The sequence below is a fragment of the Conger conger genome, chromosome 16, assembly GCF_963514075.1.
Source record: "Conger conger chromosome 16, fConCon1.1, whole genome shotgun sequence".
In the NCBI taxonomy this organism is placed as follows: Eukaryota; Metazoa; Chordata; class Actinopteri; order Anguilliformes; family Congridae; genus Conger; species Conger conger.
The window spans coordinates 7,984,622-8,128,800 of NC_083775.1; the positions used below are offsets into that span (position 1 = coordinate 7,984,622).

General features: G+C 47.4%; 2 protein-coding genes across 4 annotated transcripts; one reads left to right on the forward strand and one right to left on the reverse strand.

The window, feature by feature from the left end:
- The first annotated feature begins 30,219 nt into the window (after nucleotides 1-30,219).
- Nucleotides 30,220-91,396, forward strand: wnk4b (WNK lysine deficient protein kinase 4b). The gene is made up of 21 exons (XM_061223947.1): nucleotides 30,220-31,876; nucleotides 54,596-54,768; nucleotides 57,230-57,450; nucleotides 58,594-58,751; nucleotides 65,732-65,820; nucleotides 67,353-67,572; nucleotides 69,645-70,122; nucleotides 72,486-72,655; nucleotides 73,071-73,144; nucleotides 75,304-75,439; nucleotides 75,752-75,868; nucleotides 78,051-78,224; nucleotides 79,185-79,239; nucleotides 80,945-81,076; nucleotides 82,237-82,955; nucleotides 85,045-85,138; nucleotides 86,786-87,031; nucleotides 87,945-88,182; nucleotides 89,116-89,330; nucleotides 89,779-89,870; nucleotides 91,188-91,396. The coding sequence occupies exons 1-21, from the start codon at nucleotides 31,247-31,249 to the stop codon at nucleotides 91,188-91,190; spliced, it is 4,434 nt and encodes a 1,477-aa protein (XP_061079931.1). The 5' UTR covers nucleotides 30,220-31,246; the 3' UTR covers nucleotides 91,191-91,396.
- A 7,842-nt stretch (nucleotides 91,397-99,238) lies between these two features.
- On the reverse strand, nucleotides 99,239-142,844 carry LOC133114487 (rho GTPase-activating protein 12-like). 3 transcript variants are annotated; one of them, XM_061223945.1, is made up of 19 exons: nucleotides 142,547-142,844; nucleotides 134,575-135,548; nucleotides 116,793-117,314; nucleotides 115,480-115,686; nucleotides 113,589-113,669; nucleotides 112,960-113,100; nucleotides 110,799-110,885; nucleotides 109,698-109,757; nucleotides 107,983-108,050; nucleotides 107,502-107,589; nucleotides 106,800-106,901; nucleotides 106,415-106,513; nucleotides 106,041-106,104; nucleotides 104,820-104,951; nucleotides 103,798-103,896; nucleotides 103,153-103,230; nucleotides 102,444-102,578; nucleotides 101,397-101,502; nucleotides 99,239-100,422 (listed from the first exon to the last, which is right to left on the reverse strand). In XM_061223945.1, the coding sequence occupies exons 2-19, from the start codon at nucleotides 135,457-135,459 to the stop codon at nucleotides 100,245-100,247; spliced, it is 3,132 nt and encodes a 1,043-aa protein (XP_061079929.1). In that variant the 5' UTR covers nucleotides 135,460-135,548; nucleotides 142,547-142,844; the 3' UTR covers nucleotides 99,239-100,244. The 3 variants fall into 3 exon arrangements, with proteins under 3 accessions (XP_061079929.1, XP_061079928.1, XP_061079930.1); XM_061223944.1 differs by having other exon boundaries at nucleotides 109,659-109,757; XM_061223946.1 differs by lacking the exon at nucleotides 112,960-113,100 and having other exon boundaries at nucleotides 109,659-109,757.
- Between the last annotated feature and the right edge of the window lie 1,335 nt (nucleotides 142,845-144,179).

Here is a 144,179-nt window from a genome sequence, read left to right on the forward strand (position 1 = left end):
TCCAGCAAATCAACGAAGTGACGAACCACAGCGACCGGATTTGACACTGCCCTCCTGGTTAGCGCCATAGATCAGCAGACAGACGTCGCTGGCCATTGTAACACTGAGAAAAGACAGAAAATAGGACACAGATGGCGCGTTAATTCCGCAGCGTCTCCATCTGGGGGTGTCTGACGGCGGCTGTTGTTTAAGAGGAATGACGGATTGAGCGTGTGACGGGGATGTCAAACCTGGGTCCTGTCCACACGCGGAGAGTGTGCCTTAACCAGGGGAGTAACCCGGCTAGAGGGCGCTCGTTGATGTCAGACCCGGGTCCCGTCCGCGCGCGGAGAGTGTGCCTTAACCAGGGGAGTAACCCGGCTAGAGGGCGCTCGTTGATGTCAGACCCGGGTCCCGTCCGCGCGCGGAGAGTGTGCCTTAACCAGGGGAGTAACCCGGCTAGAGGGCGCTCGTTGATGTCAGACCCGGGTCCCGTCCGCGCGCGGAGAGTGTGCCTTAACCAGGGGAGTAACCCGGCTAGAGGGCACTCGTTGATGTCAAACCCGGGTCCTGTCCACACACGGAGAGTGTGCCTTAACCAGGGGAGTAACCCGGCTAGAGGGCGCTCGTTGATGTCAGACCTGTGTCCCGTCCGCGCACGGAGAGTGTGCCTTAACCAGGGGAGTAACCCGGCTAGAGGGCCCTCGTCGATGTCAAACCCGGGTCCTGTCCACACACGGAGAGTGTGCCTTAACCAGGGGAGTAACCCGGCTAGAGGGCACTCGATGTCAAACCCGGGTCCCGTCCGCGCGCGGAGAGTGTGCCTTCAACAGACGAGTAACCCGGCAAGACGACACTCAGCAGTGTCAGGGAAAAGACTATAATTACTCCCCTTAATTACTCCCCTTAATTGCGCGAGACAGCAGTGACGGCGAACGCGTTGTTCCAGAAGATTCTCTCCGTGGCAGTTGTGCTCTCGTTGGCAGGGAGAGACTGGAGGGGGGAGGTGCTAATCCCCCCCCCCCCCCCTCTCTCTTCAGTGCCAATTCAGCATTGGTGGCGAAACACCACACTTTTGTCGACACTTAAATATTTATAGTGTTTTTCCTAATTTATGCAACCAGAATAACAAAATGATCATCCTCATCATCATCATCATCTTCAAAGATATTCCCTGGTTATGATTTGCACTTTATTGTACGTCGCTCTGCATAAGAGTGTCTGCAAAATGACTTCAATGTAATATAATGTAATATTCCTTACATAGATTCTTTAACGGTCTTGTTCTAGCATTAAATGTCCATTGTTGGTATCTCTCCTTTGCAAGTTCAAAATGTTCCAATGGCAGAATTCAGCTTTAAGGCAAGACCATCGTCCTGATCCCAAAGGGCACCATTCAGTGGTGTAAAACTGTGCACACAACACATAAGTAACCTGGCTGCATATCCGCCTTTTAGCAAGGAAACCGAAGACCCATTTGCGGTTTCTTGACACCCCGCACTCTCTCTGACAGTCCAAGGTCGAGACCAAGGTCACACTTTTAACCTGGGGTCTGGGCTTCATCATCACAACCTCCCCTGGTGGACCTGGAGACCCTGCCTCTCATTAAAGCGACACGCTGCCCGCTCTCTGAACCCGTTCGGCCCGTGCAAAGTCGTGAGAGCGTGCTGCTCAGAAAGGCCATTAGAGCCCAGCCGATCTCGATTGTGTCTCTGTGCTGATAACTGCCTCACCATCCCGATTGTGCCTCTGTGCTGATAACTGCCTCACCATCCCGATTGTGCCTCTGTGCTGATAACTGCCTCACCATCCCGATTGTGCCTCTGTGCTGATAACTGCCTCACCATCCCGATTGTGCCTCGGTGCTGATAACTGCCTCACCATCCCGATTGTGTCTCTGTGCTGATAACTGCCTCACCATCCCGATTGTGCCTCTGTGCTGATAACTGCCTCACCATCCCGATTGTGTCTCTGTGCTGATAACTCTGCCAGGCTCTCATAACTGTTTCAAAACATCATTACAATGAGGAGAGCGCTGCCACACTCAACACACACACACACACACACACACACACACACCACAGGGCACCTACAGCCAGTCCAAGGGGGCACAAACACGCCCAGCCCCCCTTCATTAACACCTACAATGCTTTGGGCTTATATTACAGGAACATATGGCTACGTACTGAAATAACAAACATTATCAACATCGGAATCAGACCTGGGTCAAATACGTAATTGCTTTGGATTCAAATACTTTTCTATGCTTTACAGAGTTTGTCTGGTGTATTGAAACCAAAGTGCAAACCCTGACTTCTGGTCCCCCTTGGTCGCCTCAATAGCACCAGGCAAGATCAAGTGAGCACAGAAAGGTATTTAAATCCGAAACAACTACGTATTTGACGTGTCACTACGTATCACTAGCAGATCACATTTGGCATCGCTTGAAGCGAAGAGCATTTCAGCGGGTGCATCTCCCTGCACTTGGGACTGCTCTCGAGATCGGGGGGGGGTGGGGGGACCACCGCTCTGTCCATTTTCTAACCGCCCACCCCCCCCTGCCAAAGCATCCAATTAATTACCCAGCAGGCTCTTCAGCTCAGCCGAGGGTGGTCACCGCTAAGTGTGGAACAAGCTACAGGGGGTGTTTATATATAGCTTAGATAAAGCACTCTGCACAACATAATCAACACCCCCCTCCCCCCCCTTTTCAAAAGACCTGCAGAAAAACTCAATGAATGGGGGGTGGGGGTGGGGGGTGGGGGGGGGGGGTCATGGATTTAATTGCTGTTTTTTTAAACTAGACAAGGCATCGTAACAGATTTACTGCGGAAGAAAAGACACCAGTCCAAATGCCCAATTAAAATGCAAAAACACACAAAAAGAGAAAACCTCTAATTTCACTGAGTCGCTCTTCTGGAGCAAACATTGACAGAAAGCCTCTCGCCAAAAAATGTGATTTACTGTCTGGCGTCTGTTGCAAGGACGGAATTAAGAAACTGAAAAGATCTTTGCAAAGCCGCAAATCCTCACTTATTGCATCTATTCTATTAAAAAAGACCAATCCAGTCAAACTTTATCTGGAGTATAATTTTCGGATTCATACGCCGCTTAACTGCAGACGACGGTTCTCGCCGCCTCCCGTCACAACGAGGAGGCAGACGGGAGATCTGGAAGAAGCCCGGATCTTTTGGACAGGCCAGGACGGGACAGCAGATGGGGCGCCCGATGGAAAACCAGGACAAATTTGGGAAAGCTTTTCCAAGAAAAAAAAAAACGGGAAAAAAACGACAGACTCATTCCAGTCCCATCGCCACGGTTCCCCTGATGACCTCCCTTTAGATATCCTTTCTTTTTTCAGTTTTTCCTTTCGGGTTATGTTTTCTTTTCTTTCTTTTTTTAAAGATATTTTTTAGGCCTTTTTCAGCTTTATTGGACAGTATATAGTATAGAGAGACAGGAAGAATGGGAGCAAGAGAGAGGGGAAGACATGCGACAAATGTAGGACGGTCGGATTCGAACCGCCGACGTCGCGGCTCGCAATGAGCATGCGGTCAGTGCTCTGCAGGCTGCGCCACCGAGAGACCCCTATTTCGGGTTATGTTTTCTGTATGGCTGTGTGAAGACAGGCTATCTGTCTAGCCTATCCGTCTACTCTTTTGTTACAGTACAAACTGCCGCTTGTCTGGTCAATATTACACTTATTAAAAATACATGGGCCTCTGTGCCTCCTCGGTGATGCTGTGTTTGTGTATTACTGAGAGAAACACTGATATCCTGCAGTACTGTGCATCTCTCTGGATAAGAGTTCATTACAAGTGTCTGGAATTTAATCTCATGACAAAGAAGGAAATAATGGGGTACTGTCCCTTTAAGGTGTGAGGTCACAAACATGTGATTAGAGTGCCCTTAATTGAACATTCTAATGCTGATGACACCATCACTACTGGCGACGGACACAGTTGCGTTCTAGAACACATTCTTTCATTCCAGAAAAAACTCGAGCTTCACAGGGTTAACTCCCCAAACCTGACCGGCCAAACCAACAACATTCTAGATTGTGTTCTGGAGTTGCACGGCACCGAGTGAGTTAAAGAAAGGTGCTGAAGAACCCCGTTACAGCACTGTGGTGCACATACCATAAAACTGCTCCTGCCCCCACCCTGTAACACAGAGACCCACAGAACAGAGGCAGCAGAAGGCAAAAGGCACTCAAGTTCTTCAAGTATCTTCAAGTTCTCCGGAACACACAGGTGTTAAAAATAACGAATGGCCTTATGTTTGGAAGAACAGTGCAAAAAAACACCAAAAAAAAAAAACATCAGAAGCCCTGTTTCCAAGACAGCGGCACAGGAAGCAGTTATTTTCAGCTCTGAGGGGGGGGAAGGGGGGGAACAATGTAAGAAGTGGCAACCAGAATGAAAGAAAAGACAGTATCCACCCTTAAATGTCTTCCCTGCCATGACTAAATCCTTTCAACTTGAAAGGGTTGAACAGGTTTATTTGTTAGAGAACAGACACGTCCTGCGTAATGCGTTAACCCTAGACGGAGATGTGTCCAATGTCATCAAAAAAAAAATAATAAATAAATCACTAAATCAACAGCGAAATGGTGAGAGGACAATGCAACAGCTGTCTGTTTCTGCTCAGGACGTCAGACAATCTGTAGGCAGAGGCGACAGATGTGAACGAGGAAAAGTTGGCTAACTGGCCCCCTCTAAAAGGGGGGGGGGGGCAGACAAACACCCCCCTCCCTCCCTAACCCCCTTTGCAAGTCAACAAGTCATCCGCTCACCCGTAAATTAAAGAACTTCCCCAAACAGGGGTTAAAGGCTGTCTGGGTAGTACCCCCTCCCCATCCAGAAAATGCAGGTCACCAGGGACTTGCTTAGCAACGGGGGCACAAAAGCGTGACCCCCCCCCCACCCTCCCCATCAATACCCGCATTAGCCTGCCACCAGCAGCCAGGAAGAGCAGCAGCTGCTGGGTAATTGGCTAACGGGGGTTGGGGCCTTTGAATAACAACATGTCTGATTGGACATTCCTGCTCATCTTTACCATTCACTTCCTTAAAAAGAAAAAACGTGTACGGATTTTTCCATCTAGGTCTTCAGTTATAGTTGTTTTTTTCGGGAAGGTCGAGAAAAAAACATTCGTTTAAATGGGCAATGATCCCCAATCTCCCTCCCCTCCCTAAAAAAATTTGATTCTTGGCCCAAATTCCCAAGCTGCATATGCTTACACTATTTAATTTCTAATGTCTGTGCTTGTTATCTTGCCATAGACTCACTGAAATTTACCATGACGAACCTACAAAACAAACACAAATCGGGAGCCTCAGAAGCAATCAGAACTCACAGCCATCAAAGTCAACTGCAGTGTCCAAGAAACAGTGATAGATTTAAAAGCACACCAGTTAGCTCAGCTCATCTCCAAAGCTTTCCCACCAATCCTGTAGTTACAAGAGGAAGACAGCCGTCACAAACACGACACACTGTGTACATGTCATACGCACTCGACACGATCAGTAGGGCGGCCTGTAGCGTAGTGGTTAAGGTAAACGACTGGGACACACAAGGTCGGTGGTTCTAATCTCAGTCTAGCCACAATAAGATCCGCACAGCCGTTTGTCTCTAGGATTGTCTCCTGCTTAGTCTAATCAACTGTACGTCGCTCTGGATAAGAGCGTCTGCTAAATGCTAATAATGCTAATAATGTAATAATGCAATGCACTCATCACTGAGGGAATAGCATGCCACAGATAGCCCGTCCAGATGAACTCTTCACCATGCTCGATATCTTGCGAGCAGGTCCTATAAATCTTCCTCGTAGCTGAAGCAGCCTTTTGGAACAGCAATTGTTTGTGTTTCCTCTTCGACTGAATGTTTGCCCGTTTGAATCCTGGCTGTTTCGAACACGTTTAAAACATTTGTACAAAACATTCACTTCAGAGTGCCAAAATCTTCAGGGAGATTTGCAACGTTTGTTTTGTTGTTGGTGCTTAAAAAAAATCATTCGCTATTTGATTTGAACACAGAAAATGTTTTTGTCTTCAGTTTATAAGCTCTTCACCGCACATATACGGTATATTTCGCTTGTTTAATGCTGTGCTTTTAGCCTGGGTATGCATAGTTTCTCACCATCCAACCAGAAAGTGCCATCAGATGAGTATTAGTCATGAAGACATTTCTGTGGAAACTTTCTCAGCAGTAATACTCACAGCATGAGTGCTGTTCGAGGGGCAGAGTGAGGTGAAGTCACCACGTACGGACAGACATCACCACGTACGGACAGACATCACCACGTACGGACAGACATCACCACGTACGGACAGACATCACCACGTACGGACAGACATCACCACGTACGGACAGACATCACCACGTACGGACAGACATCACCACGTACGGACAGACATCACCACGTACGGACAGACATCACCACCACGTACGGACAGACATCACCACCACGTACGGACAAACATCACCACGTACGGACAAACATCACCACGTACGGACAGACATCACCACCACGTACGGACAGACATCACCACGTACGGACAGACATCACCACGTACGGACAGACATCACCACGTACGGACAGACATCACCACGTACGGACAGACATCATCACCACGTACGGACAGACATCACCACGTACGGACAGACATCACCACGTACGGACAGACATCACCACGTACGGACAAACATCACCATGTACGGACAGACATCACCACCTCGTACGGACAGACATCACCACGTACGGACAGACATCACCACGTACGGACAGACATCACCACCACGTACGGACAGACATCACCACCACGTACGGACAGACATCACCACGTACGGACAGACATCACCACCACGTACAGACAGACATCACCACCACGTACGGACAGACATCACCATGTACGGACAGACATCATCACCACGTACGGACAGACATCACCACGTACGGACAGACATCACCACGTACGGACAGACATCACCACGTACGGACAGACATCACCACCTCGTACGGACAGACATCACCACGTACGGACAGACATCACCACGTACGGACAGACATCACCACCACGTACGGACAGACATCACCACCACGTACGGACAGACATCACCACGTACGGACAGACATCACCACCACGTACGGACAGACATCACCACGTACGGACAGACATCACCACCACGTACGGACAGACATCACCACCACGTACGGACAGACATCACCACGTACGGACAGACATCACCACGTACGGACAGACATCACCACGTACGGACAGACATCACCACGTACGGACAGACATCACCACCACGTACGGACAGACATCACCACGTACGGACAGACATCACCACGTACGGACAGACATCACCACCACGTACGGACAGACGTCACCACGTACGGACAGACATCACCACCACGTACGGACAGACATCACCACGTACGGACAGACACCACCACGTACGGACAGACATCACCACGTACGGACAGACATCACCACGTACGGACAGACATCACCACGTACGGACAGACACCACCACGTACGGACATCACCACCACGTACGGACAGACATCATCACCACGTACAGACAGACATCACCACGTACGGACAGACATCACCACCACGTACGGACAGACATCACCACGTACGGACAGACATCACCACGTACGGACAGACATCACCACCACGTACGGACAGACATCACCACGTACGGACAGACACCACCACGTACGGACAGACATCACCACGTACGGACAGACATCACCACCACGTACGGACAGACATCACCACGTACGGACAGACACCACCACGTACGGACAGACATCACCACGTACGGACAGACATCACCACCACGTACGGACAGACATCACCACGTACGGACAGACACCACCACGTACGGACAGACACCACCACGTACGGACAGACATCACCACGTACGGACAGACATCACCACGTACGGACAGACATCATCACGTACGGACAGACATCATCACGTACGGACAGACATCACCACCACGTACGGACAGACATCACCACCACGTACGGACAGACATCACCACCACGTACAGACAGACATCACCACCACGTACGGACAGACATCACCACGTACGGACAGACATCACCACCACGTACGGACAGACATCACCACGTACGGACAGACATCACCACCACGTACGGACAGACATCACCACGTACAGACAGACATCACCACGTACGGACAGACATCACCACGTACGGACAGACATCACCACGTACGGACAGACATCACCACGTACGGACAGACATCACCACCACGTACGGACAGACATCACCACGTACGGACAGACATCACCACCACGTACGGACAGACATCACCACGTACGGACAGACATCACTACGGACAGACATCACCACGTACGGACAGACATCACCACGTACGGACAGACATCACCACCACGTACGGACAGACATCACCACGTACGGACAGACATCACCACGTACGGACAGACATCACCATGGACGGACAGACATCACCACCACGTACGGACAGACATCACCACCACGTACGGACAGACATCATCACGTACGGACAGACATCACCACGTACGGACATCACCGGGGAAACAGCGGCACCTGAACACAGTCAGTACCGCATCACACAGACCGCTGTGCACTAACAAAGCCAGCCTGTCAGAGTCTGGACGCTGATCAGGGCTTCAGAACTACAGATGGAGAAGGCAAAAAAACACAAAAAACCGGGAAGCACTTGATTGAAGAGAAATGCCCGGCTTGGTGCCATTTGTTCAGCATTTCAGAATTCGTTCTCCGATTAAACATTTTGACTAGCTCACCATAAAATACCCAGATGTTTTTTTTCCCCCATGTCATAGTTTTTCAATTGACATGGAGAAATTCCTTTTGTAATGAGACCTGAAAGGAACTGCTAGGCAACTCCACTCGCTTTCAGCCGGACTGGATAAGGAGGAGATTGTGGATATAAAGTGGGTTTTTGCCTCACAGCAAGAAGGTCCTGGGTTTGAGCCCCCCCCCGGGCCTTTCTGTGTGGAGTGTGCATGTTCTCCCCGTGTCTGTGTGGAGTGTGCATGTTCTCCCCGTGTCTGTGTGGAGTGTGCATGTTCTCCCCGTGTCTGTGTGGAGTCTGTATGTTCTCCCCGTGTCTGTGTGGAGTCTGTATGTTCTCCCCGTGTCTGTGTGGGTTTCCTCCCACCATACAGAGCTCTTGACCATTAGAAGTCCGAAAGCTATTGTACCTTTAACCTGCTGGTGCTGATTAGAGAGGAATAAAGAGCAAAGTCTCCATTACCGCTCGGACATAAAAACCCGGGACAAAACACCCCAGCGCAGGAACACCTGCACCCCCCCACAGAGGAGGGAGAGGGTCGGGGGGGGGGGGTTATGTTCCGTTTTCAGTTTAACATCCCTGCGTGCAAAACCTAATGACTTGTTGATGGCATCCAACCAATCCGGCTCCATCCGATTCAGCACACGGTTCTGATTAAGCGTCTGAGAAAAGGGCATCATTTCCTGCTGGTCTCGGGGAGGGTAGGGGAGGGGGTCGCCATGGCGATGCTCTGTTAGGACACTCACCATCGATCCGGGACGCCTGGAACGGATCCCGAGCCCCAGGCCCGCAGAGCGTTCGTCCTGCAGAAAGCACTCAGAGGGTCCCCGCTGTCCGTGCCTGAACGAGCTCACCGGGAGGAGGGCCATTAACGCGCCCACGCCAGCACACGCTCCCCGGGCCGGAAGGTTCCGGACATCGCAAACCGCACGGCCCTGTCGCAGGCGAGGGCGGGATCGACGGCCAGCGTCCTGACAGAGCATCGCCGCGGCGACCCCCCCCGACCCCCCCGGCGCGCTCCCGAGACCAGCCGGACCTGTCGTTCTTTTTCCAGCCGCCGAATTAGGACCTTTGCCGCGACCGGGCCGGAGCCGTACCGGATGGGCGCTCATTAGTCATCCGATTTTACGGGCAGGAATGTTAAAAAAGGAACACAAACACATCCGCCCAGCCCGCCCGCCCCCTCCTCTTCAGTACCGTCTCACGCCCCCGCCCCCCGCCCCCGTCCGTCTCTAGGCCCGGCTCAATTACTGTTGGCGGGACGTGTGGAAAAACAGACACGCGGTGACGTCCGCGCCCCGTGGGGGCAGAGAGAGAACCGAGCCCTGCCAACCCGCCAACCCGCCAACCCAGCCAACGGCCTGCTGGGACCGCGCGGGTCAGGACGCGCGCCACGTTAAAGGCTGGGTGGGCGAAGGTGAAAATCGCTCAGCGATTAAAACAGGGCGAGCCAGGAGAGCGGGCGGCCACTGCACTCCAGCCTCGTGCTTCAGGAGAGGACGGACTCCTGAAGAAGGGCGCTGAATAGCCGCCTTTTAGAGGCTTCCGAGATCTTCCCGTCGGCCTCGGAATAACCGCCGCTGCCATGGCGACGGAAGAAGCCTCGCAACAGGACAGGAAATGGCTGCCCTTGAATCAATCGTACCGTGTTGTGAGTGAGTGAGTGTGTGTGAGTGTGTGTGAGTGCGTTTGAGTGTGTGTGAGTGTGTATGAGTGTGTATGAGTGTGTGTGAGTGTGTGTGTGTGTGTGTATGTGTGTGTGTGAGTGTGTGTGTGTATGTGTGTGTGTGTGTGTGTGGGTGCGCGCGTGTGTCAGTCCTATTTCCAATACGACTATAGTAGCTACATCCACAATTTGTAAAAAGCCGCACAGAAAATGAGAATGCTGAGAGCCGAGAATGTTATGGTGACACACATAAATGAAATGATAGCTCTTGTGATTGTTTACTGTTCTATAACCAGGCATTTTGTTAGCGATATGGAAAGGTTATTCCCTTGATGAGATGTGAACACTAATGCAGGCGATATTACACTTATTCCGCTTGTTCAGCTTCATGATTTACCTTCAATGACAACAAATGTGTTACGATAAAATTAGATTGGGAAGTAAATCATCAAACAATGTGCATTTGAGACATATCACATCCATAACGCAATGGTGTCACATCCATAACACTGGTATCTCCTCATAAAAATGTATATGAAGATATATGCTTTATTTGCAATTTTTACATTCAGCCAAGCCTCCTACTCCAAGCTTTCTGCATTAAACTGCTAAAAATGCTCAGTTTTTAGAAAGTCTCCCCAAAATACCTGTCTTTTTGCATCACATCCATAAGTTTTTAAAACAATGTTTTTTTTTTTTGCCTGCAGAGCCACTCTGCTGATGTCACAGGTAGAGCCCATACACAGTGATGTCACAAGTAGAGCTTAAACACAGTGATGTCACAGGTAGAGCTTAAACACAGTGATGTCACAGGTAGAGTCCAATCACAGTGATGTCACAGGTAGAGCCCAAACACAGTGATGTCACAGGTAGAGCCCAAACACAGTGTTGCCACAGCCAGAGGCCAAAAACTGCTTGAAAAGGAGTGGAATCATTACTCAAAGGATACAAACACACCACAAACTACGATAACGCACACTATGCTTAACACACGCCATGCTAACACATGCTATGCTAACACACACGGCATGCTAACACATGCCGCGCACACACAAGCCGCGCTAACACAGGCCGCTGCCCTGCCTCTCTTTGTTGATTCATTTCTCGTAAAGACCCCAGTGTCTGGCACTCATTCCGGCAAACACCGGACGGCAGGGGTTCTCCAGCATGTGCACGGCGGACGTGGCTGTTTTTTTGAGGAGAAAAAAACAAAAAAAACAAACAGCCTGCTTTCATTAACTTCCCAATGCCCACTTTAAAAAAACTTCACTATGGACGCATGACCTGGGAGCAGCTCTTAAAGCTTAATTTGGAAAACTGATACAAACTATAACTACGTCCGCAGCAGAGACAACAGGAAGAACTTCAGCCACGGTCGTGGTGACGTCACTTCCCAGACACTCCTGACGACTCAAAGGGGAAAAAACCTGCGGGAGACAAACCCACAGCTAAATCCCCCCCGATTAACCTCAGGTCTAGCAGGCACCGCGTAGACGGCCTCAAAGTCCTTCAGAAAGACCCGGAAGGCCTGCTCATCAAAAGCATCCCTCCAGGCCCGCCAGTCTGGGAGCGTAATCATGGTGACAGGACTGGCCTTGTCGACAGACACCCTAATCCAGGATAAACGGCCGCTTCTACCTTTTCAGACCAAAATCTGGAGGCGTTTTCACCATGCGCCTCAGGTCAAGGGAAAACCGCTCTGAGTCAGACCCCACATCCATTCCCAAAATCCCTTAGCCCCAGCTGCGGTGTGCGCACACGCACAAACACACAAAACTGGACACAAATCACACACGCACTTCAGAGAGTCTTATGTCTTATTTCGCTTGATAATACCAACAAAATTGAGAAACGCAATACGTTTAATCAACAAAAGAACCAAAGGCCACCGGCCCCATATTACAAAAAACAATGATTGTTTTGTTGAACGAAAGCTCGAAAACAAACATTTATAGGCACAACAACAAATACCACGATGGAGAAACACAGCTTTGACCGCCACAAGATCTTAATATGAGTAACTGCACGCTGATATCTGATCTGAAATCCCGTACGTGCACGTAAAGGGGTCACGTTATCCAGTCCTTAACTCTCCCCTGCAGCAGGGAGTCCCGTAAACAGCGCTAATTAAAGCATTCGGACAGGGGAAATGATTGTTTACATTCCAATGCTTTCTAAAGCATCTTTGCTCCGGTTAAATAGCTTGTTGACTTGATCTTAAGACAGATTCAAAAGACACCCCTTCTGAAAAAAAAACTGCGAAAGCTAGGTTTTGATAATCTACCAGCATTAGCTGGTAGACTAACTCATACCCGGCTAGACCAGCTTTATGACCAGGTTGACCAGCTCATACCAGCTTATGACAGGCTTGACTAGCTCAATTTTCAAGCTGGTCAAGCTGTCATAGCTGGAATTTACAGCTGGGCCAGGTGCTACTTGCAGAAATTAAATTTGTTGTACCGTGGGAGTGAAGGGGTTATGGTTCAGTGTAGGCACCTTGCTTTTGGTGGCGTGTTTGTGTGCTGCCACCGTAAGGGCGGGTAAATGATATCCAGCGCCATTAACTTATTTCAGCAACGGAATCCCACCCTTGTTCGGTGGCCCTCAAATCTCGTCACCGCTATTGCTCGGCGAACGACGCATGCGTTTGCTTTCCGATTTTACACACCACGTAAATCAACACACAGTTCGTGTGAATTATGTTCGAGCGCGTCCCTTTATTGGCGCACTTGACTTGGAGCTAGATGGCTCGTACATAGTGTGACATTACATAAAACCCGCAATTATACACTCGTGCACTAGTGTGCACAAATGCGCATGAACTGCAAACACAGAATGTTAGAGCCGCCATGTATATATTGATACTGCTTCTCTGGCAGTCATGGAACACACACACACACACACACACACACACACACACACACACACACAATCTGCGCAAACATGAAAAGCGTTAACCATCTGTGGATGCAGCTGGCTGGCGTTCATGGTTCAGTCAGCTAACTAACTGTTAGCATGTCTGAACTGAACACGCCAACCAGTGGCATCGGCATGCCTTCAAAATATGCAAATGATGTGCCAACTTAGCGGACTAGCAGCATTGGTACAACTATGGATGGCAAGGAAACCAATAAACACGTAGCGAGCAATATCATAATTAGTCCAATGTGCATAGCTAGAATCATACGCGTGGCACAGCCAAGGTAGCTAACTAGCTAACACTGGTTGGCAATGCAACACTATAACTAAGCGATCCATCTCACAAGCTATTTAGACGTACAGCTGTATACCATACTTAAAACTAGCCTGGATGTGTGTGTGCATTCAACAATACTACAGTAGCCTGCAATTACATGTGAAACAGATCCACATGTGTTGCATCTTCGCAACGCCAGCCAGACCTGAACTGTAGCGTGCTAGCTGGAGAATGACAACCTGTCCATGTTCTGCCGAGAATTCTTAGCACACGTTAGCTTATTCTACGGATGCTGAACACTTCGACGCGTCTTTAATAACAACGGTGAGACAAAGAATAGCCCACGGATAGATAGCTCGGTGCAACGTCACAAAATAGTTTCGCATGTAAATCAATTCGGTGAAAAAAACATTTTCATCAGCCAAATGTACAGTATTTACATGCTAGCAAGATAAGACAGCTACCTACCTTGGACTCCCTCTCCCTTCCTTGTCCGGTTAGCAACAGCTCTCTACAGCACAGCAGAACGTTGAACGCTGTGGTCAGCGGCTCAATAAAATGCTGCCGATAAGCATTCGCGCTCTCTCTCCCTCCACCCCCTTCTCTCCGTATTTGTCCTTTCCACAAGCGTCTTCGCGCAATATATAACCTATTACTGGGTTAGTCAAAGGTAAGGGTAGCTCCGCGGCTTGTGTGCAGTGCAAGTACCGCCCCAAGGCTTCGCCGAGCGTGCCGAGCTGCGGGATCGATTCATACTAGCAAGCAAAGCCACGCATCTGCCAGAGCAGCGCAGCGGTGCAGCGCAGGACGCTTTGGTGTAGCCGAGCCCTTGTCTTGCGGAGCCCAGAAGCTGCGCGCTGTTGGAAGGGGGGGGGGGGCTGAATTATTCATTAGTGGGAGGGTACTCCCGCCCGATCTGTTCGTAATTATTGAAGCCAGGCGCAAGGTCGATGCCAGCCTGCTATATCCCGTCAAACCCTTGAAAGTCTCTTTTAACAGAATACGTGTGGTGGAATTCCTGCGAATGATGTAGGCTGTGCTATCAATTAGGAGGCATACAGTTATGCCGCCTGGAACGCGGGCTAGTGTCGACCACATGCACACACCCCGCCACATCAAACCCACGACGTTAATCAGTTCCATAGCTCTGAATGATTAATTATGGCACTAATTGTCATATATTTCATGCCCTCTCATACTGTTTTTCCTGCGCATTAAATCAGAAAACTACTGGTTATCACAATAGCCTTTTATAAAGTACGACCCATATACTGGATATCTATCTTCATATTTGTGAGGAATACCATCGTGTGTTTACATTCCATTGTGAAAAATCTGATTGCCTCTTCAAGAGACTTGTTTAGTCTTCTATTCAGTAGCATGACACAATTTACACTTCACTAACATCCAATATGCGCGTCTGTTCTTGCTTCTCTTGCTTTGGAAAGGCTGTTGTCATTATACCCATCTCTTATCTAACTGTTTTCATGCGGCAGCACTCTACCACTTAATAATTAAGACAAAGCTTTTTCAGACCCTGCCATTTCCACATTAGGCTAATGGTGTTGTGTAATCATTGTGTGGAAAAGAAAGAAAAAAAAAGTCTGGGGAATGATCAATCAAGATTTTATTTATTTAGCACACTTTACAACGAATATGTCACAGTCATCTCAGAAAAAGGATTCACGTTTTCAGTGTGTGAATGAGTCCCACAGTATACAGATCTTCCTGCCGCTGTCGTCATGCAGAATGTTCCCCCCATAACGAAGTGAATCACAAGATGGCAGATGGTACTTTCTCATTGGCTGAGGCATGTCATGTTAGAATGTGTTTCATGTTTCTGCCATTTCTTTGCATATGTTTAAATGTCGTTAATGGTCACGGTGGATTTACTGACGGCACTTAAATAGACCGCCGGGACCGACGCTGTAGCTAAAAAAAAACAATCGCAATGGAGACTGAATCCCACTAATCTACCGGGGAATGTAAACGCAGAGGGCTGCCTCACACCACCTGCCCTGGGAGCCCACATCTGGAGGACGAATACTGGCCCTCATCCCACCCTTTCACCCCCCCCTTCTTCCTCCTCCTTGTCACAGAGAAGATCCTCTTTTTTTCTGGAACCTCCTTTTCCCCCAAAGTCCACACTACCAGTGTACTGTGTGTATGTAAAACACATGAAATATGACAGGAGCCATTGCTAGTCATGAGTTTTATTCAGTTAGAAAAACATCTGCTTAGCATTGCACTAGTTTTGCTGCATACCACAGATGAATTACCTTATACATCTACCTGTTTACCTTCATCCGTTTTACATATACAGTATATTGTACAGTCAATGCCGCCTCTATATGTATTGAATATGCTGTCTCTGTGATCTATGTCCCTAGATACGTAATAATAATTTGTTATTTAGTAGACACTTTTGTCCAAAGCGACTTAACTTACAATCCCCACCTGGAGCAATGCGGGGTTAAGGGCCTTTTAGGGTTCCAGTCATGCACCTTAGCCACTGGGCTATAGGCTGCCCCAACACAACGCAATGCAACGCATACAAACCAAATTATGAAGGACATAGCAAACCGAAATTGAATTGAAGTTAAGTACGGTCCCCAAACCTGTTCTTTGTTCTTGCCTCCCAGAATGGTTCCTCACTCCATACCTGTCCTTCGTAATCACCATGTGATGGTCCATCTTCACCACTGTGAACAGCGATCATCACGCTGCAAGAAATGTCCGTCTTAAAAAAGCGTTTTAGTCTTGTAATAACACTTAAGACCTTACTTATATTCTCTCAAGTAGAACGTATACGCTTGCTTTTCGTTAGTTTTCTTGACAAGTGAAACTCTCTCACCTCATTGCCAGTATTTTTGCCTTATTTAGCAAAAAAAAAGTAAGAGAATATTTTATTCTATTTATATTAAGTCTAAATATAAGACTAAAGCACTTGTTAAGACTGGCTTAGTTTTTGGTTTTTGCAGTGCAGGGCCGATCATAAGAATTTTTGGTAATCTCATGCAAAGCAAAAAAAAAAAAATGCCTCAGTTAAGAAAAGGGCTTACATTTGGGGCTGTTGGCAGAGAGACTTTAACTCCTCTACCTTTCACGTTTAGCTCCATTCTTTGACAGTTGTAGAAACAGGTGTACAGTTGCAGAAGCAGTTCTGATGAAGCACCCTGCCCATGGGTACAATAGCATTATGCCATAAAGCTGCTCACATATACCCTCTCCCATATAGAAGGAAAGACATATTTTAGAAGCTGCCATCTGTTTTTAGCGACTACACACGTCACTGGGATTACCACATATGCCCTGTCATGCCAACTGATACCTGGAAAACCTACTTGCGTTACATTTCGATCAGTGTTGTACCACAGGAACTTAAACATGCGTCGTGTGTGCGGTCAGTGTACCGTTTCTGTTGTAGCCGGGCAAGATCTCAGCAACGCTATTTTAGAAGAGGTCGATCACGAGCGGTGGCGTTGACACGTATGTGCCTACAGTGTGCGTCGGTGTAAAAGCAGAACAGCTGGGACGGTGCTTATGGGGCATTATTAAAGAACGTATCGGCCGTACGTCTATGTAGCAGATGCAATTCGGCGAACAAATTCCTTAAATAAAATTGATTAGATTCCAAGTCACTCGAAGCCAGTGCCTAATTAAATATAAGTCTATGAGCACTGATTGATAACTTGTTTGGGTTTGTTTGCTGGCAGAAGATTTGCAGCAGCACTTATCCTACAAAGCAAATAGCCTGACAGTAAATGGATGGGATTTTAATGCGCCTGGCCACGCTGCCAGTGAAAGCATTTGGCACCTCCTTCTAGCGGTCAGATATTTGAAAAGTAAAATGAAGCGAGGATAAAAAAAAAAAATGACATTCGTTTTCATCAGCGCTACATTTCCAAAACATTTTAGACTGTCGCATGATCGTTGTATTATATGACCATCATGCTCAACTAAAAATGTTTATCACAAAAACAAAATCTTAAAGTCTTATGATGTTTAAAAAAAAAAAACATTGATTAGAATTTTCACACAATATACAAATGAACCAAAGGATTTTTGTTTCCAAGATATATCACCACTCTCCACTGTCTGTCAAATAGTTTAATGTTTAAGTAAATATCACAGTTTCTTTGGGCATCCAATAAGAATATATCGTTTGTATTCTTGAAAGTTATGCAAGAGTGGAACCGCGTAGATACACGTGATTAAGGAGTGCATGTATATCATTATCAAAAGTAATCAAACCTGTACTTCCATATTTTGGCAATGACTAAAAATGAGGTATGACTTCTGGAGGAAAAAACGACATGGAGATATTGATTTAAGACTGTGGAGGTTAGCTAAAAAAATCTAGGAGGTTTTGAAGATTGATTTTTCTCCTACTATTTATTGGATTTGCCATTAAAAACTGTTCTTTATCTGACACTGATATTGAAATCCCCTTGAGGCATTCCTCATTCATCAGGGAAAATCTGCTGGTGTGCAATAAACAAGCGCTCCGTCAGTGTCAGGAGGCCAGAGGTGCTCTTTTCCTCTCCCCCTGACGGAGTCCGATACCGGGAAGGTCAAACCAGCATGGAGGCTGTAAGTCTTCTGCCAGGGAGTCCAATAACGACGTCAAAAAAGCAGCTGCACTCCAACACCCCCAGACCATCTGAAAGCCCGACTGTGCCCTGCCTTGGAATCGTTATTGAAAAAAATAAATCCCGTAGCGTATGTGAAATAGTGTTCCCCACTGGGCTGCGTTCAGATCGATTCTGAGACAAACTGAAACGACCACAGAGCCAGAAGATTCAGAACACGGTGTCTCGTGTGAATCGGTTCCCCAGGCAACGAGGGTCTCCAGGTTACCGGAGGAAGCGACTGTTTTAGTCATTGCTGAAGTTCTGTGGCCTAGCATCTACTACAGCCTTCCTCCGGGGCGGGCGAGGTTTGGACCGCAAGCCGTCTTCTGCGCTGATAATTTCATCAGCCCCGTCGTTTAAAGTCGTTGATATTTCAGTCTCCATTTCATGATAAGTTCATGAGTGCCAACTACCCTGTGCCCCAACATGAAACATCTTTTTGGTCTCTAATCTATGGCGAAACCAGCGGGTGTGTGCTCAGCTAATGAGCTCATTTAGCCGCTGTAACTGGTGCGTACGCACGGACTGACCCTGAAGGACTGGAGCGGCCCGGGCCTGGTCTCTCTGAAAAGACCGTCAGCAGAGCGCTTCAAAGAACCAATGGAATTAAAGAAAGGATAGACTCATCAGCGGTACGCAGAGGGAGGGTGGGGCCTGTGTCACACAGCGGGATTACCGAGTCAGCTGGATAACTGCGCTGTGTAAAACCCGGAATCCTCCCAATTCTGGAGCATGGACAGAAGCAAAACGAGTCGTTCCGGGTTTTACTCATTCGTGGCAAACTCAGTAATCCTGCTTTGTGATACGGGATTAAATCTGACAGTGCGATGTTTACTCACACCGCGTAGCTTCAAGTCGCTTCGCAGCAAGCGAAATTCCCCGCTGTGAACATTCCCTGTACACACAGCATGCTGGGTAGGTGATCTTGGTAAAAAGCTCCCGTCTGCAACACTGTCATAAAAGGCGTTAGCGGTGTATTTTCCCTCTCAGATAGGAGGAAGCGATGAACCAGTGTTCTGTTCCATATTCCCCAAACGTGTACCGACCGGAGCGGCATATTAACCACTGCGCTAATGTAAACTGAATTTCTATTTCTGCAACGTTGCACTTTCCCCCTCACTCTCTCGATATATAATCTGCTCATCTCTCTCTCTCTCTCTCTCTCTTTGTCTCTCTCTCTCGCTCATCTCTCTCACTGTCTGTCCAGTCATGTACAGCGTTTGGCTTCTGTCAGGACACTGAGTGATCTTGTTGTCCAGTGGGAATCTCCGAGTTTTGACATGTGGTTATCACCGCCAGGTTTCCCAAACGTCTGGCATCAGTGGCCACATGCTTTATTAATACAGAACATGGCCCAGATCCTCCCTATACAACCCCCCCAGATCCTCCCTATACAACCCCCCCAGATCCTCCCTATACAACCCCCCCAGATCCTCCCTGTACAACCCCCCCAGATCCTCCCTGTACAACCCCCCCAGATCCTCCCTATACAACCCCCCCAGATCCTCCCTGTACAACCCCCCCAGATCCTCCCTATACAACCCCCCCAGATCCTCCCTGTACAACCCCCCCAGATCCTCCCTGTACAACCCCCCCAGATCCTCTCTGAACAACTCCCCCCAGATCCTCCCTGTACAACCCGCCCCCCACCCACATCCCTCCCACCATTACAGTACATCTGGCAGATGCTCTTATCCAGAGAGACGTACAATAAAGTGCAAATCAGAACCAGGGACAAGTGCACTATAAACCATGGAGGGAAGTACATCAGCCAGAGGAGAGGCTCACAGTCACCCGTAAGTGGAAAACGGAAAGTCCAGCGAACACGAGGAAGTCTCATCTGGAAACACAGGATGAGCAACACAGCGGTAGCTCCAGCAGCCGGTGCAGGAAAAGCCAGCCCTGGAAAATGGCAGTTGGATTTTATCAGTTGTGGCACAACCGTGAAATAATAGTGACTGGTGTCCTGCCCGGGGGGGGTTAAGGCCTGACCCAGAGAAATCTGTTTGAGTCACGCAGTCGCCATGACGACCCCCCTGTGAAGCTGCTGTAACTCAGTCTGAAGCTCCTTCCTGGACTTGCATAAACTGGGTGGTTTTCCTACAGTCTGTTTTGCTGAAGAGTCTACACCGAGTCCAGCAGAAAAAGCACTAACTGCAGTAATGGGTGAACTGCAACAGGGGCCGCCTGTAGTGTAGTGGTTAAGGTACATGACTGGGACACGCAAGGGTGGTGGTTCGATCCGCACAGCCGTTGGGCCCTTGAGCAAGGCCCTTAACCCTGCATTGCATTGGACCAGGGGAGGATTGTCTCCTGCTTAGTCCCATCAACTGTACGTCGCTCTGGATAAGAGCGTCTGCCAAATGGCATTAATGTAATGTAATGTAATGGGTGTAACCATAACCAGAGAAAGGTGCAGGTGGACCCGCGGTAAGACTGCAATAGCAGACCGCGGCGGGTGATTGCGGTGGCATGGTGCAGGGATCTCGCTTTCGAGGAGAGGAAATGACTTCTGCTCATCACACCCGGTTGTTGTGGGTGGTGTGGAAATCCAGAAGGCATGTTCAAAGGTCACTTATCTCCCCATTCAGAGCTTGGCTTTACTGGCCGAGGGAGGCCATTTTGTGTGTGGGGGCGCTTTGTGAGGGAGGCCATTTTGTGTGCGGGGGCGCTTTGTGAGTGCAGGAGATAGCAGGGACATTTCCTCCCGGGCTTCTGAACCCTCGTCCCATTGGCTGACGAGAGCTGGCAGAGACTTTGGCGACATCAGCGCTCTCTTTGAACCGGGCACCAGCAGTCCAGGTGCACTGATAAGGACAAAACAGACCACAGATTCCTCTGCCGATTTTATCACGTAAAATGGTGACACTTTCATTGGCTCCACAGTTTTCCTTTTTTCAGTCGACATTCATTTCCCTGCTGTAAAATCCAGCTTTCCCTGCTGTAGAATCCAGCTATGACCGCCTTCACATAAGCAGCGACCGGCTGTTTCATAACCTCGCTTGAGCTGGTCAAACCGTGTTAGGCATGGAGCTGATCTGAACTGGTCAACCAGGTACCCGCAGTTTCAAAACATAGCTTGAGCTGGTCAAACGGTGTTGAGTGTGGAGCTGGTCTGAGCTGGTCAACCAGCTACCAGCTGTTTCAAAACATAGCTTGAGCTGGTCAAACCGTGTTGAGCGTGGAGCTGGTCTGAGCTGGTCAGACCAGCTACCAGCCGTTTCAAAACCGAGCTTGAGCTGTTGTGTTTTCGAGTTTCCGAATGCATCAGCGCGGTTTTTCGGTACCGAAGCTCACGACTGCTGTCTGTCCTGGTCCCACGGTGGTGGAATGTCAGAATGGCAGAGTCTCTGACCTCCTTCAAGCGCAGACTGAAGACCCATCTCTTCAGGCTACACCTTTCCCTCCCCAACTCACAATCACTGTGATTAGCCTTAGACCGTAATGGCACTTATGTATAGATATCGTTACTTCTATAGGTATTGTCGTTTTTATTGGCTGTTGTATTCTAGCTGCCAACAGTGGAATGCTAGTTTGAAGTTTGATTGTACTCTTCAAGGGTTCTGAATTTCTGCATGTTTACACGAGGACTCGGAACTGTACTGTCCTCTCAGGTCTACTTTTGCACTTGTTCTTGTGATCGATCTGCACTTTGTCGTACGTCGCTCTGGATAAGAGCGTCTGCTAAACGCCACGTAACGAAGCGTATTCGAGGGCAGATGAAGCAGGAATAACCCGGGAGAAGCCGGAATAAGCGTTTCGGGAAACGGGAGGTCTGTGGTGAATGCAGCCGGGCTCGGCTCAGCTCCGTGACATCGGCGCAGCGCGACCCCGCACCACCTCTCCGCCCGTTCCGCCAATTAGCCCCGCCGCGGCGAGGGCAGGACGAGGGGCCCACCTCCCCCTCGGGGGGCGCTGATTAGCGATCGCTTTTCGCGGGCCGCGCTCCGCATGGCAACGGAGTCCGGTTGCTAGGGGCGAGCCCCCTCCCCGCACGCTCGTCTCGACGGGCGGACTGTCATCGGAATTCCCCCGGCGACGGGTCGTCACGCGCCGCCGTTTCCATGGTGACGCGTGAGGGCTGCGCCCATGGCAGTTGGGTCGGGGGTGAAATACACGCACGCCTGTCAAGAGATCAGTCTGAACCTACGGTTAGTCATCGAGAAGACGGGCTACACAGCATCTGACAATTCCCAAAGGAACATTCATGTGCTTCATATGTAAAGCAACACTACCCTACTAGCTGATTTGGACTATAATGAGTTTTTTTTTTACAGGTATTTATTATTTTTTCTTCAAGCAACAACCCTGTGAATGCCCAAACCATTGTAAAGCTGGTAGGTAACTATCTGTAATATTCTTCATCATACACAAAAGCTATCTGGGCCAATCAAACACACAGGCCTATGGCAAAACATAAATAATACTTACATTTTTAAAACCACAGTTATTAAACCGTGCCTATAAAAGTCGGTTTTGGAGAAGCCATTTTGCTGACCTCTAGTGGTCACAAGAGCAATGCGACCAGTTCATGCAGAATACATTAGAACAGTGTTTACCGTGCTTTTATAACCCAGAGTTTCATATCAGAGCAGAAATATAATAATAATAATCTAAATTTAGGCCATAGAGTCATCCGAGGGAATGATTTGTACTGATGACCATTCAGAGGAAAAATGTTGTTTTTGGACATCCTGCTGGCCACAGAAATAGGCCCCATTGTACTCTTGGTATTGATCTGTAAGATGATGTCAGAGAAACAGATACAGTTAAATATAGTTTAGAACTTCAGAAGAACCAAAGCGACCTTAATGGCTGGTCAAGGAGAATAAGCGAATGGATGACAAACCTGCTGAAGCTCAAGCTAGGTTTTGAAACAGCTGGTAGCTGGTTGTCCAGTTCAGACCAGCTGACCACCATTTGACCAGCTACCAGCTCAGACAAGCTACCAGCACTAGTTGGTCAACCAGCTCATATCCATCGAGAGCAGCTTTTTGTATTTTGCAAGGAATTGATGGCTGTGATTAGACAAAGACTATAGCCTACAACTCGACATAAGCCAGAACACCCTGAACTAAAAAATGCTAAACAATGACAGAAAGTATTCAGGCTACTGCAATTCTTATGTTGTAGCTATAACATATGGAACATACTGGTCAGGAATGTCGTTAACACCGTAGCCTATTTGATAGACAAAACTTATTTAACTTTAATGTAAACCCGCTTTTCTTTGTTAGCGCGGTGCTTCAACTCTACGTCTTTTGGTTTGCCTCTACCTCATTTTTGACCATTTTTTATCGCAAGATCGCGTTAAATAAATATTGCAAGCCAGGAGCCCTCATAAAACCCGGATTTCATAGTTTCCATGGAAACGGTCTCAAACGTACAAGCGAACATGAATTTTAAAACATTCACAAATAACCTTCCAAGGGTTTTTTTTTTTCACAGCTGTCAAAAGCGAGCTACAGTACCTCCTCTGGGCAGCCCGCTTAGACCCGCTCTCCTAGCAACCGCGTTTAATCTTCACAGATACCGTGGGACGCCTGGTAGTGGGCGGAGTTGGGCGCACGGCAAACGTTACGGATAGGCGTGTTCCAGGTCATTGTTGTTGTCGCTGAAAACGTTATTATACGTACCTTGTCTAAATGGGGGTATTCCGCTTGTACCACAACAAACAGCTTCAAGTCCTGCAATGATAAAGGTTTAAAGAAAGAACATCTTGAGTTTTGGAATTTAGGTTTGCTGCTTTTTTTCGTCAGTAGCTACTAACTGGCATTAACACTTTAAGAATTGTTCCGTGACTTCCACAGAACCTCAATGAGCAAATTATCGCAAAAACACAAAAAAACATTTTGTAACAGACTAGGCAGGTGAAAAGATAGAAGAGTTTATGTTCAGTGGGCTATGTGTTGGATTCCCTAATGACTTGAGAATCACACATCATCCATCCCTGAACATAATAACTTCGGTCAAACATCCTGCAGCTAACAGGCTACTGTCGTTTAATTTCTCGCTGTTTAAACCTCTGAACGCACGGATGGAGCGGGAGAAGTCTGAGTCCGTCGCTGTGTTTATGTGTTCTGGCTCGCACTGTATTTTAGTGCTGATTAATGGCCGTGTACATCCGCCTGTCTAACGTTCTTAGGGCTTTACATAACGTGATGTGACACCGCGAGGTGTCGGAGACTGCGACTTCGTGTTTAAACTGAATACATTTTAAAAAGGCGTGTGTGCGTGTGGATTTGATGCTGATGTCGGGAGAAGGGACGGAGTTGTAATTGACTGACAGCGAGGCGCGGATGGACAGGCCTAATCGCTCCGCCGTGTTCCCCCGCTGTTCCGAGCCCGATAATGAGACATAATGAAGATTGATCGCCAGTCGGCATTCCAAACGGCGCTGAACGTTCACGGAGCGGTAGCGTTATGCATTAGCTCAGGGACAGGCGGCCGTTCGTCACGGAGAGACAATCCTGGTTTTGTTCACGCGGAACCCCTCAACAACATTCATCCATCCATCGTTCACTACACCGCTAAGGGGCGGCCTGGGTTGTTTGGGGTGGCGGCTCGAACACAAACTAACATACAGAGAGGCTATGACAGCACTACTCCCTGCGCCACTGTGCCACCCTCCCTCAACACCACCATTGGCTGAATTGTGTGGCTTAATGGAAGCATGTGACCATGTTATGCAGCTACCCAGTGTTAAATCTTCACTTACAGGAATGTGCAGACTCAGACTCTTAATAATCAATTCAACTTAAGTCACGCTATACGACCAAGATCCAGAAACATCTCAGGCACTCCAGGGCGAAGGTAGCCGACCACTGTAGTCTGTCAGGATGGGTGGGCATGTATTAATTATGTGTCTTGTGCGTGATTGTTAATCGTTTCATTGTGAATTGCTTTTGGCATTAGTGTTTGTAGACAGTCATGCCAATAAAGCATTGTTGAATTTCATTCAATTGAAATGAGAGAAAGAGAAAGAGAGAACAGAAAATGGTGGCATCGTTTTGCAGATGTCTTGGGTCTCCAAAGACCATGGAACCACAGCTCTGTAGTAATTGAAACACTATCTGGGAAAGTGAGAGAATCATCGTAGTGGCCATTATCTTTCCTTCGTTGCGTTACAATTTGTGTTAAAGTTGTTTTGAAATGATGATGCGGATGATGGAGCCGAGGTTTTTAACTGCCAGATAATGTTTAGCAAAACTACTTTGCAGAGTTACTTTGCTAGATAACAAGCTAGCCATGGGCCGGCGGGATGAAGGAGGAGGTGTACAGAACTAAGAGCGCAGAGAACAGGAGGTGTACAGAACTAGGATCTCAGAGAGGAGGAGGTGTACGGAACCAGGAGTTCAGAGAACAGGAGGTGTACAGAACTAGGATCTCAGAGAGGAGGAGGTGTACAGAACTAGGATCTCAGAGAGGGGGAGGTGTATGGAACCAGGAGCGGAGAGAGGGAGGTGTACCGAACCAGGAGCATAGAGAGGAGGAGGTGTACAGAAAATTAAATATTTAAGTGATGAACCTGACTTGAGAAAATCATTAAAATAAAGTTTTTAGGTAGTTGTTAGCGTATGTCGCTCTGGATAAGAGCGTCTCTGTACTTCTCTCCCAGTGTGTTTATAATTGGGTTGAATTACTTCTCTGGCAATTAAAAAAATTGCAATATGAGAATCGGATAAGGATTTCTCGGCATCGCTGAAATATATCTCACATAACAGACACGTGGACATTCAGATATCCCAGTTGGTTTCCTAGAAAAGAGCAGAAATGCTGTGTAGTTCCGTGATTACATTGCAATATGTTGATCGTTTAAGGTAAAGAATTTAGAACATGCAAATTTAGCCAGACTGGCTCAAGATTAAAAACCATATTTTGAAATTACCTAGAATTATTATTGTCTCCGTATTCTGTATATATTTATTTCAAAGAATCAGATTGCAGTTCTAGTTAAGCTCCACCAGATGGCAGAATTCTGCTTGGAACTGCAGCATATTCTGCTCTATTACAACTGTTGAATATCCGGCAGTTTATGCAACAGTTGTGAAAAGAAAGTGGATTTCTTAACTTTTTTATATTAATTAGGAAATGTAATAAATGACATGCTTCAAGGCATTTCTGAATTAGTTCCTTCTCTGAATCTTTGGAAAGTATGACTACTGTAAAATATTATAAAGATGTACAGTATTTGGTGCCCTTTGATTCTGTTATCTTTCGATTTTTTAAATATATATAATTAATTATGGTTGTGTATCTCTAATGCCTGTTTTTTGTATTTTATATTTTTTCCACCATAATGAAAAAGAATAAACAGCAGATATTTTACATTTATAATGTTCAACATTAATTATGCGAGACAATGTATAAATCATGAAGAAATCTTTAAGTCAGGATATAGGTTTCATTTAATTGTAATTTCATGGTTTACATGTTTGCCGTGCTTAAAATGCCAATGTGTAAATGGGGGCACTGTAGCCTAGTGGCGAAGTGGCTTGACTGGGACCCAGAAGGTTGGTGGTTCAAGCCCCAGTGTAGCCACGATAAGATCAGTGAATCCGTAGGCACTTGAACAAGGCCCTGAACCCCATATTGCTCCAGGGGAGACGATAAAAGCGTCAGCTGAATAACTGTAAAAAATGCATGTACAATAACAATGAGCATTAATTAACTTACTTATTAATGAGGTACGTACGCTCACGTCGTACAATGTATATGAAACGGGTGCGTTCTGAAAGACTGCCGTTCTGTTCAGACTGAGGAGCACGCTGTCCCTCTCAGTGCTGGGTCGTTGTGTTCTGTTCCCGAGTCAATCCCACCGACACGGCAGGGGTGAGTTCAGCCGGGCCGGGCCGAGGCGTAGAGAACACGCTGTACCCCGTCTCCATTCCGCGGAGGAGACGGGGAAAAAACTCCCGCGCAGATAAATGGAAAAGCGCTGCTTTCTGAGTAATGATTACGTGATTACGTGATTATGACGCTCACGATCTGTGGCTGCTCTCTGGGTGTGGGGGGGATGGGGGGGCGTTTCTGTGACTCGGCAGAAGGGCTCCCGCCCAGCTGGGTGATTGGCGGCCCACGTCCGCGGGGGGCCGGTGGCTGCCGCGGGAGGCGCGTGTTACCGCTGATAACGCCCCCCCCCCCCCCCCTCCCCATGACAGGTGGGGCCGCCCTGTGACTCAGCAGATAGCAGCAGAGCCTCCTCAAACACCCAGCTCCTCAAAAAGCACACCAAACACCCTGCTCCTCAAAAAGCACACCAAACACCCTGCTCCTCTAAAAGCACACCAAACACCACACTCCTCAAAAAGCACACCAAACACCCCGTCCCTCTAAAAGCACACCAAACACCACACTCCTCTAAAAGCACACCAAACACCCCGTCCCTCTAAAAGCACACCAAACACCCCGTCCCTCTAAAAGCACACCAAACACCCCGTCCCTCTAAAAGCACACCAAACACCCCGTCCCTCTAAAAGCACACCAAACACCACACTCCTCTAAAAGCACACCAAACACCCCGTCCCTCTAAAAGCACACCAAACACCACACTCCTCTAAAAGCACACCAAACACCATTCCCCCAAACACACACCATTCCCCCAAACACACACCATTCCTCCAAACACACATCGTTCCTCCAGACGTCCCATGCTGGCCGTGTCTCTCTACCCTGTAAAAATGACTGTTTTAAAACGGGTTTTAGTCTTGGTATCTTAAGATCTCATTTTCTCTCTCAAGTAGAAAATATTTCTCACCCTATTGGCAAATCTTGAAATCAGTCAAACAGTCTTACCTTATTATTATTCCTCTTATTAATCTTTTTGTTTTTATTTAGTAAAAAAGTAAAATAAATAAGATTTTATATCAATCTAAGACTCAAATACTTTTACTTATTTTTTGTCTTTTTTGCAGTGTAAATCCAAGGGAAAGGGGAAAAGACCGTATGAAACACAGGGTTTGTTGTCAGATATTAAACACATCATGTATGATATGTATCATCTTTACTGTTTCCTAACTACTGTCAAATTTCACAGGAAATGAGGGCCTGTCAGCGACCCACCTGAATGGAAAGGTCATGTGACCCTGATCTCTATCAGGGCCATTGTTCTGGCTCTCACCTGCTGAATGGAAGTGCTTTCTCCTCCCTGGGTGTGTGTGACATCCTCACCATATGTTCTGCGTGCAGCAGAGGAAGCTGCCGCACCTGCCCGGATGGGGAACGTTGACCGTTGTTCAGCGCAGTCTCAGGAGAAAGGGATCCAGCGGCTCTGCTGTGTCCTCAGCAGGGATCCACGTTGCACGGTCCCCGAGGGCCGACACCTTCTGCTTCTGCTTCCCCCATGGCTAACTGCCTGAGCCACGGGGGGCGACGTGGCTCAGGCAGTAAGAGCGGTCGTCTGGCAGTCGGAGGGTCGCCGGTTCGATCCCCCGCCCGGGCTGTGTCGAAGTGTCTCTGAGCAAGACACCTAAGCCCCAAATGCTCCTGACGAGCTGGTCGGCGCCTTGCATGGCAGCCAATCGCCGTCGGTGTGTGAGTGTGTGTATGAATGGGTGAATGGAGAAGCATCAATTGTACAGCGCTTTGGATAAAGGCGCTATATAAATGCCTGCCATTTACCATTCTCCACCCTCCCTTTACCTGGGTCAGGTGTGATCACCCTCCCTTTACCTGGGAGTCAGGTTTGTTCACCCTCCCTTTACCTGGGTCAGGTGTGAAGACATCCTGGACAATCAGGAGCACTGGAGATAGATTCTGAGTTGAGGGTCCCTGCCATAGAGGAACCCTCCCCAGCTGAAGGGTTCTTTGTTGGGGATACTGGGTTCCATATATCACTAGAAAGGGTTCCCCTGAGTAGACAAGCCAATGCAGCCTTTTTCAGAGTGTGGAGAAGGGGCTTACCTGCCCACTGTGTGCCGCACAGACACCATTAGGCGTGTGGGGAACCCCACAGACACCGTTAGGCGTGTGGGCATTGCACAGTCATCGTTAGGCGTGTGGGGGGCCCCACAGTCACCGTTAGGCGGTTCCGTGACCTGCCGTGAACCGGTCACATGGTCCATATCCTCGCTGCTGTTTCCCGCCCTGGTCCGCCTCGGCCGGATTCCAGGGACAGCTCCGGGGAAGAGGCGGGAACGGGAGGGGGGTTTGGGAATGCGTGTCACAGAGAGAGTCTGTGTGGAGAAAACCACAACAATCCGTGTCCGCACAGAACGTACTCTTCAGACACAACGTTAGCTTTCTCGAAGCAGTGCGAGTTCAACAAAGTTCAATTCAGTCAATAAAAAAATGAATTGATATTTACTTCTAAGAAATGCCCATGGCCTTGACTGAGGATTTTTCAGTGGATTAACTGAAGAGAAATAATTTTTTTACAACTGACTGAATTAAAATGTAACCAATCCCAGTGCTGAAAGAGACCAGACTAATCTTTGTATGTTTTCTTCAGTTTCCTGAGAAGAAGGCTATTTCTGGCTTAGTTATACCTTGTGTTTGATGATTTAGAGTTGTTTTCTGGCTGAGTTATACCTTGTGTTTGATGATTTAGAGTTGTTTTCTGGCTGAGTTATACCTCGTGTTTGATGATTTAGAGGGTGGGAGAACTGAACGAAAAAACAATTCAACTAAAAAACAAAAAGCTCCATCTCAAAAAGCATATTTTCTGATTTTGCACATATTTCCCCCAAGATAACCCACCACAAGAATGAAACGTAGGGAAACTCAGTCTTTATCTTCCGCTACATTCAGGATAAATCGCTTCATGCAGAACATCTAGTCTCTGAAACTAACCACAAAAAAAGCCTGTAATCTTTTCTAGTAGAAAGACGGGCTTATCTACAGCCGGAATTGCCATATGCTAGTCCTATATTAAGACACAGGCTGAAGAAGGCAGGTGTGCGCATTTGACCTTTTGCATGCTACCAGTGGAATGCGTCGTTTTATTGCCAGTCCAGACACGTGTTTAAGCGTCCTTCTTTCAAATGGTGATCTCGCATTAAAATGTATCGCGAAGTGTAACCCGTAAACTACGATGGACAAAAAATTGTGGGGTTATGCATAAGCAAGCATTCGTTATGTGTGCTAACTGAACTGCAGTCAACCTCGCTAGCACGATGCTATTCTGGGACAGTAACACTGAGAACTGAATGATGGGTCACCTCTCGGTGCGGTTTATGTTACTCTATTTCTCAAGACCCGCGCACAATCGGGAAAGGTGTTCCAGGAGGAGGAGGAGCCGCGCGGGCGCGCACACGGTGCACGGCTCGCCGTCCGCACAGTGTTGACACCGAAGGCAGTGAGTCAAAACGCTTGGAGAGGTGACTGCCGACGGGCGTGAAGCGCGGAGAGAGCACGGTTTGGGAATACATGGATTGAACGCTATTTTATTTTTATTTTTTCAAGATTTCCGGATTGGATTATATTTGCGGATGTTTATAATAACTTTAATTTTAAATGTAAAGTGCGACTTTCAGATATTCGTTCCGTGAGCGCGGAGATCGCGAAAATTGTTTATTTATCTAAATCTATTTTGAAACTTCGTTCTGTTAAATCACTGTGTTAGTGCCTTTAAAAACAACACTGTTTTATATTAACAGTAATATCGACTGCGTTACCTATTCGTATTTTTCCAGTAAGAAACATAAAATATAGGCAAAAAGGCATATCGTTATTTATAGTTTTTTTTAATTGCGAATTGGAATACTTTTTACAACGTAATAGATATTTGTGTAATTTTACAAAACAAGCTAATTTCTCCTTGTATTATAGGGTGTCATTTCTTTTATTAGCCTAGGCTACTTGTAACAATGTTCATGTGCGTGACCAATATCACTCTAGCCCTTTAAATCAACACAGAATTAAGTAGCCCAATACCAAATAGTAGTAGACCGTTTCTGACTTATATAAGGTTCGGTATTGCGTCTTTACAATGTCTCAAACTGAAGTAGATCTTGCGGGACATAGCTTCCCCAAACTACCTGTAGGTTTGGACGACGATTCTCGCCTGTCCACCAGATTGCCCCCGCGGCGACGGAGACACTCGGCAAACTCGAGACGAAACTCTTACAGATTAAACAAATTAAATAGCATGGATCTCGACTCGCAAGTTTACGACGGGCCTCTTTCTAAGACACTTTCCTGGTCCGCTGATAACATTTCATCCGAGTCCAGTGCGGACGAGAAGAAGATTGACACGACGCCACCTGCACCTCTTGCCTCTAGTCCCGATCCTAAAAGCAACGCCTCCCTCGGTTCCCACACTCCAGACCCTATTCCTTCCATTAACGATTGGCAAACGAGGGAGCGAAGCGAAAGCACGCCGGACAGCTCCGACAGTTCGGACGAAATCACTCAAAAAAAGGTGACTTTATCGCGCACCCCATTCGACAGCAAATGGGACCAAGAAGAGAAGGATGAAATCGAGACCAAAGCCGTGGCGACGTCACATGACGGCAGGTTCCTCAAATTCAACATTGAAATCGGGAGAGGGTCGTTCAAGACAGTATACAAAGGCCTGGACACGGAGACGACGGTGGAAGTGGCCTGGTGCGAACTACAGGTAAGAAAAAGCAACATTAAAATGTCATATCTCCCCCACGCTGCTCATATGATGGGGCAACGGTCGCACTGACGCTGTAAACACAGCATGGATTTAAAAAAACATTCGCGCGGAGTATTAAAGCATCCTCTTTCACCCCCTCTCTTAAACCGGTGTGAAATTGATAGCTAGATTTGAACCAGTCTCTAAAACTGTGCCAGAGCTTTGTGTTGACATCAGCATGATTTATGAGGAGATGGTTAAGTTCCAGCACCTGACGTTGTAAGACCACAAACAAACATACTGGCAAACGGTCACGTTTATTAAACCTTAGCGCAGTTCTTGGAATTAACCCTCACCCTGTGCTGATCATTTTTCAGGACCCAAAGTTTGTGGGTACAGATTATTTGACCCCCCTCCCAACTGCATCTAAGTCCCCCCCACCCCGCCTCTGCCCCCTGACTGCCTGTGTTCGAGAAAGACTCGTCAGTGCAGGGTGTAATTTAAGTGACCACTCACTGTAATTAAGTGGGAAGTGGCAAAGAGGACACATCTGGGTTTTCAGTGCTAATGCATTGATCAGGAGGCCTGTTCACTGATCAATGCACCCCCCCCTCCCCCCACCAAAACACTTTCATTTCAAACCCGTGTTTTTATTCCCAAACACTTTCATTTCATACCTGTGTTTTTACTCTACAGGCACTGAGCTGCAGGAGCCAGTGTCAATATGACTTCTCCTGATTGTTGATAATCCAGGTTGTCATGACAACTGGCATTTAACAGCTATTCCCTGTGACAAGGACAGTGGGGCCTGTATCAAGGATTGGGGACAAAAAAAAGAAAGAAAAAAAACACATTTATTTTAGTCAAGCAAATTGAATCAAATAGTGCAGATTGTGTTTAACTTCTTAGCTGATAATGGACACACCAGCTCAGGAAAGACCTTCTTATCAGTCTGAGAGATGGCACACTTTCATACTGTGTTTTGTGTTACTACTTTTTGCTTTACTTTCAACACATTTTACGGCAAAGGTACTACCTTTGTGCGATATGAACATACGATTTACGAGTTACAAAGGGAAACTTTTTACACAAAATGTGTCACATTTACATGACATTACATTACATTACATTACATTAATGGCATTTTGCAGACGCTCTTATCCAGAGGGATGTACAGTTGATTAGACTAAGCAGGAGACAATCCTCCCCTGGGGCAATGCAGGGTTAAGGGCCCAACGGCTGAGTGGATCTTGTTGTGGTTGCACCGGGGGTCGAACCACCGACCTTGCGGGTCCCAGTCATGTACCTTAGCCACTACGCTACGGGCCGCCCTGACCACTAAACTACAGGCCGTGTTGTACTTAACTACACATGGAGGTGTGTTAAAAATAACAAGTTATGAGATTGTGTTGTTTTTAACACGTCTGTCCTGAGAGTGCTGGAAGGCCCTAACAGTCTTGTGTGGGCTGTTGTGGGGCTGACATGCCAGTGCCTTGCGGAGAAGCAGAAGGGGGCCCAAGCTGTCTACAAGTTCTTAACTCCTGTAATCTCTCCGCATTCACCAAAATCCAGCCATCCCTGCACCTCACTCCAACATGTACACAACCGTGGTTAACAGCAGTACCTCCCGTCCTCTCCCACCGAAATTGAGAGGTGTGGGAGCATGTCATGAATATATATTTTTTTATTTAACGTCGGTGAAATAGGCTTTAGGTTGAGAGAAAGGGTCAGCGTTACGACTGAATTGACTTTTCTCAAGCGGCGGACCAAAGAGAGGTCGTGCGCGTGACACATTGTGTAGCTCGGCTTCAGGTAGTTCTGACCGGAAGGATTCAGGTGACAGCTGTCGAACAGGAGGATGAGGATGCGCGATGCCTAACGGCTTTTCCTCGGCCTCGTTCTCTTTGGTTGACAGCGAGCGGAAGGCAGGCTACGCTCAGTTATAGCCGCAGGCTTAGCGCCAGATACGTAACCGGAGCCCCCTCGAACACCAGCCGGGCAGCAGCGAGTCGGGGCTGGAGGGGGGAGTGGCGAGGTCGGGAAGGCGTCGTTTTAAAATGGACCCCGTGGTCCGGTGATGGATGGCGATGACAAGGATCCCTCAGCTCTGAACGGTCATGTGTCATTGTCGTATTACAGCAGGTTGATATTACAAGACTCTATACCGGCACGTCCCTGAAGGGGGTGTGAAGGGGGGGGGAAACGTTATTGGCCTTAATTTGATAAATTCTTCAGTAGGCTACCGCAAACTGAAATCTTTTTTCCGTCAGCCTTTTCCATTTATTAGCCTAATTGTTTATTTTTTACCACCTGTAGAGTGGGACCGAGCTAATCCACTTGTAACCTTTTCTTTTTCCTTTTTACCCATAATACCCTGTTTAATTAGTCCGATCAATCACTAGCCCGTCCAGGCTGCCCTGGCGACAGTGGTTTATGACGCCGGAGACGGTTTCCCCTCTGTGCGAGCCGGACCTCCACTGCTCAGCGCTCTAATCACGGCTAATGAAATTGAAGGACACGGCCGCAAAGGCTTGGCATATGACGCGGAGATCACAGCCAACGCTGGTTCACGTGTACCGGACGATATTGTCGCTCCGGGCGGCTAAAGTCATAGCCTACGTGTCGGTTTTGGAGAGACGTATTCACCCCTAATACTTTCATATGAATCGGTCCCAAGCTCATTATGCTTGTGAGACTTGACATTTGAATACGCGAGCAGTGCGTCTCCCCCCAAAGCTGAAATGAAACCCACGCCAATGGCTTGAGGCGGCGTGAAGGACTGAACATGAGACCAGTGCACACTGAGTACCAAGGTAAATACTGTGGAAAAAAACGGAATAAACGCAGATTAAAATGTGAATCCCTTGTGCTAACACGGCAGCTTCCGTCAACGGCGAAGCAACATCAGTAATTACTGTTTTGCAACTGCTGTTTTCGTTCTTGTGTTGCAGGTTTGAAGAAGGTTCAGTCATTATGTCCCCCCCGGAGTTCTGCCACAATGGCACGTCATATAATTCCATGAGCCATATCAAAAAAAAAAAAAAGAAGCAAAGTGAGTTTACGGATTACGGTGCTGGAAAGTTACAGCAGCCAGCTGATCATGAGGGAACTGCATGCTGCCCCGTTATCAACGGACTCTCGGCCTGCAGCGGTCCTAGCGCTCGCATTGTTGTCGCCGAGCGCGAGCCTACACGTTTTTAAAAGTCTGACCCGTTACATTTTCAGCCGTTATTTATCGTTTATTTTTTTCCTTTGACGGGTGCGAATCATTTTTCATTTATCAATGTGATGGAACACAGAAGTCTTTATTTGCTCTTATCACTGAGCAGATATGAAAAGGCTCGATTACTCTCAAAACGGAGCAGTGGGTTTTTAGATAAGGAAGTGGGAGGGTCACTGAGGATGCGCAAGCATTCGGGCAGCTTTTTGGCTTTGTACACCTGTTGCAATTCGCAGGTACACATGAATAGACCTTAACAAAACACGAACAAAACACTGTTTTGCTTTAGGCGAGATCTCATTGTAATGCATACGGGACTCTCGCAGTCCTATTATGTAGAATTTAAGCAGTGGCATTTTTTATTTAGGCTTTTTCTTGCCTCGCTTGTGTTTAGATCTCAGGGGAGTGTAAAGTATCTGTGCTTTTTGTAGCAGCCCATGCATTGCCGGACAGCTGAACTGCTGAGAGTAAAAATGCAATTAATAAATCAGGAAATTAATTATGACAAATATTGTAGTTGTAATGCCAGCATGAGTGGGTGTTTGAAAATGTGTAGGTCTGGACTTATTCAACATATGTCCTTGACAAACGCTTATTTTTTCTGCAAACCACAGATTGGAGAGCTCCGTAATGGCCAAAATAAACAAGTTTTTGTTTTGAAGAGCATTTCTCGAATAAAGAGATTGCTCATTTGGAAGTCAACGTCAAGGGCAAATGTTGATTCAATCCAAGCAGTACTTACAAAGCAGTCAAATCAGATTTCCGGTAGAGTGACATTTCCAATATGATACTTTATACTTTGTATAATGCTGTTTTGCCCTTTACGGAAGACGTGTTGCTGCTTCTCTGGTGACATCTGAAGCTACGCCATCACCCAGCCGCCACACGTGAGACTGAAACCTGCAGCACCCAGGCCAGGGACAGTCAAATCCCTTCTTTACCCATTTCTCCCGGGTCATTAACTGAACAATTAGTGCTCCCGATTGGCCAGACTGAGCTCACAGCTGCCTCTCCCAGGTAACGGGCGTGAATTGAGGAACAGGGATTTAGGCCGGACAGCCTTCACTTTCGGCAAGCGCCCGAGCACATTTGGGATGAAGCTTCATTCAGTGCTTCAAGATATTTTGATATATATTCCATATATCTTATCAATTGCTTATCAAATATAAAGACAAATGCAATCAGCTTTAGCAAACTAACGAACCGCTTTGAAAAAAGAATTCTACTGGCAGTCTGAGGGGCAAATTTGGCCGGCCATGTTTTAACCCATAGATCCCCAGGAGACACAGAGGAAGGCATTGTCAGTGTGCATTATAAAGGGTCACACTGCCTGGGTCTGCAGCTACAGAGAATAGCTGGATGTCTTTTATACATTATATATGCGTGGAAATGTTTGGACAGTACTCCCCCCAAATCTGGCCCTCATATAACAGACATTGAAAAAAGGTTCTGTCGGGACCTTAACAGATACCTTCTGAACAGACTCTCAGGTCCAAAGTGTACGCGCAATATCAGATGTATAATAAACTTTATGAAAGTCATAAACAGCCGTATCCAGCGATTGATGTCGTCCAGAAGTTACGAGACGGCGATCCCTGGTTTAGACACTTGCAGAAGAAAAAAAAAACAAAAAACACACAATCATTCGGAGTCAGCTGAAACCCAAACCCTCTCGTTTCCAATTCCTCCAAAGATGGCTGCCCTTCTGCTCCTGCTCGAGAAAGACTGCCCCCCAAACACAGCTGCGTTTTCTGGATTTGTTCGGATATAAAACGCAATGAGTACTTTTGTAGCTTCTGAGTTTGCACGTTTTTAGCCAAGGCTTCAATACCTTGACATATTTTTTTTGATATATAATATGTTCAGTATACTCCATTTTCATAAGGGGTTGTAAAATTCTTTTCAGGAACAATAGCTTCACATATCCTATAAAAAATCTCTGCTGTCTAATCACCGCTAATCACAAATTGTTTTCTGAAGGCACACATAAACAAAAGCCTGTATTGCTGGACCTGGAGCTTTGCTTAAAGCGTTTATTGCAGTCTAGCTGTTTTACAGCTCTGTCTGATTCCAACATGTGTCTATTGCCCCCCAGCAATAACCTGCTGCATGTTCCAGTTGCCAATAACAACAGGTCTGTTCTGCTGTTGCACAATGGACCACAGGCTGTCCATCATCAGAAGCCTTGCCTTTACGTTTCCTTCCAGAATGAAGTGCTCTGTGTGTGTGCATGTGTGATCTGTGTGTGTGTGTTTGTGTGTGTGTGTGTGTGTGTTATGCGTTTCATGGAGCTCTGTCTTCAGTTGCTGCAGCATTCCTGGCAGATGCAGAGAGTGTAATTTCTTATCAGGGTCATTCACAGTTTAAGGTGTGAGGTCACAGATACATGATCAGAATGTTCTTAACTGAACGTTCTAATGCTGATGTGACAATCACTACTTGCAGCGGAGTTCTAGAACACAAACTTGGAATTCAAAGCAGTAGAGTTCCAGAACACAGACTTCAGAGGGTTAAAATGTCCTAGGACCTGAGTGTACTGTGAAGACCCCTCCACACTGGGCTGGTTGATACTGTTGCCAGGGGTGATAACTTTCACCAGTCCGGTGAGACAAATTTCTGATTCAGACCATTTCAAAAAGTGCGTTTTTTTCAGAGCCTGAATAGAGTCACAACAATGTAAACACTCATGCATCCGCTGATCAGAAGGGATACAACACTGCATTATGGGAACATTAACAGGGCATAGTTATTGTGGTAAAGCACTTTATTTGTAAGCTTACTAAGTTTTGTCACATCGTAAAGACATTTACAGGTCTGAGGCCTCTTGGCTCATCAGGACTGTAAAGGTGAATCATTGGTTTGTTCTCCCGGTTAATGTAAGCAAACGAGATGGCCATCCCTCCTTAAACCAACAGCACCTGCTGCCTGCTCTGCACTTCCTCTTGAACAGACGGGTCTGTGGGAACCGAGCTGCAGGCAGAGGAGAGCAGCAGAGCCTGGCTGTGGGTGTTAAAAAACAGTAGAAAACAGGACTTGTAGCTTCATTATTCAATATCGGTGAAACACTGTAGTACAAGGCACAAAGATTGTTACCATCTTGCTACTTTATGTGTGTGTGTGTGCATGCGTGCGTGTGTGTGTGCGTATGTGAGTGTGTGTGTGTGCGTGTGTGCGTATGTGAGTGTGTGTGTGCGTATGTGAGTGCGTGTGTGCGTACGGCTGACAGTGGCAGTTATGTTCATACTTCCCTTATTTTCTGTTACGCTTCAGTGAAGTGATGCCCTGCACTCTCTTTCTCCCCCCTCTTCCCAACTCTCTCTCCCTCCCTCTCCCTCTCCCTCTCCCTCCCTCTCCCTCTCTCTCTCTCTCTCTCTCCCTCCCTCTCCCTCTCTCTCCCTCTCACACACAAACAAACAAATGCTGACAATCAGAAAAGCAACTTATGTGAGCCAGATTAATTTCCCAGTTCAGTGCAACCACAATAACATCTGTCAGATGATTCCGCTCTTGCAAGCAGATTTTGAGGTGTGTGTGTGTGCGTGTGTGTGTTTAATTCAATGTGTCTGACATTATATCAAAAAGTTTAGAAAAATGACAGTGACAAGTTTTTGAACAAAGTTTCTAACAAAACTCATATTTTATAGCTTTTTCCAGTTCGGAGCTCACAGCAACTGCAAAAGCGCCCAGTGACATCACACTTAAGTGTGCACCTAGAACTGCTCACTGCTCACTGCGTCAATATCTCGGCCAACAGGAAGTCTGCAAGGTCTTCCATTCTCATTCTGCCCTGATCCCCTGAGGCTGAGAGAGACAGAGGGAGGGAGAGGGAGAGGGAGAAAGAGGGAGAGGAAGAGAGAGAGAGGGAGAGAGAAACAGAGAGAGAGAGAGACAGACACAGAGAGAGAGAGAGTGATAAACAGACAGCATCTGGAAGTGAAGTGGAGAGGGAGAGATCATTTATCCACTTCCTGATGCCGTCTGTTTAACCCTTTCAGTGCCAAGCCCAGTATGAAGTGGCTCCACCCAAATCCCGAGGGATTTTGGCTTTGGTTGAGAAAGCTGAGAACGTTGAGAGAATTTAGGAGGGTTTTAATATGGGATCAAAACAATAGCGGCATTCCAATAGCAGTCGTTTTGATTGGTTGAAAAGGTATAAGGTGGAGAGTGCTGTATGGCACTCTTGGGATTTTGCGGTAGTTACGCTTGAGTGCCGTATGCCACTCTTGGGACTGAAAGGGTGAATGGCTGGCGGAGCACTGATTGGCAGTTCTGTACGGATGAACTGCGGCCAGATTAATGGAGAATGGACTTCAGAAAGCAGTTGGCAGGCGGGCATGATATCACCAGATTCAATGAGTTCTCGAGTCGTTTTGGTCAAAGCAAATTAACGTTGGTCAGTATTACATCATGTTTGCGATTTTCAGACGGTTCAGGTACTTTGTGTTAGCTCCGTGATTTTCCAAGCCTTCTCTGCTCAGACCATTGTGCATGAGTTTTTATTCCAAGCTTCAATAAGGTTTGACGTTTTTTCTCGGTGTAAGGCCTGTTTGTGCTTGTGAAACCACACGGGAATTTCTCACCTGTTTAATCTGCGCCCCTGTTGATGTGCTACACCGCGGTCTATATTCTGAAACAGCAGTTTCATTATTTCACAGTAATTAGAGACATTTATCTTTGAATTCAGGATGACAGCCTTCCCTGACAACTGGCCACAGAACCATAACTGACATCTGCAAAACAAAACCTTGTGTTCCAGAAGCACACTGATAGGCCTGTTAAAGAGGCATAAATATTAGGTAGCAAGCTGTTTAAATACTCACTGGCCACTTTATTAGGTACGTTAATGTCTTGATCTCATCAGCCAATCATGCGGCAGCAACTCGGTGCATAAAAAGCATACAGACATGGGCAAGAGGTTCAGCTGTTGTTCAGACCAAGCATCAGAATGGAGAGTCTAAGTGACCGGGTGATTGTTGGTGCTACATTTAACTGTGCCATCGTGCCAAGACCGGTCTGAATCAAGTGAACAGATGCACAAGAGAAGGCTGCTCTTTTTAAAGGACAATCACTCATTTGACTGATGACACAGTCGGATATGCGGACAGAGAAATGCAGGGGGACACGCCCAGCCTCTGTCCTGCTCTCACCAGTAACTTCCTCTAAAGTCACCAGACCCGCCAGGCCCTGAGTAGGATCCCACGGGGAAGACTGCCATTACCCTGACCCAGAAAGCCTGGAGCCCTGTCGATTTCCATCAGCAGAGCAAACGGCAAACAGCAAACAGCCCGCTGCAGCCCACTCACAGTCCAGTCACAGTCCAGTCACGGCCCACCGCACTGGCCACTGCACTGCCCAGTCACAGTCCAGTCACAGTCCAGTCACAGTCCAGTCACGGCCCACCGCACTGGCCACTGCACTGCCCAGTCACAGTCCAGTCACAGTCCAGTCACATTCCAGTCACAGCCCACGGCATAGCTCACTGCATAGCTCACTGCACTGCCCAGTCACAGCCCAGACACTGCCTAGTGCACAGCCCACTGCATAGCCCAGTCACAACCCAGTCACCATGCACTGCACAGCCCAGTCACTGCCCAGATACTGCCAGGCTTCTGCAGCCACAGCCAGGATACAGCAGTGTGAATCTGCCCTCATCCCCTGAAGTGGCTCTCAGCTGCTCGACCCGTTCAGTGAGAGATTTAATGACATTAATTAACGAGCATGTGGTTCTGCCAATCCGATAAAAACTTAAACATTAAATTAAAGAGCACGTGCCTCACCCAGTCAAATTAAAGATTTGATGCCATTCATGTGTACTTGGTTTCCAAGAGGGCTTTGCTTGTGCATTGAATTCACAATCAATGTAAAAACGATTCAAAATGACAATTAAACCAGTTCACTCTGACTGAATATTTTTTTTGAATGAAACCACTTCCATTTTAACTCAAACCTACATGCTGCAAACAACTGTGTGGTCCTGACCCTGCCCCTCAGGAAGCCCGGCCAATCAGATTCAGAAAACAAACAGCTGTTTTGGAATCATTGGAATCTCCAACTTTAGATTGTCATTGCTTTTTCATGATGAAAACATAAAAATTAAAATTAAAAAATAGAATATGTAGCCTAAATCTTTTACATTGAAAACATCAGCAGTACTGGGTAAGGTGCTTGATCGCATGGTTGGAGGTTCAATCCCCAGCTGTTGGGCCCTTCAGTTTAACTCCACATTGCCCCAGGGGGGATTGGCTCCTGCTTAGTCTAATCAACTGTAAGTCGCTTTGCTTAGTTTGCTTTGTCTAATCAATATATATAAAGCTTCTGTAGACACAACGGGATTGGTTGTTTGGCCATCTTGTCCAGAGCAGGCAGGGATGTGATTTAATGGTGTCGTCCTGCTCTAAATCTGTTCGTATTGAAATTCAATTCTGCTGTTAGCAGAACAACAGACCAATCATTTCACTCAGCTAAACCACTTCAAGGCAGTGGTGCAGATTTTGGGTCAGCAAAACAACAGTTCAGCTTCCAAACCATGGTCTCCCCTGGTGTAAAATCCAGCTATGACCAGCTTGAAATACCAGCTACCAGCTGTTTCAAAACCTAGCTTGAGCTGTTTGTTTCAGCAGGGTCATTAAGAATATTTGGAATGGCTATAATTGTAAAACAAAAACACACACCCACACACACACACACACACACACACACACACACACAATGGGAATTGTACATTCAGTAACTCACCACACAGGTAGATCAGCCTTTTTTACTGACCAAACCATACATCGTTCACAAAGCGTAATCAGGCTAATCAGAAACAGATCCAGTACACTACCCTGTTGATCTGATGGAACTCCGGGTTCCATCTCTGGGTATATGTAAGTCCTGCCCCTTTCTCTGTTCTATAACCAAACCCGCAGTACTTATTATAACAATACACCGGCCACCTGAGGCATCTGTCTCTGTTTCTCCCAGCTGGCCACTCTCTTTATCACCAAATATGACAGAATAATTTAAAAAATTTTAAATTGAAAAATAATTTAAAAGATTTGAGCATCCATATCAGCAACAATGCGGACTCTTAAGGGTGTGGAATTCATGAATCGACTTGAAAGCCTTGAACTTACTCAACATTCAATCCAATTTTATTTGTATAACGCTTTTCACGGGAGACTGTCCCAAAGACACTTTACAGAGGAACACAGAAGGGACTTAAACATATCAGCCATAAGCCCCCAAATAGCATATGAGGTAAACTACTCCCTTATGGGGAGAAAAGCCCTCAAACAGTGGTGATGGGCAGGAATCTCGGGAGGAACCAGACTATAGGGGCATGCCCATCCTCAGCTGGCCTATAGATTTCATGCATTAAACTAGCAGGTAAACTAGAAAGTCCATATGGAGGGACGTAAAGGTCACCAAGGCCACTCATTGGCATTGGAACTAGTGAGAAAGTGTTAGAGTCTCATACTCCTGAAAGCTGTGGCAGAAAGAGACTTCTCTGAGATTGTAAGTTCCTTTGATCCTTGTGGTGTGAGCTGCTCAATAGTTGAGGTGGTTATCGCCTTCAATAACAACCTGATTAGCACACTGAAGAAAGCTACCCCACTCAAGGCTAAAAAGAGGTCATGTGACAAAACTTCTCCTGTTGTTATTATTGTTATTATTATGATTACATGAATGGCATTTGGCAGATGCTCTTATCCAGAGCGACGTGCAACAAAGTGCAAAGTGCATACCCATAACCAGGGATAAGTGCGCTGAAAGACCCTAGAGGGAAGTACAATTTCAACTGCTACCTGCACAACAAAGATAAGGACCAGGGCCTATTTGATCATCGTATTTTTTATTTTACTTTTTTATCTTTCCCGTAATACCGTTACATGCAAATGTATGAACAAACCGCTTACCTAGCCAAACACCGTTTACCTAGCCAAACAAAACATCCTAATACACAAGTAAATATCACAGGTAAAGACAACAATGAAGGTTTACAGGGAGGTAGGGAGGGACAGGGAGAGGTGCAGCTTGAAGAGGTGGCAAGAGATTCTGCTGTTCCACCGCCGTGGAGCCGGAACAGACAGTAGTTGTGAGCGCGAGAAAGCCAGGATGTACACAGCATGCAGTGTTTAAAGAAATGTGCTCTAAAGGCTGCAGTGAGGGGGTTTGAAGGGAAAACCCTGCCTGTTCTCAGGACTGCAGTGAGGGGGTTTAAAAGGGAAACCCTGCCTGTTCCCAGGGCTGCAGTGAGGGGGTTTAAAAGGGAAACCCTGCTTGTTCTCAGGGCTGCAGTGAGGGGGTTTAAAAAGAGAAACCCTGCTTGTTCTCAGGACTGCAGTGAGGGGGTTTAAAAGGGAAACCCTGCTTGTTCTCAGGGCTGCAGTGAGGGGGTTTGAAGGGAAACCCTGCCTGTTCCCAGGGCTGCAGTGAGGGGGTTTAAAAGGGAAACCCTGCCTGTTCTCAGGACTGCAGTGATGGGATTTAAAAAGGGAAACCCTGCTTGTTCTCAGGGCTGCAGTGATGGGATTTTTAGGGAAAACCCTGCCTGTTCCCAGGGCTGCAGTGAGGGGGTTTAAAAGGGAAAACCCTGCCTGTTCCCAGGAGTCCGATGACAGGGGTTAAAAGGAAAACTGCCTGTGCCAAGGACTCTCGATGACAGGGGTCAAAAGGGAAAGTTGGCACGCTTGCGCAGTGTTGGATCACTCCTTTTCCAGTCAGCAGCACGGCCCCAGTGCTGTAACACAGCGTGATAATGAGCCTGAGAATGACGCTCATCTCCAGCGTACAGAGAGGGGGGGTCAGACATATGATCCAGGCCAGGTCTGGCAGTGAGATGGATTTCAAAGTTCTGTAACTGTGTAACAGATTTGTGACATTTTCCGGTCTTTTTCTCATGAAATAAATGGGAAATTTGCACACGATAGCCGTAAGTATAAAAGTCTAACACTTGGGTTACATTTTAGAGCATTTTATTGGACAACATTTTTTGCTAGTTGGGCAACCCTACCTATAGACTGCGTAGCATATGCACTGTTTATATACGGTACGCGTATAACATTACACCTGTATAAGGACTGCCGCGAACACAGGTGTCTGACCATACATCACAGCCTGCACCTCTTCCAAAGATCATTCCGCTGTTTGCTTCCCAAATGCACCCCGATCTATCACATCATCTGCGGTGAGTTGCTCAGCGGACCGGAGTCTAAAAATCTTAACCATCCCTTTAAGATGAGCTCTCTACGAATCATTGAGCTGGGCATCGGAGACATCACTGCTGTTGATCTGTATTCACTGAGCAGACCCACTGCTGAACTGAATGTACTTACTGCATGCCAGATCTGGACGCTAAACAGGCTCGTTCGACTTGAGGTTATTAATCAGATATTTCTTGTGCTAAATCCGATTTCCCAGTAATTGAGCCACGGTACCATATTATCGATCTTTTCCCATACGAAGGTTAAGAGCCAACATAGACTGTATATGGGGGGGATATGGGAGGTTAATTATATAATGTAAAGGGCAAACTGAATAAAAGAAAATAAAACTCAGTTTAAGGAAGCTGGTTCTGATTGGATGCTTGGATGGTGACATCACTGGGTTCGATCAGTACCCGATACTGTGCTAATGAAAAGACCAGCTGAGTCATACTGCTTATGTTCCGCCCCCAGCCACAGACTTATGCCTTCTGTCAGGGTAATGATCTGCGGTTAATATAAAATATATACCAGAGAGAGAAGCATGCTGATAACCACCACTAGAATTAATCCAAAGGTGACTGTGTGCGGTTAATTATGTGGGGGGCGGCCTGTAGCGTAGTGGCTAAGGTACATGACTGGGACCCGCAAGGTCGGTTCAATCCCCGGTGTAGCCACACTAACCACAATAAGATCCGCGCAGCCGTTGGGCTTAGTCTAAGCAACTGCAAGTCACTTTGGAAAAAAGCGTCAGCCACATGACATGACATGTAATGTAATGACTACAGGAAGTGTCCATCAATCAGCATTGGAGATGTGGGCAGTGTTATGTTTATGAATATTATTATGAATTTTATTAATATTATATACAGTACATATGTTATTTTATTTGTTACCCACATGCCCCACCATCACCGCAGGAATCAGGTGACATCACAGCGGTCTTACACCTATTCTGCTCCACGGTCTGTTCCCACGGTGAGCGTCGACCGGGCGTACGCTCCAGACAGCGAACGCTCGCAGCAAACATTTACTGCTCACCGATTTTAAATTAACGTTCCGTTTGGTTCGCCGCCAGCATACAAGTGGATGCGGCTTCGGCCCAACGAAGCCAGCTAGCTCGTTTGTTGCTAACGTTAGCCAACGCTCGCCGGTAACGGTGCGTGGACGTGCCTGCACGGCCGTAGCGAACTGCGTTTCCCGCCACTCCCGCGGAAGGCGGTCAGACCGCCGGCCCGGGCGATGTCCCGCGGCGACCGCGGCACCGGTGTTTGTTTTCCGTCGGCCGCGCCAAATCCTCTCGGCTCCGTTCGGCCCTCTCCCGTTCTTTCTAACCGGCCGTTCTGCCCACAGAGGACTGTGAATGGATGCGGTGTGCCGGGCGTCACGGTCCAATGGCAGTGGGAGCGTTGGTTTCTTACCCCTCATGCCAAGCGCACTAGTCTCTACCCGCCTGCCTGCTGTTCATGTCTCCAGAGCAGCGTTACCCCCCCCCGGGAGGAGCGGTGTCTTGCCTGGCAGAGCCACATCGCCCTGGAACACAAAGTGCAGGGTATCTGTGGACGTGTGACCCAGGCAGAGCCACATCGCCCTGGAACACAAAGTGCAGGGTATCTGTGGACGTGTGACACCTAACCCCCAAACGCTCCTGACGAGCTGGTCGGGGCCTTGCATGGCAGCCGATCGCTGTTGGTGTGTGAGTGCATGTATGAATGGGTGAATGGAGAAGCATCAATTGTACAGCGCTTTGGATAAAGGCGCTATATAAATGCCTGCCATTTACCATTTACAAAGTGCAGGGTATCTGAGGACATTTGACCGAGCACCTGCTAGACAGGCGATGTGTGGCTCACTATGGGCGGCCTGTAAGGTGCATGACTGGGACCCGCGAGGTCGGTGGTTCTAATCCCATAATAAGGTGTAGCCACAATAAGATCCGCACAGCCGTTGGGCCCTTAACCCAGCACTGCTCCTGGGGAGGATTGTCCCCCCTGCTTTGTCTAATCGACTGTACGTTGCTTTGGATAAAAGCTTCGGCCAAATGACGTGTAATGTAAATGTAATGTAATGCTATAGTCGTGCAGAAAGGGCAGAGAACCGCGTGTGTGGTCAGTGGTTGGCGTAATGGTTTCTGCCATTGAAGTTTAGATTGACTGCAGATTAGATTGCGATAAAGAGTGGGTCACGAGTGACAGCGATTAGAGAGCGGATTTAACAACACAACAACGCAGCCGCTCCCCTTGTTTCCGGAGCCAGTATCTCCGCTTTACTTCAGACTGTCATTAAGCTCTGCCTTCTGCAGGGCGCTAGTCAAACGTTAAAGAAGGGAGCAGCTGTAAGGCCTTTTGCTACAGGGACCGGTTTAGTGGGACGTTTTACGTTGCTTGTTCAGTTCACCCACCCAGTAACCCTGCAGCACCTGCCTGAGATGTACTGTGTGAGAGGTCTGCGTCAGCAAATACATTCGTCTTTTATCTGGACTTCATCTTATTTCCATTACTTTTTTGCTGAATAAGACAACAGATATTGCCCATTTGGCTCATTTCAATATCAGCCAGTGGTGTAAGGAATCCCACTTGTAAGATCCCACTTGTCAAGCAAACGGTAACCTAAAACGAGCTAATATTTTGTACTTGAGAGAAAAACGAAGAAACAAAGATTTTAAGTCTCATGACAGGACTACAACAGTTAAGACGGACGTTTGTTGTCAGTGTGCACAGCCAGTCACTCACAGCCCCGCCCCTGGGTGCTGATTCGCCCGATTGGAGCAGTGTAACGGGCTGAAAAGCCAGCGCTCAGCTAGTCTGGGTGTCAGACAGCTGGTGCAGGGAGACACCTCTCAGGACCAACTGTGAGCTCAGGAGGGTCCTCAACCTTTTGGCCCCCAGGCTCGCCCGTGCCTGCGGAAATATTCCAGGGCCCCTCCCCCAGGAGACACCATAACCTCTCTGCCTGTCATCATCGTGACTCTGTCTGCACACACTCCAATAGCACACACCCCAAGAGCACACACTCGTACACACTCCAATGCTGTCAGTCAAGCAGTCCACTTAACCCCATGAAGGTATAAAAGTGATTTTAAACAATTTGCCATAAAAATCTCATAGCAAAAGGCGTGTGACAGTAAACCAAGTGAAACGGTTATTATATTTTACATATTATTAATTGCTTTGTGTCATTTGCTGAAAATACTAAAAAGCTAGTCTTGATGTTTTGTGACTGAAGCTTTCAGTAATTTCTCAAAGCCTGAGGCCCCCTTTTGAACCCCGGCTTCCCTGTTGAGAACCAGTGCATTAAGAGAACAAAGAACAAAGAAAATTGCTGCCGTCTTTTTGTGATTTTCTGCCTTCCCCAATACGCGCGGGTAGATGCGCAGAAGGCCCAGGCAGGCTCGCCGTTGTGCATTTGCGAGCAGGTGCAGCGGAGTGAGCAGTTGGGCACTGGGTGACGTTCTGTGGGGAGAATGTCGGGCTGAGTCGCTGCTTTCTGTCGCGCTGACACCGGTCCTGCTCAGAGAGAGGGGTTACGCAACAGGAAGTGGAGACGGATCTCCGAGCGGCTGAGGATGCTTGACGGGTCGTTCTGTACAAATGAGCCGACTCGCGTTTACGCTCCTTTCAGACAATACAGCTACGGCCAGGTGTCGATTCATTTGCTTTGCGTGTTTTTATCCGTTTAAAAGGAACAAAGATGCGTTGTCATTCAGAGTCATTCAGTGTGAATGCATCTTCAGTTTCAGGCACAGCGATGCCGCTATTGTTTGTCCAGCGCTAATGAAACCCTGACCAGATCAGCCGTTGTGCATTCACAGAGAGGTGTTGTGTTTTTCACGGAATATAGGGCTGCAGGAGGCGAATGTAAATCAGGGATCATCTAATCCAAATCCTGCCCTGATTTTCTTTTCTCCTGGGTAATTAACTGAGAAATTAGTGCTGCTGATTGGCCAGGCGGTCTTCACGCCTTACTCCCAGGCGAAGGGAGGGCGGAGATCCCTGGAGGACCGTGATTGGTTAATCCCGCGGTGAGTGTTCGCAGGTTTTCGCAGATGATGGAGCAGCCAGTGGACCCACAGTGTAATTTAAAATGAGGAACGGGCGTGAAAGCATCTCCCGTCAGGAACAGAAGGGCAGGCCTTGCTGTCGGACATGTTCCAGGCCCCCGGTTCCTGCTTTTAGTCGTTCCATCAGAGAGCAATAAAGCCAGGCATGGCTTCTTCTGTTTACCTAACGCAGAAGAATAACCCACAGGCAGCTCAGGGCGATGGGCCTGGTCTTCCTCATATACGCTGCCCTCCCTTAGTCTGGCATCTTCCTGCCACTTACTCTCGATTGGGGGGAGCTCTAAGCAAAATGACAACTGCCCCCCCCCCCCTTCTGTGAGATTGTGATCGTGGAAGAGGGGAGGGAACAGAGATGTGGGGGGTGGGTATTCCATTCAGCCCTTTTGCAGAGTAAAGTGGAGTCTCAAAGTCTCAGAGACCGGCACACATTGTAAGGTCAACAACATTGCGCATTTCATTATGACTAATTGTAATTGCTGGGGGCCGGTGGCCCTATTGCAGGGGCCAGTGTCTGGGCAGCCTTGGCCCTAGAGAATTGAGCAGTTCTTGTAATAGGGGTCTGTAAAAAGTAGGCATCGGGCCTGGATGTTTGCACTAAACGTACTAAAGCGCCCACTTGATTGAACAGGAGAGGCCAGTGTACCTTATTGTTGCAGCTGTTGGCTGGACAGCCATTGTGTTTCATACATCCAGAGTGCACGTGAAAAAAGGCAAGAGTCCCGGAATATCAGTTCATCCTCCCGTTAACCCTTTGAAGTGCCGTTTAGAATACCTTTCAATATTCCAAATCAGCATTCTAGAACTCCATTGCTGTCATTTTTCAGAAGTGATTGTGACATTAGCATTAGAATGTTAGAACGTGAAGAAGCTTCTAAGCACATTTTCACACCTTGAAAGCACGGGGGTATTGCAGCTGATGAAATCACAGCTGTATCGCAGAGCAGTCAAGTCTGTTCAAAGAGAGCTGAGAGCAGCGTAGCACCAGCATGTCGATGGCAGTCATGTTAGTTTAGTTAGTTAGTTTTATTTTTTTACACCATCACCTCAAGAATAAGGTGACATCACAGCCACTTCATTATCCCTGTCACTTCCCATGAATCAGCTGGTCTGTTGCCATGGAGAGACTTGACCATCAGAGGCTGGGCCTACACAGTCCCATCGCAAAGCCTTGCTAATGGCCATTCCCTCGGGAGACGTCTCACCGCCGGCCGAAAGTCCCACCGCGACTCCTCCGTTAACGTTTTCTTTTTTGTATGCTGCACTAATCAGATGCGAAGACGATCTGAACCCCTCTCACACACACACACACACACACACACACACACACACACACACACACACACACACACACACACACACACAGGACTGCCAACTTCCGTGAGGTCACAAGCAGCTCCACCAATGAAAGAGAGGCGGACACGGCTCCAACGCCCCCCCCTCCCCCCCACCATCCGCCCCCCTACACTCTCAGGCTGTCGCGGGGGGGGAATGTTTCCGCTGCTGCGTCTCAGGGCCTACTGCAGCGTCTCAGGGCCCGCTGCTGCGTCTCAGGGCCTACTGCAGCGTCTCAGGGCCCGCTGCTGCGTCTCAGGGCCTACTGCAGCGTCTCAGGGCCTGCTGCTGCGTCTCAGGGCCTGCTGCTGCGTCTCAGGGCCTGCTGCTGCGTCTCAGGGCCTGCTGCTGCGTCTCAGGGCCCGCTGCTGCGTCTCAGGGCCCGCTGCGGCCCATACAGAGCTCACAGGGGGCTAAGAATAAACGGGAAGAGCACGGTGGAGATCTCTGTTTCTGCTGCCCGATGATACGTGACATGAGTACATCTGCCCCGGGGCTAATTTTAAACCCCCGCCCCAGCGCTAGCGCTAACAGATGAGCAGTCATGGACCTTACCCAGGGAGAATGTGCGGCATGAGAGCGGGCCGGCTGGGATTAATATTGTGTGATCCCCACATTCTTACAGCAGACTACCAGCTGATCTGCGGTATAAAAATTAACTCTGATATTTTATGGCTATATTTGTAATGAAGTTGATATGGTTGTGGGTTTTTTTGTTTTTTTTACTCCAGACCGGTCCAAATATAACTCTTTGTGAATAGGGATGTCATTATTGCACACAAACTAGGTGTGAAGATTTGAAATACAAAGTAACCCCTGAGAAGGAGCTGAGCCCTGTTTCAGGAAGCAGGATTACTGAGTTAGCTGGATAACCTCGCTCATAAAACCCAGAATCCTCCCAAATCTGGAACACGGGCTGAAGTAAAAAAGAGCTGTTCTGGGTCTTACTCAGCGCAGTTATCCAGCTAACTCAGTAACCCTGCTTCCTGAAACAGGGCCCTGGTAAATGTATACAAGTGGACAGAGTGAATGGATGCTTTCCATGCTACTGTGGGAAGGAAGAGCCAAGATGGATTCCCTGCCCCAAAATGGACACCAAGGACAATAGCTAGAAAACAACTGCCAAATCTGCAACAACCGTAACACTTTTTCCACAAAGAAGATATAAATTGTACAGTTTTCTTCTAAGTAAAGACCAGTATGTGTTTCTGATCATGGTTGCAATGGGCAATGGGCAATGACGACACCAAAGGGAAACACTTGTTGCAATCTGCATGCAGGGATCTGCCATTACACTGGTCTCTTCAGAGGAAAGTCCATATTACAGCCTTTCAAATCCACACCAGGGGTGTCCCATCTTACCCGACACGGGCCAGTGTGGCTGCAGGTCTTTTATCCTTGCCCAGTGCTAAGCCACCCAATTCTACAGGTCCAAGGTTTTGGTTGAAGAACACAATTAGTTCATGAATTCAATCAGGGCTCTTTTTCATGAAGCAGGATTGCAGACCCGCAAAACCCGGAACCACTCCCAAATCTGGAACATGGACTGAAGGAAAAAAAAGAAAAAAAAGAAAGAGTTGTTCCAGGCATACTGTTCCACATACACGTATCCAGCTAACGCAGTAATCCTGCTCTGTGAAATACCCTCCAAGGGTGTGCAATCTTATCCTAAAGGGCCGGCGTGGGTGCAGGTTTTTCTTTAACCCAGCGTGTAGTCACCCGATTCTACTTACCAAGGTCTAGACTGAAGACCATGATTAGTTAATTAGTTGAATCAGGTGTTGTGGTGCTGGACTGAAACGAAAACCAGTGGCTACACCGAAGAATGGACACCCCGGATTCAAACGAACCCAGATCCTGCTCTTTTCATGAAAGCCAGCTCGGATACAGGGCCTACTTGTCGTTCGTATGATTGAGCACTGATCCAGAGGCAGTGGGCAGCTCTGAGACGTATCCTCTCCTGACTTGTCTAAGTTTCCCCGGACAGACGTGACGCAGTTTGTGCTCCGGTGTGGATACTCAGGCGCTGCAGGGGTCCTTCCGATCCCGCATCACAATGGGGACTCCACGCCGGCCAATCAGCTGCCAGCTTTGGTATTATTACACGGAGTTATCGAATGTATGCTCAGTTCATTTGATTGACGGATCGGATGCCAGGAGCGAGTGCTGGCACAACAAAGCACAGTTTCACATGGAATAACCCCCCGGCCCTGGAAACAGGGCCAAAATCACCTCTGCACAGCACACTACCCAATCGGCACAGTGAACTGGCCATGGATCTAAATACCAGTGCTTTGCCCCCCATCTGTGTGAAATGCTTCTCCACCACCTCAAAGTGATCGTTCTCGCCAGTTCAGGAGGTAGACTTTCTATAAAATTATCGTTCCTTATTTCCATCCGATGTCCATCCATCCATCCATCCATTATCTGAACCCGCTTATCCTGATCAGGGTCGCAGGGGGGCTGGAGCCTATCCCAGCATACATTGGGCGAAAGGCAGGAATACACCCTGGACAGGTCGCCAGTCCATCGCAGGGCATACACACCATTCACTCACACACCCATACCTACGGGCAATTTAGACTCTCCAATCAGCCTAACGTGCATGTCTTTGGACTGTGGGAGGAAACCGGAGTACCCGGAGGAAACCCACGCAGACACGGGGAGAACATGCAAACTCAGGGAGAAAACTGGCATACCACTGAAAACTCAGGACAAGTCCGTGAGAAAAAGGGTTATAAGGCCCAGTTGGCAACAGTGTATTCTTTCATTCAAGCATTACAAATAAAAGTTTAACACAATACAGGTGCCCAAGCATGAGGCCCTTGTAGTATTTAGCACTGTAACGCTTCATATACTTAAAACTAACACGGCCGTATTATCGTTTGGAAACACTAAACTACATAAGGTGAGGCACCTGTCACTTCCTCTCATTTCGTGAACCCAGGACAGAAAAGGGCATTTCCTGTGTGCCAGAGTTCTGCCACCGCAGCCTTTAAAGACGGGTCGCACTTCAAAGGTCCAAATCAAAGTCTGCACTTTTGGGCGAAATGGGTTTTGAAAGGGGACGAACGGCTGAAGAGGCTCTCGCCTCTGACTGTTCCCTCATAAATTATTTCACTGGAAAGTGTTTCATCGCTATCCGTGGGCAAGCGAGAGAGGAGGGAGAGAGAGAGGGAGAGAGGGAGCAAGAGAGAGAGGGAGGGAGAGTCAGAGGGAGAGAGGGAACGAGAGAGGGAGAGAGTGAGCGATAGAGGAGGGAGAGAGGGAGCGAGAGAGAGGGAGAGTGAGCGATAGAGGAGGGAGAGAGGGAGCGAGAGAGGAGGGAGAGAGTCAGAGGGAGAGAGAGGGAAAGAGTGAGCGATAGAGGAGGGAGAGGGAGCGAGAGAGGGAGAGAGAGGGAGTGAGAGAGGAGGGAGAGAGTGAGCGATAGAGGAGGGAGAGGGAGTGAGAGAGGAGGGAGAGAGGAGGGAGAGAGAGTTAGAGGGAGAGAGGGAACGAGAGAGAGGGACAGAGAGAAGGAAGAGAAGGTTAAATGCTGCCCTTTCTTGGAATATGGCCTCTTAAAATAGCCACCTTGGTCCACTCTCTAACCCCCCCTCCCCCCTCCCAGACCCAGAATGCTCGTTACATAACAGGGTGCCTTCCTTTCAGGTGGTTTGGGTCTGCTGGTTGCTCAGGAACACATATTGAGCAATCATTTATGAGGAACCTCAAAGCGGCCATTTTGACCTTATCAAGGCCATTGTCCTGAGGTTGACCAGGATTAACCCTTCGATGTCCTCCAGTCCGGTGTGAAGGACATCCACACAGTGCACTGCGTGATGATGGATCAAAATCCCATCTTCGCATCGGCCCTGTGTTATTAGACAACGGTCAGTGTTTTTGCAGTAAAAAAAAGGGATTGAGAAACCTCTCAGAGTAACTCATCCAGAGAACGGTGTAGATCTCCGGATCTCTCCACAGGTGGTCCCCTCCTCAGCTGGATGGGGTGACAGGGGAGACAGGCCCCTCTGTGTGCTCTTGCGGGTGCCTGTGCAAACCTTGTGGCTGAGTAGAGCACGGATGACTCAGACTCAGGGCCGGTTTTCCCAGAATTCCAGTTTTCTTTCCCCGACCAGACTGCACTGGCTTGAACCTGAATGGTGTTATTCATGAGTGCTAAATACGACCAGACCCGTTTGATGTAGGACATTCAGTTCATTGGAATTATTTGAACATACAGCTACTCTGAAACTGTTTTGGGTGTGTGTTTGGATGTTATGCAACAGTTAACAGTAACAGCTCTCTCTCTGGGGAGAGAAAAGCCATATCTTATTACGGATTCCCCAAGCGAGAGTCAGGAAGCCAAAGTGTGGATTATATTTTTCTTCTATGGTTTCTATTTACTGTCATTGTGCACATCTGTGAACTGTGGGCTCTATGCTATGTCTGCAGCTCCAGTTTAATTTTAATGTGTGTGTGGACTGATGCAGTGTGTGGGACTGACACGGTGTGTGTACAGTGTGTGTGTGTCTGTGTGTACTGACACTGTGTGTGGGACTGACACTGTATGTACTGACACTGTGTGTGGGACTGACACTGTGGAACTGACACTGTATGTACTGACACTGTGTGTGGGACTGACACTGTGTGGAACTGACACTGTGTGTGGGACTGACACTGTATGTACTGACACTGTGTGTGGGACTGACACTGTATGTACTGACACTGTGTGTGGGACTGACACTGTATGTACTGACGCTTTGTGTGGGACTGACACTATGTACTGACACTGTGTGTGGGACTGACACTGTGTGGAACTGACATTGTATGTACTGACGCTTTGTGTGGGACTGACACTATGTACTGACACGGTGTGTAGACTGATGCGGTGTGTAGACTGACGTGGTGTGTGTGTACGGTGTGTAACCCATGCCTTCCCCTCGGCCAATCAGACGCGGCGGCTGACGAAGGGGGAGCGGCAGCGCTTCAGGGAGGAGGTGGAGATGCTGAAGGGCCTGCAGCACCCCAACATCGTGCGCTTCTACGACTCCTGGAAGTCCACCGTCAAGGGCCACAAGTGCATCATCCTGGTGACCGAGCTCATGACGTCCGGCACCCTCAAAACGTGAGTTCCCCTGCCGCTCTCCTCCCCCTACAGGACCGGCCCCCCTCCCCCTACAGGACCGAGCCTGCCCCCCTCCCCCTACAGGACCGAGCCTGCCCCCTCCCCCAACAGGACCGAGCCTGCCGCCCTCCCCCATAGAGGGCCAGGCTCGCCCCCCCCCCTCCTCCTACAGGTCCGGGCTGGCCCAAAAACAGAGAACAGGGACAGTAGCTGCAACATCCGCTTTTATTCTGAATTGTACCAGCTCAAGGTTGTTCGTTATCAGGTATACATTTATCAGGTATAAATTACATGCAGTTTTCTCATGAGTAAAGACCAGTAGTCTATGCTATCCTGATCATGGTTGCAATGGGATTTTGAGCCATTTGCCTGCACTGAAAGGAGATGTTCAGTACTGTGCAGTCTTGGCCACCCTAGACTTTATTATATATATATGTACTTTTTTGTGTGTTAGTATAAAAGAACACATCTGAGATTTCCAAATATTCATTTTCCAAAATATTTAATTTTACGGAGACATGTTTGCATTTCATTGAAAAAAGTAACATTACTGTAAGCAATCGACTACTTTTTACATAAAAACTTGATCAAGGCTGTCTGAGATCGGAAGCGAGGACCCAACCAAAGCAGAAGATCTGTGGCAAGTTCTCCAACATGCTTGGAACAACCCCCCTGCTGATTGTCTTATAGAACTGCAGGACAGCGTTGGCCATCTCAGAGAAGTGATGCAGTTTTAACGCAGAAGGGTGGTCACAAAAAATATTGATTTGATTCAGTTTTTAACTATTCTGCCAAATTACTAAAATGTTATGTAAAATGTGTATTACGTTTGCGGGGAAAAATGCACAAATAACATATCACAGGTGAGCATCGTCTGATGAAACAGATCCCAGTAAAAACAACAAGCTAGTTTAACTTTCTCATTTATTTGATCAAACAGAATAAGAGCGTGGAAGGCCTACCAGCTTTCTGATAGTTCTTCAAAGAGTAAAAAAAAAACAAATACTTCCCCAATCATGACACAAACCCCCCCCCCCCCCCCCGCCTTACAAACGTTTAATTAGGACCTTTCATTGAATTATATTTGAAAGAATCTTAACTATACACAATGTTATACAGGTGCCTAAGACTTTTGCACAGTACTGTATCTCGAGGCATAGTATACCCCCCCTATTCTGCCACCTCCCCTGAAGCAGAAAACCGGCAGCCAGCTCAAAGGAAGGTAAATGGAGGAGATGAGTCATCTCTGAAATTAGCTGCTTTATTCTGTCAATTAAGTGCTGAATAGCAAGAACCCCCCCCCCTCCCCAGGGCTGCAGACATGGCAATAGAGGGCTCAATCAATCAGCAATCAAATTTATAGCACATTTAACAAAGCATTTATCACAATATACACAGGCCTAAACCCCCCACAGAGCAAGCCAAAGGTAACATGTGACTGTGGTGTTGTGTGCTTCTAGATGCCCCCCCCCCCAGTGGCTGACTGTGTTGTGTGCTTCTTGATGGTCCTCCCGTGGTTGACTGTATTGTGTTCTTCTCAATAACCCCACCACTGGCTGACCGTGTTCTTGGTGCCCCTGCAGTGGCTGACTGTGTTGTGTGCTTCTCAATGGTCCCCCAGTGGCTGAGTGTGTTGTGTGCTTCTCGATGGTCCCCCAGTGGCTGACTGTGTTGTGTGCTTCTCAATGGTCCCCCAGTGGCTGACTGTGTTGCGTGCTTCTCGATGGTCCCCCAGTGGCTGACTGTGTTGTGTGCTTCTCGATGGCACCCCAGTGGCGGAGTGTGTTGTGTGCTTCTCGATGGTCCCCCAGTGGCGGAGTGTGTTGTGTGCTTCTCGATGGTCCCCCAGTGGCTGACTGTGTTGTGTGCTTCTCGATGGCGCTCCAGTGGCGGAGTGTGTTGTGTGCTTCTCGATGGTCCCCCAGTGGCGGAGTGTGTTGTGTGCTTCTCGATGGTCCCCCAGTGGCTGACTGTGTTGTGTGCTTCTCGATGGCACCCCAGTGGCTGACTGTGTTGTGTGCTTCTCGATGGTCCCCCAGTGGCGGAGTGTGTTGTGTGCTTCTCGATGGTCCCCCAGTGGCTGAATGTGTTGTGTGCTTCTCGATGGTCCCCCAGTGGCTGACTGTGTTGTGTGCTTCTCGATGGTCCCCCAGTGGCTGACTGTGTTGCGTTCTTCTCGATGGTCCCCCAGTGGCTGACTGTGTTGTGTGCTTCTCGATGGTCCCCCAGTGGCTGACTGTGTTGTGTGCTTCTCGATGGCGCCCCAGTGGCTGACTGTGTTGTGTGCTTCTCGATGGTCCCCCAGTGGCTGACTGTGTTGTGTGCTTCTCGATGGTGCCCCAGTGGCTGACTGTGTTGTGTGCTTTTCGATGGTCCCCCAGTGGCTGACTGTGTTGTGTGCTTCTCGATGGTCCCCCAGTGGCTGACTGTGTTGCGTGCTTCTCGACGGCGCCCCCTGCAGGTACCTGAAGAGGTTTAAGGAGATGAAGCTGAAGCTGCTCCAGCGCTGGAGCCACCAGATCCTGAAGGGGCTCCACTTCCTGCACACGCGCACGCCGCCCATCATCCACCGCGACCTCAAGTGCGACAACATCTTCATCACCGGCCCCACCGGCTCCGTCAAGATCGGCGACCTGGGGCTCGCCACGCTCAAGAGCGCCTCCTTCGCCAAGAGCGTGATCGGTGAGCCACGCACCGCCCTCTTATTACGGCTTCCTCCGGGCCCCCCAGTGTCAATACTGGGGTAAATACATACTCACTGAACCAGGGTTTTAGCCAGACTGCACACTATACACAATAAGTGTGCTAGCCAGAAGTAATGCTCACACAATAAGTGTGTTAGCTAGATCGTATGCCCGCACAATAAGTGTGTTAGCTAGATCGTATGCCCGCACAATAAGTGTGTTAGCTAGATCGTATGCCCACACAATAAGTGTGTTAGCTAGATCGTATGCCCACAAAATAAGTGTGTCAGCTAGATCGTTTCCCCAAACAATAAGTGTATTAGCTAGATCGTATGCCCACACAACAAGTGTGTTAGCTAGATCGTATGCCCACACAATACGCGTGTTAGCTAGATCATATGCCCACACAATAAGTCCATTAGCCGGAGCTTAGCTAATACTTACAGTACCTAGCGTGTAGCAAAAAGCGAAACTAGTAAACCTTCTACACAGTTTGAATAATGTGGTAATGTGGTATATAATACTTTTTAAACAAAAGTAAAAATCCACAGAACAACAATTGACTTATTGCCCAGCTGTCAGCTGATTCTCCTCCAGGCAAAGTCCCCTTTTGTGAGGGTGAATAGACTGGGCTTAGCAGGAATAAACATAATAAAACACAATCGGTTTAATCTGAACACCAGTAATGTGTCCTCGGCTCCTACCTGCACGGTGCCAAATGGTTATCTTTGGCCTGGCACCTGACTGAGGCTGCTGACTGATAAACTTCAGCATTGGGCACTGGGGCAAACATGACACGGGGCAACACTGTTAGCTCCCAAAGCCACAAACTATTTTATAGTGAAAAACAAAATCATTGCCAAAGTGTTATTTCTGCCTTCATTTTGCCTTACACTACATTACATGTTATTAAGCAGACGCCTTTATCCAAAGTGACTTACAGTTGATGAGACTAAGCAGGAGACAATCCCCCCTGGAGCAATGTGGGGTTAAGGGCCTCGCTCAAGGGCCCGACAGCTGTGTGGATCTCATTTTGGCTACACCTGGCATTGAGCCACCTTGCGTGTCCCAGTCATTACACTACAGGCTACCCCTCTTCTCCTAAATGTTGGCAGGTATGCTGACCCCCCTCTCTCCTCAGGGACCCCGGAGTTCATGGCCCCGGAGATGTACGAGGAGAAGTACGACGAGGGCGTGGACGTGTACGCCTTCGGGATGTGCATCCTGGAGATGACCACGTCCGAGTACCCGTACTCCGAGTGCCAGAACGCCGCGCAGATCTACCGCAAAGTCACCTGCGTGAGTGTCGCCCCCTGCTGCCCGCTCCCTTTCTCTCCCCCGCGGAGTACACCCTCAACAGCAGCCGACCCAAGCCCGCGTTACTGACCCACACACTGGCCCCGCCCATTTCCCCATGGGCCACTCTCTCTCAAGGACACCCATGATAAGCAGCCAACCCAAGCTCTTGTTACTAACATACACACTGGCCCCGCCCACTTTATCATCAGACCTCGCTGTGATTTCCATTACACTTGCGCCATATTCAGGGGTCGGCAACCCTGGTCCTGGAGAGCCGCAGGGTGTGCTGGCTTTCGTTGTGTCTCAGCACTTAATTGACCAATGAGAGCAGTTGATTACACAGTTACGAATTTGCCTCACCTTGTGTCTTCGGTCTGAATCAGTTGCTGTGAAAACGAACGCCAGCACGCCACGCGGCCCTCCGGGACCAGGGTTGCCCACCCCTGGGCTAACTCAAGGCGGGCTACTAGGCTACACATGGTGCCATGCGTATTCATTTTCGTCTCCCGATTCCTCCAGTACAGCCTGTATTATCAGACTCCCGTACAGCCTGTGTTATCAGATTCAGTACAGCCTGTGTTATCAGATTCAGTACAGCCTGTGTTATCAGATTCAGTACAGCATGTGTTATCAGATTCAGTACAGCCTATGTTATCAGAATTCAGTACAGCCGATGTCAGACCTTACGTCATGGTGCACCGTGTAAACTCAGGGGTGAAAAGAGTTTCTCTCGAAACGTACCAACAGATAGCAGATCGGTCTCTTGAGGTGCTAAACTATTGTTCCATCAGTAATTCCCGAACGCATGACCAGACATTCAGTTTGAACATAACCAGAATATAATCATTTATACTGTACTGCTTATTATTGGCATTAGTGATACAGTAATCACAGTGACAGCAGGACTGGTGTGTGTGGTAGTCATACCTGGCAAGCGGGTGATATCGATGACAAAAACAGTTTTTAAGTATTGAAATATAGAGATACTGTATTACTGACCAAGCCCCATTGTCCTGAAAGGAAACGGAATCCCTGTGGTCTTTTACTCATTGCAGAAAGCATTAAATTATTCAGAAGATAACCATACAACTGCACTTAAGTGTGTGTGTGTGTGTGTGTGTGTGTGTGTGCGCGTGCTCGCGTTTGTGTGTGTGCATGCGTGTTTGTTGACCCTCTGTGGTTCAATGTATAAAAATGACCCCTATATCTACCCCCTCATCTCCACCTAAATCCTCACCCATGATGTTATTCAAAAGCCAAATAAGGTGATGTTTAGAGCTTGTTTGCTGTATGTGCATATAGACTTTTGAAACTATACTTATTTTAACATGCACATTATCCCTACATAACATTAGTCTCATCACATTTTCTGCTGTTAGTAAGTACAATTAAACACTTGCAGTTGTGTAAGGTTTTCAGTTTAGAGATAACGAGAACCAAAAAAACGTGGTCGTTGTATTTATTTATAGTTAATCTGGAGATCTGGAGGACATCGGGCCATTTTACATGGCATTTGACACGGCAGGTGAACCCCAGCCTCATTAGCAGTGAACATCTCCTGCCAATCATCCAGCTCACCACCGCCCCAGCGGCTAGATCAGAGCGCCAGCGCAATACGTGGAGAAAAACGCTCTGTGCCTCTCCCAGAAGCACAACGCCTTAGCCAGGCAATGCACAACATTCCATCACATTTACTAGACTAATGGAAACGGGCCCAAGGTAGCCCAGCAGGTTTTTACGATCGTTAATGCTACTTCACTTTACTGCTTCTTTACTTTACCCTACACCCTGCCAGCCAGCGGGGGATGGGCTCTCCCTCTCGATTGGTGGGTTCCTCCTGAGCTTTCTTCCCATTGGGGAGTACTTTCTTGCCACTTTTTGAGTCTTTGTCTCCCCACTGGGATGTTTTTTTTGTTTTTTGTACCTCATGCGCTTGCTCTTTAGGGGTTCAGGCCTGTTTTTACCCTTTTGTTACTCCCCCAGGCATCTGTATGACAGTTTTATGGAAAAAACTAAACAAAACGCTGGACAAATGAAATGGACTTTACTGGCTACTTCATAAATGTGCACTCTAATAGCATAGTTGTTGGGCAGTGAATGGATTTGGATAGTGACCTGTACATTACGTTATTGGCATTTGGCAGACGCTCTTATCCAGAACGTCGTACAGTTGATTAGACTAAGCAGGAGACAATCCTCCCCTGGAGCAGTGCAGGGTTAAGGGCCTTGCTCAAGGGCCCAACGGCTGTGCGGATCTTATTATGGCTACACCGGGGATTGAACCGATCATTTGTAAGTTGATGTATTCTTCAAGGGTTCCGATTGTATCTATACGGTCACGCTAGGACTATACTGTCCTCTAGGGTCCTCTTCACACTTGTTCCTGTGTTTGATCTGCACTTCATTGTATGTCGCTCTGGATAAGAGCGTCTGCTAAATGCCTTGTAATGTCAGGTAATATAATGAATAACAGCTCAGCTCAACACCAGGTCAACCCAGCTCAGCCCAGTTTAGCTAAGCTCAGCCCAGCTAAACTAAGCCCAGCCCAGCTAAATCCGACTTACCAATGGCCAGTCCAGTCCAGCCAAATTCAGCTTAAACCAGATAAGCTAAACCTAGCCTAGCTCAGCTAAAACCAGCATAGCTAAACCCAGCCTAGCTCAGCTACGACCAGCGTAGGTAGACCCAGCCCAGCGCAGACCAGCGTAGCTAGAACCCAGCCCAGCGCAGCCCAGTGTAACTAGACCCAGCCCAGTCTGGGCCAGTTTAGCCAAGCCCTGCTCAGCTAAAACCATCTTAGCGAAGCCCAGTCCAGCCCAGTTAAGTGCAGCTCAGTGAAGCCCAGTGTTTCCAAGCCCAGCCCAGCTCGGATAAGTCCAGAGAGAGGAGCACTCAGTGCAAACCCACCCTCTGGCCATTGTACACAGTCTTCGCCCTGCAGATTTTAATATCCTCGCGGGAGTTTTTACGAGGCCACGGAACGGCAGAATCACCGACTCTGTAGAAGCCGGTGACATTTCTCACACGAATAAGAAAATGAATGCATTTCCAAAGCTGTAATTACATTTCGAAATGTCACTAAAATATTAATGGCGTTAAGTGTGCTTTCTGTTATCAGTGGTCGACACGACCGCAACCACTTTCTCAGGCCTCGTAGTGGGCATGCAGTAAGCATGGCAAAGTACTGACTCCACATGATTGATGTAAAATGACCTGTGATTCATTTAAGTGGAGCACAACGCTCACTTTTAGCTGGGTTTTTGCAGAAAAGCAAGTCTTTTAATGCCCAAAGCAAACAGGATCTTTGAGGGGAAACGGCCAGAGCAGCTTATTTCTGCGACCTATGACTATCACTCATTTCCTTCCATGATTTCCAGCCGTTACTTTAATGAAGGAAGAGACGCTTTTCAAATGGGATGGTGGGATGGATGGGTGGATGGATGGATGGAGGGATCATCAATTCCATCCATAAAACATGGGTTACACAATAAGATTTAATATCGACTGGCTTTGGAACGGCCTTCACGTTTTAAAAACCTCAAGGTTAAAAGTTCAGAAATGAATTCTGATTCCTCAATGGTTACAGATTACATGGAGAACCGGCTACATGTAATGACAAACGCACCCAGTGTAGAGATTAGCATCAGTGAGCAAGGGCCTCACGGGGCAGGACTGACTGTGGCTCTCTCCTGTTTTTCTGTTAGACACGCCACAGAAACATTTCACATTAGCTCTATCCACCCGTTTTTTCCCCAACACATCTTCCCTAGGAATCTGGCTGAGTAAACGGAGAAAGTCGTCAAAGTTTCCTGCCATTTTTCCCAAGGGACATGTTTTCCCTGCTCCCAAAGTCGGAATACTACTTACGTTAAAGAAGGTCATTTCAATTCACATTTTCTTTCTGTATGAAGAAGTCTAGTGCCAAGTCACACTGCCTTCGCCTTTCACAGAACGTGTTTGTTTTTTTATTAGCCAACACTTCCTTTGTGTGGTTTCCACGTCAATGTGCTATCTCTTCGGCCTATCAAGTCAATTCATTCAAAAATCGTTTCCAGATACAGGGCTTTTATTTTTTGCTGTTTATTCAACAGCAGTTTACAAAAGAGTACAAGGAAGATTGTTGATTGTGGATCGTCAGGAATGTAATTCCCGTAGGAGAAGGTTAAGCACGCCCCCGTTGCAGTCACGAGATCGGGAGTTTATTCTTTTGTCTTTTTTTGTCTTTTTTCCCCCCCCGCATTTTAGGCATTTATCAGATGACATTTTCTTCACATTCAGCCCATTTATACAGCTGGATAAATTCAGCTCATACACTGTCTCATGGGCACAACAGCATTTATACAGCTGGATAAATTCAATGTACAAATTCAGCTAAATTCAGGGTTCTGAACGGCATCGCAATTACTTACATCGATCGTACAAAATGTTCATGTTTAAGAATCTGTTTTGAGTTCTGTGACTGGGAATAGTAACACCTGCTGATGTTCTGAAGAAACATCTCCCGATTTCATAACATTCAAATACTGTGAGGTTTTCTTAGAGACCGCTCAGTCAAGCATGGCCGCAATGTATCATTTACCATTTCATATCATTTCACCTGTTTCAACTGCAGCGGGGAAGTGGCTTTGGGAGGAGCCGAAACTGATATCTAAATTTAACAACAAACATTCTCACCACAAGCCTGCACAGCTTCACTGCAGAGACGTGCACAGTTTTAGACGTGCACAGCTTTACTGCAGACGTGCACAGCTTTACTACAGAGACGTGCACAGCTTTACTGCAGAGACGTGCACAGCTTTAGACGTGCACAGCTTTACTGCAGAGACGTGCACAGAGATGACCTGCGTTCAGTGTGAGCTGGGAGGAGGCATGAATGGAGAGAGACCAAGCTGGAATCATTGAGCTCAGTCTTCAACAAAACGCCCCCAGGAAACCAGCCCATCTGCCCCGACACAATACCCGCTGTCATGCAGACGTACATAATTAAAATGTGTCCATCACCCCAGTCGGTTGCCACAAGCCTCTGTTCTTTTGATATTTATCTCTCAATCGATCATCTATGCTGTCAGCGTTCATAAAAACTATGGAAACATTAACATAGAGTACACGTGTTCACAGGGAACCAAAATCATCTCTCGCAAGGCAAGGTCAGACCCATCATCCCACACAGCCAGATATTCTCTCAGCTGACCAGCTTGGGGAGGTAAATGCGTAATTATCAAATTATAACCTGGTCGGTCCACCTCCTGGCAGAACCAGTTTTCTTTCATCAGACATAATCATATTTCATATCTTGTGCTGGGATAGGAGGACCACTTTCCTTTCATAAGATATAATCACATTTCATATCTTGTGCTGGGATAGGAAGAATTCCATCGTGTGATGTTGTTGTTACCTATTTTAGTCCTCATCTTTTATGGTTTTATTTCAGGAAATCAAACTGCCTTCCAAGGACATCCTGAACATTCCAAGCTGGTGCTAGACTCACAAATAATGTGTGTGTGTTTGATCCTACATGTTTTTCCCAGTAGTGGATGATGATGATGATGATGATGATAGGTCACAGCATATCGCTGGCTTAAAAACAACGCTTTAAATCCCCCTTAAAAGGATACACTCAGCGGAATTAGAAAAGCACGAATTGTGACATCGAGCTGTAGTCACACGATGCATGCGAGACTTCATTTCCCACAAGGCCATGCAACATCCAACAGCTGGTGCTGCCAGCTTTCTATTTATGCAGCAAACGCAAAACTAGCGAATGACGTTTTTAAGATGCCAACGAGGAGAAACTAATACCGCCGCTTCATATTACGATGTAATGGAGACATCTCGCTTCTAAAACCAACAGACCAACACGTCCTCGATTAGCGACCCGACAGACATTTGGAAAAGGTCCACTCCCCTCTGATCAGTGGAGGCCTCTTTCTGGCACTCTCTTTTCTCAGAAGCCCCACGTCACAAAATATTTATGCCCCGTCCTTTCAGAACTGGAATACACCACGAAACACCAACATATACGGTCACAGATACTGCAACAATAGACACCTCTGGATCTAAACGCACTTCTGTGAAATAAATGATTCTTTTCTCCAGAAAGTCTACATATACATTGGAACAGATTCCGTTTTCCATTCGTGTATGTCAAAGCAGTGCTAATTTACCTGCTGGGAACATCCTCACCTCTGTGTCCAGACGAAGTGGCACACGAGAGTCCTGGCCTCCTGATAGGTGCCCTCTAGACCCGCATCCTCTAGTCCAGGGGTGTCCAATCGTATCCCAAAAGGGCCATTGTGGGTGCAGCTTTTTTGCTTCAGCCCAGCAGTGGATGCACCTGATTTTGCTGAATGTCCTGATTGAAGACCATGATTAGTTCATCTGATGAATGAGGTGTCATTGGGAGGTGCAGCACTGTAGACCGTGACCGCACAAGGCCCCATTTGAAGGGCAGCAAACCATTCTCAAAAAAACAAAACAAAAAAAAACCCCCAATGTGTGAAATTCAAGGCTTCTTGTGGGACGGAAAGTGAATGAGCCTCTGGAAACGTATCTTTTTGAACGAGGCAGGCACGGTGTAAACGTCCAATCGTACGCTTGTATCTGGGTTGTGTTTTCTCATCCCCGCGCGCGTTTCCCTGACAGTGGTTTGGGTGGACGCGTCACGGAGCCCCGACTCCCCCTCCATGTTTGTGCTGCTCTCACGATTGATGCCGCTGACATTTAAAAGCCCCCCGGTGTTTTCCCTCCGCCTCCCGTTTTATAGGGAATGAAGCAAAGAGATTCTTCTCAGTAAAAGTCACGCGTTTTCTCTGTGCTTCCTGACCGATAGGGAATGAAGCCGGATGTCTTTTTCAAAGTAAAAGTCCAGTGTTCTCTCTGCTTCCTGTTTTATAGGAAATGAATTCAAAATAAATTAACCCTGTGTTTTTTTTTGTTGTTGTTTTTTTTCTGCTTCCTGTTTTTTTTAATTTTTTATATAGGGAACGAAGCCGGACAGCTTTTTCAAAGTAAAAGTCCCCGAGATGAAAGAGATCATCGCGGGCTGCATCCACATGAACAAGCACGAGAGGTAAGGAGAGGCGTTCCCCCTCCCCCACCCAAACTCTCTCCACAGCACGATGCCCGTGTGAGCCTGAGCACGCATTGCGCAGCGGGAGTTGTTCCTGGGTATACCTGAACAGCTGTCGTACCTGTCCGGCTTGTTTTTCTTGCCGAGACAGCATCAAAATAATAACGCTACTGTTGACATTCAGGAACAATGGAGCTTTTGTCTAAAGATTAGTTCACAAAGCCTGCGGCAAGTCAAAATGACATCCAAGAAAGATAAACAAAAGCAGTGGTACTGTAACCACTATGCCTCTAGCGTAGTGGTTACAGTACGTGACTGGGACCCACAAGGTCGGTGGTTCAATCCCCAGTGTAGCCACAATAAGATCTGCACAGCCGCTGGGCCCTTGAGCAAGGCCCTTAACCCTGCAGTGCTCCAGGGGAGGATTGTCTCCTGCTCAGTCTCATCAACTGTATGTCGCTCTGGATAAGAGCGTCTGCCAAATGCCATTAATGTAATTAATGTAACAAATGCATTCATTGGTCAATATGAAATAATGAAACCAATGCAAGGTTAGTTTGGAGAGTGTCAGAGAGTTGATGTATCCGAGGTTAGAGGATGAAAGTGAGTGAGACGCATCTATGTGGGGGATCTGGGTATGACTATTTCCATATTCCTATTTCTCAGAATCCCACATGATAGCTTCTCTTTTACAATGTCAACCAATTTAGGCCTGTCCCCCTGTCCATAGTCTTCACCACTCCACCCAAAACAAGCTGTCTTTCTGGAGCTATAATTATAAATTTGTCATTTAGCTGACGCTCCAGTTGATTAGACTAAGCAGGAAACAGTTTATCCTGGGGCAATGTGAGGTTAAGGGTCTTGCTCAAGGGCCCAACAGCTACGCAGAACCGCTATGCTACAGGCCGCCCTCTAAGTCATGTGCCTTAAAGGCCCTGTTCCCCACGGCACACATATACGCACTCTACCTCTTCACCCTGCGTGACGCCGGCCTGTGAAAGCCTACGGCTTAGCGGAGAAGTCTCTCAGACCGGCCTAATCCAGGGTAAGCAAGGAGCGCTCCAAAGCCACGCCGGTCTAACAGCAAACGTTTATTTAGCGCGGGGCGGTATCAGCGCTAAGATTGCAGAGACAGGTCGAGCTGACGTCCCAACGGCAGTGACGTCTTTGGCAACTCTTGCCCTCGAGTCCTACGCAAACGGCCCTTTTTGTGCTCCTAAAATCTTCTAAGGGCAGCATGTAGTGTAGTGGTTAAGGTACGTGAATGGGACCCACAAGGTCGGTGGTTCGATCCCCGGTGTAGCCACAATAAGACCCGCACAGCCGTCGGGCCCTTGAGCAAGGCCCTTAACCCTGCATTGCTCCAGGGGAGGATTGTCTCCTGCTTATTCTAATCAACTGTAGGTCGCTCTGGATAAGAGCGTCTGCCAAATGCAATGCAATGCAATGCAATGCAATGTCCTGTAATGTAATGTAATGTAATGTAATGTCCTGGCTGACCTGCCCTCGTGGCCTCCCTCGCCTCCCACCAGGTACACGATCCAGGACCTGCTGGAGCACGCCTTCTTCCAGGAGAACAACGGCGTGCACGTGGAGCTGGCCGAGGAGGACGACACGCACAAGTCCGGCCTGAAGCTGTGGCTGCGCATGGACGACACCAAGAAGCTGCACGGGAAGTACAAGGACAACAACGCCATCGAGTTCCTGTTCGAGCTCTACAAGGACGTGCCCGAGGAGGTGGCCCAGGAGATGGTGGGTACCCAAGGGCCGGGGAACGTTCACGCGATGCGGGGAACGACGGAGCCAGCGCCGCACTGAACGCGTCTTCCGTTGCCCTCGAGAGTCCGATTGTACACATTACCGAGTGAGAAGGTTGCCATTCGAACGGCTTGAATGTAAATTCAGCGGACAAAGAGAGTTAAGGTCAACGTAAAATATATTGAGACGTTCAAGGAATTGGAAACGGGGCGAAGACGATGGATGCACCGCAAACACCAAAAAAATCCGTTGAAGTATTTTAGTCTTGTATCTCGACTTAAAATATCATTTCTTATAACTATTTTGGTAAATAAGAGAAAAATATGACTGACTATTTTTCAAGGTTTGCCAACGGGGTAAGAGAATTCACTTGTCAAGCAAACAGTAACTTAAAACAAGCTAATATTTTCCATTTGAGAGGAGAAGAGTCATTACAAACTCAAGACATTTTTTCAGTATCCTTTATGATTCTGACTGCACACATTAGAATACAAAGGTTGCGATGTCACCGCTGGAATTAAGCAGAAGGTTAAAGGGGGCCACACTGGCTCAGGAGGTGAGAGCAGTCTGGCAGTCGGAGGGTTGCCAGTTTGATTCCGCCCTGGGTGTGTCCAAGTGTCCCTGAGCAAGGCACCTCACCCCCCCAATGCTCCTGACGAGCTGGTGGGTGCCTTGCATGCCCATCTCCTGGGATTTTCACGCACAACAGTCTCCAGAGTTTGCAGAGAACGGGGCGAAAAAACATAAAACATCCAGTGAGGAGAAGTTCTGCGGGCAAAAACGTGTTATTAATGAGAGAGATCAGAGGTGAATGGCCAGACTGGTCAAAGCTAAAAGGAAGGTGACAGTAACGCAAATAACCACGCAAAAGTACCATACAGAAGAGCATCTCTGAACACACAAAGAGTCAAACCTCGTAAGTGGATAGGCTACAGCAGAAGAAAACCAAGAAATAAAAAAAAATTAAATAAAAAAGTCACAAAAATACCTAATACAGCGCTTGGTGTACATTGGGGAAGAATCCGATGGACATTCACGATCCAAAGGGATCACGAACCTCGGTCTCAAGTAGTAACTTTAGCACATTTCAAAATGGTTGATACGACTTATCCTCACATCATGTGACTTCAGGAACACAAGTGAGATCAAGTTTATCTGGGTACTTATCAAGTTTATTTTTGTACTCGTACTTCCACGTGGAATGGAAATAATGAACCAAAGGGCAGCTAGGGGACTTGTCAACTGGCTCCGAGTTGATCAAAGAGTTTATTAGTTTATTCATGAAGCTCATGTTTAAGTCCCTTTCGTCCTCATAAAAAATAACAATCCTGTCTCCATGGAAACCTCAACATGAATAGTTGTACCAGTGTTCAAACTACTTTTTTCAAGGACAGAGAGTAATGCCACAGTTCATATCCATGTCTATGGTTTATGAGACACTTGGCTTATGCTTATTGGGTCTTACCTGCAGACACTGCAAAAAGTGTTTTAGTCTTGTAATAAGACTTCAGATCTTATTTTTAGTAGAAAGCTTGGTTTAAGTTAACGTTTGCTTGACAAGTAATATTTTCCTATTCCATTGGCAAATCTTGAAATTAGGTCTCTCTTACCTCATTGGCAATATTTTTGGCTAATAAGATTAATAGTCTATATCAAACTGAATGACTTGTTATTTTGTTATGTTATGTATTTTGCAGATATCAAACTTTGAAAGTTTTGTACGACATCATTGTATTGCATTGCACTTACACTGCTTTTAATGTTCAAAATAGTACTTTCAGGTTTGTAAACTTTTGTGTTTCAAAAATATCCCTGGGGGCAATTTCATTAAGCAGGATTGCTGAGGGAACTGGATTCTGAGTGAAACACAGAACCATCCCAAATCTGGAACATAGGCTATAATCCTGCTAACTCAGTTATCCGGCTAGCCCAGTAATCCGGCTAGCCCAGTAATCCGGCTAGCCCAGTAATCCGGCTAACTCAGTAATCCGGCTTTGTGAAACACCCCCCTGGTCGTGTGTGCGCACGATGGAGGTGACGCTGGCCCTCTCTGTGGCACCGCGCAGGTGGTGTTGGGCTTCGTGTGCGAAGCGGACTACAAGCTGGTGGCCAAGGCGGTGCGCGACCGCGTCACCACCATCAAGAGGCAGCGGGAGAAGCGCCGGCGGCAGGCCGAGGAGATCCGGAGGAGGATGGAGAAGGAGGTGATCGAGGAGGAGCCGGAGCCCGTGGCCGAGGCCGACCTCCCCGCCCGGCCCCGGCTCGACAGCCAGGCCTCCGAGGGGCCCGTCCCTGCCCATGCCCCGGCCCTGGCCCTGGCCCCGGCCCCGACCCCTCCCTCCCCCCCGGCCCCCGCCCTAAACCCAGCCCCGGCCTCCGCCCTGAACCCGCCCGTCCTGACCATCTCCGCCCCGACCCCGTCGCCGGTCAGCGAGTCGCTGGACTCCGGCATCAACTCCAGCTTCGGCAGGGAGCCCGAGGACCCCGAGGCCGACCAGCACCAGCACTTCCACATCCGACACACCAGCTTCTCCCCCGCCACCTGTGAGTGCCCGCCTTAACCTGCCAAAAACCTGCCAGTAACCCGCCAAAAACCTGCCAAAATCCCACCAGTAACCCACCAGTAACCCGCCAAAAACCTGCCAAAATCCCATCAGTAACCCACCAGTAACCCGCCAAAAACCTGCCAAAATAATTACATTAATTACATCAATGGCATTTGGCAGACGCTCTTATCCAGAGCGACATACAGTTGATGAGACTAAGCAGGAGACAATCCTCCCCTGGAGCAATGCAGGGTTAAGGGCCTTGCTCAAGGGCCCAACGGCTGTGTGGCTACACCGGGGATCAAACCACTGACCTTGCAGGTCCCAGTCATGTACCTTAACCACTACACTACTACCCGCCAGTAACCCGCCAAAAACCCACCGGTAACCTGCCAAGAGACCCACAGCCCACAGAGATGGTCCTTTTCTAATCTCCGCACACCTGCCCCCCCCCTCCCCCCCCGGCCTGTTTCATGAAGGCTTAGAGCAGGACTGCCCAACCCTGTTCCTGGAGATCTACCATCCTGTCGGTATTCGTTTCAACCCCGATTTCACACACCCGACTCTACTAATTAGTACTGCAGCTCAACGAGGTCTCTAGCTGTTGAATTGCGGTGTGCTTCGTTAGGGTTGGAATGAAAAGAACTTGCAGCACAGTACATCTCCAGGAACAGGGTTGGTTACCACTGGCTTAGAGGATGATGTCACCAGCAGCACCAGCTGGCTTTCGCCATTGTATTGGGCGTGCTGAGATCAGTGCTCTTCAGCGTCCAGTCATGAGCAACCCATCAATTACCGCCGCAGTAAACAGTGATTAAAGCACTCAAAATCCATACTCTTCCACTGATGAGATTGAGGCTCCACAAATTAGCATGGGAAGAGATGTCCAGGCAAGTGTTTTGACAGTCGTCGCTGTTGCCATATGGAAGGGTGGTTATGAAGTACGTCAGGCTCGAAAGCATTCCTGAATGCAACCACTCCTGAATGCTGTGCTCTTGCTGGTTGCTTGGCTACCAAGCTGGTTCACCTCAGCCAGGAACAGAATTAGCATAACGCGAAAGAGGGTCATGATCCGTTATAGCGTATGATTTTTTTTTACTTCATATTTATAGTTTTAATTGAGTGAAGTAGCTCCTTAACAAAGTTGTGTGGGAAGATGCGCTTGGGAAATTTGCATTCATAAATGCATTTGCATAGATTTGGGAGGGAGGTTGAGGGAGACAGGAAGATGCCTCCAATATTTTCATATGAATTGTGAATTGTGTGGCTAGTATGCTTGCGAGACTTGGCTGTTGACTGTTGACTTTTGACTACACATGATGAGGTGGTTCAGCAGGGTGCCCGGCCCAAAGCTGAAATGAAAACTACCCCCCCCTACCATGCCACGTGTGAACGTATTGATTTCACCCACATGACTACAAAGCTGGAGAAATATTCTAACTAGCTTGTTGACTCACATTTCCAGGCTACTTGAACTGGTTTCTTGCCAGCATAGCAGTACATACCTATTCACTCAAAGAATAATTATTTTCCTTGAAATTCTACCCCGAAACCTTAAAATGTTTTCCCTAATGACACATTCTACGAAGCAATGCAACAGGCTTCATTAACACAAAAAATATATTTTTAAACCAATCCCAGCAAGTCTTTTAGTCTCATAATTATCCAAAAAATCATTCAATTCAGGATTTGCCTATGGTGTAAGAAAATGTCACTTGTCAAGTAAACAAACTTAAAAAGATGCAGATTAAGCTTAATCCCAGAGTCGAGTTCTGAATAGACAATCTCCATTAGTCTACGATGAGGCTTAATCAGTTTCTGTGATACCGGCTCATTAAGACGAAATCACTCGATCGGGCCAGGTTGACTCTGCGGTTTCCAGACACTCCTGCTTTCTCACTCTCACTACAACGGTGACGTCTGGGCCTGCTTTTTGGCCCCCGGCCCACAGGCGGCCTGAGTCTCGTTCCCGATTGAGGCCCCGGGACACGAGAGCCCAGGAGCTGAATTATTCAGCGCTGGCCACGGGGCCCTGCCTCAGGCCCGCGGCGGCTGCACGTGCTGGGCGTGTTTTTAAGACCGCGCAGCAACGCCGTCGGGGGATTTGGGAAGGCACGAGAGGGGCTGGGGTCACGGCAATGCCACGGGAGGATTTTGGCAGGGACGAGTGGACCCATTTCGGGCAGCGCGGGCCTCCTGTACCGCGGTAGCCTTTAGCGTCCCGTTCTTGTTTAGCGGCCAGTTTGTTATGGTTACCCTGGGACCCCGCTAATCCGTGCTCGGAGACAGCCCGTCGACCCCTTGCTCCCCGAATGCATGTTAACAGTCTCCCTCTCCCTCTCTCTCTCCCTTTCTCGACAGCTGACTGTGAGACCGATGGCTACTTGAGCTCCTCCGGGCTTCAGGACCCCCTAGAGGGACCCCCGCCAGCCATGGCCAATCCCAGCTCTGCTCAGCCTGCCGAAGCCCCGCCCACCACTGAGGCTCCGCCCACCCTGGCCCCTCCAATCCCGGCTCTTCGATTTCCCTCAGTGAGTAGCCCATTCGCCGCCTTTGTGTCTGAACAACCCCCCCCCACGACCAGCTGTTTACAAATCCTTCACAGCCCATCATTTCCACGGTTACTGTGATTATCTCTTCGCGAAATAGAATATACGTAATACATACAAAAAAACGTAATACAGCCGCACCCCAAAATATTCAGTTTACTGCGGTTTTGCATCTTCGTTAGATTTGCGCATCACAGCATGCAATGCTATGTGCTATTCATCATATCTGTTCATTATAGGCATATGTACGCTATAGGACTGTCCCCTGCTTAGTCTAATCAACTGTAAGTCACTTTGGATAAAAGTGCCAGCTAATGAACTGTAATGTAATGTAATAATGAGTTATAGCGCACTACACTACGTGCTCCTCACCGTTCCCCTTCTGCGTTCCCCGCAGAGCATCGCGGTGTCCCACAACATCGACCGCGCCCACTCCGGCTCAGCCAGCGGCTTCTCCTCACCTGTGGACAGGTAACCAGTGACCTCCCGCCACAGAGCAACTCACAGAGCAACTCTAAAAACCCACACACAACTCACACAACTCTGAAAAAGCACACACAACTCACACAACTCTAAAAACACACACACAACTCACACAACTCTGAAAACGCACACACAACTCACAACTCTAAAAACACACACACAACTCACACAACTCTTAAAACGCACACACAACTCACAACTCTAAAAACACACACACAACTCACACAACTCTGAAAACGCACACACAACTCACAACTCTAAAAACACACACACACAACTCACACAACTCAGAAAACGCACACGCACAACACACACAACTCGTACAAACACTAACGCTCCGCTCACGCACGCTCCAGCGATGCCTGAGAAGCGTTTGTGTTTGGTTCCTTAACAGACCGTAATGACGGTTCCGTGTCGTGTTATTTAACATGTAAAATTGATTATGTTCCTTATTACTGTTAAGGGAAAAGCTTTTAGCTGGGTTGCCTGTGGTACACAGCCCTTAGTCACGCTGGGAGAGGTAATTACAGAGGGTGGGTGATTCGATTGGTTTTCGGGGTAAATATGTGGCTTCCTGCTTCACAGTGGAGGACCTGGAGCTGCGGTCTGCGCTTGCTTGTGCCAGATTTGCATTTGCAAAGGTGCTTCGTTTACGAGAGCCATTACGGAAAAAACGAAAAGCGGCCGAATAATGAAATACGGAAGGAGTGGGAAGCTCTTTTGTTGTCGGAGCGGTGCGGAGTGCTCCTTCAGGCCGGCTGCTCCGCTTCCTGTGTGGAGAGGACTGGCCCGAACAGCGCGCGCTCTTTCCTGGGAAACCTGCGGGAGCCGATGAGTCCCGGGGGGGACACACGCCCGCCCAGCCCCCGCCTGCGGGCGGGGCAGATCTTTCGGCCCACCGGAAGGAAGGGTCTCCCCGTTTGGAATAAGTCACGGCCCCGCCCACCCCCACTGAAAAGCAGACAGGGGAGATGAAAGCGGTTTAGTTGGGAGGCTGTAAATGTGAAGGGCTGTATTGAGTGTGGGGCATGGGGCCACTGCCATTACCGCTAAAAGACCTACAGTCGCTGCGTTTAATGACCCGCGCTAACGGCCTGTACGTTTGCGCTAGTCCTGCATCCCGTCTGAGTTGGGACTGACCGATAGGGTCCCGTCTGTGAGTGATTTGGCTGAGTGCCTGCCTTTTCACCACTGGTCCTCACTCCTGGTCCTGGAGAGCCACAGGGTGTGCTGGGGTCCTCACTCCTGGTCCTGGAGAGCCGCAGGGTGTGCTGGGGGCCTCGCTCCTGGTCCTGGAGAGCCGCAGGGTGTGCTGGGGGCCTCGCTCCTGGTCCTGGAGAGCCGCAGGGTGTGCTGGGGGCCTCGCTCCTGGTCCTGGAGAGCCGCAGGGTGTGCTGGGGGCCTCGCTCCTGGTCCTGGAGAGCCGCAGGGTGTGCTGGGGGCCTCACTCCTGGTCCTGGAGAGCAGCAGGGTGTGCTGGGGGCCTCACTCCTGGTCCTGGAGAGCCGCAGGGTGTGCTGGGGGCCTCACTCCTGGTCCTGGAGAGCCGCAGGGTGTGCTGGGGTCCTCACTCCTGGCCCTGGAGAACCGCAGGTAGTTTTTTTTCACCTTTATATCAGCAACCGATTCAGACCCGAGAAAGCAGGTGAGGTGAGTTTAGTGTGTAATTAACTTTTTTAATTGATCAATTGAGCGCTGAGCAACAACAAAACCCAGCACACCCTGCAGCTCTATACCATGTTTTTGAACGAGTGGTGCGTTTATCACAAAGAGTATCCCCCCCCCCCTTTACCTTATTACCTTATTCTGAAGGTACGCGTCATGGATGGAGAAGCATTAATAGCCTGGATGTAGAAACGTCCGGATAGAAAAGCCATGTGTTGTTCGTAAGAACAGAAACTAAAACGGAAAGGATTGCGCGGGCGCATAACCTGCGCAGGGCCAGCGGAGCCTCCCACAGAGCGACTCCCTCACTCCCTGCGCGTGGACGAGCGTAAAACGCCGTTCGAAAATTGCGGCTCCGTTACCCTCTGTGCCCCTGTATGGGTTACGAAGGCTTATACAGAGGTGGGGTGGGGTGGGGCGACAGGGGCCATTGTAAATTAAAGCCTCCCATTGACTCCCTGTGATCAATCTCCCTTCCACAGCTACGCCTCCGATGTCACGTCGGGTCTGAGTGACGGCAACGAGGGCCTATCGGAGAAGAGCTCCACAGGCTCGGCCAAGCGCACCCCCGGCAAGCAGTTCAGGAGGAGGGCCCGATCCCGCCTGCGCATCACCGGGGTAACGACCCCATCGCTCCACACGTCCCAGCATTCCCTGCACCGCAGAAACAAGCTCTCAGATACTCAGCCGGAGAAACCAGGGCTCCCCCTAGTGGCACCCCTGTAAAACTCCAAGGGCCTCACTGACTAAAACCTGTAGCGTGTGAAAACAGTAACACCTCGCCATGAGGCTGAGATAACGGCTTCATACACGACACAACAGCTGTCACAAGATAACCTGACACCAGCTGTCATGCCGTGTCAAATGACACACACACACACACACACACACACACTGCGTTTTACACAGGCTGTGCTTTCCTGCCTGCAGCTCTCTGATAAGGTGGACCGCGTGGTGGAGTGCAAGCTGCAAACGCACAACAACAAGATGGTGACGTTCAAGTTCGACCTGGACGGGGACAACCCAGACGACATGGCCGCGGTCATGGTGAGCTCTGCTCCCAGCGCAGCACAGCGCCGCACAGATCTAAAGAGTCCCGCACACTGCAGAACCATAGTGTGGGTGCTGTGCAGGGTACTGTAGAACCATAGTGTGGGTGCTGTGCAGGGTACTGTAGAACCATAGTGTGGGTGCTGTGCTGGGTACTGTAGAACCATAGTGTGGGTGCTGTGCTGGGTACTGTAGAACCATAGTGTGGGTGCTGTGCTGGGTACTGTAGAACCAGTGTTGGTGCTGTGCTGGGTACTGTAGAACCAGTGTTGGTGCTGTGCTGGGTACTGTAGAACCGTAGTCTAGGTGCTATGCTGGGTACTGTATAACCAGTGTTGGTGCTGTGCTGGGTACTGTATAACCAGTGTTGGTGCTGTGCTGGGTACTGTAGAACCGTAGTCTAGGTGCTATGCTGGGTACTGTATAACCAGTGTTGGTGCTGTGCTGGGTACTGTAGAACCATAGTCTAGGTGCTGTGCTGGGTACTGCAGAACCATAGTGTGGGTGCTGTGCTGGGTACTGCAGAACCATAGTGTAGGTGGCATAGACGGACAGATGGACAGTCTGTACACAGACAGACATACAGACATGCTGTACGCACAGACAGACACGCAGGCACGCAGACATATTCCGAAGGAGATTACTACTTTTGTATTTTATGCCTGGGTTTGGAGCACGTGGCTTTCAGAGTCCCCGGGGATCTGGCAAGAGCACCTAAAGTCAAAGTAGCGGAGTTAAAGTATTTCAGGTGCGTATCTGACCCAGACCTGTTGCCTAGCTACGGCAGCCAGGTGTTTTTCCGCTGCGTGAGCATTCGGCCCAGCGGACGGGGTTTGACCTGCGGTGACTCTGGGACCTGGCCGTTGCCCGCGGCGACATGCAGAATCTCTCGAGTTCCGTACGGAGGTCGGTTTGGTCTGTGTCAGTCTGAGGTAACACGGCCCACTCTGTGGTTATCAGGGCAATCATGGCTGAGCATTCTCAGGTTTATATGTGCCATATATAAACAGGAGAGAAAACAAGCTGACAGGGGATAGACTGTGACCTGCTGTGTGTGTGAGAGAGAGAGAGAGAGAGAGAGAGAGAGAGAGAGTCTGTGCGACTCTCTCACGCGCTGCTGTACGTGTGTGTACACATTTTGCTTCCCTGTGCCGACCCTCTGTATATCTGTAGGTGTGTGTATTCACATATTCACATGTATTTGCATAGCCTTGTGTGGATCCACTTCCTTCTTAGTTTCTGCAAACAGTTCACCTGACCTGCCTGCGTTACACCTAACCTGAGCTACACCTCACCTGAGCTAACTTGAGCTACACCTCACCTGTGCGTGTCTGTGCAAAGCCCAGAGTTACCTGTGCGTGTCTGTGAGAGGCTCCGAGTTACCTGTGCGTGTCTGTGAGAAGCTCAGAGTTACCTGTGCGTGTCTGTGAGAAGCTCAGAGTTACCTGTGCATGTCTGTGGGAAGCTCAGTGTTACCTGTGCGTGTCTGTGAGTCTCAGAGTTACCTGTGCGTGTCTGTGAGAAGCTCAGAGTTACCTGTGCGTGTCTGTGAGAGTCTCAGTGTTACCTGTGAGAGTCTCAGTGTTACCTGTGCGTGTCTGTGAGAAGCTCAGAGTTACCTGTGCGTGTTTGTGAGAGTCTCAGAGTTACCTGTGCATGTCTGTGGGAAGCTCAGTGTTACCTGTGCGTGTCTGTGAGTCTCAGAGTTACCTGTGCATGTCTGTGGGAAGCTCAGAGTTACCTGTGCGTGTCTGTGAGAAGCTCAGTGTTACCTGTGCGTGCCTGTGAGAGTCTCAGAGTTACCTGTGCGTGTCTGTGAGAAGCTCAGAGTTACCTGTGCGTGTCTGTGAGAAGCTCAGTGTTACCTGTGCGTGCCTGTGAGAGTCTCAGAGTTACCTGTGCGTGTCTGTGAGAAGCTCAGTGTTACCTGTGCGTGTCTGTGAGAAGCTCAGAGTTACCTGTGCGTGTCTGTGAGAAGCTCAGAGTTACCTGTGCGTGTCTGTGAGAAGCTCAGAGTTACCTGTGCGTGTCTGTGAGAAGCTCAGTGTTACCTGTGCGTGTCTGTGAGACTCAGAGTTACCTGTGCATGTCTGTGAGAAGCTCAGAGTTACCTGTGCGTGTCTGTGACAAGCTCTGGCTCACCTGTGCATGTCTACCATGCCACCCCCTCCCCCCTCAGGTACACAACGAGTTCATCCTGCCATCAGAGCAGGAGGGCTTCATCCACCGCATGTGTGACATCATCAAGCGGGCGGAGTCGCTGATGCAGAAGGAGTCCCAGGAGAAGCTCCACCCAGGGGGGGGTCCCCGTCTGCCCTACCTCGGCGGGGCGGTGTCCCTATCCGCCTCACAGGTGGGCCCCCCGAAATCTACCTACCGCACCGTTTAGCTGTACTCAGATACTCTTACTCGTACATGACATGATACTCTGTTTGGTATTCAGTGCATAGGCCAACACAAATACATACCAGCAAATATAAACACATCACCGTAAGCACACACGTGTGCACACACACATACACATACACACGCAAACACACAAATACACACACACTATTGCCCCCTTAGAAAATTACATCAGCAACAACGTGCGATCGAACCGCACTGTCCCTGAAGACCGTCAGCACAAACCCAGACTGATATCCTGTTTATCATATCAAGACAAACCCAGACTGATATCCCGTCTGAAATATCACCACAGACACAGTACCGTCCCCTAAGAAGTGCCATCACCAGAAACCTTCCCAAAATATTTCCACATATGAAAGATCACCACACACATTCAGCACGGTTCCCTTTGAACACCACCGCAAACCTTCTCGGTTACACCTTCTGACACGTCGGGACGTCTCTTGGGAACGCCGCAGAGAGCAGGGGAAGTGGATCGGCGCGCGGGTTCAGAGTCAGCGGCTCGTATACGTGCGGCCTGCAGATCGACTGGACGCCGTGTTAGGAAGTGGCGTTGCCCAAGAGGCTTCACCTCACAGCTTTTCAAAACACAGCGGCCATAAACAATAAGAGAGGGGTGAGGTGAGGTGCCAGGAGGACGCTGGGAACCTGTTTATAGTTTATGACTTTCATATCCCCTCATAGGAAACTTCTCTTATCGATAGAGACCTTTAAGTTAATGTCTGTGAGCTAGAGGTGACATCTTATCACGCTTTGGGTTGATAACTAACCAGAGGCCTGGGAGTCCTCAAGGGTTTTTTTCACCGTTGAGAAATTGCAATTGGGGTCGCGGTGGTATCGTCATGACGACGGCTGAGCGAAGGGAAGTGGGCCAATCGGGTGTGTTTCTGTGTTTAATTTCCAGCCCAACCTGCACACGCAGCACCTCCCCCGGAGTCACTCTTCCTCCTCGCTGCCAGGTGAGGAAGACCGCCTTCTGCATGACCATCGATTGGAACGGGTGTAACATACTGCACAGCCAGTTACAGCTTCCCCAACACACTGCAAAAACCAAAGAATAAGTCTTATTTCAGTCTTACTTTAGTCTTCTATTTATTCATCCATTCATTCATTATCCTAACCCGCTTATCCTGAACAGGGTTGCAGGGGGGCTGGAGCCTATCCCAGCATACATTGGGTGAAAGGCAGGAATACACCCTGGACAGGTCGCCAGTCCATCGCAGGGCACACACACTATTCACTCACACACTCATACCTATATATACCACTTCTATTTAGACTTATCTTAATACTCTTTTTGTTAAATAGAAAAATATTACCAATGAAGTGAGAGGGTTTGGCTCATTTCACAATTTTCCAATGGGGAAAGAAATTTTCACTTGTCAAGCAAATAACTTAAAACAAGTATATTTTATACTCAAGAGAAAGAAAATTGTAAGTCTCATAAGACTAAAACACTTAAGACTTTTTAGCCCTGCATGTAGCTCATCACCCTCCTTACCCTCCTGAGGTCTGGCAGTTAATTGTTTGTCCCCTGCTGGGCACATAGGTAAGTCTCTGGTCTTAATCTCCAGACTCTGATATTATTCTCCTGTGCTGAACCCTACAGTAGAGACCTACAGTAGAAACTATACCCTCACCCAGCACTTCATTAGGAACATTTTTACTTCATTACACCTACTTATTCATGCGATTATCAAATCAGTCAATTGTGTGGCAGCAGTGCTATGCATACAATCATGTAGATACAGGTCAGGAGCTTCAGTTAATGTTCACATCAACCATCAGAATGGGGACTTTTGACTGTGGAATGATTGTTGATGGCAGACAGGGTGGTTTGAGTATCTCAGAAACTGCTGATCTCCTGGGATTTTCATGCACCCTAGTGTCTAGGGTTAGCAAAGAATGGTGCAAAAAACCAAAACAAAATCCAGTGTGCAGAAGTTCTGCAGAAAGAAACGTCTTATTAATCAGGCCAGACTGGTCAAAGCTGACAGGAAGGTGACAGTAACACAAATAACCACACATTACAACAGTGGTATGCAGTAACACTTAGGCAGTAACATACAACGCATCATAATTGGATAGGCTACAGCAGTAGAAGTCTAATAAATACCTAATAAAGTGCTCACTGAGTGTATATAATACATATTATCGATATAATAAATAATATTTTGAAAGAATAAATAAGACATTCTCATTGTAACATGTTTTTGTCACCCAGGACCAGAGCTGGCTGCTGTCATAAACAGTGCGCTTGTATAAGGCCCCACCCATCCCAGGGTCACACAACTGAAGTTTAAACTTTCATTTTGGAAGAGCTTTAAATTGTACAGAAAAGGGGAGGGGGGGGGGGGGGGGGGATAAGGAGGCGAACAAAAAAGGTAAACAACATGACCTGCTGACTTGGATGCAGTCACAAAAATGTAAAAAATGAAAAAAATCTTGTGGTCCGTTTTTTCTGTTGGGTCTCGGGAGGTTAAACCCTCCCACGGCCCACAAGTTTCGGAACCCACTGAAGCAACAGTAACCATGACGATTGGCTTTATCGGAGAATAAAGATACTGTGCCTGGAATAGATCAAAGTGTCGGCGGCGGCCCCTGCGTGCTGTTATCGCTCCGAGCCGCGACTCACTGGGCGTCGCCGCGCGTCTGTTCCCGCAGATTTCAGCCAATCAGGCCCCACCCCTGCCGCACGTGGCTCCTCCCCCGGGCTGGGCGGGGGCTTCTACATCAGCCCGGACGGGGCCCCGCCCACCCGGCCCCTCCGCTCCCAGTCCTTCCACACCACCTCAGGTAAGATGCGACCGGTCCCCCCAATGCGCCGAAACAAAATGGCTGCCCGGAGCCCATGGGATTACAGCTGTTCTGAGACCGAGCCTGAATGCCCAGTGTTTGTTATTAGTTGTCCCTTGAACAATGTACAGCATGGCGGTGTGTAGTGTACTGGGCTTGAAACCCAAGTTGCATGTTTGAATGACAGGTAGGACACTGTGGTTGTACATTTGGGCTAAATACACAGCTTCAGTATATATCCAGCTGTAGAAGTGGATACTGTGTAATGTTTGAAAAATGCTGTGTAAGTCGCTCTGGATAAGAGTGTCTGCTGAACGGCAGTAATGTAAAGTAATGTAATCTCTTTAAACCGTAGTTTAAAATATAATGATGCAAAATTGGAAGGAGCACTTCCACAAAAGTGCACACCCGGCTTGACCTCGAAGCAGTCCACAGAGAGTCCTCTTTATTGTATACTCCTGGTGTCACCATCAGGGTGATCAAGTGGGGTAGAACAAGGAGAGGCTTGGGCTTGTGGAATGGGCCTCGCTGACATGTAATCCACAGATGTATAACCTAGTTGCTTAGCAGCAATTGCAGGGTGTTTTTGTAAACAAATAAAAATGGATACAATTTAAGTTAAACTGGCTAGGCAGGTGAAACATTTCATGATGCGCAAAGTCTAAATGTTTTATTCCTTCGTTTTAATGTATGCTATAAAATATCCTGTAGTGTGCTTTGTGAGTGTGGTTTATCTAACTGGCTCCTGTTTAGGGGTTTTCCATAATTGTATTTCCTTTTTTGCGGTCGGTTGTTAACCCTTTAAGGTGTGAGGTCACAAATACATGATTAGAATGTTCTTAACTGAACATTATATTGCTGAAGCAACAATCACAACTGGTGACTGAAAGCAATGCAGTTATAGAACGTTGACTTAAAATGTTGAGGACACACTCCCCCAATTGCTCCTGACGAGCTGGTCGGGGCCTTGCATGGCAGCCAATCGCCGTCGGTGTGCGAGTGCGTGCATGAATGGGTGAATGGAGAAGCATCAATTGTACAGCGCTTTGGATAAAGGCGCTATATAAATGCCAACCATTTACTCCAAAAAAAGCCTGCTCTTGAACTGAAGCACGTGAGCTTGTCTTTAAGCCTGACTCAATCCCTCCTGTGTCTTTCAGGGTCTGGCGCCTCCTACCAGCCCTCCTCCTCCCAGTACCCGCAGACCCCGGCCCCCGACCCCGCCCTGGGCCCGATGCCCCACCCCGCGCAGTACACCACGCCCTCCTACCTGCAGGGCAGGCAGTTCCCCTTCCCTTACCCCGCCCGCGCACCCGGCACCCCCAACATCTCCTCCCCGTCGCTGTCCCCCTCCCCGTCCCCCTCGTCCTCCTCCGGCTCCCTGCACCAGACGGAGGGGTCGAGCCCGGGGGCCGAGGGGTCCCCCCTGCAGCAGCAGCACCCCGGGATGTGGCCCCCCGCCCACACGCAGCCCATGTTCTCCCTGGCCAACGTGCTGTCGCTGGCCATGAGCGTGGCGCAGTCCTTCATGCCGCCCACCTCCATGGCCGGCCCGTCCCACCCGCTCCCGCAGGGCCTGCCCGCCCTCGCCGGCTTCCACCCCCAGACGGGCTACGGCCCCCTGTTCGGCCAGCAGGGCCAGGGCCTGGGCCTCCAGGGCCCCTACCGCGACCTCTACCCGTACCCCAGCCACCCCGAGGCAGCCCAGGCGCAGGGGTCCACCGGCCGTCCCGTAGCTGCGGGGGCCAGCCCGCCCCCTCCCCAGGCCCCGCCCGGCCCCCAGGGGGACCCGCTCCCTGCCTCCTTCTCCATCCAGGACCGGGCCGAGAGCTCCAGCACCTCCTCCTCCTCCTCAGCCCCCGTCAGCCCACAGAGCACGGTGAGAGAGAGAGGGCCAATAAACCCGCTACAACCCGCTACAACCCGCTACAGTTCTCTTAGGCAGTATAACCAGCACAACCCTGCTACAGTTCACTTAGGCAGTATAACCAGCTACAACCCGCTACAGTTCACTTAGGCAGTATAACCAGCTACAACCCTGCTACAGTTCACTTAGGCAGTATAACCAGCACAACCCTGCTGCAGTTCACTTAGGCAGTATAACCAGCACAACCCTGCTACAGTTCTCTTAGGCAGTATAACCAGCAACAATCTGCTACAGTTCTCTTAGGCAGTATAACCAGCACAACCCTGCTACAGTTCACTTAGGCAGTATAACCAGCAACAATCTGCTACAGTTCTCTTAGGCAGTATAACCAGCACAACCCTGCTACAGTTCTCTTAGGCAGTATAACCAGCACAACCCTGCTACAGTTCACTTAGGCAGTATAACCAGCACAACCCTGCTACAGTTCCCTTAGGCAGTATAACCAGCACAACCCCGCTACAGTTCACTTAGGCAGTATAACCAGCACAACCCTGCTACAGTTCTCTTAGGCAGTATAACCAGCACAACCCCGCTACAGTTCACTTAGGCAGTATAACCAGCACAACCCTGCTACAGTTCCCTTAGGCAGTATAACCAGCACAACCCCGCTACAGTTCACTTAGGCAGTATAACCAGCACAACCCTGCTACAGTTCCCTTAGGCAGTATAACCAGCACAACCCCGCTACAGTTCACTTAGGCAGTATAACCAGCACAACCCTGCTACAGTTCTCTTAGGCAGTATAACCAGCACAACCCCGCTACAGTTCACTTAGGCAGTATAACCAGCACAACCCTGCTACAGTTCCCTTAGGCAGTATAACCAGCACAACCCCGCTACAGTTCACTTAGGCAGTATAACCAGCACAACCCTGCTACAGTTCTCTTAGGCAGTATAACCAGCACAACCCTGCTACAGTTCTCTTAGGCAGTATAACCCGCACAACCCTGCTACAGTTCTCTTAGGCAGTATAACCCGCACAACCCTGCTACAGTTCTCTTAGGCAGTATAACCCGCACAACCCTGCTACAGTTCCCTTAGGCAGTATAACCAGCACAACCCCGCTACAGTTCACTTAGGCAGTATAACCAGCACAACCCCGCTACCGTTCACTTAGGCAGTATAACCAGCACAACCCTGCTACAACCCCACTACAGTTCACTTAGGCAGTATAACCAGCACAACCCTGCTACAGTTCACTTAGGCAGTATAACCAGCACAACCCTGCTACAACCCCGCTACAGTTCACTTAGGCAGTATAACCAGCACAACCCTGCTACAACCCTGCTACAGTTCACTTAGGCAGTATAACCAGCACAACCCTGCTACAACCCCGCTACAGTTCACTTAGGCAGTATAACCAGCACAACCCCGCTACAGTTCACTTAGGCAGTATAACCAGCACAACCCTGCTACAACCCCGCTACAGTTCACTTAGGCAGTATAACCAGCACAACCCTGCTACAACCCTGCTACAGTTCACTTAGGCAGTATAACCAGCACAACCCTGCTACAACCCCGCTACAGTTCACTTAGGCAGTATAACCAGCACAACCCTGCTACAACCCTGCTACAGTTCACTTAGGCAGTATAACCAGCACAACCCTGCTACAACCCCGCTACAGTTCACTTAGGCAGTATAACCAGCACAACCCCGCTACAGTTCACTTAGGCAGTATAACCAGCACAACCCCGCTACAGTTCACTTAGGCAGTATAACCAGCACAACCCTGCTACAGTTCACTTAGGCAGTATAATCAGCACAACCCTGCTACAACCCTGCTACAGTTCACTTAGGGCTGGCTCACATGCCACAGGGCCTGTACAACCGTCTACAGGACTGGGATATACTGTATACCACGCAGTAACAGTCACTGTGTCCTTTCAGCGAGAGCACAGACTTTTACGGGAAAGCCATTCTGAGCCATACAATGCCAGTCAAACGCAAAACTATTTGTCATTTCAGCTGACTAAGCACAATTTCTGAGATGAGGGTGGAAAAATAAATAAACGTGTTTCTTTATCCCCCCCCCCCCTGAAGGTGCTCTCCCAGAATCCGAGACCGCCGTTCCCTCCCGTGGCGCCCGAACCCACCATCGGCACCTCCAAGGACCGGCTGACTCCCATCGCCGAGGGTAAAACAATAAACCCGCAAACGCCCCCGCCCTGCTCTGAAACCAGAGCTCGGTCCCACAGCACGGCGCTCCCACGCGGTCCCAGCGCAGGTCCGGATCGGAGATAACGGTCTCACCGTTACTATCGCATTACACGCCGTCTTTATTCAGTGAAACGAACTCGGAGTTTCTCAGAGCAAACGGCCCGCTGCAGGCAGTGGGTAAGGCCAGATTATGGGCGTTTCTCTGCGAGAGGTCCACCTATGGTGTGAGGGGAGGCGTGATGTCATAATGGTCTAACCAGTGCAAAGCAAACAAAGATTAGCAGTACCAGCCTTAAGGTCTGTCCACACCAAGAACTATAACTATAAAGATCACGGAAAGGGGTGTGAGCGTCCACGCTGCTGAACAATAACATTCTGGACATTTTTAACGTGGCGCCCTGTAAATTCGGATTGGATGTCAGCGTTTTATCATTCATGCAGCCGAAAAAAAAACAAAAAAAACAAACAAATCTGCTCTGTTAGTGATCCCAACGGCATCGTTTGTCAGGGCTGTTGTCGTTATAGTTGCGGTGCGGACTCCCGCTATCCACTTGAGTTAGACCGTTTCTTAAAACCTATTTAGTTATTGTGATGGTTCCTTCAATAACTGATGTACAGGTGAGGAAGGTGCAAGAGGGTGAGTCTGAGTATGATGCGGATTTGTGCTTTTGAGAAACCGTGAAGAGAAGACTGCTTAATTCAAATCTAGTCTGAGGAAGGGTTGACATAAGGTAACCCATTCGTTACATTACATTACATTACATCCATTCCGTTTAGCAGACGCTCTTATCCAGAGCGATGTACAACCAAGTGCAGATCGAACACAGGGACAAGTGTGATGAGGACCCTACGGTTCCGAGTCCTGGCGTGACCATATAGATACAATTGGAACCCTTAAAGAATACATCAACTTACGGACTAGTATACCACGGTTGGCAGTGCAACAATACAATATCTAATTCAGAATCCTTTTATGCATTTATGTATATATGATCCAATTCTACACATTTTAAGTAGTACTTTCAGGTCCACAAAAAAGAGCTTTGTTTTCACTCTTTTTGCCGTATTAATTTATTTATTATTGTTAAGTTCTTGCACACAGTGTGCAGAATCGCACTCCTTTGTCAGATTGCCGGCACGGTTCACAGAATAGGTTCATCCTGATTATTCCCTGACATTTAAAGCTGTTGCTTCAATGTCAGTCAGAGTTCACTAACCTGCCCATAATTACTTTATGCTGGTCGAGGAAAGTCAATTTTACATTGCGCAAGTCTGCCACCTACTGCACTAATCTAGTACTGCAGTACACCAGTCAGAATTCAAGCACCATAATAATACACCAAATGGCCACAAATAAATGAATACCACACAAAACAGCCCCCCACCCCAAAAAACAAAACAAAAAACTACATTTCCCATAAGCCGCAGTGTGCATTTATGAGCAGGACTAGGTGTATGTCCTCTGATTGCCATGAATGGAAAGTTCCGGAGTGAAGATGAATGAATGTCAAGAAAAACGTCACAGTCTACTCTTCATATTCACTACGCCTCATATTCACGTTTTGATTTCACTGCGGTGCGTAAACCCCGCCCTCTCTTACGGTCTTCCCCCTCTGTTCCTTAGAGAAAAGGGCCACGGTCACAGTTGGGCGTTTCCAGGTCAGCCCGTCCAAGGTCATCCCAGCGGCCCCGCCCAGTTCCGCCTCGGCCTTGGCCCCGCCCCCTGCCCCGCCCGCCACCAATGGCGCCTCCCCCGCGCGGGACAGCAACGCAGGCAGCAGCACGGAGGAGCAGAACGAATCAGAGGCCAGCTTCAGCACGGTCACCGTCTCCCCGCCCACCCAGACCTCCAGCGGCCTGCTGCAGGAATGTAAGCTAACAAGCTAAAAACACAACGCAGCTAACAGGGCACACAACTACATTTGCTAGCCTAGTCACGGACGTTATGACTTAGCAGCTAACAGGGCACACAACTACATATGCTAGCCTAGTCACTGATGTTATGACTTAGCTAACAGGGCACACAACTACATATGCTAGCCTAGTCACAGACATTATGACTTAGGAGCTAACAGGGCACACAACTACATATGCTAGCCTAGTCACTGACGTTATGACTTAGCAGCTAACAGGGCACACAACTACATATGCTAGCCTAGTCACTGACGTTATGACTTAGCAGCTAACAGGGCACACAACTACATATGCTAGCCTAGTCACTGACGTTATGACTTAGCAGCTAACAGGGCACACAACTACATATGCTAGCCTAGTCACTGACGTTATTACTTAGCAGCTAACAGGGCGCACAACTACATATGCTAGCCTAGTCACTAAAGTTATGACATAGCAGCTAACAGGGCACACAACTACATATGCCAGAATCTAAATCCAAATCTAAAGTTTTTCTGCCGTAACACAACTAGCTAGCTGATGTCACTGCTGCTAGTCTAACCTGCACCAGATGAGTTTCTCATCACGGTCAGAAGAGTCATGATGTTATTGTACAAGTGCGTCTCAAATGAAGGGATTTCATGTTATTAGTCGTCAACTTGGTGCACTTATAATGCAGTGCTGAAGGAGTGTGCAATTCGAGGGCAGCCTGTTGAGCACAGCCGTTGGGCCCTTGAGCGAGGCCCTTAACCCCACATTGCTCCAGGGGGGGATTGTCCCCCTGCTTCGTCTAATCAACTGCAAGCCGCTTTGGATAAAAAGCATGAGCTAAGTGACTGTAATGTAATGTTACGTAATGAGACACGGCCTCCACCTCTCACCCTCAACAGCCAACAGCCCGCTGGCCCGGGGGCCGGGGCCGGGGCCGGGGCCGGGGCAGCCCGTGGCCGAGGGCCGGGGCGACCCGTCGGGGCCCCCGGAGGCACGGCTGTGGGACGGCGGGCCGGGGAGCCCGCAGGTGAACCCCGGCCTGTGGGTCTCCTGCTCCCGCAGCACCTCCTACATGAGCAGCGACGAGGAGAGCGAGACGGAGGAGATGTGGGACGAGCTGCAGGAGCTCCGGGAGAGGTGAGCGGCCACCGCCCCGCGCGAGGGCAACCGGGAACACACGCACAGGACATCACCTGCTTTTCTTCATGATACGGAGCGACACGTTGTGTCTGGCCGCCGCTGTGCCTCCTCCCCACCACCGGGGGGCACTGCAGCGGTTATGAAAGCGCTCATCTGGAAAAGCTTGTGACACACACAGTGCCTGGCGCTCTGATGGAGAGGCCCCATCTCCGGGCTCGTTCCTAGCCCTCATTTGTCATCTCCTATCTCTTTGTCCAGAGCCTGACCTGGAAATGGATAGAGGTTCGCCAGGTTTTAAGGAAATTCCAACCCGTTAAATTTGTAGCTTCTAAGAGCCAGCAGCTGGAAGTTAGGAGGCTCCCGAATCTGTTCTTGACCAAGGAAATGAGCGCATCCTTTTGCGGAAGTATTTATTCGGAAAGCGTGACCTATAAATGATCGACCTGTAGATCCAGGCTTGTGTCGAGCGTCTTTTACCAACTGATTTACCAACAGCTTCAGCATGTGCAAAACCTAAGAACACAACCAATGATTAGTGCAAAACAAATACTATGACCAATCGTTGGGTCACGTTATTAGTTTAAGGTGTGCTTTTTTGTTGGCCACAAATGTTAGCGAACAGTTTGAAAGGGTACTGCACAGCGAACAGAAAAGGCTGCTTATGGGGGAAAACTACAATTATTTGGCTGTTATAATACAGTTTAGTCAATGAAACATTAGTCCATACCATTGTTACCATTATCATTGTTAGTCCTAAGTCGCTTCCACTTGTATTGAAATGGGTGTTGGTGGCAAACCAAAAGGAATGTTCTGAAATCGTTTTAACGGTAACCGTTTGCTGCAAACATGGTTCACCGCAAACGTTGGCGGTGTGGTACAGGGACAGCGCGTTACTAAACCCGCGCTCTCCGCCCCCCCCCTCTCTCTCAGGCACCTGGCGGAGGTGCAGACTCTCCAGGCCACGCAGAAGCGGGAGATCGAGGAGCTGTACGAGAGGATGGGCAAGGTGCCCCCGCCCGGCATCGTGTCGCCCGCCGCCATGCTGTCCAGCCGCCAGAGACGCCTGTCCAAAAGCGGGGGCTACCCCCCATCCCGCCGCAACAGCCTGCAGAGGCTGGACATCCTGCCCCCGCCGGTGACCACAGGTAACCCCCCCGCAGCACAGCTTCAGCTGCGATACGCCAGCAGTGCTCTGGATGGCCAATCAGCAGTGTGTCATGCAAATCTTTCACATTACACACATTTTACAGATGCCCTTTGTTTCATTTTACACAGAATTAATTTACACAGTCATGATATACAGTGGGCTTCAGAATTATTGGCACCCCTGACTGGCAATACACAAAAAATAATAGTGCAATTATTGAGAAACTCAAAATGGCAACATGAAAAATATGAAAACGTCTTTTCCTGCCAGTGTGCGGAACGAAGCCTTCCGATTGGCTGATAGTAAAAAAAAATTGTTGAGCAAAGCCTTTTGATTGGCTGACTGTAATGTTTGTGTGGAGTGCACCCTTCTGATTGGCTGACTGTAACATTTGTGTGGAGTGCAGCCTTCTGATTGGCTGGTTGTAACGTTTGTGTTCCCCGCAGGCATCATGCGGAAAAACTCTGTCAGCGGCAGTAGCAGTGGCTCACAGGACCGGTCCAAAGGGGTGACCTTTGCACCTACAGACTACAGAATGGTGAGCCTGACCTTTGACTTGGAAGTCAACCTTAAAAGGGCATCTCTGTGCCCTACCTGTACACATCCCACACCACAGGAAATCTCAAGTGATTCATCCAAATACAAGATCATAAAATGATACTTTTAGTGAGTTATACTTCTATATCTTTATGTGAAAAGTGGATTTTCTTGAGCTTAAGATCTGTTTCCTCATTGGATACTTTCTCTTGGGGAAAAGGCCAATCATGAGTGAGAAAAGAGTCGGGTAGGGGGAACACATTCCATAAAGGCTATGATGTACTTAACTTGATTAATTTGATGAGGTTTGTATTAAAATCCTCTCTAAGATTGTCACTTCCTTCTTCACTAAGATGTTGAATATGAACTGACAATTCAACAAAACACATTAGTCACATTTCACTGATCAAATCAAATCTTCTGAAATATATTAATTTAAAAACACAGCCTATTCATCAACCTACTTTGTAGTGCACACTATTTTTACATCAGGAGACACCACTTTCAGATGCTCTTATCCACTTTTAGTACCATACAAAAGTGGAGAGTGTCCGTGTTCGCCTCAGGAACACAATAGTGTGAGATCACCAAGAAGCCATAGGACGCCCATTTATAATGCGCATACAGAGAACAAAAGTGAATAAAACTACCTAACTTGCATTTCCTTACACGCCTATGACAATGACATCACCACGACAGGAAGTCTATAAAGAAAGAAAGGATATCTTATGGGAGCATATGCAAAAAAGTCTACGATTTAAGTTTTTATGATGAACGGCCATATTAGGCCAGTGTTTTTTTTGTTTTTTTTTACGAATAGACGATACCTAAAATGGATCCCAGAATGAGTCCAGTAGGCTATGCTACTGTGTTTATTGATGGGCTCCTAAAAGGTACTACATTTACTAAACTTAAAGATTAAAAAGTCTAAGAACCAGTGCTAGAGTGTGATTGGAGAAAAATGGCCACAAACATTTATCAGTATTTTGTCTTCTGAATACCCCTTATTGACCTTGCTGTAAGACCAGAATATGCCATCTGAGAAGCAGAGACATTAAGGTCTCTCTCCCAGCTGTATGTCTGCTGGGAGAGAGACACAGAAAGACTCCTAGTAAGCACTTAATTCAGAAAGTGGTCTAATAGTAATACGGATTATCACTAAAAGGTTATTTGTAATCATGTGATTGTCTTTATGTTAACACACATTGTCAATTAATAATCAGTTAAGACAATTACCCTGACAAGTGTCTCTGGGGGCAGAAAATGTACTTTATACAAGTTATTAATGTCCGGTGCATTTTGGTTCCTCCCCCTGCAGTAAGAATTCCCAGAGGTGACTCTCTGGACTACCTCATCCTAGCAGTGACAAGCCCCACCCCTGCCGGCCTGAAGGAAGTGACATCATCCACAGCCTCTCCTCTGGCAGCTGAGATGCAGTGGATCTCTGCCCCCCCCCCTCCTCGGCGATGATGTTTAAAGTACCTGCTGCCCAAAGGCAGGCGCTGCGGTTCTGACTGTAGCCCGACTTACGCCGCCCTTGTAGGCTCGGGAGAGGAGAGAGGAGAGAGGAGAGCTCTCCTCGTCTTTCTAGAACATTCTAGCTGCCGCTCCTGTCCAAGCCCCTGCCCTCCCGTATGCTCGGCTCTCGCTTCTTCTTAACTTCTTCTTTGCACTTTTGAGTGTCTGCCAGCTGTGTGCAGCAACAGCGCCCCCTGGAGGAGTGGCTGTGTACCAGACGTGACAGCCGAGAACGCTTTCTGCTGCCGTGGCGACGTCGTGCATTGTGCGTTTTCGCTACTGAATCAAGAATCAGCAGTGCTCTGCTCAACGGGAAAGTCAGTAACAAGTCTTATGTTCCAAAATGATGCTGCCTTCACCCAAAAACAGCACCTCAGCAATATAGATATTTAACAAGAGATATAAATATTTTATGTAATATATAAATATTCTCACCTATGGTAAGTGTTCTAGCTGGTATTCAAAGCACCTTATTGTCACTGGTAAAACTGCCAAATGTGGGACACTTTGTAAACACAACAATCATTATTCTGAAATTATTTTTAAATATCCAAAGCCTTCATACCATACATCACTAACAACTGTATATATATATATGTTTTAAATCACATGAAAAACCAAATATTAAAGATGCACAAATGTAAGGACTGGGCAACATCTGCACTGTCAGAATGCAGTTTGACAGTTTCACGTTATTTACCCATTACGGGCAGCCAGATCTGTAACCGTACATTCGGGACCTCGGAGGAGAAATTGAGGGTCATTTTGAATCTGTAAATCGGCAAGTGAGGCACCATCTCAAACATCCTTGCCATTTGATGCGGGAACGAACAGGATTAAAAAGCAAGAATCCAAATCAATATTCAAAAACCCTCACTGAAACGAGTGAAACTGCATCTGAAGTCATTTGCAGATGACGAAGTCATCAATCTTAATAAAACTATTAGCTGGAAAACACTTTAACTTCACTCTGCACTTTAGCCGTGACTTCACCGTCCCTAGCAGTCTGCAAGCCTGCCGCCTGGGGCCGGCTACGGCGGCCATTTTGTGAATCAGTCCGCCCACGGGCAACCAGAGAGAACCACAAACCACCGTGGAGTCCATGGGCTCATTCCTACCGCTTATTTTTCTCCTCGTTCATCTTTAACTTGCACCTCCAAAATTTAACCCCCACCCGTGTTCCACGTGTTCACCAGTGTTTTAACCCCCCCACTGGTGTTACACGTGTTCACCAGTGTTTTAACCCCCCGCTGGTGTTACACGTGTTCACCAGTGTTTTAACCCCCCCACTGGTGTTCCACGTGTTCACCAGTGTTTTAACCCCCCGCTGGTGTTCCACGTGTTCACCAGTGTTTTAACCCCCCTACTGGTGTTACACGTGTTCACCAGTGTTTTAACCCCCCCACTGGTGTTACACGTGTTCACCAGTGTTTTAACCCCCCTACTGGTGTTACACGTGTTCACCAGTGTTTTAACCCCCCGCTGGTGTTACACGTGTTCACCAGTGTTTTAACCCCCCTACTGGTGTTACACGTGTTCACCAGTGTTTTAACCCCCCTACTGGTGTTACACGTGTTTACCAGTGTTTTAACCCCCCTAATGGTGTTACACGTGTTCACCAGTGTTTTAACCCCCCCACTGGTGTTACACGTGTTCACCAGTGTTTTAACCCCCCTACTGGTGTTACACGTATTCACCAGTGTTTTAACCCCCCCACTGGTGTTACACGTGTTCACCAGTGTTTTAACCCCCCGCTGGTGTTACACGTGTTCACCAGTGTTTTAACCCCCCCACTGGTGTTACACGTGTTCACCAGTGTTTTAACCCCCCCACTGGTGTTACACGTGTTCACCAGTGTTTTAACCCCCCTACTGGTGTTACACGTGTTTACCAGTGTTTTAACCCCCCTAATGGTGTTACACGTGTTCACCAGTGTTTTAACCCCCCCACTGGTGTTACACGTGTTCACCAGTGTTTTAACCCCCCTACTGGTGTTACACGTATTCACCAGTGTTTTAACCCCCCCACTGGTGTTACACGTGTTCACCAGTGTTTTAACCCCCCGCTGGTGTTACACGTGTTCACCAGTGTTTTAACCCCCCCACTGGTGTTACACGTGTTCACCAGTGTTTTAACCCCCCCACTGGTGTTACACGTGTTCACCAGTGTTTTAACCCCCCGCTGGTGTTACACGTGTTCACCAGGGTTTTAATAGACAGGGGGCTGGAGGTGGAATGAAAACACGATGCGAAACCTCTTTCTGCTTGAATACTGTGCCACCCCATTCTCCTTCCAAAATTATTTCTCTCCATGAAATTTCTAGCTTTTTAATGGAAACAAGAAGTTTTTATTCAAAGATGCAAGTCGTTTCCCCTCTGAATAGTATGCTTTTCTGTGCCGTCGCACTTTGTTTGCAGAAGAACCTTCAGATGACAGCCAGAGATTTCATTCGTTTTTTATCTGGTGACAGCGGAGGTGAGGGCACACACAGTCCCGTTGAAGATTTGGTGAATGTGCCTATACATTAAAATGTGTGATTTTAAGCTGTGAATTGTAACCTGTTGCCTTACAGTATGCTCGCACATTGCAGAAAGAATTTAGTATAAATTAAGTATTTATTTGAGATTGTATTATTTTTACAAAATGCAAATACAGCATACATTTAGTCATAGGTCCGTGACTTTGTGTATGATTATTATCAGCAGTGTTGCTAGGAAACACAATGATGTCATACTGCCATGCTGAGTCTGTGCCTTTTCAGGTTTTTTTTTTTTTTTTTTACCCTTTAAAGTTTGATTGTATTTTCTTCTCCTGAATCAGATTTCTAAATACAGATAAAATTTCATATGTAATGGCATCTTTTTTTCCCCTCCTCAACTGTCTGTCTACTTGATGCTCGATTGATCGGGCCTGGTGCAGCTCCAAATCCAAAACAATTTTGTGTTTGACCTAGGTCTGATTCAGTATAGTATTCCTACCAGGCCGTCATTGCAAACATGATTCTGATCCTAATTGACCTGCCTAGTAAAATAAATGTTAAAATAAAAATACAGGAATTTTCCATACACCCTTATGAAATACAGGCTGAAAATATATATAAGGCTCCAGTCGCATGGCTGCTTGAATGTTTTATTAAATTCAGTGACACAAATTTTTCCCAATGACTTTTAAAAAAACAACCCCCACCCCACCCCAATTGTAGCCAAAGTCATCCTACTCTGTGCCACCCACTCCCCTGGGAGAGCCTTTCGTAGCTGAACTCACGCACTCCTCCAATGCCCACGCCTGACAGTACATTGTAAACGATAAGTCACACAGCACTATCGGGGAGAGCGCGCACCAATCGGACAAAAGGCACATTTCTCCACGAAAGTAGCCATTGGACAGTTGCCACATCCTTGGGGGAATCTAATGGCGAATTAACACGAGGGAAATGCATCAGTGGAGACAGAGCCCGCTCTGGGCATTGGCGACATGAGCCCCCCCCAACTATCTGGAGGGGCCCCCTGGTCCTAAACATTACCCTGGGGCCACCAATAGTTTAGAACCGAGCATGAGCCCCCCCAAATAAACAAAAAAAACAAACGAAAAAAACAAACATATAGTCCATTTCACATACTGTCTCTTAATCTGTTAAATACTGTGCCCTTATTGACTGGGCCAAAAAATGACACGGTCAGCCCCAGTCTTCGAGTTTTCGGTCCAGACAGCTTCCGGGCTCAATTGGCTCCCGTCCTGGGACCCCTCGACATGGCAAACCTGGCCTCCTCATCCAGCGCGTCCATGACCCTCTCCTGCGACACCGAATAAATGGTGTACCCAACTGAGGGGAAGGACACGGTTAAGGTGTCAGCGGTGAGTTTGGAGTCTGCGACTTCCCTTGCCCTATTTTCTGTTCATTGTGTTTACTTTTCTACCCCGTAGCTTTCTGGGGAGGCTCGAAGCTCGTGTTTTTGGGGGGGTTTCTTTTGTTCTCCTTATGCACCAAGCAGGGCGGCTGGACGTCGCTTTTTGTCCACCTTTGTGCCGGTTTGCGTTGACGATTCACACGCCACTTTTCATTCACGCATCCACTCACATTGCACTCTACTGTTGCTCGTTATATCCAATAAATTACTGAATTAATGAATTTGGTAAGTACGTACTTGCCGGTCGTAACAGAGCGCACTTGCGGTCGCCCGCCTGAATCTGGTAAACGACCCTTATGAACGAAATGGGAACAATCCTCAAACCACACCTATATGAGACCGCTCACACTTCATGCGATTGCTCATGTGCTGGACAGTCAATGTTACATGCAAGGTTCAGGTAGAGCTGGATATAAAAACATGCTACTTTATTATTTTAAACTTGACGATGAGACGACTCTCCAATATAAGCAGGATATTATGCCAAATCGGACATGAAGTGTGTGAACAAACATCCAGTGAAAGTACAAGAGTAAATATAATTGAAAAGTAATAAGGCGTATAAAACAATAATCTTTGTGATAATGAAAATATAAGTGTGAAACAAAAGTAGGCATATTACGCGCAATTACTGTTCAACGTCAAATTCAAGATAATACGAAATTCTTGGAGATCAAAAGGCTGCGGGTTTGTGACGTCGTGTCGTATAGGCTACGTAATTCGGGATCCCCCTCCCCTACGAAAGAGAATGCGGTTTAAATTTCTAAGCCTACTATCTGAACATACACATGACTGAAACAGTTATTGACGCTAAGAAAGTAAAAGGAGATGATTCCCTTTCGTGTGTAGACTATGACACTTTTGATTTTGTCGAACTAGCTTTACCAAACCAACGGGAAAACGAAAATGCAAAGCTGCCTTTAGTCAGCTAGCTCACTTGAAACCGCAGTTTCATATAGGCTACTAGAAGTTAGCATATACGAGTTAGTGCGCCTCACTCATGATTTCAGCACCTCAGTTAGCAAAGCTCCTCACCTGTCAATCGCCTAGTTAAGACACATTGTGACATTGAGTTCAACTAGCGGTCGTGAAGAGCCACATGAGCAACGAAACAGTTATGAAAACGATGTAACGTTATCACAACACCCCCATAAAAGGATACATACACCCATCACAAAAGCCCCAATGACCAATCCTGTTGCGATGTTACGACCACGGAGTTTCTGCGAGTGCTTCCTTAACCGGATCGATTTTATTTGTGCTTCAGACAGAGGTACTTTGCCGACATGTTTGTCTGCCATCTTTTATTTGAACTATATCTACAGCGACATCTGTCGGTCGACTCCTCAAGGAACTGAAAGTACATACGTTTATTTCGTGCCCCACAAACCGCCTCATCCCCCACTCTGTGAAGACCGTGTTCTGACAGAGCAGCGCATTGTGCGACCTTGCTGTATTGTTACATCTGAATAAAAACACGAAATCCGGATGTCGTTTTCAAAATAAACTACTAAACTTTAATCCTAATTTAAATGTAGGCCACATAATATCAATAATAATAATAATATGATTATTATCCTATGTGTTTACTTATTATTTATGAAATACAATAACCTTTCCTTGACCTTTTCAAAATAACTAGCAATGAACTAGCAACTAGCAAGAGACTTTTGAAGTCGAACAGATATGCTCCACAACACTAACAGCCTACAGAAACGTAGCTTTACAGGGTTCAAGGGTAACTTTGAAAATTTTAAAGCGCAACTTTCTGTTTAAGTGGATCCTTTTTTGCGTGCACAAATTAATGAACCATTAAAGGATCTTGGGTTTCATTTTAAGGGGTGCTTAATTTGAATGAAGGGGGTTGGTGTGGTTTCATCGCGAACAGACAAGTTAAGGGAGACTAGGCCTAAGACGGTGTCAGTGGTGATGAGCAAAAGGCCGAACATGTTTTAAATAAAGCTGATATGGCCTACAATGTCAAATAAAGGGCAGTTTTGGTCTGTAGCGTCACTTGTCGTGTTGATGTGAGCCAGCTAACATTAGCTAGCATCACAGTTATGTAGGCCTACGTCATTAGTGTCAGTTCTATGGCCACTCACCAAGACATCTTCCTCAGCCTCGCTTGTTCCCGGTCCCCTGGCCGCTTAACATGCCGAAACCTGTGACGCTGCACTCCTTTGTTTCCATTATGCATTGTATATTCGACCTCTTCGATGATAACTCGTTCTATGCTTCTGTGTAACCAGTACGAGTCCGTTCGCTCCCAGATTGTTCACTCCAATCAAGTTTGTCACTTCAATCTAGTCGGTCGGGCGTTGCTAAAATCAAAACCAGCTGTAATTACAAGCACCATTATAAGAATGAAATCAATTCATCCATTGGCCCAGACATAATTTCACAGGCTGCTGAACCTAAAAAGCTGCAAATTAAATAACAGCTAAACTTACCCTTTCACAGACTTTCAGGGAGGTTAAAAAAAAAGTTTTGTATAGCATAGAAGCATAGATTTATGGACGGGATTGACTGTGATTGACAGTGAGTGATATGCCGGCGCATGTGCAGTTAGGTCATCTTGAAGGTCTGGTAGGCCTACGTTGACTGCTACCGTCATTTTTATACATTCTTTTTAAATTGACACAGAACAAGTTATCCCGTCTGTCCACTGAGAGACACGGTTCTGTAAGTTTTGGTAATGGAGTGAAGACGGTGGAGGTGGAGACTTAAGTAAATAATAAGTAATTTCGGACTTCTAACGGTCAAGAGAGGAAATGCAGCATCAAACCACATTGTTTATCCCACCCCTTCTCCGTGAACGCGCTGACGTTGAAACGCCATTGGCTGCGGCAGTTAGAACCAGTTTTCAACCAATGAGCGTGAACTATTGTACAGCTATACTATGTTAGAAGAGAAAATTTGAGATTTCCAAACGTTGATTTTCCAAAACAATTTAATGTCACAGATATATTTTAGATAAAAATGAGTAAGGCAATGGGGACCTGGAGCGCCAGAAGCAAGCAAGACAGCCAAAGTCTGCAGGAGAACTGCGGCAAGTTCTCCAATAAGTTTGGAACAACATACAAGTCTATTTTCTTATGAAACCGCAGGGCAGTGTACCTCCAGTAAGAATTGATGCAATGGATGTTAAAGTAGAAGGATGGTCACAACAATAATTCATTCAATTTAGTTTTTAACGGTTTACTTACTGCCTTACTTACTTACTTTCTTTTTCCATATTTAGAAATGTTCCGTTTCATCTTTGCTTCACGATTTTTTTTCACATGTGCCTAAAACTTTTGCACAGCATGGTATACACACTCACTGAGCACTTTATTATGAACACCTGTTCACCCACTTATTCATGTAACTATCAGCCAATCATGTGGCAGCAGTGCAATGCATACAATCATGCAGATGCTACCTGAAGCTCCTGACCCGTATGTTCACATCAACCATCAGAACGGGGGAAAAAATGTGACTGACTGTGGAATGATTGTTGGTGGCAGACAGGGTGGTTTGAGTTTATCAGAAACTGCCAATGTCCTGGGATTTTCACACACAACAGTGTCTCCAGTTTGCAAAGAATGGTACGAAAAACAAAAAACATCCAGTGAGCAGCAGTTCTGCAGGCAAAAACAAGACCTTGTTAACGGAAGAGGTCTGAGGAGAAGGGCCAGACTGGTCAAAGCTGACAGGAAGGTGACAGAAATGCAAATAACCACACATCACGACAGTGGTATGCAGAAGAGCATCTCTGAACACACAACGTGTCAAACCTCTAAGTGGATAGGCTACAGCAGCAGAAGACTTAATAAGTCTAATAAATACCTAATAAAGTGCTTACTGAGTGTATATTATACATTTGTGAAGTTTGCTTCCTGCCGATGCACTTTGGCTACCACAACACAATTTCTCATTAAAAAATTCCAGGGCAACTCTGACAAAAATTAAGTTATTATTTATTAAAAGAACATTTATAGGGTAAATCTGCTCTTATGTATGTACAATGTCCATCAAATTTTCCACAAAAAAGCCCTTAGATTTAACACTTTTGTATCATCCAGTTTCCATATAGCAATAACGCTAACAAACAACAGAGTGTAACCACATGCTGTTTAAAGTATGGACCCTCATTAATAACATATAATTTTATAAATGTACTGTGCCCTTTCAATACAAAGTAGCTACAACAAGATACAACAAGATATTTTTCCTCTTTAAATGTTTAGAAAAGTTGTACAATACACATGAAGCAATCGACCGTCCCTTTCACATTAAGGCCCTTTTATATCAAGGTAACATACCTTTGGAGGTATCTTGCATATTAAACCATCATTACAATGTTTTATGGAATATAGCAACTCGGCGGCATAATCCATGTTTCATAAACCTTCCCATGGCTGACTGTGGTGAAATCCAGAAATCCAGATAATGGTATTGCTGGGAGCAGCACGTGTATGCCACAAAATCAGCAAATGTCATCACGTGAGCTGTTAGCCCCAGGCTTCGGAAAGGCATCCAAAAACACCAAGGCATTTGGTTAGCGCAGCATTGCGATGAGTAGCCAAAAACGCCAAAATTTTGGTCCAGACAGTTCTTCTAGTGCTAACAAACTCCATTATCCTAACCTGAGAAGATTAGGAGTACCAAAACGGGGGGATAGGGAAATGAAATGTGGAAGAAAGAAGGCAGGACCGACAGACACTTGGAGATGGAGATCGACACAACAGACAATAAAAAAAACCCCACCAATTTAAAATAAACAAATGCAAAAAAGCCAGCTATTGAGCCCTCACTGAGCTCGTCCAAAAGACCCCCTGTGCAGTCCCCACCCAGCCCCACTGTCCCTTGCTTTAACCTGAGTCCCCTTGCATTTTTTTCCACCTGTCCCCTGTCCCCTGCCCCCTGCCCCCTGCCGCATCCCGTGTCCGCGATCAGACTCTGGATTCTCAGTCTTGGCCGAAGATTTGTTGGTATTCGTTGAGGATGAGCTCCACGATTTGGCTCTGGAAGATCATGTGCATGGTCATGTTGGCCGACTCGGTTTCGGGACGAAGCAGCGTGGGGCCGAAGACGATGGCCACGCTCTGCACCGACATGCGGTTCTCGTCGCCGTGGGCCACCACCCTGCGGGAAGGACAAGGGAATCATGGGATTGCGTGCGACAGCGTCGGATGTTTTAATGAAGATGTCTATCCTTCATTTTGGTAGATTTAGCTGCACTGAAAGCCGAAGAATAAGCCAAACTCAATGAGTATTTTAGTCTTGAAGTCTTATTTCCATTAAGTTTTTTTTTTTTGCAAAAGAAGACAAAAATATTGCCAATGAGTGTGACTCATTTCACAATTTGCTAGCGGAGTAAGAAAATATAACTTGTCGAGAAACCAGTAACTTAAAATAAGCTAATATTTTCTAATTAAGGATTTTAACTCTCATTACGAGACAAACCCACTGTAATTTTTTATAGTGTGTGGTCGCCAGTTGTCACTAAATTTCACACTCCAACTACCAGATTTACATTCAAAATGAAGCTATTCTATAGGAGCACATCTGCTTTATTTTTCTCAGTAATAATCCAGCTGCAGTATATATGGAGGATGAAAATGGCCTAAAGACACCCAACAATGTCGTCTGACACGGTAATATTGAGAAACAGATTTTAAAGATGCTTCTTGGATTTTAGATGCTTGCTCTTCCACATTAGGGACATATAATCCCTAGCCCTCTAGTGTTTTACATGTCTTCAAATTTGAGAATATATGGTGCGAATGTCGCCCCAGACACGACTCGTTTAAAACACCATAGAAAAGATACAGTTATGAAGGTAAACACATTAACATAACATAACATACATAAAGCATCTTCTGCTTAGTTTGCCTAAAAGCTAAACGGTATCTAGCACTGTATCAAGCCTGGTCTTAAAAAAACCCAGTTCTGTCTCCAATACATGTAATCGGTATTGCTACAAATAAGCTATCATGAGAAGGTAAGAAATAGGTTTTTTTGTGGTTTTTTCATATGAAAAGAAAACAGGATTGACACTAAGAGCACTGGGACTCCTCAGTAGCAGGAGAGCAGACAGGTATGGAGGACGCACTCACTTGATTAAATGGCTGAAAAGGGCCTTCATGGTTTCCAGGTTGGGCAGGGGGAGACCCTTAACCAGGTCGTGAATGAAAGACACCTTCTGTCTTTTATCACTGACTTCTGCACAAGAAAACAAACAACCACAAGGGGGAACGAAATCAACCGACCACTTCTCAATTCAATTCATATTATACATTTACATGTGCAACAGGAGTAACGGAGCTTATAGTACAAGTGGAACATTGTGCTCATATTATTGGATTGGATCCCATAGTACCGGTGGACCACAGTGCTAACAGCGTTACAGCTTCTGGCACACGTGAAACATGACTCAAACGCAATGGAATTTATAGAGCAGGTGGAACATTACGTCACACTTTTATCTGTTATCCAGAGTGACTCAAATGTGCTCCATACAGCTGAAAAGAATGCCACCAGCAATAGAAAGTATTGTCAATGTTTATAAAAAAAATAAAAAAAAGTTTCTATATTTTGTCCCCGATTTCTTCCCAACCTGAACTCAACCGAAATCAACTGAACTCCCGCAGCAGAGGAGACGGCCGCGTAGGCACACGACTCGATTCTCCCTTCTTTCCACACCGCAGACGTGCCACCGATTACACACTGCCCACGTCACTGGAGGATAACGAGGACGGCATATTCTCGGCTTGTGCACTGACCAGCAGTGGGCGCTAGAGAGCAATACGACCGGCTTACACGCGGTTATTCCCCAGTGAGGCTGGGCCAATCGTTGCCCCATTAATACAGACCTCTGGCCAATGGTGTGGCTGGGACTCAAACACCCAGTCGTAGGGCTGACATTTTTGCTGTCAGAGCCATTTGAAGGCCACTTATTGTAAACGCTGAACAGGAAGTCACCAGTTTCAGGGTAGGGCTCAGGATCTAAATCCTGGCCAGGATTTCTTTCCTCCCGGGTAATCAACCGAACAAATAGTGTTCCTGATTGGCCAGACTGGCGTCCCACCTGACCCCCAGGTGAGGGGAGCGGGTGAAACCGTGATTTGAGGAGGGGGGGGTGAGGCAGGAGGGGGGGCGCTTACGGATGGCGGCGATGAAGCGGTCGAAGCTGCTGAAGGGGAAGAGAGGCTCGGGAAGCTCCCTGAAAAACAGCTTCAGGGCTCCCGTTATCACGTGGATCTCCTCCCACTGCCCGTCGTCCAAGTCCAGGTTCTCCTCTGAGGGACAGGGGGGGGCAGAACAACACTGAGTCCAAGAGTGCGTCCAAATACTCGAAAAATTAATCCTCCTGTCCTCCACTCATCTCCTCCCCACATAGTTTGAGATAGGAGAATGGGATGAGTGGAGGAAAGGAGGATATTTTTTAGTATCGGGATGCACTCCGAGTCTAACGGTCTGCAGCTTCCCTCCACAATGCATTTCCAAGGCCATAGGTCAAAGGTCGGAGCTCTACATAGAAGCAATGCTCCCAACACTAGTCAAAAGCACAACGTCACTGCAAATATGTTCATAATCCAGATGGATGTGCTGTAATTGGCTCTAAAATAAACTGAAATTCATTTGAAGAAAAATGAAAAGGAAGGGAAGAGAGGAACAAAACACAACAGCAAATAGAAAAAGAGAGCAAAATGAAACGACTGAAAGAAAGAAAGAATGAAAGACTCAAGGCTCTCCGGCCACAGTGAACGGTCTGGCTGCAGCAGGCTGTAAGTTCTCCTGAGTGAACAGTAATAAGCAGGCCGTAAATTCTCCTAAGTGAAGGAGTGCTGAGGCTCACGCAGAGACCCTTACCGTGATCCGCTTTGTGGCGCAGCTTCTGTATAACGGCCAGGTTTCCGCTCACTCTGTAGATCCCGTCCACGCCCAAGCCTGTTTGTTCCGCACGTGAGAGACACGTAAATGAGTCAATATCCATCAAATGAGCCAATATCCATCAAATGAGCCAATCTCTATCAAGTGAGTCAATCTCCATCAAATGAGCCAATCTCCATCAAATGAGTCAATCTCCATCAAATGAGTCAATCTCCATCAAGTGAGTCAATCTCCATCAAATGAGTCAATCTCCATCAAATGATCCAATCTCCATTAAGTGAGTCAATCTCCATCAAATGAGTCAATCTCCATCAAATGAGTCAATCTCCATCAAATGAGTCAATCTCTATCAAGTGAGTCAATCTCCATCAAATGAGTCAATCAACTCAACTCCAATCTAATCAACTCATGTTAGCATTGGCATGCAAAACAGTTGTTGAAACACATGTTGAAATACGGAAAGGAAAAACAAATGAATAATCAATTTGAACTCTTTAGTTACAATATACTACGAGTTTTAAATAATGAAAATCACAAACTTCACTTTTTTACCTAAAAATATTCAGGCAAGTGTTCCTCGAATTTTAGAAATGTATGACGTCTCAATAAAAACAAATTGCCCACCTCGTTTCTCCACGGACGTGATGCACTTCTCAACGAAGCGCGGGATATTGGTGTTCTCCCGATAACACAGAATGTCCAGATGGCAGCCAAAGACATTATCTGGAGAGCAACCATAGAGCAATATGTATTCATTAGTTCAATGCAGCCCTGCGATGGACTGGCGACCTGTCCAGGGTGTATTCCTGTGTATGCTGTATGTATGCTGGGATAGACTCCAGCCCCCCTGCGACCCTGTTCAGGATAAGCTGGTTAAGATAATGGATAGATGGATAGATAGTTCAATGCAGTTAGCAGTATACAGGTTGGGGGTTATGCTAACTGCATAGCGACTTCTAGCACGTAGCCCTTTTTTCCATGGCACTGCTGCGTTTGTATACATGTATGGAATTTGTCCTGCGTTTCACTCTGCACTAGCGTCTGCTAAATCACGCTATATAGTGTAATAGGTGTCATCAAAGATGATACAGCTAAGCAGAAACGTAAAGCTAAGAGCAGGACGATTCAAAATGGCTGCCATGGGGCCACTATCAGAGGTACTCTTACCCTTTTTTTATGCTGAGAGGTAAACGAACACAACAGCGGCAGAATAACAGTAACAGTATTAGCCGTGCACGATGAAGACACACACATAAAGTACATATCTCTGAATACATTATTTCATAAATAGTACCTGCTGCAAAAGACTTCTGTACACCTACTGCAAGGTGTGCATATGTATGTGGAATCCCACACACTGTAGAAACGCGTCAGGGATCTCCTGATGAAGGTCAAAATGACCAAAATGTTGTGCGTATGTACAGTATGTATAATTAGATAAATGCATTTCTAAGTGAGGAATTTCTGCGGGGGACTCCTACGTTATATGATAAATAGCACCCCGAAAACCTTTTTTTTTTTCTTTTTTTTTTACTAAATAATTTAGCCCCAGAGAATACATAGTTGAAGAACCCAGGCTTGGCACTTGGAACAGGCGACATCCGTCGCGTGTAGTGTGGCATTTCATCTCGTCACAGTGTCCGCACCTCGGATGTAGCCCTTCTCCTTGACGGACTGCAGCGTGGGCCTCCTCTGCAGGAACTTGCGGAGCTTGGTGCGCACCCTGCCCTGGTCCGTCTCACTGCTGTGGCCGGAGGAGGTGGTGCTCTGCCTGTTGGCTGTGGGACAGACGGACACCATCACCGCCCACCCCCAGAGCAGGAGGGAGCCACTGCGCGCCCTGCCCTGGTCACATCCCCTCGGAAAAGGTCACCATGGATTCCGTGGACCAATGAGATGGGCCGATTCTGGAGTGCAGGGGGCTAGCCTGTAGCCTAGTGGCTAAGGTACTGCCACACACCGCAGCCCCAATAGTTTGGCGGTTAAAGCCCCGGTGTAACTACGATAAGGTGCACACAGCCGTTGGGCCCTTGAGCAACATTACATTATTATATTATTGGCATTTGGCAGATGCTCATATCCAGAGTGACTTACAGTTGATTAGACCAAGCAGGAGACAATCCTCCCCTGGAGCAATGCAGGGCAATGCAGGATCCAGTCATTTACCTTAACCACTATGCTACAGGCCGCCCCCAACCGCCCCCAACGCCCTTAACTCTGCATTGCTCCGGGGGGGATTGTCCCCTGCTTAGTCGAATCAACTGTAAGTTGCTTTTGGATAAAGGGTCAGCTGAATAACAAATTATAATGCTGAATGTTTAAAAAGTTCTGCCTCAAGTCACTAAAGCTGAAAGATTAACTTTAGCAGAAAGGGATGAAATGTTAACATAACACAATGATGAAAACCGGCCATTCAACCCAACAATGCTCCCCATTAACCTACCACTAGGTACCTCATGCTCCCAGCGTACCTACAGTCCAAGTATCTGTCGCTGTATGAAGCCTGGTGTCTCACGTACAGGACCTCCTCTTGTATAAAGCCTGGTGTTTGTTGGTGTTTGTGTCTTATGTACAGGACCTCCTCTTGATGTACAGGACCTCCTCTTGTATAAAGCCTGGTGTTTGTATCTTATGTACAGGACCTCCTCTGGTATAAAGCCTGGTGTTTGTGTCTGATGTACAGGACCTCCTCTTGTATAAAGCCTGGTGTTTGTGTCTCACGAACAGGACCTCCTCTTGTATAAAGTCTGGTGTTTGTGTCTTATGTACAGGACCTCCTCTTGTATAAAGCCTGGTGTTTGTGTCTCACGAACAGGACCTCCTCTTGTATAAAGCCTGGTGTTTGTTGGTGTTTGTGTCTTACGTACAGGACCTCCTCTTGTCGTCTGAATCCTCGTCATCCTCATCCTCTTCAGAGTGATGCTCGAGATCCTAGTGGAGAAAAAAATAAAAGGCCCAGTCACATACAGCCCCAGCCATCATCATCATCATCATCATCATCATCATCATCATCATCATTATTATTATTATTATTACTGAGTCCTTCATCCAGTGCAATTTACACAGTTTACAGTCCAGTGCAATTGCAATTAAAACAAATGGAATATATATATATATATATATATAAAATCTGGATATTAAACCAATTCTGTTCAAGTCCCCAGCTGAACCGGCCCACCCATGTCAGCAGGGTGGAGGTCCTGGGGCCGATGGTCCTGCTGCACCCCTACCCTCCACTCACCAGCTGGCGGATGGTCTCCACGATCACTTTGTACCAGTCGCTGATGATGCTCTCCGTGTCGTACTGCACCAGGTAATCAGACCCGTGCCGCGTCTTCAACTGCCGGGAGACGGACGCCGATATCAGAGCGATACAGTCATAGTCTGCCGTGAGACCGCGCAGTGGGCGTGGTCACCGCGTGACAGGTCACATGACGAAACCCGTAAAAAAACCAGCCGGAGAACATCATTGTGTTCCTCCACCAATCTTTTCACCAATAGTAAAATTAGATTGCTACATGCCTTGAATATTTGCTACCAAAAGTATTTCCAGGTTGTGTTGTTCTTTCGGAACAGCCTGGGTCGTATAGCAACCATTATTCTGTACATTCAGTGCATCTGCATACCTCCAGGACGTGCTTCTTGCTGGATTTGTCCTTCGAGGCCCAATGAACATTCGCCCCTCGTAACTCCACCGTGAATTCTGGGACGATCTGATTGCTTTTGTTCTACGGAGAGAGGCGCGGTAATCAGCAGCTACAATCATCATGACTGCCGAACCCTTTAGACATTCACCAAGCTTATTTTCAAGTTTACAATCCATTTTTCATGTACATAAATATTTTTGACATAAAAACAACATATGTCCTTCTTGTCCTCCATGACATCATAGGAGAGATATTTCACATTGGTACTGTATGCTGACAAAAACAACACCATTTAATATTTTCCTTCAGAAACACATAGAAGACACATAGTTGGGTTACTTCAGTAACACCTGCTAATGCCAGATAAAATGGGAGCCCGACCTTTTCTCCCTCGCCGTCTGTCTGTCTGTCTGTCTGTCTGTCTGTCTGTCTGTCTGTCTGTCTGTCTGTCTGTCTGTCTGTCTGTCTGTCTGTCTGTCTGTCTGTCTGTCTGTCTGTCTGTCTGTCTGTCTGTCTGTCTGTCTGTCTGTCTGTCTGTCTGTCTGTCTGTCTGTCTGTCTGTCTTAAACCCGACCCCTCCCAGGCTGCTGTTGGGAGGGAGAGGGGGTCCTCCCACACAGAAAACTCCAGCAGTGGGGAATGTTATCCTACGAAGTCGCCGATCGGGTGGCAGAGTCTCACCGCGTTTCCAGTGGGAGCGGACTTCGGGTCTTTGTGGAAAGTCAGAACTCCACCGTGCAGGACAGTCCAGGACTGAGCCCAGTTCTTCCTGCCAGAGAGAAGGCAACGCAAGATTTACAGACCGTTCATTCACAGACCGCACATTCACAGTACGGGTTGGATAGGTCATGCAATATATGTATATATACACACACAGTGAGCTCCATAATGTTTGGGACAAAGAAATACGTTTTTCCTAGATTTGGCTCTGTACTCCACACTTTTAGATTTGCAGTCAAACAATTCACATTTGGTGAAGTGTCCGCTTGAGTATTTATATACATTTTATAAATGGTTTTCCCATAAGTTACAGCATGTTTTATAAATACACCCCCTGCCCCCATATATAAATCTCCTCCTGCTCCGGATCCATTTCAGGCCGGATAAAAGCCCGCTAAGGCCGAGGGCGGAAAGCGGAAAATGAGCGGAAAGCCGGGAATACCTCAGCCGTTTCCCATTCTCCGCTATCTTGGTTTTGTTGAGAATTCCGGCTTTTTCCAAAGTCTGGGCCTAAAAAAAGACATAAAATGCAAAAATGCAAAAACCAAAAAACAAGTTAATCTCAAAAAGGATTTTCGTCTCAAATTGAAACTTAAAATCTTCACCACTTAAAATACCACTTGTCAAGCAAACAGTCACTTAAAACAATCTAATATCTTCTACTCTAGAGAAAAATAGTTTTTGGGCTGCTTTTACAGAGACAGATTAAACTTAGTCCTGGACTAAATTGAGATTTGTATGTGGATGGAGAATTTAAGTCGAGGACTAGACTTATCTGTCTATGAAACTATTTTTTTGTAGAAACATGTCATCAGAGATCTTGAAAAACACACAAGTGAGGAACAGTATGTTTCAGGAGCTGAGTATATCCCTGTGTCCTACAAGAAGCATGGTTTGCATCAGAGCCCCTGTCCTTCGAGTCCAATGATTGACCGGACATTGGGAAATTGAGAGTATTACAATCGTTCAACGTTGTAATGCAAAGAAGACTGGGATTGGTGAGTGCAGGCGTAAGGTAAGTCACTCTCCTTTGGAATGTTTATTCTCAACATTAACAAGTCAGTGTTCTAGAAGTCACCAGTAGTGACTGTGACATCAGCGTTAGAATGTTGAGTGAACACTCCGTGATCCGACACCTTGACAGGTTAAGGCTCTGAGAACCTTACAGGTGAGCGTGTGCTTCTGTGCACACATGCATTCAGCGTGGAGCGTACGTTAATCAGCCATCTCTGAGGTCCGCCATCTTACAGCACATCGCGTTTAGACACTGCTTGGATGCCAAATTCTGTCAAATTCTGCCGCCAGCCTAGTGTTATTAGCACTTAAAATGCAATAAAAGTCAGGATTCATTTTTGACATGAAAATTCACTCAGTACATCTTCCAGATTGTAAACTGATTTTCATAAACAATTAAGATGGCTTTTGTGAAAATATTCAATATTCCGAGTCAAAAAATTGTTTGCGTTTCAAATACACTACGTCATGTTTAGTATAACTGCACCATTTACACTAGTCACTATGTAATGGAAGCATCTTGTTGTCTTGGGTTTAATTGGCAGCAAAGTGTACGTAGTTAGAGGTGTCAGAGGTTGAAATATGGAGAATATAAAATCCGTGCTGACATTTGTATCGAGTCACTCAAGGCACAAATATACACTGCAAAAAATAAGAAAATTAAGAACGTTGGTCTTATATTAAGACTTAAAATCTTATCTCTTTTCCTTTTTTGCGAATTAAGACAAAAATATTGCCAATGAGGTAAGTCGGTTTGACTTTGCCAATGGAATAATGTAACTTGTCAAGCAAACATGAACTTAAAACAAGGTAATATAAATAAATAAAAAAGAATAAGATCTTAAGTCTTAGTACAAGACTAAAATGCTTGTTAAGGTGGTCACTTTTTGCAGTGTACATTTTATTTCCAACTGTAAAAAAAAGAAGTTCCCAAATAAACTTTTTTTACTCGAGTTAGTATGCAAGCCTCCTGACTGCCCATAGCAGTTATTATTTTAAGAAAAACCTTCACATATGATAAAGCACTTTCCCATACAGTATATGGTGTTATAACAGCAGTTATTAGCAACCGCCACCAAGCCCAAACCCAGTTCCCATGCGCACCCAGCTTTTCTCAGGCCCGGTTGAGGCGTTAGAACCCACATGCTGTTGAGAGTCTGAACTCTGATTGGACGGGGTCCTCTGGTGTCTGAACCTATCAGGCTTGGAGAGAGAGAAACAAGACACGGTTGGGGGGGGAGGGGGTCATAGCACAAGGTTTGTCACGACATGAGGTTATGGCACCAGATAGATTCTGTGGCACTGTCACCCTTTAAAGTATCTTAGTATTGAGGGCAATTCCACTGTAACTGACCTTACAACTGCTGGATATCTGGGTGATAAAGCCCAGTACAGATACATAAGATACTGACATGCTCTTATAACCTGCAGTATAACCCCCCCTCTTGTCAGTCTCTATTATGTAGCTGTATCGGGCTTTACTACTGAAATATGGGGCGACATGGCTCAGGCAGTAAGAGCAGTCGTCTGACAGTCGGAGGGTTGCCGGTTCGATCCCCCGCCCGGGCTGTGTCGAAGTGTCCCTGAGCAAGACACCTAACCCCCAAAAAATGCTCCTGACAAGCTGGTCGGCGCCTTGCATGGCAGCCAATCGCCGTTGGTGTGTATGAATGGGTGAATGAGAAGCATCAATTGTACAGCGCTTTGGATAAAAGGAGCTATATAAATGCCAACCATTTACCAAATATCCAGCAGTTGTAACGTCAGTTACCACGGAGGTGCCCTTCAGGGTTCGTCTGAACTCTGCAGTCAGTGCCCTCGTGCAAGCGCAGACTGAAGACCCATCTCTTCAGGCTACACCTTTCCCTCCCCAACTCACCACCATGATTAGCCTTCGACTGTAATGGCACTTATGTATAGATTGTATAGATATTGTTACTTGTATAGGTATTGTTGTTTTTTATTGGCTGTTGTATTGTTGTATTCTAGCTGCCAACTGTGGTATGCTAGTTTGAAAGTTGATTGTACTCTTCAAGGGTTCTGATTTTCTGTATGTTTACACTTAGGACTCGGAACTGTACTGTCCTCTCAGGTCCTCTTTGCACTTGTTCTTGTGTTTGATTTGCACTTTGTTGTACGTCGCTCAGGATAAGAGCGTCTGCTAAATGCCATGTAATGTAATGTAATGTAATGTAATGTAATGCCATGTAATGTAATGTAATGTAATGTGCAGACAGGACATACCTGGTGAAGTAACTCTGGGGAATTCCCCGAGCTGAAGGCATCACTGCTGTAGTCTGAGATCTTCCTCACGTGCGTGGGGAAGAACTTCTACATGGGAGAGAGGGGAGAGGGGGAGAGGGAGAGAGGGGGAGAGGGCAGAGGGGAGAGGGGAAGGGGAAGAGGGAGAGGGAGAGGGGGAGGGGGGATGGGAAAGAGGAGGAGAGGAGGAGAGGGGAGAGGGAGAGAGGGGATGAGAGCGGGAGAGAGGAGGAGAGGGAGAGGGGAGAAGGAGAGAGTGGGAGAGAGGGAGAGAGGGGGAGAGCAGGAGAGCGGGAGAGAGGGAGAGAGCGGGTTATTCACGTCAGCTGTACGCAGTCGATGGCAAACCCGATACATGATGTATTCCAATGAGACAGCGAAGGAAAGCTCTGCCCGTGTTTAACACCACACCCACACCCTCCGACAGAATTCTCACGCTGTTTACAGTGGTCCGCAGCAGTGGGACGAACCGGATGTTGTCAACGTGCATTATTGTTGTCCCATCCTTTCTATTTTCCAGCGCAGGTAACGTTAAGCTAACGAGACAACAAGCCCTCTCCCATTCATCCTTGTGTTGTACCAAACACTTTTTCTAAATAATACAACCATACCACCAGAGCAACGTTTACATGACGTTTACCACCTTGGTCTGTAGCTTTTGCACCTGTTCATGTAAACATGTAAATACTGCAATAGTATCATCACCACTGCAGAATGTATGACCCAGCATCCTCAAATAGAACTGGGCTCCTTTTTTAAAATTTTTCTCCCAATTTGGTAGCCAATTGTACCCCGTCTGTTTCAATTAGAACCAGTATTAGATACACCGCCCACACCCCGTCCCTCAGCGGCCCGAAGGAGAGCGACACGCCTTCTTCAAGCCGTCTTGTCTCATGCCCGTGACCGTGATTCCGAGGCGCCCGAGGTGCTTTATTGTGCGGCGATCTACTAACCCTGCCAAGTCCCTCCCTCTGGAGCAGCGAGCCAATTATGCTGCTCCACGTGAGCCGGGCAAACTTGGCTTTTGGCAGGACCGGGAATCGAACCCCGGTCCTCAGTGTGCAACTGCAGCGAACTACAACTGCACCGAACTACAACCGCAAGTTTGAATTAAAAAAAAGGGAGAACTTAAATGTTCAAAATGCAACAATCCAAGGCAAAGCAGTTTGTCTTGAAAAACTTGATACCGCTTGCATGACAATGTAATGTCAAGTCGTGTCAAAAGCAACAGCACACGATGAACAGTCCACGCCCGCCCAGTATTACCACATTACTGCATTGTATTACACAATAACAAATGACAATAACTTGTAAAGCCAGCTCAATTTTCAAACTCTTTGTTTTCACTGACTACAAATCATTCCCATTAAACTGACATAAAAGGTCAGGAAAGCTACGTATGCACCCTTGTACATGGCGCCACTGTCCTCTCGATAATGATTTGATCGGGATCACATGACTTTTATAGCACAAACGGTCTGTTATAGCACAAAATCACTCCTGCTGAAGGGAACATGGGTGTTAGTAAGAGTAATGAGTTCAGAGACTTGCCTGAGGTGGGATTTGAACCCCGGCCTCTCACCCGCCCAAAGATTCCAGAGGCAAACACATTACCACTCAGTGAAAGGTGTTAAGGTGTTATTTTTTTTTAATTTGAGGGTTGCGTCGCCAGAGGGTGTTGCCACAGTAACCTGCTACGAGGTCCGGAGGACTTACACAATGCGTTTAATAGTCTGGGCACAGGAAGTGGCGTACTGTACCCAGCCATGCCGAATGTAATCATGTGACTGCCACGTGAGCTTCCTATTGGTTTCAGAAGGGCTCACAGATCCTACAAAGGCCTTTTTAATGAATTAATAATAATAACACATTTATTTAGTTATTTAGCTGCCCAAGGTAATGTACAGTTGATTAGACTAAGCAGGGGCCAATCCCCCCCAGAGCAATGTGGGGTTAAGGGCCTTGCTCAAGGGCCCAACAGCTGCATAGATGTTATCATGGCTACACCGGGGGCTTGAACCAGCAGTCATGTACGGTAGCCACTAGGCTACAGGCTTTATTTAGCACACCTCACTGCGCTTCACGAGCAAACAGGCCCAGCTACACCGGCACACCTGATAGGGCAGGTGCACCTGTCACTCACCAGCTCTTCCTTAGGTGGGCTGAAAGGGGTGGGGCTGAAAGGGGAGGGGCTTATGGTCTGTCTCCAGTTCTTCAGAACCGGCACCCCCTCAGGCTCCACCCCGTTCCCCACCTTTGGGGAGCTGCTGCCGGGGGCTGGGAGCTGGGGGGTGGGGGGAGGGTGGTGGAACAGGAAGCAACATCCCCATTACATTTCATTACATTACATTAATGGCATTTGGCAGACGCTCTTATCCAGAGCGACGTACAACAAAGTGCAAAGTGCATGCCCATAACCAGGGATAAGTGCGCTGAAAGACCCTAGAAGGAAGTAGAATTACAACTGCTACCAGTACAACAAAGATAAGGACTAGGGCCTAAAATTAATAACGCGTTTGCTTCCTCCACACAAGGACAGACATTCATTTTTTTAAAGGACCGCAGAAATTCACTGTTCCAGGACGTGGCTGAAATACCAGGAAGCTTTTGCACACTAGCACACAAGCTCAACATGATTGCTGTGAACGTCACCAAAAATATATTACAACTCTCATACTGTAATTAATTATCATAGACTAACTGCAATTTGACAGCAGTGATTTGAAGGAACCCAAGCACATTAACCCTTTTTCTCCCAGGTTCTCACACTACCTCAGGCAGGTTCCACTGGGACCGGGACCCGTCTCTCAGGTAGTAGTACGTCTGTCCTCTGTCATCCACCGACTTGATCCACTGCCAGAAACAGAGCACTTAACGTTAGGACAGAAAATGTTGTTACTCAAATCACAGGGCCTGCAACCTGAACTAGGAGTCAGGTGTAAAGCCAGTCTGGGCAACCAGTAACACTAACTGTTCAGTTAATTACCTGGGAGTAAAGAAAACCAGGGCAGGATTTAGACTCGATTTAGGCTAATCTGTGAAATCTCTACCCAGCAAACCAGGCTGGGTGCAAATAAAATGCTCACAGATCCAATTGATTCCTTTAACCCTTTGATGATGGAATGTTTTTTTTTCTCCCAACATTCTGACTAGTCACTGTTCTAGAACTCTAGAACTCTAGAAATCGAGAAGTCTAGAACTGCTTTCTCTTGTCACATCAGCAATATAGTGTTCACCCTGCTGAAAAAAATAGCTCAAGCTAGGTTTTGGAACAGCCGATAGCTGGTTGACCAGTTAGACCAGCTCCATACTCAGCATGGTTTGACCATCTCAAGTTTTGTTTTGAAACAGCAGGTAGCCGGTATTTCAAGCTGGTCATAGCTGGATTTTACACCAGGGCAGTTAAAAGAGTGTAATCACAGGCTTGTTATCCTACACCTTAAAGGGTTAAAAAGGTCTCATTCATGAGCCTCATTTACCCGAAGCTACTTCCCCAGGGAAACTTTCTCATGGGAATAACCGCGGAAACAAACCACAAAGGCACAATAGAGAAATTCTAGCAGGACTCGAAGGGTGGGAATTGTAAAAGTGGCATTAAATATGAAACGTATGTGTCTGAGTTAAACTGGGCATGTGCTCTTGAAAAGAAGTGAAACGGCTAGGTTAGATGCGTGCGAATGGCTAGAACAACGTTCCCACCAAAAAAACACAGAGGCTAACGTCCAAAAGACTCAAGATAACTAGACAATGGAGGAAAAACTTAAATCAACTCATTCTTACCCTTATCAGCTGTCGTTTTTTTTTTGCAAATGATTTCTGGATTATGCAATGGCAAAATAGCAGTGTTTGCAACCACATAATATCTTTCAGTGTACCGTACACTTTCCATAGACACTGCTCTAGTGTACCATGCAGTTGTTATGAGATGCATAAAAAAAATACTGATACATAAATACATACATACATACATAATTCCTTACTGATAACAGAAATATTTAGGAAGAATTTTCTCATTTTTAGAAGCGGAGGAATTGTTTGATCCTCCTGGTGGATTGCAGGCTCATAAACTCTAATACAGTGGCCTCTTCTCAGTTTTGAAAAGGGCAACAGCTTGGCAGTCATTACATCACACGACATTACAGGCATTTGGCTGACGGTCTTATCCAGAGCGAAACCAATGCAAAACCGTGCGTGCGCTGAAAACCAGAGCAGTGCCACGCAACCCTGCGTCCTGCAGACATGTCCAGAGACTGCAGGTGCGCTACACCACCTGATTCCACAAATTATTCTACCTGCTTGGTTCAGATAATAAGCTAAATAGTGAAATCTATTTAGCTTATTAAATAGGGCGGCCTGTAGCGTAGTGGTTAAGGTATATGACTGGGACACTCAAGGTCGGTGGTTCTAATCCCGGTGTAGACACAATGAAATCTGCACAGCCGTCGGGCCCTTGAGCGAGGCCCTTCCAGGGGAAGGATTGTCTCCTGCTTAGTCTAATCAACGGTACGTCGCTCTGGATAAGAGCGTCTGCCAAATGCCAACAATGTAATGTAATGTAATGAAATCTGGTCGTGTAGTGCCGTAGAGGGAAGTATAGTTCCAAGTGCTAGAGTGACCACATGTGGACCCTTGTCCCGGGACCCCTGTCACGTGACCTCCTCACCTGCTCCTGGCTGTGTTCGCTGGTGAACACCATCTTGCCGTCAGGGTCCACCGAACGGGTCCAGCCGGCCAGGGGCTTGGTGTCCAGGCTCACGCGTGGGATGAGCGAGCGCTTCAGCTTGGTGAAGCTGTAGTCTTTGGGGTAGGTAGGGGGTGGCTTTGACTCCGCCTCGTCATCCACGGGGTAGTCCTCGTCCGGGAGGGGAGGCTGGAGAGAGCAGGGACCAGGGACTGGGCCGTCAAACCAAAGCACAACTTTCCACACAGCGCTGTGCACACAGTGAATGGTAAATGGTAAATGGTCGGCATTTACATAGCACCTTTATCCAAAGCGCTGTACAATTGATGCTTTGTATTCACCCATTCATACACATGGCAATTGGCTGCAATGCAAGGCACCAACCAGCTCCTCAGGAGAATTTAGGGGTAAAGTGTCTTGCTCAGGGATACTTCGACACAGCCAAGGTGGGATCGAACTGGCAACCCTCTGACTGCCAGACGTTGTGTACTACGCTGTTACCAGATCAGACCCTGATCCAGGAGAGTCAGAGGCTTTTTTGGTTGGTTTTTGATCAGTAACCAATTTTTTAAGCCAAATAAATCAGGTGCGGTCAGTGTTTTAATGAGTAAATTAACTGTTGAGTCACCATCCCTGGCCTACAGAGCAGCGTTTCCTAAACTGAGGGTCAGGACCGATAATGGGTTGCGGGAGGGTATGAGGTGGGTCCCGGAATGTCATGTATTAGCCTGCACTAGTGTGTGTATATGATGGGTGCCAGGAAGACATGAACTAATTTGGGTCCTGACATTACAAAGGACGTTTGCTAGTTCGATCCTGCCCTGGGTGTGTCGAAGTATCCGTGAGTAAGACAACTAACCCCTAAATGCTCCTGACGTGCTGGTTGGTGCCTTGCATGGCAGCCAATCGCCGTTGGTGTGTGAGTGTGTGTATGAATGGGTGAATGAGAAGCATCAATTCTACAGCGCTTTGGATAAAGGTGCTAAATAAATGCCAGTCTAAGGACCAGTGCTAGAGAGTACTTGATATAATGTCAACATCTTGAAGGTCCCATTGTACTGCTATCGTTAGCTTGGCTATGTACATCCACTCTGTGCAACAGAGGCACCCAGTGTTCTGACAGCTCCAGTGTTTACAGTAAAACCAACACAGCTCCTGTGTTTACAGTAAAACCAACACAGCTCCTGTCTTTACAGTAAAACCGGCACAGCTCCTGTGTTTACAGTAAAACCGGCACAGCTCCAGTATTTACAGTAAAACTCCCTTCAGGGTGAAATTAGGAAGATGCCCCTTACCGGAACGTCCTGCAGGGGGGGCTTGGCCAGGCCCGGGGGCCCCGTGGCCCCGGCTGGGGTGGGCTCGTCCCCCTGGGGCGCCCAGGACGTCTCCCCGGACGCCTGGTTGTAGAAGTAGGGCCTCCCGGTGGCCTCGTCCATGTGCTTCTCCCAGCCGGAGCCCCCCGTGGTGGGGGTGGGCGTGGGGGCCGGAGCCGGGGCCGGGGCCGGGGCTGGGGCAGGGGCAGACGGCGGAGGGGTGGGTTCGGGCGGGGGCTTGGGTTGGCCCTCCTGGGGTGACTCGGGCTCCATGAAGGGGCTGAGGGGGTTGTCCCAGGTGGACTGGCCCGAGGCGCGGTGAAAGTAGTACTCCTTCCCGCTGTCCCGGTCAGTGTGCACCTCCCATTCGTCCGAATCGGCGGAGAGGTGCCGGGCCCCTCCGGGGGACGGGGAGGGGGAGGGGGGCAGGGCCAGACGGGGGCCGGTCTTGCTCAGATCGGGAACGTTGGGGGAAAGCGCGGTGTTGGGGCTGGAGCTCCCCGTCTGCAGAGGGAGTGGGGTAGAGGTCAGAGGTCAGTCATGGGACACACTGTGCGGCAGCCTGTAGCCTAGCGGCTAAGGTACATTTCTGGGACCCGGAAGGTTGGTGGTTCAAGCCCCGGTGTTGCCACGAAAAAAACTCATTAGCTCATTAGCTAACTCTGGCACATTTACATTGATGTGGAAATTGAAAAATGTTGATTCATGTGCACTGTCCCTGATAAATTTCACAGCCACAGTCATATCCAAATAAAAGCACCACACAGTCAATAATCATCTTGGTGGTTATTTTAAAAGTTAAAAGTTCATTTTCATGAATGTGTTTAGAAACACATGAAAGAACTGGAGGACTGCAGTGTCTGCTGGTCTTTCCTTTCAATCAATTACAGTTTGCCTTTAAAATAAGGTGTAGGTATTTTAGGCGAACGACGTATCAATGTTGGAAATAAAACACTCTCCTAACGAAGCACCAAAACCCAGCAGACACTATATTTGACATTTGAGGTCCGTGCCTTAAAACGTCGCACTGCAGTCGAAAAAACTAAATGAATATCCGCAATACTGGATCCTCACAACACTGGTGAATTTTGAGACCAAAGCGATCCTTTCAAATTGCGTTCCTATGTTTGCACAGGAATTCTCTGCTCAAACTGGACCCCACCCCTACACCCTGCCCGTCTCGAGGCCCGCGCAGGTAAACTGCACCTTTGCCAGATTCCAGGAGAAAGAATTGGAGAGAACGGGAACAGGGAGTATCATTGTACAGGGCCTCAAACTGCCCGGAGAGCCACAAAGACACGGAGGATCATATTCCCCTCTCCCGAGCTCCGATAGACCTGCTTCTGTCACCCTTCGGAGGAGTTAACATGCAAAACACTGCACTTCCATGAGGAACTAAAATGACATTCACTAACATAGCTACAGCGTATTCAAAAGGGGGTTACGAGTAGGGTGACCTCATTCCCATGACCACTGTTTATACAATGCTCGCCTTTAAACATACACGACACAGGGCTTTTTAGCCACTGTCACTATTTCAAATGCTTAAAGGAAATGAAAAAAAAAAAAACTATTCCATTTTGTGCAACGCTGCGTATGTCTGTGGTAAGGCCTTAAAACATCGGCTTGAACCCTCCAATTCACACGATGCAGTTACATACCTGTGAATTAAAAAAAGACATACTATATATGCCTCATCGGATCAGGTCAGCCCAGCTGAGCGAGTGTTTTTTTTTCAGCCTAACCGTAATGGTCTTTACAGGAGTGCATCTGGCCTAACCACACAGCAGTCTAACTAGACCGTAAATACAGTCTGAAGACAGGAACAGGTTTTAGTAGCAGCCCATGCACAGCAGCAAAAAACAAGTCAGTCTCAACAAGTATTTTAGTTACATTACATTACATTAATGGCATTTGGCAGACGCTCTTATCCAGAGCGACGTACAACAAAGTGCATACCCATAACCAGGGATAAGTGCACTGAAAGACCCGAGAGGGAAGTACAATTTCAACTGCTACCTGTACAACAAAAGATAAGGACCAGGGCCTATTTGATTTTTTTAGTCTTACTTCAAATCTCATTTCTTCAAAACACTTTGCCAATGAGGTGAGAAAAAATTCACCAGTGTTGTGAGGTGAGACAGATACAAGATACAAATTCCATGATAAAAGTCCACTTTTCAAGCAAACAGTGACTTAAAACAAGCTTATATTTCCTACTTGAGAAAAAAATGTAATAAGATTTTAACTCTAATTACAAGACTAAAGCACTTTCGACAGGCTTTTTATGCAGTGCAACTTTTGTGTTGAAGGCGCTGTGAATGAAACATCAAAGAACAATCCCAATCCCCCTCTATCCCGCATACCACATTCTCAGCCAATAATGTTCCTGCTTTACTGAAGAGGGCGGCCTGTAGTGTAGTGGTTAAGGTGAAGGACTGGGACATGCAAGATCGGAGGTTCTAAGCCCGGTGTAGCCACAATAAGATCCGCACAGCCGTTGGGCCCTTGAGCAAGGCCCTTAACCCTGCATTGCTCCAGGGGAGGATTGTCTCCTGCTTAGTCTAATCAACTGTACGTCGCTCTGGATAAGAGTGTCTGCTAAATGCCAATAATGTAATGTAAAAGATGTACAATAGCAACAGAGATATGGATATGGATAATTTGGTACATTAAATTATCATGAGCAGGAAGTATGTCCAGTCTAATAAAATTCAGTTTTGCAGCAAAATGAAATGTAACATGTCGGGGTTTGTAGGGGTCTGTATCCATAGAGACAGGACAGAGATCAGTGTGAGCTCATACGTAACCATGGACACATGAAGGCGTGTAATATGCGGTCAGCTGAATAGTATGAGGCTCGACATTGGAGTGCACACCCACACGATCAAAGCAAAGGTCTACCCCGCTCATTCAAGCGGCTTCTGAAGCGGGCGCAAGCAGGAAATTCCAGTGCACAACGTTATCCTGTTCTCCGTATTGTTCTCTCACCCCCCCCCCGGCCGACTCAAAACGGCATTCCCACAGCATCGCTCCGTCTCCGCAGTGACAGGACTGCTAAACTTTAACAAACTATTACGCAGAGCGAACGTGGACTGTGAATGTTGTGGCCAATCCCTGCACTGCAAAACCAGGAACTAAGTCAATCCCAACAAGTATTTAAGTCTAATATTGAGACATAAAATCTTATTTATTTTCCTTTTTTGCTAAATAAAATGAAAACATAAGGGTCATGAGGTCAGACAGTTTTGACTGATTTCAAGATTTGCCAATGGGGTGAGAAAACTGCACTTGTCGAGCAAACATGAACTTAAAACAAACAAATACTTTCGACTTGAGAGAGAAAATACGATATTAAGTGTTATTACCAGACTAAAATGCTTGTTAAGAGGTTTTTTGCAGTGAGACAGCATCCTGGAGTCCTACACCTCCCAGTGTATGTAGATAAAGGACCCTGGTTAATTTCTCTAGTTCAGAAAAGTGACCCCCTCTTCTGGGAAAATTACCTGTGTATTGTAATGTGGGTTTTTGGGATTGGGGTCAATTTGCCATAGCATAAAAACCATTGTGGGTTCACACATTCACACATTCTATTAGTGCCACTTTTCTATCCTGTCTGGAGTCCGGTGGAGCTAGACTGACCGTACCTCTGGAAAGGTTGCCTTAGTCCTGTGACGAGTTACCCCCCCCAAAAAAGAAAAATAAACCTACCCTACTTTCGCTTCCACAACGCGAGGGACAAGCCAGGTTGTAACGGCCATCAATTTCACTTCTCATTCATCATAGCATGGGATGTTGATTCCTGCTTCTAGGCCTTTTCCTCGTAATGAAAAGTTGCTCTGGGTAAAAGTATTAGCTCTAAAATTAAAAATTTACCCAACTGTAACCTTTACTTTGTTTCACTGCACTGAAGTGTTTTAGTCTTGTAATTAGACTTGAGATCTTCTCTCAAAAATAAAATACTTATTTTACGTTACTGTTTGCTTGACTAGTAAAATTTTCTTATCCCTTTGACATGTGATGAGTCAAACTGCCTTATATCGTTGGCAATATTTTCATGAAAGTAAAATAAAAATGAATTTAGGTCTCAATATGAGACTCAAATATCTTTACTGTAATTGGGATAGATGGGCAGAGAAATGCACTTGAACATGAATAGTGAGTAAAACTGTAAAGACTTATTTGCCCAGTCTTTACCTCACCTCACAAGTCATTCATATTGAAAGTAAGAGTCACTTCTTCATGTTTAGGCTCCGGACAAAAGGTGAGGTTGCTCAGTTCCTCCATTAAAACATACATCACTTTTTTTTTTTCAAATATTTTTTATTTGATGACCAACAGCAATGGAGATGTGGTGAGTCAAAGTAATGGAGTCACGCTAATCAGTCCAGATGTCAGTCGACCGTATCTCCCTTAATAATGTTCCATGGGAAGGATAATTTGTTTCCTTCAGGAAGCAGGCGTGGATGGGTCAGTAACTACTCTCTGCAGAAGACTTCACAAACAGATCTACAGAGGCTACCGTGCAAGATGCCAACTGCTATTTAGCTGCAAAAACAGGGGCGGCCAGATTACGGTTTTGCTAAAAAAGAGTTCTGGAAAAAGGTATTGTAGAAGAAACCAAACCAGATTCTGAATTGTACCAGAGTGATAGGAAGAGGGACATGCAGAGGCTAAAAGGAACTTCCCAGGAAGCAAAGCAGGATGGTGGTGGGGAGTCTTTTTAAAATTTAATTTAATTTGTTAATAATTTTTTCCCTTTTTTCTCCAAATTTGGTAGCCAATTGTACCCCGTCTAATTCAATAAGAGCTAGTATTAGATACACAGCCCACACCCCGTCCCTCGGCGGCCCTACGGAGAGCGACACGCCTTCTTCAAGCCGTCTCGCCACATGCTGGTAGCCGTGATTCCGAGGTGCTTTATTGTGTGGCGATCTACTAACCCTGCCAAGTCCCTCCCCCTGGAGCAGCAAGCCAATTATGCTGCTCCACGTGAGCCGGCCAAACTTGGCTTTTCACTCAAAAGCCTCTAAACCCATTGGACGGTGCTTCAACCCACAGCAAGGCAACGATCCCAAACATTCACCAGTGCTCTTTCTTCTTCATGATGTTCCAAACAGTTCAGTTTGGTAAGCTTCAAGTATGGCCGATGTCTCCGACCGTTTTCTTATTTATTTTTTTCTTATCATTTCCTTGACTGTCATCATCACAACTCCGTTGACAAACACCAATAACAGACTCCGAAAGCAATCAAATGCCTAGAATCAAAAGTAGATACTGAAAGCTTTCTTATACCTCCAACGAGGAAGCAAGTGAATATACCTGACTGAAAGCTTTCTTATACCTCCAACGAGGAAGCAAGTGAATACACCTGACTAATCAGAAACCGCTGAAAAGCCAAAAAAGTTATCTCGTTCAAAAAGTTAAACTTTCATATATTCTAGATTCATTACACATAAAGTGAAATATTTCAAGCCTTTTTCTATTTTAATCTTGATTACGGCTTACAGCTCATGAAAATCCAGTATCTCAAAATATTAGAATATTACATAAGAATTTATAATACAAAAATGTTGACCTTCTGAAAAGTATGTTCATTTATGCACTCAATACTTGGTCGGGGCTCCTTTTGCAAGAATTACTGCATCATTGCGGCATAGATTCTCCAAGGGGTTCAGGTCAGGCTAGTTGGCAGGCCAATCAAGCACAGTAATACCATGGTCAGCAAACCAGTTACTAGTAGTTTTGGCACTGTGGGCCGATGCCAAATCCTGCTGGAAAAGGAAATCAGCATCTCCATAAAGCTTGTCAGCAGACGGAAGCATGAAGTGCTCTAAAATCTCCTGGTAGATGGCTGTGTTGACTCTAGACTTGATAAAAACACAGTGGACCAACCAGCCTCAGTCCACTCCTTGTGAAGCTCCCCCAAGTTCTTGAATTGGCTTTGCTTGACAATCCTCTCAAGGCTGCGGTCATCCCTGTTGTTTGTGCCTCTTTTCCTACCCCACTTTTCCCTTCCAGTCATCTTTCCATGAATATGCTTTGATACAGCACTCTGCAAACAGCCAGCCCTTTCAGCAATGACCTTCTCTGGCTTACCCTCCTTGTGGAGGGTGTCAATGAGTCAACTGTCAAGTCAACAGTCTACCCCATGATTGCCCGACCAAGTATTGAGTGCATAAATGAACATACTTTTCAGAAGGTAAACATTTCTGTTTTTTGATTGGTCTTATGTAATATTCTAATATTCTGAGATACTGGATTTTCTATTTTCATGAGCTGTAAGCCATAATCAAGATTTAAAAAAAAGAGTGCATAAATTAACATACTTTTCAGAAGGTCAACATTTCAGTTTTTTGATTGGTCTTATGTAATATTCTAATATTCTGAGATACTGGATTTTCTATTTTCATGAGCTGTAAGCCATAATCAAGATTTAAAAAAAAAAGAAAGAAAAAAAGGCTTGAAATATTTAACTTTTTGTGTAATGAATCTAGAATAAACGAAAATGTAAATTTCGCCAACTGCCAGCAATGTAATGTAATGTAGTGTCCATGTGCCCCAGACTGCGGCAGGACACACAGATAGCTTCCTACCTGGGAAGGGAGACTCAGGGCTCTGGGCCTCATGCTCTGTGCAGGTGCGAGGGCTGCGGTAGCCACAGTTAGCGTAGCGATGCAGCCGGCGCGGACCGCGTCAGCCATGGTGAGAGTCGCCACGCAGCTCTCCCAGCGCTCTCAGACGCACGTAGCCCTGGGTCTGCCGGAAGACACGCCCCCCCCCCCCCCTCTTTACCCACGGGCCGATAGACTCGACTGGTTATAACGACCCTGCACTGCGTGAATAGAGAACGGTGAACGAGTCGGTTTGTGTGTGCCTGTGTGTGGGTGGGTGTGTGTGTGTGTGTGTGTGGGTGTGTGTCTGTGGGCGCGCACGTATGTGAGCGAGTGAGTGAGTGAGGCAGCCTATGGCTCACTGGCTGAGTACGAGTGAGAAAATGAGTGAGACAGCAATGCATGCACGCCTGCACACACGCACACGCGCACACGTGCTCACACGCTCACACGCTCACACGCTCACACGCTCACACGCTCACACGCTCACACACGCACACACGCACTCACGCACACACTCACACACACTCACACACACTCACACACACTCACACACACTCACACACACTCACACACACACTCACACACACTCACACACACACTCACACACACACTCACTCACTCACACACACTCACACCAGAGGAAGTTGTCCTCATACAGACTACTATGGCCAACAGAAGGAGTTCCCCTTTATAAGGGTCTTGCACCTGCAGAACTTCCCCTCTTCTGCAAGAAAATTATGGGAAAATTACCTTCCGGAGATTAAACTTTTCTGCACAGGCATTTCACTACATTACCCACACTGCACTGTGGCAGCAATGAGCTAAGACAACCATGGCCTTCATTCGTAAAACATCTGCTTTGGTAGTCTCATTCCACACAGGCCATTTAGCAAGCCATTTAACTGACGTTACTCCTGTTTGTATTTAGCTAAACATCGGTGATGGTGATACTAGCCGCCACTAGTGCTAACACCAGTGGATTTCAGTCTGCCTCTAGCCTGCCCGGAAGAAAGCACAATTCTGTAACATCAGCACGCATACTCACAAACACATCAATTCATTATCTCTCTTATTTTTAACAGACATCTCGAGTCTTCTGAAAGTCCGGAATCAAAGTATGAGCTCCTTGCCCAGCAATCATGGCCCGCCAGGCGTATGAGTTCAGCGTATCGGACACATTTCTGATAAAGAACAAAAACCTTAAAAAAAAAATCCCACGCCCAGAAGCGGTGGAAGGAATATTTAGAATAACAGACAAGTAGACAACCGAAGTCTTGGACAGAAGTGAACACACACACAGGTTGCCAGTGTATCAGAGTAATGACTGAGCATGTTTGTTTTCATTAATATTTTCAAGGTGAAAATCCTGCATAGTGTGCCTTTAAAGCTTGGAGATGTAAATATGTCAGGGTCAAATATGTCAATATAGCAGCAGTGACAGAGCTATAGCTGACACTATCTGTCTTTTCGGCCAATAAGGCCCAGTCTCGCTCATCCTGTCCATTGGTCAACTGACCACTTTTCCACCGACAGCCTCCAGCCTCCAGACCCGGCTTGTTTGTTACTGAAGTCAGCCCTGACTGGCGAAGGCTCGAGTCACAACTCGCTGGCAATGGAAAAAGACAGAGCACGGAAACCCACACACACCCTCTCTGTTGCAATAAACAACACCGATTTGAGCTCTTGTCCAGCCTGACGCTAGATCTTATTTTCGACAGGACAACGAGAGAAAACCCTGAACACAACTCATAGCCAAATTTCCCACGCTTCTTTTTCACATCTGCAATTATTAATATTCAAACAAAGGCAGGGCCTGAGACCAAGCTGATTCAAAATGAAAAGAGAACTACCATGATCACACCTGCTTTCAAGGGCAATTCTCTTCTGCTGTGTGTTTGTGTGAATCAGGATTCTCCCCACAGAACTGAAGACAACAGCATGACAGGACCTTTGGAAAACACCTTTGTCTGAAGTGCGTATATGAGGTTTCACCTTTTCATGTTCGACACGAACAATCTGATGAGGAAAGAGAGAGCGCTTGGGACACACCGGCTTGTTTGTGTGCGTGTGACGCTGCCCAGCGTGTGCAAGAGGCAGCTTGCAAAACTTCTTCCTCCTTTACATTTACCTGTGGAAGCGGGATGGACCCAAACCAGAAACGGGGGGAAAAAAGGTATTGGGAGCGGGCGCACAACTGCATTCAGCGACCAGTCAATCGAATGAAGACGGAACCGGTCGGAGCCAAAATGGCGCCTTGGATTAAGCCGGAAGTCATTTGATTGGCCAGGACTCCCACCTCCTATGACATCATAATTGTGGGCCCAGAACCCTGGGTTAGCTCATGGAATGCTGGGCCTCAGCAGGGCCAGCTGTTGACGGGGATCAGCCTTCCTGTGCCGGGCGTGTAGGCCGCCACGGTTGGCACCTGGGGAACACTGCGCTTGCATAGTTGGCATGTCCGCAGGTCCCCGCCACCCTGCCTCTGGGTTTTTTTTTTTTTTCATTCCCCCATTTCCTCTCTGCTTATGCAATCCCGTGCACCTCCCTCAGTCTTAAAAACAAAAACAATGAGACCCAATATCGCGGTGGCATGGTCCGATGTTTCGGTCCGTTTCGCTTGTTTTCGTCGAACACACACTGCGTCGCTTCCTTAAACCGCGGTTCGCCATGCGGAAGTAAAACCAGGGTGTTTTTCCTGATCCGATTTTGCACAACACAACCAAACTGTCTTTCATGGAGAATAATATTCTCTCTGCATGGGAGGCATTGTCAATGTCTCAAATGCTCTTCGGGGAGGGGGGGGGGGGGTCGGGTGGGGAACACTATTTACCTTATGCAAAACATGACACAGTTCAATGCAAGGTGAAAGAAAGCAGCCCTAAGCAGCAGTCAAAAATATGTTAGGAGATGCACTGCAGAACTTCCTGTGTAAAAACGACTGACAGTGAGTTCAGCCAAATCAGACCAAACCCAACCTCATTTATCCTGTCATTGCTTAACTGACCACTTTTGCTCCTACTGTACAGTACAAATAATGGTATCCATCAATTCCCAGGTTCAAGCACTAAATCATTCTAACTGCATTCCGGGTCATTCTAACTGCCACTGGAGTTAACTCACTCAACCTATGATGGGAGTCAGGAGCATGGCTGTCAATTAGGATTGAGAAAATGCCTTAACTGCCGTTGTAAGTGTCACGTGACATCATGACAATTGCAATAGTTTGTTTAGTGCGGTTGAGCAAATTGGCTCAAGGAGGTGTTACAGTATGGCTGCCAGACGGCCAGTTTTGGACCGGTACGTCCAGTTTTCTAAATATTTGTACAGGTCGGGTTTACGGTCCCAACCGATCAATGTAACCACCTGGTCAGAATAACCGATTGAAGGCACTAGTTTGTAACACATTTCGTTTTTTCGTTTGTCATACAACGAAAAAACGTACCCCCCCCCCGACAGTGTGTGAGCACATGTGTTTGGACAGTGTGCAGTTTTGACAACTTCTAAATCAGGCAACCCCATATAACAGCGAAACCCTCTGCTGCCTTTGACAGGAGGAAACCGCTGTATGTGGCCCTCTGGGTAGTGAACGGAAACACGCATTCTACAACCAGACAACCAAACAACCACTGAGAAGCAGTTTACGATCGCTTCTTTTCTAACCACACTGACACTTGCGCTTTAACACAGAGCAGCAGTGGAGGACATGAGCTCATTGTGTTTGCCATCAATCTAGAACACCAGGGACAGAACGCTCCAGAATGCTCCAGAATGCTCCAGAATGCTCCGAGCCACCCAATGGGGGCCTCTTTGAGATGCTGCACAATGGGTTGCACTGGCTTATTTCTTAATTATCCATCCATCCATTATCTTAACCCGCTTATCCTGAACAGGGTCGCAGGGGGGCTGGAGCCTATCCCAGCATACATTGGGCGAAAGGCAGGAATACACCCTGGACAGGTCGCCAGTCCATCACAGGGCACACACACCATTCACTCACACACTCATACCTATGGGCAATTTAGACTCTCCAATCAGCCTAACGTGCATGTCTTTGGACTGTGGGAGGAAACCGGAGTACCCAGAGGAAACCCACGCAGACACGGGGAGAACATGCAAACTCCACACAGAGAGGCCCCGGCCGACGGGGATTCGAACCCAGGACCTCCTTGTTTCCTTAATTATGCGACAGAAATTACATTCAATAGTTTCAGTTCAAGCCAGGTTTTCTGTCTGTGCAGCTCAAACTTCTACGCCCACGGAAAGAAATGCTGATTGTACATAAACACGATGAAACAGTAATGGTGCTACTGCTTTGGAGTGACTCAAGAGGGCATATTTACTCATTTCAGACCACAAACTCCTGGATGCACCTATACATGCCATGGTACAGCTGGCAGTGCTTCACAAAACAAATCTAAATATCAAATAATAATAGACAGGACCATACAGAAACAAACGCAAAACACGAAATTATATTTTAAAACCCAAAAAAGTGAACTATCCCTTTAACATCATCACGGAACTAGGAGGGGGGGAACGTGCACATTCAGGCTTACAGAAAATGAACCAAACAATATATGCGAATAAGGACATTTTCCATTACTCCGAGATAAAGACAGATCTATCTAAGCAACGATGAGGGAAATGGCAGATCGATCGTTCCAATCAGAATTTAGAAGAAACCCGCAAACAAAGTAATTGCCAAAACGCAAAGAGCTGCCCACACACTACTTTGTGAAACGCGAAATGCCCTCTGCAACGTCATACCTGTGACAGCTCTGACGCACGTGCCACTCGGTCAGAAATACATGACCAGACAACCGGAAATTCACCTGGAGAGTTCTCCACTTTGGCCTTACCCCAGGTCACCAAGGAGACTTCAACGAGGGCAAAATGTACGTGCCTTTACAGATTTCAGTATACATCTGCAGCGTGCGCATTTTTTTTATTTAATTGAAGATTCCCTCTGCAGAAAATGCTTGGGATTATCGCAGTGGTAAATCCTAGTAACCCAAAATTAATAAACAAACAATTCAACTCAGTCGCTCGACGAGAAGCTCCAGCTTGCTTATACTGTCACAAGTACGCGGTCACGGCAGGAGTTGTCCTGACTGATACATTAGAAACAATCAAGTGATATTTCAAACCGGATAAACGATTATAAAAAGATTCGGTGGTACGGACGAAAAAGTGTGGTAGCCTAGTAACTGCTCTGATGCAATATCTATGAAAATATCAACAAAGATTATATAGAGTATTTTAAGTATTCTGTTCGGAATCGGAATGCCCAGAATTCTGCCCCAAATGCCCGTAAAAGAAATTAAAAAACATTGCCCGTCTCCACCCACTAGTTTCTTCTTCCGTGCACGGATTTACAGTCGATGAGGTGGAGTCTTTGCCATACCTTACGACGCAGGTACACTGACCACTTTCCAAATGCTTGGAAACTTCCAACAGCCAATGATGGATCAAATATATACAATAACTAAAAAAAAAACATCAAGTTTCTCAAAAATAAAAAGAAACCTATGAACTGCAGTGTCCGGCACATTCGGCAATTGCCGTTGAGTACCGGCAGCCAGGTAGTGGCTTGAAACTAACCTTTTGGGAGTGGTTGTAAGGGTTTCATTTTCACGTTAACTCTTTCCTTCCCAACTTCAAACAGGCCGGATTCCATGACAGTGTTCAATGACAACATTAACATCAGTTTATCTAGACATAATCAAATCCGTGTATTTCCTGGTTTAAAAATGTTACGGTCACTCAATTTATCTAAAACGAGACGAATTAGCAAAGGATGAATTCCGCACATACGTTCAGACATTTTCACAGAGAGAGTGTTCACCGTGCGGAATAGCTTGTCTCGTCATGTAGTAGAGGTAGAACCTCTGGGGGGGTTTCAAGACCAGGCTTGATACTATCTAGTTTTTAAGGTAAACTGAGCATACACTTCGGTCCACTTCAGCGCAAAATGGCGAGCATTACTGACCGGGCTGAATGGTCAGTTCCCGTCATTATATTACATTATGATAAATTGGTGGATATAAAAAAAATAAAAAATGAAAAAAAGAAGTCATTATGTTATGTTATATGACTGTGCATGTTGAGGGGGTGTAACCTGTTTGGGACTGTTCGACTGGAGCATACAGCACAGGAAATAGCTCCTCCTTTGATTTGTAAACAGTGCGTAGGTCAGGGGTGGCAGTGCGAGACTGCACACTGACAGATTGGGGAATTAGGAAGGAAAAAGAAACCCGACCCCTGGCCAATCTGCAAGACTAGAAAGGCTGCATAAGACTAGCAGTGTGTACATTAACAGAGGAAGGCATAGGGCAGAGGGCATGGGGGGGTTAGTGGAGGGGCTTGGCCTTTCGAGCCAAGCTTTTGTTTCAGCGCCGAATACATGAATGGCATTTGGCAGATGCGCTTATCCAGAGCGAAGCACAGTTGATTAGACCAAGCAGGAGACAATCCTCCCCTGGAGCAATGCAGGGTTAAGGGCCTCGCTCAAGGGCCCAACGGCTTGGCGGATCTCATTGTGGCTGCACCGGGGGATCGTACCACCGACCTTGCGGGTCCCTGTCGTGTACCTTAACCACAATGCTACAGGCCAGCCCTGTCACAATGAGACGAGAGGGAAGGGCCGGCGATTTTCTGCAATAGCACAGCGTCAGCCTCACAGGAAGTTCAGAACGCAGTCTGCAGCACCTCAACCCCCGACACAACCAAGGCTAAAAGTTCACTCCGTCACAAGGGGGGGGGGGGGGTTATATAAAGCACCGCTTTTCTGAGGTCTCCAAATAGGCATGAGCGGTCTCAAGTTATCCTGTACGTGTGAAAGAGAGATTTTGAGAATACGCACAGCGGATGACGCTTTGCTGCGTGATAGAGCAGGCAGCGCAATGCGCAACTGAAGACTGAACGTGGGACGCTTTATCTCACGGTGACTCGAGGCCAAAAGCTCCTCCGTCGGAACAAAAGTCATACTTCATTTTAAAGCAGCGTTAAGGTGACACATTTAGATGGCAGAGAGATATGCTGACAGACTGATGCTACAGGTGCGGAAAGCAAAAACGGAAGCAGGCCCAATGCCTACACACGGACGACAAGCTTTGGTTGCTGGTTACTCTTCACTTTTACAGGTGTAGCAGGGCCATGTCCAAAATGGCCTCCTATCTCCTGCATCCTCAAAATATGTACTGCCTACTAAATATACTTCCTACTGCCTACCCAAATACAGTCCGTGTCAGAAACAGCCAGTTTAGTAAACTGGTTGGGATATTTAAGTAGGCGAAATTTTCAAAGAAAATCCCCTGAATACTTCCCCTGATGATATACATAAGTACGCTGAGTGCATATAGGAGCCCACTTTTGAGGAAGTAAACTTTACGTTTTAGGAGGTCCCACAGAGAGGAAGAGGTGGAGCCATCTTTCGGTCCAATAACAGGCCAATAAATCACGAAGAGGCAGGGGGGGTTTTATTACTTGGGTTGATGTCTTATGACAGTACTGTTGGAAAACAGTATGGACGATATTTTGGATAGCCTACTGTATGTTTAGTAGATAGTATTTATTTTGCGAAGAGAGTAATTAGAAGGCCAGTTTGGGCATGGAAATAAGTATATCATTTAGGTACACTACATTGAGAGAATATGTGAATACGCTGTAATTTCTCATCCAGTATGCTCAATGTATATATTCATTCATCATATTCATATTAGATAAGCCGGCCCAGGACAAGAAAGTAGAAAATGGGGCCTTGCACTGAAGAAACTACGTGTTTCAAGGATGTCATTCCAGGCGCTTAGTGTCATAGATGGGAAATGGTGTTCTTTGAACTGTGCTGAAGTTAGCCTTAGTGCCGTCATGCACAAAGGTTTTCATAAACCTCGCCTCTGCCAAACAAAACCCCGAAACTCAGAACTAAATGTTCAAATGCGATATTATATTACAAGAAGCGTAATGACTGACTCACAAAGTGTCGTTGCTCAATCGAGACAGTAACAGAACATTCCTTCACTGTGGATGGAACAACGCATTTATTCAGCCTATTTATGAAATAATCCATAACTTCAACACTCCCCGATCACAAGTGTCAAAGTCGGTTCCCGCGGAGAGAGTCTGATCTCGTTTTAATTGTGAGACTCACCACCACACTGCCTTCACAACTGTACTTTCACAATGATGAAGACTGAATGAAATGACATTACTTGTCATTTTATTTGGCAGACGCTTCTATCCATAAGTGCACATGTACGGTTATTGGAAGGACCAGAGGGCAAAGGTCAGCTCAGAAACTCATAGTTTTCCATAGCCACGAACATCATGTCCGGCTGACATGGTAAATATAGGCAGTAAAATTACGGCACGACATTTTTTTAAACTGAGAAATAGTTTGGCTAAAGATAGGCAAAAAAAAATGTCACAGCCTGCTCTGCCCTGCCAGAGTCAAGCAAAGCACAAGGCGGTTTCACCTTTGTTTTCAACTCTGAAATGCAAACTCTGCGTCTGCACGACTCAACCACCCGTCAGACAGGTCGAAGAGCCGACAGCGCGGCACGCCGCTTAAAGTCAGAGGCGACGCTCGTTCACGCCGCGCCATTCGAGTAAAAAGCAGCCAACCTGAGGACATGTCACCCACGCCCCGGAGACTTACCCTGGATCAATCATTCACATGGACTGTGACTCCTGCCAAGGGGCGTACGGTGTGAAGCATGCTGGGAATGCGTTTTCCGATGACGCGCTGCTGAACTTCATTCACTCCGCGAGTCAGCTCCGGCGCAAGAGGCATCATCCCGCGGAGCCTCGGACAGACGCTGGCGAAGGACGGCGGCGTTTCGGATTCATCACGGGGATGGGAGTCCTCCCCCGGAACACACCGGAAACTCGCCCTAAACAAACACTCTAATTGCGCGGTTCTTCCTCTCTGTGGCTGGCAGAAACCCCTGCCAGATCTGCACCCTTGATAAGAACTCCCGGTGTAAAATCCAGATATGGCCAGCTCGAATTTATCAGCTGCCAGCTGTTTCAAAACCTCGCTTGAGCTGGTCAAACCATGTTGAGTATGGAGCTGGTCTGAACTGGTCGACCAGCTACCAGCTGTTTCAAAACCTCGCTTGAGCTGGTCAAACCATGTTGAGTATGGAGCTGGTCTGAACTGGTTAATCAGCTACCAGATGTTTCAAAACCTAGCTTGAGCTGGTCAAACCATGTTGAATATGGAGCTGGTCTGAACTGGTCAACCAGCTACCAGCTGTTTCAAAACCTCGCTTGAGCTGGTCAAACCATGTTGAGTATGCAGCTGGTCTGAACTGGTCAATCAGCGACCAGATGTTTCAAAACCTAGCTTGAGCTGGTCAAACCAGGTTGAGTATGGAGCTGGTCTGAACTGGTCAATCAGCGACCAGATGTTTCAAAACCTAGCTTTGAGCTTGAGACTCAGAAAAACAAACTCTCAGAAAGGGGAACACACAGCTGACTAAGGCATGGAGGAGACAACTCTTACCCATTATTTAAACAGGCCCAATTTTGAGTCTGTAGAAAGAAAAACAGCTTTGAAGGCAAACTGGCATTGTGAGGGAATGTGTCTGCTAACTTCACTGGAAGCACCCTGACCAATACCCATTAATAGACCACTGGAGTTTTCATTTTGGCTGCTCTGCTCAAAACGGCCATTCCTGCTGCACCAGGTAGCATTGAGAGCATAAATCTCCTTTGTTGAGACTTGTCCTTAGCCCAGAGAAAGCCCCAGAGCTTTGCTTGCTTTCACGAAGAGTCATTGGACTGGTTTTAGCTCACTGAAGCCCAGGAACCCTTCCAGGCACCTTCCACCCCTGGTGTAAGCTCCAGCTATGGCCGTACTAGGCTTGAGATACCAGCTACCAGCTGTTGCAAAACCTACCAAACCTACCTTTTTTTTTTACAGCCAAAATTAACCGTGTAACATTAATTAACATTTTCCCAAACATTTTGAATTTAATTTCTGTTATCCAGTTCTCCGGAGTTCAGCTCACCATTTCCTGCTTTAGCTGCCCCCCAGAAGCTATCATTTCCTGTGCTGATGTCATTTCCCCCCCCCCCACAGCTGACTCCTTTCCACAAAATTTCTGGTGGAAATGGAAAATATTTCACTCCCTTTGTGCCACTACACTATTGCGTTTCACAATAACTTTATTATTAACAAAAGCTCGGGAAGTCTAATGTTTTTCTGGAGAGAGCGCAAAAGATTTCCTGTTTGTCACTGTCGTGCGTCCACGTTTCCTCGTCGACGCATTCTTTGTCAGCCTAAGTGCTTGTTTTCTGTAGCCGCAGAACTCGTCTAGCATGAGAAATTCCCAAAACGTTCAATGGCAGAGGAAATGTTTTTGTTGCTACAATCTTGTTTTTGTCGCTGTAAATGTCATTTTTATTGTCGAGAACAGTGCGAATGTTTCAGGAAGGTGATTCTGGTGTCTGCCGCGAGGAGAGAGACATTTTCACTAATATTGGTTTGATGTTGATACAAACATAAATTCAGTGAAAAATGTTTAATAGAGGAATTCCTACAACACTTGTATGAGGTCCTGTAATGTTTTGGGACTTTGCTTCAGTCACTTCATAAACTATCATCATTTATTTTTCTAACACTGTTCCAATTGTTTCAACTACACCCAAGGCATCAACTGATACCATTTATGTGTATTAGTTTGGTCAACTAGTAATCATGAGAAAGCAGACAGCTCCTCCTTGTGGTCAAACGTGAATCCATTTTCCGTTTTATAAAATATTTACAAAATCGCAGTCAAAAAAATTTGATTCATGTAATGCATGCTATCTAGTTTCTACATTGTTTGCGATATGCACAAGGTAAGAATATATTAATGTGTTAAGGTTCTTATGAATACATTTATTTATGTACTCATTTTTGGAGGCACAGCTGATCAGCAATAGAGCATTATAAACCAGACCTGGGTCAAATAAGTCATTGTTTTGGATTTAAATACTATTCTATGCATTACTTGAGCTTGTCTGGTGTATTGGAATCTATAAAACACTCTCAAAAAGTGCACGCCCCAACCTCTGTGGTTGGCACAGAAAAGTATTTGAACATTTGCAGCCGTTAACCGCGGGACAGTTTTGAATGGGGCGGGGCTAACCGCTGGGATTACCTGTGAGGCATGAGGGGGCGGAGCCGGAGCAGGGGGCTGATGGGAAGGAGCCGTTTCCGTGACGGGCGAATCCGGTAGCCTCAAGCCCGGGAAGTCCGACAGCGATTCGTAAATATGCTCCGAGTCGTCGGACTGGTCGGAGTCCGTCTCGGGCGGGTCGTCGAACTCCGCGGGCGGCTTGGGGTGGTCCGCGGGCTCGCTGGGCTGCAGGTCCCGGAGGGAGGGCGTCTCTACGGGATGCAGGTCCCGGAGAGCGGGCGTCTCCACGGGATGCAGGTCCCGGACGGTGGGCGTCTCCACGGGCTTGGCCAGCGTGGGCCGGACCACGGGGTCCGCCGGGCTGAAGCTGGGCACCTTGGAGACGAGCAGCGGCAGGGGCAGCTCGTCGGCGGGGGAGCGGGGCGGGGTCTCCACGGGGGCCGCGGCGGCGCGCTGGCGGCTCCGGGGGCTCCGGGGGCTGTCCCGCGCGCGCGGGAGGTCGCGCGCGCCGCCACGCTTCTGCACGGGGTCGGGCACGTCCAGCGGCACGCCGAACGTGGACAGCCGGTTCTCCGTCTTCTTCTTGTGACGCCGGCGGGGCGAATGCACCCGGATGGTGACCTCGCAGGGCCCCTCCCCCGCGCCCGGCCCCGGGCTGGGGGGCCCGCCCGGCTGCAGGAAGTCCAGCGGAGAGGGGAAGTCCGCCGGCAGCTCCTTCACGTACTTGGCGGGGATGAAGAAGGGCGGGCTGCGCTTGTCCTTGCGCACGTGCCACCAGTTCTCGTTGGTCTTTTCCAGCAGGACGTACCTCTCGTTGGGCTGGATGGTCACCGGAACGCCTTCCCGGTTGGAGTACTCATACTTGTACTCCACCAGCACCAGGCTCCTGCCGGATACAGTCGTCATGGTGACCGCTGACACCCCCGGGGCGGGGCGGAGGGGGGGGGGGACCCTTCCTATGGAGTGGTCAAGGCCTGGGGTGGACCATGCCGGAGCTGGAGACGAAGCACAGTAGACACGCTTAAAATGGCGCTGGAAGCCAGGTCACGAACAACAACTCCCTCCACACCTTGAGCATACATCTCTTTACACACTCTGGAGATCGTGTTCCTCCACACCCACGGTCATGAGGTAATGTTTAACTCCAGATTATGCTAAACAGACTCATGCCTTTTGAACAGGCAGCCTCTGCTGCAACTGTTCCGCATTCCACGACTGTCACAAGAGTCAGAGCTTCAGAGTTAGCCGTGAAATGGTACGCTTCCTCCAAACGTCAACACTTCAGACGTCCAACAGACGCGAAAATGTAAAGGATTCGAAAAGGGGTTTTGTCTAGCACGAGTTGTTTTTCAAATACTCTGCATGTGGCTCTACTAATCAACAGTACGCATACACATTATGGGAATAAACAGCAGTGACCAATCCTATTCCTGCATAGCTAGCTACATTATCATTATATTAAGCTAGTTTTTGTTTTTAAGCATTAAAAGGGTTAAATATAGCAGTCGATTACACAGATAACAAACCTCACGGATTCCCTGCTTCTAAAACGATCGCTGATCTTACAGCATACAATACGTGCATCAGATTGAAACATGGCCTGCGGAATAACCATGTGAAATATATAAGTACAACACACAACTGACACGAAACATTCGGTGCTTTCTTGATCTAACCTCAGTGACTTGCCTTGGCGAGCGACACGGACCAGGGACAGATGGATCGGTCACACACACATCACGATGCTCGCTCTCTCTGCGTCCGACTCACGTCGTGAACACTCTCAGAGCCAGTGGCTGATCGACTATCCCAACGATCTACTCAGCAGGGCAGGCCAGCCTGTATCGTCGTGGCTAAGGTACAGCATCGGGACCCCTGCGGCTGGAATTAATCAAGTGGACCCACGAGGTCGGTGGTTCGATCCCCAGTGCAGCCGCAATAAGATCCGCACAGCTGTTGGGCCCTTGAGCTCCGGGGGGGGGGGGGGGGGGGATTGTCTCCTGCTTGGTCTAATCAACTGTAAGTTGCTTTGGATAAATAACGTGCGGTGTAATATGTGAGGATTAGATATGCGTTCTCCAGATTGTAGTCGCGGCGTTCTCCATTGATTTTATTCAGAACTGCGTACAGAGAGTGACGTGAGCAGTGCATGCTGGGATGCTTTGCTCACGTGACTGTGTTTCCATAGCCCGACTTTGTCTCGGATTTGGCAGGCAATGTAGGTAAAGTATTCAAGTAAGGAAATGTTAACGTGCCGAACCTGCATTGTGTCAGTAAGTTGATGGAAACAACTGTGAAAGAACTTAAATACCTGCATTCAGCGACTTAATTAAGAGCCTAGTGATTCACCTCAGTCTTTCATTTGATCAATAAAAACAGGTGACCTCATTTTATGTCATTGTTTAAAATATAGCACTGTAAGCACAATATGGACATGGGCCTTTACTTCTTCCTCGCGAGTGTTGCAGTTTCAGACATAATGTGGCTTAAGAGGGTAAAATACCCCTCAAAGCATGAGGAACACAGATGGAAAGGATGAGGAATGCCCACCCCCGATTTCACATCAGTATCTCATCACTTCGAACCCCACACAAAATCTGAGTGTGAAGTCGAATTTTCACTTTGTATAATGTTTATATGCTGCAATGTAAAATAGCTAGAAGACATTTGTACATCTAATGGAAGAGACTGTTCTGATGGCAACGCTCATGCACCACGAGGAAGTCTTTCATCCTACGCTCAATATAACTGCAGCCATTATAAGCTGTTGAGCTATTTGGCTTTGCACTTTGCAGCAGTCATGACGAGCTGCAGGGTCACACCTGTTATACAGGTACGGCAGGAAATCTGATCGGCTCTGCAACGTAATCGACTTTTAAAGAATGAGACCAGCAAAACAAAAAAAACACAGAAAAATAAAACTACAACAAAATAAGCACCGTGCGGTTGTATGCCTCCGCCAACCAGTCACGTAGTAGATTACATTCCTGTCCAGGAATAAACAACTTCTAAACTTCATGAATCCATAACAAGTGGAGTTTAATTTATTTTTCTTATTTTTATACATAAAATAATTAATGTGTCGTTTCTTTGTCATTGGTGTTACCTAAAATGTAGCAACATTAAATGTTGAATAAAATATTTTCTCTCATTACAACCTGAATATTTAGTTAAAGGCAGAGAAGTGGAACGATATGACCAAGAAAGATATTAGATTATTTACATTATTTAATAAAATTAATTAAACAACACTGTATGAATTTATTTAATTTGCACCATAACTTGCATAATTTGTCAAACCAACAACAATTGAAGAATATTCAAACAAAAACTATTTGATACTAACTTTAAAATATCAATGACTACATCACCAATCAACAAACAAAATAACCCAAGATAATTTTCTCAGCTACAGTGGCAAGCAAAATGTTACGACGTCACCGTGCAGTTGACCTTTGACCTTTTGGATATTAGATCACGTCACCATTTTATCCTATTAGACATTTGTGTGAAATTTTGTCATAACTAGTGTACGAATTCTTGAGTTATGGCCACAGTGACCTTGACCTTTCACCACTAAAATCAAAACTGTTCATCCTGGACTCCAAGTGGACATTTGAGCCAAATCTGAAGAAATTCCCTCAAGGCGTTCCTGAGATATCGTGTTCACAAGAATGGGACAGACAGACGGACCGACAACCCGAAAACATAACGCTAAAAGTGTGAGCGAACAGTGGAGACACAGAAAATCCGTCCCACCGGGCTGTTGTTTGGAACAGCAGAAGACAGGAAGCTGAGCAGATATTCCTTCAGACCATTGTGAGCCGTGTGTGAGGACTATAATGACAGGAAATGGCCCACAACTGCTTTAAATTTAGCAGAAGACTGCCAACGCCGTACCCTTTCAGAAAAAAAAAAAAAAAGGTTCCTTCTGCGTTCTTTGTCTGGGAGCTTTCACACCTATGAGGGTTCTGTAGAGAACTAGAAGGGGGTTCCTCTATGGACACAAAGCCAAAGAACCTTTTTTTTTTCTTTTTCTGTTTTTTGAGAGTGTCAAGCACAGCGACGCCCCTTATGAGTCAGCGTGCTTTGTGCCGAATTAGACGAGATTAAAAAACAAATAAATGCAGAAACACAAAGCCATTTACGAAGGGATCGCCCGCTAATGGCTGCGTTCCGTCGCCAGGCCTTCACCCCAGGGGCAGCGCGGCGTTGTGAGCTGCAGACGCCGCGCACCTGGCACCCCGCTCAAACTGGCCCGACCTGTGTGAGGAGCCGCTCCCCGGCCGGGAACGGCTTTCCGAAAGGCAAGGGGAAGGTCGGCAGGGAGCGGCACGGCAGCACTGACGAACGGAAAACCCTGCGCCTGACACCGCCCCGCCCCGCCCCGCAACGCTCTCTCTCTCTCTCTCTCTTTCTCTCTCCCTTTCTCTCTCCCTTTCTCTCTCCCTTTCTCTCTCTCTTTCTCTCTCCCTTTCTCCTCTGTGGGTTTTCCCAGATAGTGGCGTAATGTGTACGATTCACCGTCTGCCCGCTCTCGGCCCTTTCGTCCAGCCCCCCTTCCTCGGTTTACAGACAGAGAGAGTATTCGATTGCGTTGCTGCGCGGCTGCACAAAAAGATTTGTAACGCTGGTATGAAATATTTCTAGGTAAATATTTCTCGCCCTGTCTCCTATAATGTAAGGTTCCATTTCTGCATGGACACACAGTCAGGTTTTTAACATTGTTATGAAATGTGAATGACAGAATATCTCATTCAACCCCCCCCCCCCCCCCACACACACACACCCACCCACCCACTCCCACACACCCATATACACACATACGCACACAAAACAACCGAACAGACAAACTAAAAAGGTAGATAGAAAGACAGGAGAGGTCTGGCTGGGGCTTGCTCAGACTCAGACGCCCCCCCTCTCCAGGCTGAAAATGGTGCAGTCCAAAGAACAATTGGAGGAGACCATACCCATTCACACAGTGTTTAAATACGGAAGCCTTTCTTTCTCCCTGTGACCTTACTGTCTGTGGCTGTGGACGGAAGGGGGGGGGGGGGAGAGACTGTGTCTGTGCCCTAACCCTGCAAAAAGCCTCACTATCTCTGAAAAGTTTCCAAATTTAACACAAAACACGCCAAGTTGTTCTCAATACCTTGACTTCACTCATGCACCGAGGTACATGTAAACACAGTACATGGGAATAATGTGTAGATTAGCGAGGTTAGATCTGTGCTCTAGCTGTGCTCCTGTGTACGGAGCAGGGGTGTAGCTGTGCTTGTGTAAGGAGTGGGGTGTAGCTGTGTAAGGAGTGGGGTGTAGCTGTGCTCATGTGTAAGGAGTGGGGTGTAGCTGTGCTTGTGTAAGGAGTGGGGTGTAGCTGTGTAAGGAGTGGGGTGTAGCTGTGCACGTGTGTAAGGGGTGGGGTGTAGCTGTGTAAGGAGTGGGGTGTAGCTGTGCTTGTGTAAGGAGTGGGGTGTAGCTGTGTAAGGAGCAGGGGTGTAGCTGCGCCCGTGTGTAAGGAGTGGGGTGTAGCTGTGCTTGTGTGTAAGGAGTGGGGTGTAGCTGTGCTTGTGTGTAAGGAGTGGGGTGTAGCTGTGCTCGTGTGTAAGGAGTGGGGTGTAGCTGTGCTCGTGTGTAAGGAGTGGGGTGTAGCTGTGCTCGTGTAAGGGGTGGGGTGTAGCTGTGCTCGTGTGTAAGGAGTGGGGTGTAGCTGTGCTCGTGTGTAAGGAGTGGGGTGTAGCTGTGCTCGTGTAAGGGGTGGGGTGTAGCTGTGCTCGTGTGTAAGGAGTGGGGTGTAGCTGTGTATGGAGTGGGGTGTAGCTGTGCTCGTGTGTAAGGGGTGGGGTGTAGCTGTGTAAGGAGTGGGGTGTAGCTGTGCTCGTGTGTAAGGGGTGGGGTGTAGCTGTGCTCGTGTGTAAGGAGTGGGGTGTAGCTGTGCTCGTGTGTAAGGGGTGGGGTGTAGCTGTGCTCGTGTGTAAGGAGAGAGGAGGAAGAGGAGCGTTGCTGAGCGTGTCAGAGACCTGCTGGAATGCGCCCCGTGTGCGTGATGGGACAGGAGCCTCGCACCCCGCCCAAAAAAAGAGTCTAAGGAATGCTGGGTCTTCACAATACACTCCCTCAGAACCTCAGGCTCATCTTTAAACTGGAGAGAGAGAGAGGGGGAAAAATGACTTTTTCGATGCTCAATTAAAGACGAAGGGAAGTCAGAGGACGTCTTCAGGGGGCAGGAGACCGGACTGAACCAGGCTGGAGTGTGGAGACCAGATCACCAGGAGGCCCTAGGATCAGATAAATGCCCCAGCGATGGGCATAGGGCCCGCAGTGGCACTGCCCCGTGTCATATGGAAATGTGACTACACAGCGCAAGACACACCACGACTGCAGCCTGTGACAACACATCTGTCCTTTTTAAACATGCAGGCACACTCACTGAGCACTGCATTAGGGACCCTTTGCTCTCAAAACAGCCACAATTCGTCATTGGCATGGAATCCACAAGATGTTGAAAACATTCCTTTGAGATTCTGTTCCATGTTGACATGATTGTGTCATGCAATTCATGCAGTGAATCTCCCGTTGTACCCCATCCCAAAGGTGCTCTATTGGATTCTGATCCGGTGACCGGGAAGGCCATTGAAGAACACTGAACTCATTGTCATGTTCATGAATCCAGTTTGAGACGACTTTTGCTTTGTGACATGGTGCACTATCATGCTGGAAGTAGCCATTAGAACACTGTGGCCATGAAGGGATGCACATGGTCAGCGACACTACTCCAGTAGACTGTGGCGTTAAAGCGAAAATAGATTGGTATTAACGTGCCAAAAGTGTACCAAGAAAACATTCCCCACCACCACCAGGCTGGACTGTTGACACAAGCCAGATTAGGTCCATGGATTCATGCTGTTGGCACCCAATTCTGACCCTGCCAAATCTGTACGCCTCAGCAAAAATCGAGATTCATCAGACCAGGCTACGTTTTTCCAGTCTTCAACAGTCCAGTTTTGGTCAGCCTGTGCCCACTGCAGCCTCAGCTTTCTGTTCTCGGCTGACAGGAGTAATCCGAAGGCATCCGACGTGGTCTTCTGCCGCTGTAGCCCATCTGCCTCAAGGTTTGACGTGTTCTGCGTTCTGATGCTTTTCTGCTCACCACAATTGTACAGAGCGGTTATCTGAGTCACCGGAGACCTTTTGCTTTTCGCACCATTCGGAGTAAACTCTTGAGACTGTTGGGTGTGAAAATCCCAGGAGATCAGCAGTTACAGAAATAATCAAACCAGCCCGTCTGGCACCAAACAATCATGCCAACAGTCAAAATCACTGAGATCACATTTTTTCCCCCATTCTGATGGTTGACGTGAACATTAACTGAAGCTCCCGACGCGTATCTGCGTGACTGCAAGCATACTATCGCCTCGCGATTGGCTGATTAGATAATCACATTAATAAGTTCCTAATAAAGTTCTCAGTGAGTGTATATTATCAAAAAATGATCATTTGTAATAATAGTAATGCAATTTAGCACTCTCTGAATGCAATTTCTGTCAATTCATTTTCTGTCATTTAATTTCTTAAAGTAATTTATGCAAGTCGTTTATATAATATGTGTGTATATGTGTGTAAAATAAGATCTATTTTTCTGCACACATTTTACATCAGAAAGAATGCTCATTGTTAATCCACCACAAACAAATACACATCGCTGTGTATTTTTAAACATTTTCAGGAAATTTTGCGGGGATATAACCGCTCGGGCGCGTTTTGGTAGGAAGGTGCCTCCCCACCCAGAAAACAGAAATCAAAGCTCAGGAAAGAGTTCTCCACAAATCGCGAGTGGGACGCAGCGCTGCCCAATACAGGCGCAAATACATGAGAACGTGATCGACTGGAACACATACGGGCCATATACAGGTCGCATATACCAGCAAACACAACTTTAATAGATCAACAACAAGCCTCTGCCTGGGGGGGGGGGGGGATAAAGAGAGATTACCTGGAGTTCGAGGACGACGAAATCATCCTGTTTTTCTTTTTCTCGTGTGCCGTTCCTGCAGAAAAAGGGCAAAGCGCAGATTCTCAGAACCGGATCATTCTCCTGCGGCGCTTCTTTCTTTCCCGCTGTCCCTTCTCCCAACTTCTCCCACACGGATCTCCGATCACCTGAGCGCCGAAAACTCCCAGCGCTCGGAGCTGCTGCGTGCGCGAGTTTGCGCGTCTCTGTGTGAGTGTGTGTGTGTGCGTGCCCGTGTGTGGGAATGTGTGTGCGCGTCTCGCGTCCACACCAGTTTCAACTTGCCTGCCTCGGTCTGCTCTAATTTCCTGTTCCACCACGCGTATTGCAGCTTCAGTGGGAGGAACGCAGGGGCAGGAACACACGCGGGGGGGGGGGGGGCAGGAGGGTCAAGAGTACCACGGGATGAGATTCTCACTCTCGGTTCACTGACACACACGTTTTTAACAAGGTTTCCAAAGTTGCAATTATTATTATTTTTTTTGCGTTGGTTTTTTTTTCCAGATTCCCAAATCTGTAAAACCTCACTGTTGATTTTATTTTGACTAATTGTGAATGCAAATTTCTCCTTGTGATCCTTCACAAAAGATTTTCAGTTTCACACACACACACAGATGCACAAACACACAAGCAACTCACAGACAACGCACAAACAACTCACAAAAAACGTTCAGACAACGCACACACAACCTTGATCAAAACGTCAAACCTGCTGCGCAGGGAGAAGAAAGACTGTCCAGAAATTCCCAGTTTGGTACTGGGAATCAAATAAAGGTAATTCCCTCCCACAGGAAGAGGAAAGCTCCCTTGGAAACCCCAGCTACCGTGCTTAGCCTCCCAACAAACGTGAATAATTCCCAAACTTAATGTACAATGCCACTTCAGTCCTGCCTCGCTGCTGTTGAGTCTGACTTTCCATAGTGCTCATGGGATAACTGGACATTCCACATGAAATAATCCCAGTCAGTTTGTCCATTACTGAAGAAGCTGAATCCACACCACTGGGACTAAATATTAACAGTTGCCAAGGGCGATGATCCTGCCACTATTAATAACCCAGGCGACTGATCCACACCCTAACTGGGTTGGGTTTTTTTCCCCTCAGTCTTTCACATTGCTCGGCTGACAGCGTGTCGTCTGATAACACTGGCTGGGAACTCTGACACTGGCTCTGCGAGGGCATCCCTCAGGCTACAGAGAGAGTGAGTGAGCCCTTTCAGGTGTGAGGTCACAGAACACCCCATCAGAACGTTCTCAACTCAACATTCTCACGCTGACGTAACATTCTCGCTCCTGGTAACCGACGGCGACAGAGTTCGAGAACGCTTAGAACACTTAGACTTGGAATAAAAAACCCCCCACAAAAAAACAAAAGTAAATGGGCGGAACAACCTTATGCTATCAGTGACTCACTGGCGTGAATAATGTGGAAAAGCTGATGCTTTTGATTGGTTACAATGAGTCATTGTAGGCCCGCCCATCATGGGGTTTGTGAAGCCCTTCTCTTTTATGATTAATCATAATCATAATAAGAATCATAATAAGAATCATAATCATAATAATCTTAATTATGATAATAATAATCATATTAATCATAATCATAATAAAACGGCGC

What these genes read in the sequence shown, in the direction of transcription:
- wnk4b (XM_061223947.1), top strand. Translation starts at nt 31,247, where the DNA reads ATGTCTCAAACTGAAGTAGATCTTGCGGGACATAGCTTCCCCAAACTA. An exon ending in ACGTCCGGCACCCTCAAAAC is followed by an intron (nt 54,769 to 57,229) that starts GTGAGTTCCCCT and finishes CGCCCCCTGCAG; the next exon opens with GTACCTGAAGAGGTTTAAGG. An exon ending in CGGCTCTTCGATTTCCCTCA is followed by an intron (nt 72,656 to 73,070) that starts GTGAGTAGCCCA and finishes CGTTCCCCGCAG; the next exon opens with AGCATCGCGGTGTCCCACAA.
- LOC133114487 (XM_061223944.1), bottom strand. Translation starts at nt 135,459, where the DNA reads ATGACGACTGTATCCGGCAGGAGCCTGGTGCTGGTGGAGTACAAGTAT. An exon ending in GCGAACACAGCCAGGAGCAG is followed by an intron (nt 113,670 to 115,479) that starts GTGAGGAGGTCA and finishes TGTTTCTGGCAG; the next exon opens with TGGATCAAGTCGGTGGATGA. An exon ending in CCCAGTGGAACCTGCCTGAG is followed by an intron (nt 113,101 to 113,588) that starts GTAGTGTGAGAA and finishes CCCACCCCCCAG; the next exon opens with CTCCCAGCCCCCGGCAGCAG.